The sequence below is a fragment of the Physcomitrium patens genome, chromosome 1 (genome assembly GCF_059467195.1).
Source record: "Physcomitrium patens ecotype Gransden chromosome 1, ASM5946719v1, whole genome shotgun sequence".
Lineage (NCBI taxonomy): Eukaryota > Viridiplantae > Streptophyta > Bryopsida > Funariales > Funariaceae > Physcomitrium > Physcomitrium patens.
This window is the reverse complement of record NC_143410.1, coordinates 5,249,012-5,393,190: the sequence shown is the minus strand read 5'-3', so window position 1 is coordinate 5,393,190 and position 144,179 is coordinate 5,249,012. Positions and strand designations below refer to the sequence as shown.

Genomic DNA, 144,179 nt, shown 5'->3' with positions numbered 1-144,179 from the left:
TCCTCTACTACTAGCTAACTAGAAAATATAGTCTTTATATTTTTTTCTTATTAAACTCTATCGTAGATTATATGTTTGCTATTAAAAATTTATCTTCTATTTTTTTCTAAAATTCTAATATTAATTCATTAAATTTATATTTTAAGCATAATAAGTACATTTTTTATAATAAATATCAAAGTGAGTCAATTCAATGACTCACATCATTTCAAATCCAATCAAAGAGGTAGAATGGAAGGATGCTATGTTTTGGGATGCTTATTTCAAGATGGTTAGCACTGACTAAAGATAGATGATATATAGTATCAAGATTATTTTTTTAGTGATAGCTTGTTGTATTTCAAGAAGCACATTTATGTACTTGATGATGCTCTACTCTAGACATGCATACTTCAAGAGGGACATGACATTTCAATATGTGGACATCTAATACATAAGAAGACTTTAGAACAAATCTCAAAGATATGATTTTGAATAACTTTGGATCATAATGTTTGAGCTTTTGTATGCTCTTGTAAGTCTTATCAACATAATAAAGTATGGAATGCAATATCTTCTAGGCTATTGCAATTATTTTCACTACCTACGATACATTAGAAGCAAGTGACTATAGACTTTATAATATCTTTGCTACAAATACCTCATAATCACATTGTGGTTGCTATAATTGTGGACTAATTCTCTAAGCAACTTCACTTAGTTGCGGTACAATTTGATATTAATGCCCTAATACTTACACGGATCTTCTTTGACACTATCTTTTGTCACTATGGATTATATTATGTCATCATTTCAGATGAAGATCCGCACTTTATGAAGAGTTTTTGGTAGACCTTGTTCAAGCTATTGGATACACAACTTGACATATCCATTACTTTCTATTTCTAAACGAATGGACAAATAAAGTGTGCAAATTCGACCTTGATAGATATACTATGGACATTTGTGGCAGTTCATGTCATAGATATATAGTTATTCTAATTATTATCTAGATAATATGAATAGAAAAAAGTAAGTAAAAATAGATTAATTTCATAATACCTTCTAAAAAAGCTTCCGAGAAGCTTCTTAGATGTTTTGGCTTTACATGTGTTTGTGGTTGATTGGTAGGTTAGAAACTTGATCAACAAGCTAACTATATACCATATGTGTTGGTAGCTTGCAAAAAAATCTAATTATATGGCATCTATGTAGGAAACTTGCCTTGTAAGTTAAGATACATGTCATACAAAGTTAATACGTTTTTGGAGGTCTTATAGAATGTTACCACATAGATCCTAGATAGATAGTATATATAGAGGTAATAGTGAAGCTTTCTTCACTCTTATCAATTTCTTTCTTATTTTTAGTCTAATTTTAAGAATCTCTAGTTTCAAGAGTCTTTAATTTCTTTGTCTTTTAATAATAGCTATTTTAGTTTTTTTTTTAATATATATATTTTTTTATTTCTATTTTGTCATATTTTTTTTGAAAAAGTCTCACTTATTTATTTGCTTTCATCAAGTTCTTATCCTTTACACATTAACAAGAATATATTTATAATATTAGAGCTTTGTTTTTTTTTATTTATTAATAATAAAATATTTTTTTTGATAAAACTTAAAGATATTAGAAATTAGAAATTATTCTCTTTTAAATTGATATTATCTTTAGTATTTTTATTTATTTTTAAGTCTTTTCTTCTATTTTTCTTGAGTGATATTAAACATCTTCTCTTCTTTAAGTCTTATCATAGCAGAGCTTCTTGAAATAAAGAATGCAATGATACAAATGTAAGAATAATTGAAAGAATTAATGCTTGCAATGCATCAATTCAATTTGTCGTTATATAAAACAAAAAAAATGGTAGGAAGCAAGGACATTGAGATGATTGGAGCTACTTCAATATGTGTACCAAATCATGTATCTTTTCCTATAGTATAACATCCTTCCAATGTTAGAGAACTAGGAGCTATATTGCTTGAGGAGTTTGATAGCATAAGATCCAAATTTTGATGATTTATCAATCAAGTACAACTTGTAATTGAACTTCAACCTCAAAGCTATTCAACTCTAGGATTGTAAATTAGATTCATTGATATACTTTTTTCAAGTTCAGTATTATTATAATTTTCATCTTTTTTTAAATGACAAGTTCGAATATTTGATAATGTGAAGATTTTTTTGGAAATTTTTTTATTTATATATAGAAAATATGATATAATTTATAATGTAACAAATAAAATTTATATTTTGTAATAAAGAAATTGATTAATAATATTATATGATTTATAGTTTTAATAACTTGTAATTAATATTAAGTAAGATGATACTATATTTGTTAGCTAATTTTCCTATGGATTACAATATGAGATATAAAAATTGATGCTCAACTTACTTGATCCTCAAACAAAGTCAATAAATTCAAGATGTCTCTTAGATGAAGAATTTGTTAAAAAAGAAAGTATATCTTTAATAAAGAAAATTAAACTTATTCACATGGAAGTAATAGATGATTGTCCATTGTCTTCAAGTAATGATACTTATGAAACCCTTCCTATAGAAGTAACAACTAATGGTCATAATAGCTTTATAATATTTAATATTATTAAATCACCTTTTAATCCAATTATTTTAGATTTATTAAGGATAAAAAAATATAATCCAAAAATAGATTAGATTTTTTATAGTCTTGAATTTTTTAAAAGTATAACTAAGAGTATAGTTGATCAAGTAGAAAGTCATAAGTCTAGTGCAATTAAACTTGCATTTGTAGATACAAGAACTTTCTTACATGTTGCAAAAGAAGGATTACCATGTATTATTTATATTACAAATGTTTTTAATGGTAGAAAGATTTCAAGTGGCATTCCAAGCCAATATCAAGTTTTTCAAGATATTTGAGATGAAGAATGTAAATACTCTACTAGAACATCATCTCTATGATTGCTTCATTGACCTTCAGGAAGGAGCTCAACCATTGTTTGGACCAATTTATAATTTATCATAAAATGAATTGACTAAACTCAAGGAGAATATTAAAAAAATATAGCCAAAAATTTCATTCACCATTCCAAATTTCCACTAGGGGCTCCAATTTTATTTGTAAAGAAAAAATATGGATTATTGCGGATGTGTGTCAGTTATCAAGGGCTCAACAAAATCACCATGAAGAATAGGTATCCACTACCTTTGATATTTGGACTTCTTGATCAATTAAATAAAGCTAAAAACTATACAAAAATAGATCTACAAAGAGTATACAATTTGATATGCATCAAAGAGTGAAATGAATGGAAGATTGTATTTTGAATAAGACATGGATATTGTTAATATAATATCATACCTTTTGGACTTATAAATGCATCAACAGCTTTTCAACATCTAATGAATAATATTTTTTGAGAGTTTTTAGATGACTTTGTTATCTATTATCTAGACAATATCTTAATTTATTCTAAGAATACAAAAAAATATTAATTTTATGTTTGTCATGTGATACAAAAACTAAGAGATGCAAGATTCTATACCAAGATAAGAAAATATATATTTTATACTACTCAAGTTGACTTCTTAAGACATATCATTTCAAATGATTGATTTAAGATGGATCTTAAGAAAATTCAATATATTATGGATTGAAAGATTTTTAAAATAATAAGAGATGTCTAATATTTTTTTAGAATTTTCCAACTACAACCAGATCTTTATTAAGAAATTCTTTTAAATTTTAGCTCTACTTACATGTTTGACTTGTAAAAACAAACTCCAATGGAATCAAGAAGCACAAGTAGCATTTGAAGCTTTGAAAACAACTTTTATTTCTATACCAATCTTATATTGTACCAACATTTTAAAGCCATTTTTTATAAAAATAGATGCATCACACTTTAGTTTGGATGTTGTATTATCACAAATAGAATCAAATGATAAGCTTCGTCTAATAGCTTTTTATTCAAGAAAAGTTTTAGTAGTCGAGATCAACTACAAGATTAACAAAACATAACTTCTTGTAATTGAGCATTTGTTTTAAGAATGGTGCCATTATCTAGAAGGCCCTTCTAATTCAATCATTGTTTATACTTGTTATAAGAATCTTGAATATTTTATATCAGTATGTGTTTTGAATCATTGCCAAGTACATTGTCATATTATATGAAGCCTTGCTTGAGAATACACCAAGTACCTAGCTATCGAAGGTAGAAGAAGTATTCCAACAACAAGATTTTAATTTTAATAGAATCTTAAATAACTTCAATTAAATCTAAATAATACTAAATAATCTTTAATCAAATTTAAAGAATCCTTAAAAAATTATGAAAAAAGCATGACAAAATTTTAAAGAAATTAAAAAAAAGTATTAAAATAAAATCCAAAATATATTTTAAATATTTAAGATTTATTTCAATTGAATCTTAATTTCATTCTAGTTAAAATCCTAATAGTCTTTACTTAAATTCTAAATCAAATCTTAACTAAATTTTAAATAAATCCTAAATCCTACCAATTCCTAAATCCTAAACCAAATCCTAATCAAATTAACCTAACCTTGGGGCAATTTAGAACCTCATTATATATTGATTATACTATTGATCTTACTTAAGATTTTATACACATTTCAACAACTAATTTGGAAATAAGTATACAAAATTTGAAGAAGATCGAACTTACAAAATAGAAGATCAAATCTAAATTTTGCTTAGGTGTTGGCCGGCCTCTTATTCCAATTTGAATGTTAAACTTTTAGTACCAATATTTTCTTCTTGAATTATTGAATTGCCTCTAAAAAAATAATTAAATTGTGTTAAATCAAGTGTAGTCTTCATATAAAAAAAATCCACTTCAATCCAATCAATAAATTTCTAAAGATCTTAAAAATATTTTTTGACCTTCAAATTCCAATTTCTAAGACTTCAACTTGCAAAAACCTTCACACACTTTGATCTAATTGTTTGATTGACTTCAAAATATTTATATACACTAAAAACTAGAACATTAATAAAATTTCCAAAATTTATCTATATATATATATCATAAAATTCAAGAAATCCTCAATTTTGTGAATATAATTTTATTATTAAAATCTTATCCAACCAAAAATATTAATAACTTTAAAAATCTTCTAAAAAATGAATATTGACTTGATTGACATAAAATCAATACTTAAAAATTTCTTTACAAGTTTGATCTCAAACTCCACTCTCCAATCTATCTAAAAACCCTAGATTTACCTTAGATATGTAGTTTTGTGCCTTAGGGTTTGATTTCAACCTAAGTTAACAACTAATCCTCTTTGGGTATTAATATTTAGTAATTTGAGGTAATTTTTACTTGAATCTATTAATAAATTCTTTCTCAATATATCTATATTAATTACTTATCTCATTTATTTTGATTTGAGGTATTTATGATACTACAAAGTAAATAGAAGCTCTTTTTTTAAAATTTAACATTAAGACTAAATTTTTTATTACCTTCCTATCATTTATCCTTATTTTTCTACCACATCTTCCTACTAGGATCTTCTATAACAACATCCATGTTTTTATTTTTTACCATATAATTGTATTACTACATGACAATATTAAAGCATGTCTTTATCAAGATTTGTTTTTAAGATCACTTATCGACCTAGAAAACAACAAGGTTTGTCAAACATCATTTTTAGACGTTTTTATCTTTTATCAAAAGAAAGAGACATATCTTTTGATTAGCAAAGAACAATTCTCTTGAAGTCAAAGCATTTTCATCTTTAAATAATAAAATCAACATTAACTCTTGATTCAACATGTCTCAAACAAATTCAATCAAGTATGTCCTTTGATCATGTTGTTCATGATATCAAGAATCTTTCTTCTAAATATCATGATACTTCCAAGTTCAAGTTCAAGTTCAAAAATAACCTATTTTATTTCAAAAGATGCCTATACACTCTAAAAGGAGAAGCATGTTTATATATTCTTTAAGCACGTCATGACTTTCTAGCGGCCAAAATTTTTGGATATAATAAGACTTTAGAACTTATATCTAGAGATTTTTGGTGGCCACAAATGTAGAAGGCAATGAAAGACTTTGTTGAGTCATGTGACATTTATTCAAAGTCAAAAACTCTTCATTATTGATCTTATAGACTTTTCCAACCATTACTCATTTCAAAACAACCATGGTTTTTTTTGTTTCTATGGATTTTATCATAAATCTTTTAATCTCACATTTTTATGACTCTATATTTGTGATAGTAGATTGTTTCACTTAGATGGCATATTTTGTACCAGGTACAAAAGCTATCAAAAATGAGGAAACAACCAATCTTTCTCTTAACAACTTTTATTGCTATCATTGATTACTTAAGGATATTATATCAAATAAGAGAATTCAATTTGTATCAAGATTTTGAATAATACTTTTTAAAATTCTAAAAAAAGACATAAAACTATTTGTGAATTTCTATTCTCAAACTAATTGACAAACAAAGAATATAAATCAAGTTTTGGAGGAATATTTGAAGTGGAGCATCAACTACCAACAAGATGATTGGATAATACTTTTGCCATTGGCAAAGATTACTTATAATAATATAATATATTCTTCTATATAAAAAATATCTTTCTTTATTAATAATAATTATCAACTTTGACTTGATACTTTTGACTTTTCAAAAGTTGATAATCTTTGGACAAAAGATTTGACAAATTATTTATCTAAGCTATATAAAACAATTATTTGGAAGTACCATCAATAGCAAAACAAGGACATTTAACATTAGTGGACAAAGATTAACTATAATAGGACATGGATAAGATAATTGTATTATTGATGCGTAGAGATATATAATTAGAGCCATTTTTCAGAAGTTTTTAGAAATTTTTAGAATTGAGGCTAAGTTGGTGGTCCATGTGAGGCCCACTATGGAATATCCTAAAAGAATTAAGGATGGTTACCTAGGTTGAGTCCACTTCTAGAATCTTCTAAAAAAATAATTATTTTAGTGAAGCCAACCATTAGAGATATTTTAGAAAGTTTCAAGATGTATAAAGTATAAATAGGACTAACAAAGAATTTGGGGGATTCGATCAGGTATGGCTTTGGTCACTTCCTCTTAGTAAAGTTTGATTTGCATTTTTTGTTTTTTTTGTTTTTATTTTGTTTTGTCTTTTATATTCTATTCTGTTTAATTTTGTTCAATTTTATTTTTATTTTTTTGTCTTACTTTGTGATGGAATTTATAATTTTATTATCTTTCTAATGATGTAAGAAACATATAAATTCAATTTACTATGAGTAAGTTATGAAGGTTTAAATATATCAAATAAATAACTAAAAGAATGAAATAGAAATATTTTACATCAATGATAACTTGCTTATAGATTAAGGATTTAAGCCAAGGCTCACATGTAGTATATAAAAATTGATTAAAACAGGCTACAAGGCCTTAGTCTTATCCTCCTAATTCTATTCAAGGTGCTACAATCCATATGAGACTTGTATACCTCTCTTCTTACAAGAACTAGAATAGCTCTTGGTTCTCCTAATTTTTACTTATAAAATTAATATTTTTATATTTTTGACTCCACCATGGTATTTAAAAACAAAAAAATTAGACGAAATATAGTATATAAATTTTAAATATTTCTTTGTTTTATCATAATAGCTTCCAAGATGGTAAAAAATCAATTTTATCAAAGTCTTGAAATTTTCTCTAAAAATTTCTAAAGAATTCTAAATAAATTTTAAAAGTTCCTATAATATTTTTTTAATGCTACTAACAAATCAAAGCCAAATTTTTCCATCTTGATATTTTTTTATAATAATAAAATCAATTTAAATCTATTAAAATTCCTATTTTTAATATAACTAAAACAACATGAGGTTCTTTTTCATGTTCCTTCTAATTATTTAATAATATTTATAGGTTTTTAATAATATATATATATATATATATATATATATATATATATAAGTAAAAGGCCATTTTAAATATTGGTCTTAATAATAATCTTTATTACTCAATAATAAGTAAAAATATCAAATTAATTAAGATAATTGCTTCCAAAACTTATTAAAAATACATTCTTGTAACTTTTTTTTAATGAGATTCTTATACCTTATAAGCATTGCTAAATTCTAATGAATATTTAAATCATTAAAAAGACTCTCTAATACTAATATTTTTATATTTAAATAATTAAAACCTATAATTTTAATAATTCCACCAATTAAGATTTATTAATGGAACTTATATAAAAATATCAGGATTTTTAGATTTTAAACTTATATTTACTATGTTTAAAAAAATAAGAAGATAAAAAAATAATATATAGCTTTTATAAGATGATATAATATAAGAATCAATTAAAAGTTAAATTTTTTATATTTTAAAAAATAAATTAGAAGCTTGTTTCAATTTTTAAGAATTAGATAGTTTGAGCAATAAGTAATTTATAACATGTTGTATTTTATAAAGAAATTATTTAATAAGAACGTCTTTTATTTAGCACAATAAGTAGTTTTTAAAATTATGATGCATATATAGATAAAAATTAATTTGTTTACCATAAAATTTAGATTTTATTAATTGAGATATAAGTTGTATTGTATGTTGGATTTTTAAATTCAAATCCTACCAAAAGTACATACAACTTGAGTAGAATGATTTTTTAAAATAATAATAATAATAATAATAATAATAATTAAATCAATTGAATAAATTTTTAAAAATTATAACTTAAGATACTTAATTTGAATAACTATGAGGTTGTATTTGAATAAAAAAATTATACTTAGTTGATGAATCCTCAAAACTTGGATCTTATACTATCAAACTTCTCCAAAAGAATAACCTTTGATTTTTTAGTTGTTACATTTATATGAATTATTAGAGTTAGTAAAATTGTTAAAGAAATTCTTATTATTTCTACATCTTCATGATTAATCACTCTTAATATTAGTTGGCATAATAGACAAAGGTAATGCATAGCAAATACCGAATGGTTTATATATTTTTGCATTTATAATATGGTTTTCTTTATTTATATTAATTCTACAATAATTTTTTAACGACTTGAAAGTTTTTATTTCATATATATATATATATATATATATATATATATATATATATAGTATTATTATAAAAAACATTGATTTAAAAGAAGATAATTCGTAATCTATTAATTTTATTTTTATTAATATTAAAATAAATAATAATTGACTATTTAACAATCAATATCAAAATTTAATAATATAAATTTTATTTTTTTAAAGTTTTTAAGTACATAAAATTAGAAAAAACTAAAAAGATAATACATATTTATTTCTAAAAAATAAAAATATAAAGAAAAGATATAATTATAAAATAAAAAAAAATTATAATAGCTATTGTCAAATACAAAGAAACTAAAGAGTCTTAAGGAAAGATTGGAATATAAGAAAGATCAAGATAAGTCTAAGATTGGTTTCAATTTTACTTCTATGTATATTAGCTTTGTTAAGATCCCAAGATTTATAGATAAAGTATCAAATTGTAAGTTTCTTCCAACATGGCTTTTTAGAAGTAAAAAATTAATAGAAAAAAGTTTTAATACTTTTATAGTAAGTATAAGAATCTAAAGATCTATTATATATCTAAAAGACTTCTTTGAAGTTTTTTTAAGAATATTTTATCTATCTAATATATTCTACCTATTTTGACTTTTTTGTATATATTTAGGTAATATAAAAATTTATCATATTGAATAATTTTTAATTAAAGCCCCATATTATAAAAATAATCATTTTTTAAACTAAAAATTAAAATTAAAATGATTTATATCTTTTTTGACTATAATTTTATTGTAAGAATATTTCCACATTAATTGATTAATGAATTTTTTTTGAAAATTCTTTATTTTTTAGAAGCCTTTAAGTACTCATCAAAAGATTTACTACACCTATTTAAATAGATAGCATATGACTATTATTATTTGTGTATATGTGCATGAATCTTGCTTAAGACTTGAAAAAAATATCTTCTATCTAAGTGAATTTATAAAATTGCAAGCAATATTAAAGTTTTTAAGGACATCACGAATAAAAAATTAATAAATATTTTTAAAAAAAAAAACATTTTTCAATAATGTTGCACTAATTCTTCATGGCATGAAGGCTAGTTTGATGAAAAATATTTTCATTTATAATTTTATTTAGATATTCAATTTTTTCAAATTCAATCAACTACTAAGATAAAAAATAATCTCTTTGTGTAAATCCAAAACCAAATGTTAAACATGCACAAAGTACTTTTGTAAGAAAATCATATGAGTACATGTCATGTTTTAAAGTATAGTGACCCATGTTTTATTACTCTAAATCTAAATAGCCAAGATGTATCTTTTGTAATTATACTTATATGAGTTTTTTTTATAATGGTTTTAACCATTGCCAATCTAAAATCAACAATTTTACTAATAAAATTTTTATTTAAGAAGATTTTAGTTGTCTTAGCATCCCTATGAATAATACTTTGGCCTATTCTAATGTAAAGGTAATGCAAGCCATGTGCCACATCAATATAAATCTCTAGTTGTTGCTTCTTTAATAATTTGGCATTAATATTCTATAAAATGGATCTTTAAAAGATCTATTAGCCATATAAATATAAATCAAGATTAGTTTATAATGCTCTTTGCAATATCCTATCAATAAAATAAAGTAGGTATATATATAATTTTAATTTGACATAATTTAAATTTGATATAATTTCAATTTGGAAAGCATTGACATCCTCTTTAGATATGAGATTCTTCTACTTTAATGCCACATTCAATCCATCTTTTAACTCAATATATTAGACATTTCTAAAGCTTTTTTTTTCCATCACTTATTTGTGATGCTCCATTAAAAAATTTACCTTTAAAAGTAATTATTTTTTGAAACTATGTATTAGAAAATAAATAAAAATCTTTGATTAGAATAAATATTTTGGAGGTTAAATTAATCAACTATTTGTAGATTAAAATTTTCATACCAAACATATTTTCAACAATAAATTAAATAAAGACTCTCTACATCCAAAAATTGTAAATAGAGAGTGAAATGAAATCAAAGCATATCTCTTAGCTTGACAACATTTATTAATTTACTAGTATGGAATCATGACATAAGTAGTTAATATTTCATTATTTTTAATTCAACACATATTTCATCAATCTATGGTTGTTTACTTATATATTGGCTCCAACACTTCATGATTAATTGCTTCAATGAAGAATGACAATATCTTAATAGCTTAGGACAATCATTCTTTAATATCTTTTTTATATTATTTAATTATATTATATTATAAAAAAATACCTCACAAATCAAAAGGTCTAATTTGAAGCATGGATTCAATCAATTCCAATATATTAAATAGATAACTAAGTGTCTTGTCATTAGCCATAATCATCTGCATTAAACCAAAAAAATCACCATCCATCAACTCTATTACCATTCAATACTGCCACTTACCTTTTTGCAAAACAAAACAAGGATACAATATTGAAATAGAATAGCCATCCTAAGATTGATACTCCCTTTTTAAATTTAGAGAACTTGGTGCATACAACACCTTCTTAGCAACCTCAATTTCCAACCTATATCACTTTAAACATAATAACAATGGAACCTCTTTCCAATTGCTCCATTTCTTTCAAGTTTTCCATGTTCGTGCAATATGCTCCTAATGAGCTACTCGTCAAGTTCTGCCTTTGGAAATCAAGCCTCTGAGATAAAGAAAGGAGCCAACAAATACATTTTTGTGTTCATATTTTCTCATCTTCAAAGCAATGCATTCAAATCTCTTAGCAATGATTCTCTATTGTGTGATGCCTTGTTGACAATTGCAACTTCATCTTTGAAAATACTCTCAAGAAATTTGGTTGATTTAAAGCTTCTAGAAAAGAAATGTGTTAAATTCTAGTCAAAACTTGTTAACAGAATACTCTCTGGCACATTTGTCTTCAGAAATGCAGCTTGAATCCATTCATTGTGGCAACAATTTTGGATAACTTTCACTGTTTTGTTAGCTAAAGCATGAAGCAACAACATTTCTGTTGAAATACCACACATGTTTTGATCCAAGCTTCAAGAGTATCTTAAACTCTAGTGTCTGATTGTCCATTATAACTTCTACTCTGGATGTGGATCCATACAGTGAAATCCAATCACAGTTGTAATATGTTTTGCTGATTTATGTATACAATCTGGACAGAAACCCCGATAACACAAACTTCAGATCTGGTGAACATTTGTAGCTTGCATGGCTGATTGTCTTGGCATGTGAATCATGTTTGCATAATGTTGTTGTGACCTTATTGAAAAACAAGTGCACTGATAGACAAAGTAGTATTTTTACTATTTCTGTGCACATAAATTTGGTGATTGAGATATTATGGAGTTGTTGTCACCATGCATTGGTTGTTATACCCCATACCATATTAGCCAAATTTTCTGGTTCTTTTAAACAAGTTTATTTTGGATGGAAGTTACTTAATTTTTATATATATATATATATATATATATATTTTAATTAATGAGAAAATAATATTAATATCTGAAATCTTTTGATTAACACATTTTTTTAAACTTAAACTTATACAAAAAAATATAAATATTTATATTTATATAAATTTATAGATGGAGAATATTACTATTCCCAAAGCATGGACTCGACATGGCAAGCATGTCTAGGCACACCATGCCAGCCTCCCGCACCACGAACCATCCAACTGTTTACAGCCAATTAAGCCTACGTGGAAAGTAATCTGCTGACTTGGCAATGCACGGGTCCATCCCAACGCCACGGAGCCTTCGAGAATGTACCACCACCGAACATTTCTAGAGCCTTCGACTCCATTCTGGAGAATACTTCCAGCCTCGATGGGCCTCTCCCTGCTCTTCTTCTTCGTGTATATAATCGCACTGTTTTCCTCTGCCGTGCACCCGATCGATCCAACTGCAAGCATTCCCATTCTAGTGGCGAGTCTCGTGATCAATCGCTAGTTTCGCAACTTGATAGAACTGAGGTATGTGGATATGTCCATTGATCTTGTGATTCGTGAGTCGGAGACGAGATACTTTCGAAAATTGTTGATTCGTTCTGTTGGTTGCATTTGGAGTGGCCCTCTGTAAGGTCATGTGCTTGTTCAGTTTGTGTGCTGGAGTAGAGGTTAGAGTGAATTCTTGCACCACTTTTTTCTTTTCTTTTCTTTTCTTTATCTTTGTAGTGTGATTTCGTGGCACATGTGGTCTTGAGCTCGGGGATCTTGAGATTGAATAGGATTTGTAGGATCGGTTTCTTGTTGCAGTCTTTGTTCTGTTAGTGCGGACAACTTGTGGAAGAGTTTGGTAATTAATTGTCTGTTTCATGGCGCAGAGCTGTTTAGCGAAGTTGAATTGCAGTGAAATAGAGCAAGTGATTTCGTCAGGACTGTTGCGTGGACATATTGTGTGGCTTTGGTGCTGATAAGTATGGCCGCTCGCACACTCTCTCGTGTGGTTACCAGTCCAGCTAAGTCTTTCCTTAGTACGTTCAAAGATGCTCTCATAGAGCAAGGACGTTCGCCACTGCCACGCCAAGCGCCGTATGCAGTTGTCCAGCGGATGGGCGTCTCTGGCAGTGCACAAACTACCTCGCATGGTGACTACGATTCTCAAAGTCAGTTGGAGAAACCTCAGAATGAAGGCAAGTCTCCTCAGAGGAGGAATCAAGGCGGTCTTAGAAGAGGTGTACCACGGGATTTGGCGAGTGCGTTTCTTGGTAAGTTCTTAAATGGTGTTTGTTTTTTCATATTTCGTTTCTGAATTTCCTGGTTACTAGTCATGTAATTCAGGTATCCTATTAATCAGGTGTAGAAGATCAATTAGGTTGTACATGAGCTATTGAAGCTGAAGGTGCGAATTGACTTTGTTTCTGCAGATGTTTGGGATCCTTATCCGGGCAATAGAACCTTGAAGCAGATGTTGAATACAGTAGACCGTCTTTTTGATGATCCTTTTTTCAGCGCCGCACCTTCTCGACCCACTAGCGTCGCCTTGGACTTCCGCACACCTTGGGATGTGAAGGAAGACGAGAGTGCTTTCAGACTTCGGTTCGACATGCCGGGTCTTCAGAAGGATGAGGTAAGAAATTGAATTTCCTTGCGTCCATAAGCGTGCCCTACTCTATTCATATCAGTTGTGTTCTCAAGAATTACTATAGTAGCGAATCATCTGCTGATTCTCGCGTAATCGGCTATTCATTTCTGTAGGTGAGAGTTTGTGTCGAAGATGGTGATTTAGTGATCAAGGGCGAGCACAAGGTTGAGGAAAAGAACGAATATAATTGGTCCTCTCGCAGTTTTGGTAGCTACAACACCCGTATGACGTTGCCTGAAAATATTAAGATTGACGAAGTGAAAGCGGAGCTCAAGAATGGTGTTCTACACGTCTTTGTGCCCAAATCAAAGGAAGAGCCCAAGAAAAATGTCAACATTAATATTGAGTGATTAACCAACGCATGCTGCAGCCTTGTGCCTCTTCTTGGCAAGCGTGGATGGCATTGTGAACATTTAATGCAAAATTTTGTAGCGACTGGACAGCACCACTTGAGCACGCTTAGAAGTGGACGTACACTACGTGAAGGTAGAGCTAATTGAAAGTTCTGCAAATGTATTCACAAAAAACCGAGGATGGCATCTGATGTACAGTGCAAATAAACTTTCAAGTGAAATCGAAGAAAAATTACATTTCTTAAACATGTTCCCAGGTAGTCGCGATAAAATTTTCCCCGAAACTGAAGCATTCTTCTGTGTAAAATATGTGAAATTGCAACACCGAATTTTGGATTATTGCTTCTACAGAAGAAACTGCTGTTACTCTTGCTTAAACCGTTAGCTACAGCAACAGGAGCACATCTGCCATGAGTCAAACTACAGATCTTGAAAAGCGAAAATTTTGTGAAATCCGTGAGAACAACTGGGGACACCAACATCGAAGTATCTCCAATGCGAAGGGCTGAAATGAGACAGGGTTTAGGGATTAGAGTTTGAAAACCCTAATCCCTCAACTTTGTTAACATAATTTGGTAAAGATGGTCACAAAATGGAAATCCGATTGAGCAAACACTTATTTTTACCCTCAACATTTTGGTATTCTGCCTGTGAAATGATATTTATAGAGGACTACTGTATTAGTTTTTAAACATGTTGTCTTTGAGATATCCTAAAAAAATATGTACATTTCATTAAATCTCATTGATATTTGATTATTTGATCTCTTTGCATTTTAGCACATGTTATTATTGCACTATTTGGTACTGTTATTATTAAAATTTGATGATGAATAAGACTTGGACAAGATAATGTTGTGAAAAGTTTCAGTAATATTTTAACATTTGTTATACATCTTCTTTTCTAATTTAATATGAAAATTGGAAAGTTCTAAATCAAGTTTGTCTTTAATTAACAAGATTAAAAACTAATCTAATGTCTTTAGTATAAAGACTTAGTAATATTCCTACATTTATTTTATATTGTATTTTAATTTATTAATAGTCTAAAAAGTAGTTATTGCATAAATTAGATAGAATTTTTAAAAACATTATGATATGTATTTATGTGATTTAATTTAAATCAGTTGAAACTCTCAATTTACTATTTTTTAACTTGTTAAATACAAAAAAAATCATGAAAACTCAAAACCTTTTGGAGATTGTTGAAATCATTAAATGTAGCCAGCATTCTCCATAATATTTATTATAGACTACAATAAATACTATAGCTACAATATTTAGAGTCTAGTGGAGAAGTATTGTTTATCCTCTCTCTTTTTTTCTTCTTGTATACGAGACACATCCAGATCAATAGAATTTTATGTGTGAAGCTCTCTCTCCTTAAAAACTCTCTTGTGTGTATGACTTACTACTACTCTTGTGTGTGTGTATTACTTACTATTACTCTTGTGTCTTTCTAAACATTCTTAACACCTTATCAGCACGACTCTTTTCTATACACTATCACAATTTTTTTTTTCTCTAGACTTGACTCTTCAAACTTGTTGATACTCTTGTTCAGTGTCTGCCTCATGATCTTACTGCTCTTCTTGCTGGCCCCTCACACATTAGCTGCTTGCTTAGAGCACTTGTTCTACTCTCTGCCGTGCTTACTTAGAATACTTGATTCAGCCCAGCTTCACTCAGCTTGCTCCTTGTTGCACCTCCTACCTACTGCCCAACAGCTACCGAACTGCTGCTGAACTCATCACACCGTCCATCCTACCACCGCTGCCGCTACTGCCTACCCTGTCGTTGCCTACTGCTGTCCTCCTACTACTATTTCTACTACCTTAATCCATAATCTCTCCTTAAATATATATATATATATATATATATATATATATTATTTTCCAAGTTCAAGTTCATCATTTTATTTGACTTTATATTTTAAGGTACGTTTTACTCAACTTTTCTACTTGATTTTGTATTTTCTTTACAGATTTATTTATAATGAGTGCTTCAACATCTTCAACTACTTCTACTATGGTTCCAACTATTACTACTGCATCCAAACATTTTCAAGTTCTTTTATTTCCACCATTGACTGTGGATGGAAACAATTATCTATTATTGGTAAAAATGGCAAAAGCAAATTTATTTGTAGCACAACTCTCGGATGTCATTATGTTTGAAGAATCTCCTACAATAAGTATTTCTATTCTTCCTGCTATTTGTTGGAAAGCACTTCTTCTCCTTTGTCGTCATCTTGTACCTGCATTACAATATCAATACTTAGAAATGGAAGATCTTGCAAAACTTTGGAAGAATCTTAAATCTAGGTTTGATCATCAAAAGACCATTTTCCTTCCACGTGCACATCATAATTGGACACATTTGCATGTCTTGGATTTTCCAAATTTAAATGCTTTCAATAATGAAAATGTATAGTATTGTCTCACAATTATGATTATGTGGACAAAGCATTTCTAAAGAAGAAATGATTGAGAAAACTCTCTCTACATTTCCTCTTGTATGTGCTGTGCTTGCACAAAAATATAGGAATGTAAAATTTCAGAGTCATTTTGATCTCATGTCCTATCTACTTCTTGCGGAGAAGCAAAATGAGCTACTCTTGCACAATGCGGAAGCTCGTCCTATTCAAATTATAGTTCCAAAATCCCATGCACTTAATATTTCAAAATCTAAGAAAAAATTATATAAACATGGGAAACGTGCTTATAAGTATCAGGATAGTCATAGTCATGACTATTTCTACCTATACAGAAAGAATAAACGTTCTATTATTAATTATAGTAGAAAACAAAAATCAGAGATGCATTCTTGCCATAAATGTGGAATGATTGGATATTTAGCACATGCATGCCGTACTTCAGAATATTTTATTAAAATGTTCCAAGAAAATAAGAAACTACAAGTTGAGGCTCATGAAGTTTATACCATGGATGCCTTGATGGATTCAATTGGTGTTGATGACTTAGAGGCTTATATGAATGACAAAACCTCTAATGATGAATCAAATGATACGCTCATTGATTCTACAATAACACATACTATCTTGCGAGATAAACGATTTTTTATTGAAAAATCTTCAACTTGGCAAACTAAAAATATGATGACCGTGGCTAGAACAAATGAGTTTTGTTTCCAAGAAGGCACAACGATGGTAAAATTACTTGTGGGTTTGATCATAAAATATAAAAATGCCATGTTTGCATCCTCAGCACCTCAGAGTCTGATCAGCTATCAAGATGTGCATATTAATGGTTATTACCTCTTGACCGCCATTTTAAATAGAAAAGAGGTTTTGGTTCTTGCAAAGAATCATAAAGTTGTTGAAAAAGCTTTTGCTACAGAAAATGATTTATACCGAATTGTGATTCAACCTACCATTATATTTAATTTTGCATCATCTATTACAGAGAGTCGTGTTTCTCTCTAGCATGGATGATTGGGACATCCAAGATCTACATTATTTAGAAAGATCATTCCATGTATAATTGGGCATAATTTAAAGCTTGCAGATGTAGACTCTATGGAATTATGTCATGCATGCGTGCAAGGTAAAATGATTATTCGGCCTTCAATTTGGAAACTTCTACAAGAATTACCACCAATGCTTGAAAGATTGCATGGTAATATTTGTGGTCCTATTAATCCAATATCAGGACCATTTCGTTATTTTTTAGTCCTTGTTGATGCATCAGGTAAACAATCACATATTTCATTATTATCAATTCAAAACATAGTGTTTGTCAATCTTATATCTGTGCTTATTCGTTTTCGGGTACATTTTCCTGATTATCCTATAAAAATATTGCATATGGATAATGCAAAAGAATTCACATCAAAGTCTTTTGAAGACTATTGTATTACAACAGGAATTGAGTTGATATATTATGTTCCACATGAACATGTTCAAAATGGACTTGTAGAGTCATTTATAAAGTGTATATAACTCATTACCTAGCTACTCCTCCTTCACACAAATTTACCTGCATCTATGTGGGGTCATGCAGTTTTACATGTTACAGCATTAATACACCTTTGCCCTTCTTCTCTTGAAATTATTTCACCACATGAGCTTATTTCGGGTTGTGTTCCAAATATGTATTTTTTTTATGAATATTTGGTTGCTATGCTTGGATTCCAATACGAGAACCTCAATGACGTACCATTGGAGCTCATCGACAAGAAGGCATATATGTTGGTTTTGATTCACCAAGCATTATTCATATTATTGATCCATCAACTGGCACATTATTACGTGCACGTTTGCAAAATTGTTGTTTTGAAGAAAATATATTTCCATCTCTTCAAGGATGAGTATCCAATCAAAAAAGAAATAAAATACTCATATTTGAAGCACCAGAAATGTTTACAATGAATCCCGATCTTAAGACATCTTTGGCAGAAACTGAAGATGTTAAGATTTTGCTTCTAAAATGGATTGCAGATGAAATACTTGATGGCTTCAATGATGCATCTAGAATTACAAGAATTCATATTAATGAGGCTCAGAATGCACCTGCTCAAATTGCACTGCCATTGACTACAATACCTTAAGTTATAACAACGACAATTAAAAGAACTCGTGGACTAGATAAGCAACCACATAAAAAAAAAAGCTATAAAATTTACTAATCTTGATATTATTTTTCAAGAAATTACCACTCATCCTATGGAACTACCAATTCATGATGATATATCCATGCATAATGTACTTTCAATTCCTATAAAAAACAATCTTGGAATTATAAGGAATAAGAACAACTTGAGTAAAGAATTATCTATTTTGTATTATACTATAGATGATATTTGGAACAGACCATCTATTACGGTAGATGAATCGTTTGTATATATGATTATAGAAGCCCTTTCTTGCAAGGAAGACGATCTTAAACCTCAAACCATCGAAGAGGCGATGCGTCGCTCTGATTGGTCAAAATGGAAAACTACTATTAAAAAGGAGTATACCTCTTTGCGTAAGAGGAAAGTCTTTGGTTCAATTATAGACACTTTTACATCTTGCCCTGTGGAATATATGATGGTATTAATATACAAGCAAGATGCTTAAGGTCAAATAACCCGCTATAAAGCTTATCTTGTTGCACAAGGATTTATTCATCAATTTGGCATTGATTATGAATCCATATATTCTCTAGTCATGGATTCAATTACATTTCGATATATTATTCGAATGATAGTTCATGCCACCCTTGAGATGCATGTGATGGATGTAATAATTGCATATCTATATGGTTCTTTTGATACAAATATTTATATGAAAGTTCTACTTGAGTTAGAAATAAGAACTCCAAATAGATCCGCTCCAAGACAATATCATGGCATTAAATTATGTAAGGCCTTGTATGGTTTAAAACAATCCGGATGCATGTGGTATCAACATCTTCGAGATTATTTAATTACAAATAATTTTATAAGTGATCCACTAATCCCTTGTTTGTTTATCAAACGAGATAAAACTGGTTTTGTGATCATCGCTGTATATGTTGATGATCTTAACCTAGTAGGTACTACATCTGTATGTGTTACAGCTACTAACCTACTTATACGTGAATTTGAGATGAAAATGCTAGGAAAAGTAACTTTATGCATTGGTCTTCAGATTATGCATCTAATAGATGGTAGCATTTTTCTCTACCAACTAATATATATTAGACAAATCTTGCGAAGATTTAATATGATTGATGTTTATCCATTGTCGACACCAATGGTTGGACATGGTGGTGATGGTCATGATCCACACTGTCCATGCGAGGAGGATGAAGAAATATTAGAAGATCAATATCCATACATCGCAACAGTTGGAGCCCTTTTCTATTTAGCTACATCTACAAGACCAGATATTACATTTGCAGTTAGTGTTCTTGTAAGATATAGTGCACGTCCAACACTACGACATTGGAATGACATCAAATATTTATTACGTTATTTAAAAGGTACTGAAGACTTAGAATTATACTACACATAATCCGTAGATCCAAAATTGGTTGGATATTGTGATGTAGGTTATAAATCTGATATTGCAACAACTAAATCTTAAACAAGATATATATCAAGGACATACACTAAAAAATTATAAAAGATTCTAGAAGATTCTAGAGAAGCTTTGTAGTTTATAGAAGCTACTTCAGAAGTTTTCAAGCTCGTAGAAGTTGCTTGAGAAGCTTCCTAGCTTATGGAAGTTGCTTGAAAAGCTTCTCAACTCATAGAAGCTGCTTGACAAGCTTCCTAGTTTGTGGAAGCTAATTGAAAAGCTTCCTAGTTTGTAGAAGCTATTTGAGAAGCTTCCTAGCTTGTAGTATATATAGGAGCCGAGATTGAGTGGATCCTCAATCTCGACAACACACCTCTTGGAGCTCTAACTCACCTCTCTAGTGTTGTTCTTGTACTCATCTGACTAATCAAGTTCTTGTCGATTCTTCTTGAGCTTCTTATTTAGATTTCTAGTCATTATTCTAAATTGATGACAGTTTCTCGAGACTGCACTCATCTTTCATATCAAAGCTAGTTCTTTCTTATTAGAAATTGGATTATCCCTCTGCTTGAAGGTGCTGGAATTTTAAAGGTTGCGGATTATCCTCCTCTAGTCTGATATTTTTTCTGTTATAATATTGGAGTCTTATCTTTCTTGGAGAGAGTGGATTATCCCTCTTTTTGAAGATTTTAAGGCGTTTTAGAGGTTGTCGAGGAGCCTCCTGTAAACCAATATTGTCTTCTTGTAGAGTCATTTCTTTCCTTCTCTTAGAATGGCACGAGGTCAAGATATTAGTATGACTGAAAGTTTAGAGTCCAAGTTGGACCCCATTATGAATGCTTTTGCTATGTTATCACAGAAAACTGTAGAGATTGAAGGAATCATTGCAAGACTTCATGAAGATGGAGCATCCGGGATGGCACAATCGAAGATTCACTAGCCTCAAGCTTCAACACCAAGAAAAGTAGCTTTGCCTCTAGTTCAACAAGGACCGTTGGTCTTACAACAAAAGAAGCCCCAAATTAGCCTTCTAGATAAGTTTGATAGTACGCATTCCAAATTTCAAGGTTTTGTCAATCAAATTAGATTGATAACAGCTTTACAACCTGAACGCTATCTGATAGAGGAGTCACGTGTTGGACTAGTTAGAACTTTGCTCACGAAGCAAGCTCTATCATGGTTTGCTCCTTTGTTTGACAAAGGATCGTCAATTTTGAACAACTTTGAAATTTTTTTGGAAGCGTTTGCGGAAGCATTTGGCAAACATGACAAGGCGCGATGGGCTACAACAAAGATCCAGTCGCTACGATAAGGGGCACACTCCGCGTTAGTCTACGCATCAGATTTTAGATAATTAGCGTGCGACATCAACTGGGACGAGGAAGCATTGATGAGTCAATTTTATTGGGGCTTGAGAGACAATATGAAGGATTTATTATTATCTCTTCTCGATCCTCGAATGCTCAACAAAGCCATTAGCCAAACTATAAAGTGCAATAATCGCCTATTCCAACATCACCAAGACCAACACTCAAGATAATATATGACTCATCATGCTCCAACTATATGAGTAAGTAGCCTGAATTTACATTCAGAGGTGAAAGACATGCAAATTGATGCAGTTCGTATTAAATTCCTAACTCTAGAAGAAAAAACACGAAGTATGGAAGGACTATGCTTGTATTGCGGTGAAGAAGGCCATAGAGCTGGAAACTGTCCCAAGAAGCAAAATCGACACATTGTCAGAACCAGAGGCACATTTATTCAGCAAAACAAAGATGTCCAGTCACAATAAGGACCGTGCGGTTGGACAATTCAATACCACAACAACAATCAAGTTCCTCTCTTTTCGCTCAGCCTATCCATTACTTTATCATTTCTTTATCTTTTGGCCCTCAAAAATTAAAAACCTTAGCGTTATTAGATTCAAGAGTATCTACTTACTTTTTAGACAAAGAATTTGTTGGGCGTCATGAGATTCCTCTAGTACAAAAATCTAAATCTGTTCACATACAAGTAATAGATGGACGACCTTTATTGTCTGGTAGTATCACCCATGAATCAGAACCTATAGAGGTGACGTTTAAAGACCATAGTAGTTATATTATTTTTAATATTATTAGAACCTCGTCAAATCTTGTTATTCTTGGTCTTTCTTAGTTAGAAATGCATAATCCATCCATAGATTGGAGGTTACAAAGGATGACATTTCCTATAGAATATTTCAAGAATAAGCCTGTTAGAAGATCCCGAATCAAAAAATCCTTATTTATTCGAGCAAGAGCGTTTATAACATCATCCAAAGAAGGCACACCGTTTCTTATTTATGCAATTCCAACTAGTAGAGAGAAGATTTTGACAACAAATATACCAGAGCAATATAAGGATTTTGAAGACATGTTTCAAAATAAGAATGCCGACATGCTATCGAAGCATCAACTATACGATTGTGCCATAGACTTGCAAGAAGGAGCACAACCACCTTTTGGCCCAATCTACAATTTGTCGTAGACAGAGTTAGCAGAGTTGTGGACGTACATTGACGAGAATCTAGCCAAGAACTTCATTTGTCATTTGAAGTCGCCATTGGGGCACCAATCTTATTTGTGAAGGAGAAAGATAGCTTGCTGCGGATGTGCATGGATTATCGAGGTCTTTAGAAGGTGACAAAGAAGAATTGCTATCCTTTACCCTTGATATCAAGTCTTGTAGAGCAACTTGGACGTGCAAGGATCTTTATAAAGATTGAACTAAGAATAGCTTACAATCTCGTGCGAATCAAAGAAAGAGACGAATAGAAGACAGCTTTCTATACTAGGTATGGCCATTTTGAATATAATGTCATGCCTTTCGGTCTTACCAATGCTTTGGTGGTCTTTCAACACATGATAAATGACATCTTTCGGAAGCACCTTGATGATTTTTTTGTCATCTATCTAAATGATATTTTGATATTTTCCAAGAACATAGAAGAGCATGAGAAATACATTTGTCTGGTCCTTGAAAAATTCTACAAGCGAGAACTTTACACCAAGTTGGAGAAGTACTTATTTAACCAAACTGAGATGGAATTTTTGGAATTCATTGCAACTACGGAAGGCTTGAAGATAGATCCTAAGAAAGTCGAAGGAATCATATCATGGGAAGTTCCAAAGACGATTAGAGATGTACAATGCTTTCTTGGCTTTACTCACTTCTATTGGATCTTCATCAAGAATTATTCTCAAGTTGCTGCTCCGCTTACTTGGTTGACATGTACAAACAAGCTCGAATAGAGACTTCTAGTGAAAAAAGTATTTTAAGATCTTAAGATGGCATTTACTATGGCTCCAATCTTGGTACATCTAAACTTTTGTAGAATAGATATTAATTCGTTTTTGAAAGATATTAGTAAAATATATTAATAGTCCATATAATAGGAAATTCAGGAGGATGGATGAGTGATTTAGTTCTTAAAAGTGGTTAATTACAAAATTACGATTAAAATCTGGAGAATCAGGGGAAAGTATATAGGAGTTGTAGAAGTTAATTAGGGTGCCAGACTGTGATAGTCATGAGCCGAAGGCCATCGCTGTGATTGTTGTGAGCAGGGGTAAGCTTGGTGCTACCTCTTTTTTTTTTTTTGTTATTTTCTTTGAATAAGAGGATTGAGGGTTTTTGAATATTGTGAAATAAATTATGGAATGGAAATGTGATTGGTATTATTTGAGAAGAAGAAAGATTGAATGCTGAAATCTGATTGTAGTTCAGCAAAGAGAATGAGTCTATGTTTGTGTGAAACACCGTAATGTGAATGGCAGTTTTGTGTCAAGAATTCCAGTAATTGGAATGAGAGTAATTGTGTGCTGAAAGTTGTGAGGGCGCAGTATTACAATTGGAGATTATGAGGATGAATATATTGGTGGAAATAGCAATTATTGGTATGACTGAATTGCTGTAAGGAAGAGATCGATAAGGTGAAGGGGGAGATTATAGTTTCTTTGTGTGTTTAGATATTGGAAATAGAGATGATACATTCAGGAAGTAATTGATTATGTGACCCTAATGTGAACACTTAAGCAACTAGTCATTCTCTGTGTTCGAATCTCCCTATATGGGTTTATTCCCATTAGATTAATTTAGAATAAGTAAAACGAGTAATCACAACTTTGCAAAGGCCTTTTATTTGGAGATTGATGCTTCAAATTTTGCTATGGGAGCTATACTTTTATAGATAGGCATAGACAAGAAGCTTCATCTAGTTGCGTTCTACTCTCGAAAGTTTCCTGCTGCAAAGATCAACTATGAGATCCACGATAAAGAACTTCTTGCGATAAAGGATTCTTTCCAAGAGTGGCATTACTTTCTCAAAAGAGTTGCGCATCTGGTGACTGTATATATGGATCACAAGAATTTAGAATGCTTTATGTCAGCTTGGGTTCTGAATTATTATCAAGCTCGATGGAATATGTTGATATCTAGGTTTGACTTTGTTATTACTTATCAACCTCGGAAGCAACAAGGATTATTTGATGCACTATCAAGGAGATCATATCTAGCACCAAAGGCTGGAGAAGCAGCGTTTGATCAACAGTATACAACATTGTTGAAGTCGAAATAATTCAGGCTTTGCTCTATTATAGTGCCAATTAATGCTGACTTCCTCAACCAAGTACGTACTGCGACTATTAGAGATTTTGTAGCCCTTGATATCACTCAACATGTCAATAATGACAAGTTCAAGGTGGAAGGAGATCTTTTATATTTTGAGGACCAGTTGTATATTCCAAAGAGACCAACGCAACTCCGAGTTCTCCAATCTCGATACGACTTTCCAACTGCGGGACATTTTGGATTCAATAAGACCTTAGAACTTATTTCTCAAGATTTTTGGTGGGTCCAAATGTAGAAGGATGTCAAGGATTTTGTCCTCTCTAGTGATATTTATTCAAGATTCAAGAACCCCTGGCATCGTCTTTATGATCTTCTTCAGCCATTGCCTATTCCACGTCAGCCATGGTCTTCAATTTCCATCAACTTCATTATGGACCTGCCACCATCGAATTCATTTGACAACATCTTTGTTGTGGTAGATCGACTTACAAAGATGGCACACTTTGTCCTTTGCAAGAAAACATCGTCAAGCAAAGATACAGCAAGGTTCTTCTTTGATAGTATATATATCGATATCATGGTTTACCAGATAATATCGTGTCGGATCGAGGAACCTAATTCGTATCAAAGTTTTGGAGATCTTTCTTTGAGATATTAAAGGTGGATATCAAGCTTTCTTTGGCTTTCTACCTTCAAACTAACGGCCAAACAAAATCGGTGAATCAAATTTTGGAATAGTATTTACAAAACAGCATCAACTATCAGCAAGATGATTGGATTGCATATTTATTGTTAGCCAAGTTTGCATATAACAACACCTTTCATGCATCAACTCAACAAACACTATTCTTTTCCAACTATGGGTATCATCCGAAGCTTGATTTGTTGAATCCGTCAACCAATAATAACCCAACAGTTGAAGGATTTGTGAAACAACTATTAGAGCTTCAAACTACGTTAAAGCTTCAATTGTAAATCCTCCAAGAAGCTTACAAGGCGTCCGCAAACAAATTTCAAAATCACGCACTTACTTTCAAAATTGGAGATAAAGTATGGTTGTTTTGACAAAATATCAATTTTACGTTAGTACTGACTCGCAATAAGAATGCTTCTTGGAGACCTCGAAGCTAAAAGGGGGGGAGGTGATGTCAAGGACATACACTATGAAGTTGTAGAAGATTCTAGAAGATTCTAGAAAATCTTTGTAGTTTGTAGAAGCTACTTGAGAAGTTTTTAAGCTTGTGGAAGCTGCTTGAGAAGCTTTTTAGCTTATAGTATATATAAGAGCTGAGACTGAGGGGATCCTCAATCTCGACAACATACCTCTTGGAGCTCTAGTTCACTTCTCTAGTATTGTTCTTGTACTCATCTGACTAATCTAGTTCTTGCCGATTCTTCTTGAGCTTCTTGTTTAGATTTCTAGTCAGTATTCTAAATTCGTGACAATATGTATTTTTAAAACACGGAGCTGTAATATCATGGTAATCAATGAAACAAACAATAACTGCAACTTCATTCAATCATGCAAAAATTATTGCCTTACATGAAGCATCTCGAGAATATATTTGGTTGGGATCAATTTATAAATTCATTCAAACAACCTATGGATTTTCATATGATGATTCTCCAACTATCTTATATGAAGATAATAGTGCTTGTATTGCACAGATGCAAGTTGGTTTCATTAAAGGTGACAGGACAAAGCATATTGATTCAAAGTATTTTAGTTATACCCATGACTTGATTACTGATCAAGCACTTATAATTAAGAAAAATAAATCTATAAATAACCTTATTAAACTCTTTACCAAAGTTCTTCCATTGTGCAACCATTGTTGACTCACTTATGGCATTGGTATGCAGCGACTTGCTTTTCTTGAATAAGAAAGTTAATGAGCTCTTTAAATAATTAAAAAAAAATGATGTTGTATTCTTTTTCCTTCATCTATGGTTTTGTCTTTAAATACAATAAGATTTTTTTAAATAAGGTTTTAATGAGGCAACAATTGTTGATCTTGCAAGCTCACAGAAAAGTATAGATCATAATTCTATACAAATTTTATATTATGTAAATATTATGATGAGCAAGGAGGAGTGTTGAGATCATTAAATGTAGCTGAAGTTATCATATTACGTGCTATCTTGTTTGAAAACGCACCGGGCGTCTGGCTATAGAAGATAAAATGATATTTTACAAGTATTCGAGTAGTCTAGTGGGTTTCAACCATCTAAATACAAACTATTTCGGATTTCAATATAAAAGCTTACTCTCAATACAAAGTGCTTGGAAACACTATTTTTAATAACTTCGAGATATTATAAGTACAAATTCTTCTATTATTTGTTAGTTTTATTTTATTTTATTTTATTTTATATTTATTAGTATTATTATTATTATTATTATTATATATTTGTTTTATTTTTTATCTTTTATTTTATTTTATTTATTTTTAATTTTTAATTTTTTAATTTTTAAACCTTAATCCTATACAACGAGCTTTGGCAAGGTGTAATTCTCAATCTGACCGTCCGATTGTTATAAAACTTCTATCGCTAGTGTCTTTGCAAGTCTTCTAAATGCTCAAGAAGTTTCAATCCAATCTAACTTACAAATTACAAGAAAACGTTGTAAATCCACACTGATGTTCCATGACGGCCACCTAGAAAGTTGATGACGAACCTTGACTTGCAATTTCTCCTTTTTCAACCATTAATTCTCATTCAAACCTTGCGTGTAGCTCCACCTTTAAGTCCTTGACTTACCATGTCAAAATTCACCTTATTCCAGCTGATAGATCTCCAGATATTACAGAAACCCTAAACGACCCGAATATGTTGACTTCTGATACCTCTTTATACTAATGATCAAATATCTTCTATCCATACCATTAGATTAACACAAATTTTTGCAAGCACTTGGCATACTCAACCATCTAGACATTTCTAAAATTTCAACTACAAATGTTTTTCCAATTTCACCAAACAATCAAGAGTACTTGCCTTAACTTCATTGCAAAAAAAATTCAATTTACTAATACAAACACTGACTTAAAGCAACAATTGCAAAATCCTCCCAAACCCTATGAAACTAAGTCTTATACCTTTTGAAGGAGCTTGAAGCTAGCTCTTCGACCCCAAAAATTCCGATCTCCGAATGCCCTCTTCTTTTTTCTTTCTTTTCCTTTAACTCCGTAAGGTCCCCTATTCTTCCACCCTAGACTCGGAATTGGAACAATAGACCCACACTTCCATGGAATTCTTGCCTCTAAGAGGATCTTTCTATGGAAAGGACGTTTCCCCGAAACGGTATAGAGAATGAAACAGCTTGAAATGGAACTAAAGCCTCCATAATCGGAACCTCATTGGCTTGACCAACCGAGTCAAGTCTCATACTGGGTAAGAGGCCCGTAACAAGACTTGGATTGGATGTCCCCATAATTGGGTCAAATTAGCCCTTCCCATCAAGCTCACCTGAATGTTGAATTGGTCCTTTTCCCTTTTGCCGACTCTTAGTAAGAATGGCTTGGACACATTTCACTGAATTTACTGAAGAAACTTGAAGACCTCCATTTATCTCCTCAATTTTTTCTTGGCTTTGGATCTGCTAATCCCGATTATTGAAATTGAATGGAACATTACATTATTGATATGTATGCCCCGACTGCTTGCAATTCCCACACACTGGCACGTAATTGTGACTGGCTCTGGGATTGGAACATTCACTAGCATAATGACCAATCTGTTTGCAATGGAAACAATGAAGTGGTCTTCTTGCACCCCCATCAGGCATATTGGGTGTCTCCACCTATATATACCTACTAGGCTTATTCCATGTAAGGTTAGAAAATGATCTTGGTCATCTCGTTGGTATGGAGGGTACTTGGTTCGATGACGCTAGTGGAGTACATGCTGTTGTTACGTTCAGTGGTACAACTTACAATGGGGTGACATTAACTGGCCCCTGAATATTGGCACTAGAATTGGCCATTGTTTCTAACATCTAAGATGACTAAATATTAATAAAATCTTTTTCATTTATATTTTCACCATGTAGTCGTGTTACAATACGACAACGTTCTCCATAATATTTATTGTAGACTATAGTAAATACCATAGCTACAATATTTAGAGTCTAGTGGAGAAGTACTGTTTATCTTCTCCCCTTTTCTCTTCTTGTATACGAAACACACCCAGAACAATAGAATTTTGTGTGTGAAGCTCTCTCTTTTTAGAAACTTTCTTGTGTGTATGACTTACTATTACTCTTGTGTGGGTGTATTACTTACTATTATTCTTGTGTCTTTCTTAACATTCTCAATAGAGATGAATGTTTTTGATTTTAGAGATCTATTTAGAATAAAAATCTCTCTATTTATTAAAAAAATACTTTTTCTTCAATAAAAAAATTATAATAGTAAAATTAAAATTTTAGAAACTTGCTAGACTTATATTCTAATATCTTCTTATACTAAAATTTTAAATATGTAGAAAAATTAGTAATAAAATTTTAAGGTATACTAACTATTCAATATAATTCTTACAATTGAAGAATTCTTGCAAAATTATTTTATTTCTAATGTAGTAATCTTTAAAGAACTAATTCTATTGTTATAGTTATTGTTATAACTATAATAGATTGTCATTATTAAAATATGGTAATCAAAATAAATAATATAATTACACAAAAAATGTGGTATTATTATTTTTAGAATAAAATTCTAAAATATTCTTTAGTATCATAAAATTTAAAAATGAATGATGTCTTTAATTTTAAACCATCTAATAATTCAAAACATATACATGTCATGAAATTAGTCTTCAATTAATATACATCTATCAAAGGTTGTGTTTTACTTTTACCTATCTTTTGCAAGATGCTAAGTAACTAAATTATTCTTCAATCTCTATACTACTATGAATTCTTCTATATCTTATATATGTTGTATACATTAAGGCTAATAATACCAATGGCTAATGTATTATAGAACATAAAATAGCAATTCCATATGCCATAATTTTATTCATTAAATTTCTACAAATATTTCACATTTAACCAAATACTTTTATACATAATTATTAGGAGCATTCACTTGCTCTAAAAGTAATTTTAATAAAATATACTTATAATTGTATCTGCAAACCAATATAAGTAAAAACTAAAAGCATTTTAATATCAATAAATTAAATAAAATAAAAATTTCTTCTAATTATAATTAAAAATAATTATAAATTCTAGGTGGTAGTACTTAGAGCCTCTAAATATTTGAAATATAACACATTATTATGAACATATATATATATATATATATATTTATCTAAATTAAAATAGTTAGATAGAAATAGATATTAATAAGTAGATTAGATAATATTTTGTGTAGTGGCTTCTTAAAAACTTTATAGATGTGGATTAGACTTTATATGTGTATATAGGTAATTGATATGTTGAAAACTTGGCCAACAAGTTAGCCATATGGTGCATATGAAAGAAACTTGTCTTGCAAGTTAGATGGATGTTGGAGGTTCTATAGAACTTTGCCATGTAGCTCTTAGTTAAATAGTATATATAGAAGCAAGAGTGATGCCTTCTTCACTCTTAATGCTTTTTTTGTTCTTAGTCTTGTTTCAAGAGTCTCTAAACTTCTTATCTTTGGTAATAGTCATTCTAATTTTAATACTATACTACCTTTGAGTGAATATCTCTTTTTGAGTGATACAAGAGTGTATCAGCATTTTGATTGTTTCTAATTCATGTTGACCACAATCTAAGTCTAAACTTTGACCTTCTAATATTTGTTAATTACTTTGCACATTTTAAGTGCTGATGACTTGGAGAATATACACAAGTATGTATGTATATACATGTAAATACAAAGATGACATTAGTTTTTGACATGAAAGTAAGCAAGACAGAACAGAAATCATTCCGTGGCATCATACCATTTGTTTCAAACATGCACCAGTAAATCTTTGTACCACTGAATAGAAAGCGTCAACAGCATCCCATTTTAATAATGCAAACTGAACCCAACTGGCATTGTTTTTTTTTTTTTTTTTTTTTCTAATCCCTACAATCAATGGTGATGTGTGTGTTTGTGTGTGTGAGTTTCGGTGAAGTGAGCTATGGCGTTGGGTTGGAGAAATCGGTGCAAGTAGCACTTGTGTAAGTGATTTGATAACTGGGTTCGGTGCCGAATCAAGCTCCGGTTGATGGATTCATGTTGCAGTAATGTTGTCGTAGCGTGATGCGTGGTTTTGCCCAAGATTCCATTGCTTCAGTTGCTGAGAAATCGTTACAAATTTGGGTGGAGATGGTGACGAGGTGGTGGTGACGTACAAATTCGATCGTTATTCGTACGTGATTGGGTTAATGGGGGTGTGGATCTGGATCCCTGGTATTACATTTTCCGAGTGTGAGGCTCAAATGAATGGTACAATGAGTCACATTCTTGCTGAGTGAGGTTTTTTTCGCTCGGAAGGGTTTGCGCAACAGATTCCCATTCTTGGTAGAGAGCTCCTGTGGTTGATTTTAATGTTGGTGTGGTTTCGAACGTTGTTAAGCTTTTTCTCTGATTTTTTGTGTATTGGGGTTAGAAGAAAAAAAAACGAGTGAGGGGGAGGAAGATGGCCGGTTAGAGGAACTGGGCGAGCATGTGGGTAGCAGCTCTGCTGTTAGTGGGTGGCGTTGGAAGCGCACTGGGCAACGAAGACGATTGTGCTGTTGAGCTTTATGACAAGATATTCCATCCGAGTCTGGCGCAGACGAAGACTCCATATGCACTCGTGGAGTTTTTCGCGTCTTGGTAAGCTTACTGTTCGATCTGTAGACTGGGTTTCCTGAACCCTCACACTTTATTCTAAACCACACTGTATATATGAGAGTACACCTTCCGTGACACAGTTAATGCTTGCATACGAATTCGACTCTTTAATGTGGTGTGCTTGGTGTCCCGAGGATTTGTCCACGTAGTACCAAATCAGCACTGGAAAGCTTACTCAATTTTGTGTTCTCTTGTGCATTGTTTCAAAAGTATGGGATGACTTATGTATCCCACTCAATGCCTGGCATTATCTGACGAGTTATTGTCTGTATTGGAGATCTACCGAGGGGGTTAAATTGTGTTGGTTGTCGTTACAGCCTAAAAACGTTTTGAAATCATGTCTGTGTAGGTTACCGGAGTGCCAGCAGTTCAAGATAGGCTTCCTAGCTAAAATTTCTCAAAAGCATTTGATGTCATGCTGTCACGGCTCTTCACAAGTTTTTCAGGATGTGTCAGTATATTATTGCGCAAAGTGCAACGTAATTAAAACTAGGTTTAACGAATATCAAAATTACAAGTTTCTTTGAAGAGAATGGTTTTCGCGGAACAAATGTCTATTCTCAGATTACTGGGCAAAGTGCTGTTTCTAAGCCTAATTTGTGATAGTGCAGCCACATTACGAGCGTGTGGCATGCTTGTTTAATGATCCGAATGCAATTCATGAGGGTGAAGTGTACGTCACCATGGTCAACTGCGCTCTAGAGGTGATATTTTGCCGTCTTCCATTTTTCAATATTTTCTGAAAGTCACTGTCAGGGTTAATGATGGAACAATAGGTGATGCATTTTCAGCGGATGAAGCATATATGTCAATTATGGATCACCTAGTTGTGTGTAATTAGCCTTATCCTAATAATTCCTTCAATCTTTCAAGTTAGTATGTGATCCTCCCACATCATGATTGGCATTTGTGCATGACTGATCACAAGATTTAGTCCTGTCATTGCTGTTAACATCTGTTGAATAATTGTAATTTCCTTACATCAATTGGAGCAGTCTAACAAGGGTCTCTGCGAGCGCTTTGATATTCAATCGTATCCGACATTATATTGGGGACCTCCTGGAGTCTTTGCGTCCAGCGATGGGGTTTTTAAGCAAACGTTAGGACTGGAATCTGTTGCTGGAGCGACTGTTAGCAGTGCTGAAAGTTTACTTGAATGGATAAACAAGCGCATTAAGAAGTTAGCGTCTACTTTTGTTTTGTTTTGTTTTTGTTTTTTTTTTTTCGGTCTTTCAGTTACCTCAAGGGCGTCAAACTTGTATGAACATTTGTCGATCGATTATCATTCGGATGAGTTGATACAATATGAGATGTAAGATAAATTAAGTTTGCATCTTTATCAAGCATACCTTTTGAGCATGATAAGCTTAGCCTTAAATTATAGTGTTGAAGTTGTGCTTTTAATCTGTGTTTATGTACTGCTTTCCCTATTTTCAACTACCTTTCTGTATCCATTTTAAGAAATTTCATTCCATCTTCTAATCATGTCGTCTTTTGGAAATAGAAAGTACTCACTGAATTACGTAAGGCCGGGAACCCCAAACACCGAAACTGAAACAGCAAAGCAGCAGTTCTCGGAGGAGCTTGGCGTTTGGGAGGTCCAGCCACAAAACCACCACATAGCCATGAGAATCATCAAAGTAGTTTGCTTATATTATTATGTCTAGACAGGATTGTTTAGATCTTCGGACTGTTTACCATACAGGAGATGTCATTGTCGCCGAAAGAGTCGTTAAGTTTTCACCAAGTGAACGGATAGTGTATTATCTATTTACGTTTGGATTACGATTTTGCAGTTATCGCTTATGTTCAGAACTTGATGTGAGATCGTAAATGCCATGTGTTCATGAAAAGATTTCTGGAATGCTGCATGATGTTGAAGAAGCCACGGCGTATGCTTTTTCATACATGTTGGATGAGAAGGTAAGCCACGAACTCCTCGTAGGAAGACGCTTTACGTTTTTTGTTTATTTCCATATTGTTATGTATTCAATCTTTCTGGTTGGTTTAGTAATTTGGCTCTAAGGTCTATGCTTGTTAGCTTTAGATATTCTGCTTGGCGGCTCATTTGAGTACAGCATGGATAAGATGGTCCTTGTTGACCTAAGTTCCCTTGGCACTCTTTGCATGACTCCTGCAGATGCTACGGTCATCCAGTCACTCCTCTTTTTTGGATTTTTTGCATCTCTTGGAAATGCAACATCCCTCACACAGGTGCTGTTCTTACTAATGTGTCGTCCTCTCAGAATGTGTGTGTGTGTGCCATCAGTATTCAGTATGAGTAGAAAGCGGACGTTGGAGTGTTTCAATGATCAATTTAACCACCACAATCTTGTTGGATTCGAAGTTGCTATCGTTGATTCCATTTTTGGGAATTTTAGCTACTGAAGAGGTAGGTTATCCGCTTTGAATAACTCTATTTAAGCAAGGAAACTTATGGTCGTAGGATGCAATATCAGGTGTCGGATTGGGAGTGCAAAATTGCTGCAGGACTCAACGAAATGGTGGCCTGGCAGCCAGCTTCAACCTACAAATGCGTTGAGGAAGCAACAGTTGTGCGGTCCAGGCTTACCTCGTCGCTTCTGGGTTTTTCCTTACACTTTCTTCATCCTGTTCATATTTTGACACCCAGAACCACATTGGTTGTCATTTGTGTGTTCCTCTGCCTTGATGCGTCTCATACCCTGATGTTCCGCTATCCTTAATTATCGAGATCAACTAGTCAAGAAATATGAGCATCAATTCTCATGAAATGATTTTCCAGGAAGCTTGCGATGGAAAAGGTCGCGGTTACAAGTGAACGACTTTCTACTTGAGGTTTAGTGGGTTCTCAACACCGTACTGCTAGCGTTGTTCTAATAATTACAAAACATCTACAAAAATTAGCCGAGTAGTACTACCCTTGTCTCACATGTCATGCTCTTGTAGACCTTACGGCTATATATTGTTATGGTAACAGCAGGACAGTCTAACGTAGTAAGCACGAAACAGTCCCTGGCGGTTACCTGTCATTTCAAGCACAAAGCTCATCTCAAGGCTCTTTGTTGGCTGCCCTCTCGCTTATCTAACTTTTCCCTTTGCAGCTGCGGATTGTGGCTATTGCTTCATTCATTGACAGTTCGAGTACAAGAATTTGAGGCTACCTTTGCGAAGTTAGCTATAGAAGCATTTGTTGACGACTTCTACAAATGTGATCATTGTCGTGATCATTTTCGGAATGCAACCACCAGGTGTGTTTCTAATGCTTTGTAGATTGAGTGTAGCCCGTCTTCTCTGGTCTGATTTTTTCAGAAATATCTAGAAAGGATTCATGCCAGCACAGACGAATTACGTGCCAAGATTTATTCATTGTCTGAGAAACTCAATGTCTGACGGTCTGTTTGTTCTGGAATACGGTTTACTTTCTGTGTTCATCTGAAATAGCTGATTCAAATGTCCCTATTTGGACTGCTCTTTATGACTCCAAATTCTTTCCCTTTTCCCAAACCCTTATGTCGAGGTCAAGTTATTTACCTCGTTTACATGAGGCATGTATCTTCTGCACTGGGGTTGAATTGATACCATCAATCTTTTATAATATCTTTAGTTCACGATTCACTTTATGACATGGCTGTTTTCAGAAGCCAAGCTAGTCCACGAATAAGTAAGAGGGACCTGGTCCTATGGCTGTGGAGGATCCACAATATGGTAAGCTCCTTCTCATCTTGAAAGCAATGTATTTCCCTTACTAAGATGCTCGGACTGTTTTTTCACTTGCTACAATCAATGTATTATGTTATTGGTGATTCAATCATTTTTCTTTATTTTTAGGAACGTTGCATGGACATAAATACTATCTTCGATATTGAGTTGTAAACATGGTTGGAATTTTTAACTAGGATGTCTTACCTACATTGCAGATCACTGAGGTTGTTGCATCAGAGGAACACAAAACGGAAGGAAATTCGTCGAAGTTGTGGCCAGCAGAGAATGACTGCCCCGCATGCCGCGACAAAACCAGCAGCTTGACTTTCGACTGGGACGAGGAGGCTGTGTACTATTACCTATTGGACTTTTATGGGCCTTCTCCTCAGAACCCTGGAAATGGGATGAAAGTACGCCCTAATTTAAATTCTAATTTAAATTCTTTACAATGCATATTTCTAATTGTATTATTTATTTTTTTACAAAAAAATCTTATCATTAACTTCTTCAAATGTAGCAACAATAAAACTAATATGTCTATTAAGTTTAAAGTTGTTTGAATAATAATTTGAAAGAATGTTGTATGCTATATCATAAAAATACTTTTAATCTAAAATTAATTTTTAAAATACTTCTTTAATTTTCAATTAAAAGATAGCTAGACAGGACCAATTATTTTTTCCACGAAATTTTTTGTCAATGCAAAAAATGTACTCATTATAAAATAAAATTTAATAAATAAAAGCTTCTATTTAGAATCATTATTAATGTTGGTTATAAAGTTTTGGAATATTTTTATAACATGTCAAATATTTTTGCAAAGATCTATGCATTGATTTCTATTTAATATGTTTTTTATTTTTAATTAAATCTTTATTTTGTTAATGTAGATTTGATATTAATCTAAAATATTTTAATATCAATATCTTTAATTTTTTATGCTAATTCAACATTTAAAATATGATAGTTGCATCATTGAAAAATATAAGAATTTTTTTGTTTAATAACCAACCAAAATCCACCAAATTATTGATATGTATTTTATAAATAATTCTATAAGATTGATTATAATGATTTCTTTAAAGTTATCTAAAACTTATTTTTTAATTAAATATATAATATATCATAATAATAACATTTTATATCTTTTTTAATTTTGACAAATATAAAACCTCTATAATCAAATTAAAATAATATTAGTATAACTTAAAACCACTAAAAATATTCTAATTACTATTATGTTTTATAAATTGAAATTTTGTATATTTATAATATCAAAAAAAATATAATTAATATATTAAAGACAAAGACTTTATAAAAATAAATAAAAAAATGAGACTTTTTTTAAAGAAAAATGAAAAAATAGAAATAAGTAAATATATTTATTAAAAAAGAAACTAGAATGGCTATTGCCAAAAGTCAAGAAAAACTAGAAATCCTTAAAACTAAACTAAAAGCAAAAAAAGAATTGACAAGAATGAAGAAAGCTTCATTCTTACCTCTATATACTATCTACTTAGGAGCTATATGGTGACATTCTATAGGACTTTTTATACATGTTAAATTTATAAGACACATGCCTTAACTTATGAGACAAGTTTCTTGAATGTGTACTACATAGTTAGCTTGTACCACAAGCTATGAATATTTATATATTGTATATCCTCTACTTTCAAGTGTATGTGTTAAAAAGACATTGATATTTCTATTGAATTATAATAACATTGAGGCCAATTTTATACAACTTTCAAATCAAAATTTAAAATTTTTCATATTTCATAGCAAAGTCAATTATTTGACTCAATGTTTATATATTATGTATATTGAACATCAATTTCTTTACTTTATGTTGTAAATCATAGAAAAATTAGCTAATGAATGCCGCATCATTTTACTTAATTTTAATTATAAGTTATTAAAATTTTGAAGTATATAATGTTATGGATTGATTGCCTTGTTGCAAAATATGGATCTTATTCATTGCAATACAAATTGTATTATGTTTTTCATACATGGATTGAAACTCTACCAAAAAAGCCTCCAAATTATCTAATATTAGATCATATATTTAAGAAAAGATGAAATATATCATAACACAGAATTTGAAAGTAATATTTCAATAAAATTGATTTGTGATTTTAGAATTGGATAGAATTAGAGTTGAAGTTCAATTGCAAATTATATATGATTGATAAATCTTTAAAACTTTGATTTTATGCCATTAAATTTCTCAAATAAGATAATTCTTGATTCTCTAATGCTTGAGCAATATTCCACTAAAAGAAGAAGAATATGATTTGGTGTAGATGTTGAAGTAACTCCAATCATCTCTATATCTTTACTTCTTATTAATCATACTGTTTCTTGTAGTGGTAAATTGAATTGATGCATTGTAAGTATTAATTTTTTCAACTATTCTTGCATTTGTATAGTTGCACTCTTTATTTGAATAAACTTTTTTATGATTATATAATAGAAAAAAAAAATAAAAAATAAAAAATCTAATATCTCTTAAAATAAATAGAAGAAAGAACTACAAAATTAAAGAAATTCTAAGAACAATATGAATTTTAAAGTCAATAATTTCTAACTTCTAATACACTTATGTCTTATTTTTAAAAAATAGATAATTTATTGTTAATCAAAAAAAGATAAAACTTTGATATTATAAGTATACTTTTGTCAATTTTTTGAGGACAAGAACTTGATGAAGACAAGTAAATAAATAATTTTTTTTTTTTTCAAAAAAGATGTCAAAATAGAAATAAATAAATATATTTATTAAAAAAAACTAAAATAGCTATTACTAAAAGATAAGATAAATCAAAGATCTTTGAAAATAAACTAGAAGCAAAAAAAAGAATTAACAAGAGTAAAAAAGGCTTCAGTCATACTATCATGGACACAAAATACAGACTTGAAATCTAACAAGAAGTTCAAGAAGAAGTGGCAGAACTAGATTAAACAGATGAGTACAAGAACAACACCAGAAAGGTGAGCTAGAACTCCAAGAGATGTGTTGTCGAGACTGAAGAACTCTTCAGCCTCGATTCCTATATATACTCCTACTTAGGAAGCTTCTCGAGCTACTTCTATTAACTAGGAAGCTTCTAGAAGGTTCCAGAGGCTTCCTTTCTAGAAGGTTTTAGAAACTTCTCGAGCTACTTCTATTAACTAGGAAGCTTCTAGAAAGTTCCAGGAGATTCCTTTCTAGAAGCTTCTAGAAACTTCTCTTCTAGAAGGTTCCAGAGACTTCCTTTCTAGAAGCTTCTAGAAACTTCTCTCTAAAAGGTTCCAGAGGCTTCTCTTCTAGAAGGTTCCAAAGGCTTGTTTTCTAGAAGGTTCTAGAAACTTCTCTCTAGAAAGTTCTAAGGAATATGTCCCTAACATCACCCCCTCCTTTAGCTTCGAGGTCTCTGAGAAGCAATGTTGTTGATCAGTACCAACGCAAAAAAATGAAGATCTGTCGCATAACTTCTGCTATGAACTCCAATTGTTGTTTACGAGGCAAGTGGTTCATCGACCCTTGAAGCCAACGGTAGTGGCCCACGCCTTTGACTTCTGACCAAGCATGAACTTCCGTGTCCTCATTGTGAAATTGTCCTGCAAACACGCCTTTTGGTTGACCATTGTAAGCAGGCTCGATCTCAAATACGATCACCAGTGATCGATTACTCGGTATCCTCCGTCGTCGTCGTGGTACACGTAGTTCTTCATCTCGGGGTCGCCTTCGTGAGCTACTCGGTTGCGATACTCTGACTGGCATAATATCTATCTCTTGGCTATCCATATCAAAAGACCAAACTACGATCTATCTTGGAGAAAATAACTACATCAACTATGAATTTTGCTGGTGCTCTCCCCTTTTCTTATATTGTTGGGAGAACAAGCTTCAGAAAGAAGCTATCATCGAATTGATTTAGGTTTATCGGGATGTCGTTGATGAAACTCCTGTACCTTTTGTGGCGCATTCGCAAGATTTTTAGCTGGCTCCCACGTTCACTCATTAATGTCATAGCCGCACCAATGAACAAGATATTCTAACTTTCCCCACCTTCGCTGTGAATCCAATACCTTTTCAACCTCGTATTCTTCGTGGTTCTCGATTTCAATACTAGGTGGCGGACATTGCACTCTTCCAAGAAAAGATGACTCTCGATAAGGATCCAACAGAGAAACATGAAAGACTGGATGTACCTTCATAGAAGCCGGTAACTCCAGCCGGTATGCCACTGGATTAATTTGCTTCTGGATGATAAATGGTCCCAATCTTTGATAGTCCAACTTATCACATGGTCGCTTGGTCTTGATATTTCGTTGAAGAAGCCATGCTTTGTCTCCAACTTTGAAAGTAGGTGCTGAATTCCGAAATCTATCTGCAGACGTCTTATAGGATTCTTGAGTGGATTGTAATTGAAGCTTCAACATAGTTTGAAGCTCTGATAGTTGCTTTGCAAATCCTTCAGCTGCTGGATTGTTATTTGTTGACGGACTCAATAAATCAAGCTTCGGATGATACCCATAGTTGGAAAAGAATGGTGTTTGTTGAGTCGACGTATGGAGGATGTTGTTATATGCAAACTCGGCTAGCGGTAGATATGCAGTCCAATCGTCTTGTTGATAGTTGATGCTGAATCGTAAGTACTGCTCCAAGACTTGGTTCACCCGTTCCGTTTGGCCATCAGTTTGAGGATGAAAAGCTGAAGAAAGCTTGATATCCACCTTCAATATCCCAAAGAGAGATCTCCAAAACTTTGATACGAACTGGGTACCTCGATCTGATATGATATCATCTGGTAGTCCATGATATCGATATACATTATCAAGAAAGAGTCTTGCTATGACTTCACTAGACGATGTCTTCTTACAAGGAACAAAGTGTGCCATCTTCGTAAGCCGATCTACCACAACAAAGATGCTGTCAAATGAGTTTGATGATGGCAAGTCCGTGATGAAGTCCATAGAAATTGAAGACCATGGTCGACGTGGAATTGGCAATAGCTGTAGAAGTCCATAAGGGCGATGCCGAGGATTCTTAGATCTTGAACAGATGTCACAAGAGAGGACAAAATCTTTCACATCCTTCCACATTTGGGGCCACCAAAAATCTCGGAAAATAAGCTCCAAGGTCTTGTTGAATCCAAAATGTCCCGCAGTTGGAAAATCATGGCGAGATTGAAGAACTCGGAGTCGTGCTAGTCCTTTTGGAATGTACAATCGCTCTTCAAAGTATAAAAGATCTCCCTCCACCTTGAACTTGTCGTCATTGGTACGTTGCTTGATATCAATGGCTACTGAATCTTTAATGGTCATAGCACGTACCTGGTTTAGGAAGTCAGCATCAAATGATACAATAGTAGCACAAAGTTGAAATCTCTCTGGCTTCAATAACGTTGTACATTGTTGATCAAATGCTGCTTCTCCAGTCTTTGGTGCAAGATACGATCTCCTTGATAAAGCATCGGATAGTCCTTGCTGTCTTCCAGGTCGATAAGTGATAACAAAATCGAATCTAGATAGCGACATATTCCACCGAGCTTGACGCCAATTTAAAACTCGAGTCGTCATGAAATACTCCAAATTCTTGTGATCCATATATACGGTTACTGGATGTGCAGCTCCTTCAAGAAAGTGACGCCATTCTTCGAAAGAATCCACTATAGCAAGAAGTTCCTTATCGTGGATCTCATAATTGATTTCAGCAGCAGAGAACTTCCGAGAATAGAATACAACTAGATGGAGCTTCTTATCTTCACTCATTTGTGAAAGCACAGCTCCCAAAGCAAAATCTGAAGCATCAGTTTCTAAATAGAAGGCCTTTGTAAAGTCTGAATGTACCAAAATTGGAGCTGTAGTAAATGCTGTCTTCAAATCTTGAAACGCCTTCTCCGCCAAAGGTCCCCATTCTAACTTATCCTTGCATGTTAATCGAGTGAGAGGAGCAGCAACTTGAGAATAATTCTTAATGAAGATCCGATAGAAGTTAGCAAAACCAAGAAAGCATTGTACATCTCTAACCGTCTTCGGAACCTCCCAAGACATGATTGCTTCTACTTTCTTGGGATCCATCTTCAAACCTTCTGTAGTCGCAATGAACCCCAAAAATTCCATCTCCGTCTAGTGAAATAAATACTTTTCTAATTTGGCATATAGTCCTCGCTTGCGTAGTTTCTCCAAGACCAAACGAACATGCTCCTCATGCTCTTCCTCATTTTTAGAGAATATTAGAATATCGTCCAAGTAGATGACAACAAAATCGTCGAGGTGTTCTCGAAAGATGTCATTCATCATATGTTGAAAAACCGCTGGAGCATTGGTAAGACCAAAAGGCATGATATTATATTCGAAATGACCATACCTTGTACGGAATGCTGTCTTCCACTCATCTTCTTCCTTGATTCGTAAGAGATTATAAGCTCTCCTTAGATCAATTTTTGTAAAGATCTTCGCACGTCTAAGTTGTTCTAAGAGACTAGAAATCAAAGGTAATGGGTAACGATTTTTCTTTGTTACCTTGTTGAGGCCTCGATAGTCCACACACATCCGTAATGATCCATCTTTCTTCTTCACAAATAAGATGGGTGCTCCAACTGATGATTTTGAATGACGAATGAAGTTCTTAGCTAGATTCTCGTCGATGTACTTTCGTAACTCTGCCAACTCCGTTTGCGATAGATTGTAGATTGGGCCAAAAGGTGGTTGTGCTCCTTCTTGCAAGTCTATGGCACAATCATATGGTCGCTGTTCCGGTAGTATGTCGGCGTTCTTCTTTTGAAACACGTCTTCAAAATCTTTATATTGCTCTGGTATACTTGCTGTTGAGATCTTCTCCTTGGTAATTGGAGCCGCATAAATGACAAATGGAGTACCTTCCTTAGATGATCTTATAAACGCTCTTGCTCCAATGAATAAGGATTTCTTTTTTCGAGGTTTTTTACTAGGTTTTTTCTTGGGTGGTTTTGTGGAAAAAGTCATCTTCCGCAACCTCCAATCTATCAATGGATTATGTTTTTCCAACCAAGAAAGACCAAGAATAATAGGATTTGATGGGGTTCTAATAATATTAAAAATAATATGACTACTATGGTCTTTAAACGTTACTTCTATAGGTTTTGATTCATGGGTGATGCTACCAGACAATAAAGGTCGCCCATCTATGACCTCAACATAAATCGGTTTTGATTTTTGTATTAAAGGGATCTTATGACGCTTTGCAAATTCTTCGTCTAAAAAACAAGCAGATGCTCCTGAGTCTAGTAGTGCTAAGCTTTAGAATATATTCTTCTCTTCAACTTTCAAGTTATCAAAACTTACTTTCAATATATTCCAAAGCTTATAGTCACTATTCTTTTCATCTCTATCCAACTCTCTTCTCCTCTTGAAACTTTAAAAAACTTGCTTTCAATATCTCAACCTCTCTTTCTTTCTTAAATATGCACCTATAACTTTCAAGCTCAATGGTAGGCCATTATACACTTTTTTAATCTTTTTACCAACTTTAGCTAGTTCATTAAGCAACTTGTCTTTAAATCCACAAGAATGAGTAATAAACAACCTCCAACTTGTTTTTTCATCAAGTTCTTCAATATTTATTCTATAAATTTTATCACCACAATTCTCCATAACATTTCAATCTCAAGTTGTCACAATTAATGTATTTCTACTTATAGCAAATAAATCATCCATAGCCACATCTTCAATTTATGTTCTCAAAGACTATGATGATTTTTTTTTTAATTACAAATAATATCAGCTTTTCTTGTGCTTCTTTCAAGTACTTTGTTTTTGCTTTAACTTTCAATTGTCTTAAGATCTAGCAAGCGATTTTGTAACAATCACTACCATTTTCATCACATTCAACAAAACATGAAGCATCATACATATTTCATCATCACATCATTCAATGTCATCTTTGCTATTGTGGTCTTGCTTATTTTATCCATTCCAACAAGACACAATGTCTTCACTTTGCTTCCATATAAGCTTGATATTTACAATAAGCATTGCTTTTTAATAAATACTTTTTCTTCATTTATATCAATCTATAATAAAAAATTAAAGTAAGCATCAACACAAAGAATAAAATAAATACACATATAATATATACTATATTCTAATCTAGATCTTCAAATTAGTACTCTTTTTACCACAACTAACCATTACCACATCATATAAGTTTGTATACAAATAAAAACTCTAATCAATCAAATCACTTCAATACATTCTTATCTCATTTAATAGAAATGATTTAAAAACAAGCACTTTATTGGATATTTGTTGTGATTCTATATTTTCATGACTTTTGTTCTTTGATGCATTATAATCTGATGTTTTAGCCATAAAATCTCCATTCATAATCTTTTTTTTCAACACTCTCATTCTTTCATAAATTTTGCAAACTTGGGTCAATGCAATGGATTTAAGTTCTAACTTTCTTTGATAAACTTAGTCAATTTATCACAATTTGAAGGTAATTTTGATCTTTGACTATTATTTATTTTTTTCAATACCTTATTTCTAGGACAATCATCAAATGGATATGTTTTAAAAATAATCTTACAATATATCATTCCAAATGTAAATACATTTGTATCAAAAGGCTACATTTTTATTTTTTTTTATTCTTCAATACTTCAAGAGCCATGTAAGCTGAACTATCATAAATATAATTATTTTCTATTACTTTTGGATTGCTACCAACTTCAATCTTATATTTTCTAAAATCAATCACTTTCATAACAGTCTATAACACAATCTTATTCATCACTTTCATTTCAGCAATATTCACCAAAATATTGTCAAGCTTTAAATTACGATGTGCAATGTGCATATTATATAAATAATATATTTTTCTTATAATTTGATATATGATATTGATTAAAACTATATAAGATACCTCTCTATTTTTTTTAGCATATCCCTTAGATTTGTTTGTATCAATTCTATCTCTAAATATATATGACCATTCTTCATTTTAGATGAAGAACATTGACTATTTTCACCTCTAATAGTTTTCATTGTAAAATAATAAGATATCAAGTTGGAATGGCTTAGACTTCATAGGATGCTTGCTTCTTTGATGAAAGATTTTAAATGCATACTTTTCATCTTTTTAGTTACACATAAAAGTTCAAACCACTTTAATTTATGTACTTCTTTAGAAAATCCTCTACCTATGAGTTTTATGAAATTAATACTTTCTATATTTGATAGTTTCAAATCATCTAATTTTCTACCTTTTATATAACTTAAATCTTTCAACTTTTGTAATAGATGCTTTGTTAATCCACAATTTTTAAAATTTTCTTTTTTATTTGAAAGAATCAAACTTTCATATAAATGTCTTTCATCACCTTCTACTTCATCATTAGTTGCAACATTAAAATTACTAAATACTTTGTCTTCAAATATTTTATCAAAATTCTTCAAAAGTACATTAAGTATATTAGTTTCTTCTTCATAACAACACTTTAAGCTCAAAAGTAATTCTTTGAAAGTCTTTTTATTCTTTAATAAAATCATTGTTACTTTATATCATTTTTTTTTTCACAATTCTTCACTAATAAATAAAAAAAAATTAATATAATCAATAATTACTTTAATAATTTTTCATACTTCAATCCATCATTGCTACAAGTCATCAAATAGTTATATACCTTCATGGCATGTTCAATCTTCTTGCATAAAATTTTACATTGATTTTTATTCAATATATCTTCTTTCTTCAATAAATCCTTCAATGCTACAATATAGGCTTGGCATTCTCTCCAAACATCTCCAATAATATCTTCTATCTTTGATATTGTATCAATATCTTCCAAAAAATCATTGGATTCTTTCATATTAATTAGATATCTTTCTTCTCATATATATGATATGGACATCAATTCCAAAAAATATTTCTTCATCAATTCTAAAAGATATGCAAAATATTTCTTCATCAACTCCAAAACTTATATCATATTAATTTTCTTAAAAATTTTCTAAAATTCAACCTATTGATATATATTTGTAATTATTCATTAAATCTACTTTCTTCATTATTATATTCTATATTCTTTTATCTACATTGCTACACCAAGCATATTATCTTCTATCCTATACAATACAAATATCATTCTGACAATATATCTTTAATCTTAAAAAATCTTTAATTTAATATTCAATTATTATATATATTTCAAATAAATATATAAATAAATAAAAAATCAAAATCAAAAATTAGATCATCTTATCAACTCATTATTATAAATTTAAAAATCTACTTTTTCTTTCTTTTTTTTTAACTTCAATGCTTGATTTATTTAATTCTCATAATTTACATATCATAGCTTGATTGCTAAAGGACCTTCTTTTACCTTCACTTCAATAGTTGCTCCAAATACCTCAATACTTCCATCTCCATGACCTTTAGTTTGTTGAAACCACTATTCATGTAACTTTAGTCACATAATACATTCACAAAATCATATGTATAAGAAATTTTGAATAACATAAAATCTACTACTACTATTTCTTCCTATACCTTCAAAAATTCTTGAGCCACTGCTCAATCCTTGCCTACCACTTATTCAGTCCTCTAATTTGCTCATTTCTTTTAATTTTGCACCAAAAAAAGAAAAAAATCAAAAACAAACTTTCATAGCAATGCCCTCCATTCTCTTCTCGTTTCTAGATATGCTACCTCTTTGCTTCTTCATAAAAAAATCTATTATCAAATGAGCTTGTTGACACAATAGTTGTGGATGTTTGCACCATGCTATGTCATTGATGCCATATACAAATCTTGTCTACTGCTATCATATATCATTGACATCTTTTAAGAACCTTGTCTATAGCTATCAATACAATTTCATTGCTACTTATATTGCCAAATAACAACTATTGGCAAACAAGACATAACTAATTCTACCAATATTGCATTATTTGTATGTGAAACAATGATACTATGACTCAACTAGCATTTGTTAAGTACCGTTGGATCTATCATAAGCAAAATATAATCCTTGCATATCTTGGATGTATTGATCTCATTGTTCTTATAAAACTAAGTTACCACTTATTATCATTGAAATATATCATACTACATGACAAATGGACCTTATGAACTTCTATGTAAGATGTTTGTGAGAGGTTCTTGTACACAATTGGATCCTAGTAAGTAGCATGTCAAGTTTAATCATATCCAAATTGTGTAAAAGTTTTAATAGCACATGAAAACCACAAAATTATAAAAAATACCATGTATTAATAATAAATCTAAAACTAAAAAAGATGGAATCAAACAAAACATTTATAATCTAAAATATTATTGCGTGCATCTACTATCTTACTTCTACATCTTCTTATAATATACTAGCTCTTACCTAAAATCAAGTTTAGTTTTGTTATTTGAGTTAACAATCCTGAGAAAAGAATTATAAGTTGGCTTTCAAAAAAGAAATCAAGAAAAAAAAATGAAACAAATAAACAAATAAACTAAAATTCATGATCACCTCTTATTTATGGTTCCATTGAATTATTAAAAATTCTTAATACAACCCCTTCCAAAGCTTTCATAGTAAATGTTGCAAATATGTATATAGGAGCTCAAATTATAATACATCTCTTCTAAATTCAGACCTACACTTCTAATAAAATATTAAGGTTAATAACACATTATTTCAAAAATTGTCAACTATCTGTTTGCACAAATCTCATATTCATTTTACTTATAAAATTATCTGTATAGGGATGTACATAGGGATGTACATAGTAGAATCTCATATCATCACGTATGCTCTTTTGTACCAAGCATAACATTAATCGTATGCATGCATTCACCACAGATCTTTGCTATGGCTATTCAAAAAAGAAGACATCATCCAATGTCTTTTTGATCCATTTTTCTACTAGATATTAAATTAGAAAAAGTTTTTATCTTCATTACAAATACAACACAACCTTCAAAATTCATCATCCATGTATAAATATAAACCAAATTATAAAAATCCCTATAATATATCTCATCTTTATCAAAAATAAATAAATAAATAAATCTAACCAAAATAAATAACCAAATATATAGACTTGCATGTTATAAACTGTCTAAAATCACTTTCATTTCATTGCAAGCTTTCCAAATCTTTATTTTGTCAACTTCAAGTCTAAGAGCCTTGTCAAGGTTTTAGACTTGTTCTTTAGTCTTAAACCTAAACTTAAATTATATCAAACATCCCAATCTTTCATTGCTCTTGAATACATACATGTCTTATTGTTGTTTGGTACTATCTCAGCCCCAATAATTCCATGACATAATCTAAAGTGCAATACAATTTCCAACCTAAAGCTCTTATGATTGATTGTTGATACTTTAACTCTTCTCATGCCATAAATCACCATCTTTCTCCTATCATCTCTTCTATCATATTTTCTTGTCTGCAATTTTTAACACTACTCTTTCAACTGATTGAACAAACCTTAAAAGCTCTCTTGTTTTTTTCAATTCCCTCCTTCTACTTCACAAGAGATGCCAAAATGACAACCTTAACCTTCACTTCATTCTCATCTTGTGCCTTCCACAATACTAGTTTTAATTTTTTTTTTCAAATTCAACTACAACAACAAAATCCTAACAACAAAAATCAGTACTCAATTATTTGAGATTATATTCTAAGCTATTGTTTGTCATAATAAAACCTCAAATCATGCCTTTAGGATTACAAATTTTGGCCAAAGACGTCCATTGCAACAACAATACTTAAAAGTAAATCTAAACTTTGATATTTATTTCACTTAAAAGCCACTAAAACCTCAAACCTACCTCATAAAAATCCAATGCTTGCACTTTAACTTTATACTACCACAATAATGAATGTGACACACTCAACTTGATGTGAAAAGTTAAAATCCTATACTCTTAAAATTGCTTGTGTTGCTTAACCTTATAGTGCAATCTATCTTACAACTCTCCATTCCACTTTAATAAAATCTTACAAATGCTCCCATTTTATGGTTGCAACAAGAATTCATACAATACCATCAATAGTATTAATGTCTTCAAATCAACATCTATGTGGCAATAAAATTTTAATTTTGTTCTCTTGTTTTCTTTCTAGAACCTTGGAATATGTTATACTCTCCTATCTTGATCAATCAAACCATGTCTAGCTTCCTCTTAAGCTTTTAATGCTGAGGATCCTTCAAATTTAATATATCCTCTCTTTCTTTCTTTAATTTCTTCCATTTCTTTCTTATAATCCTTGTACCAGGCATTTTCTTTGGCATGGATTTGGCTTGTTCCTTTTTTTTCTATGATAGCTCTACTTTTTTGTTTCTCTATTGTTATCTTGATACTCTCTTGTATTCACATTGTTGTTTTGGTAAGTATTCTTTATTAAGAAAATAAATAAATATATATATATATATATATATATATATATATCTTTAGGCTTTGATGAAGAATTCCACTTTTTATTTCTCTCTTGAAAATATTATATTTTTATTTAATATTATTTTCTTTAAGAATTTTCTTTTTGAAGATCTTAAAATTCTTTTTGATACAATATTATTGCTTCTAATCAAGAAAATTCAACCAATATATAAAAGATTGTAATAGCAATATAAAGACATGAGATATTAGTATAAATGGTCAATAATGTCTATATAGTGCTTTTATGTAGAAATAGGACTGATAATAGTTAACAAGGTTTTTTGCATGTGATATCTAGCATTGCACTAGGTGTTATTAATATCATTCATTTCATTATATTAGTTTCATATTTTTACAAATGATTTAAACCAATAAGTACATATAAAGACATTTTAATAACAAATGGCTATCAACACATAATTCTCTCCTATTAACATACTTAGCACAACTATGTATGCTATTTCACAATGTTTTAACTTCAAAAAGATGAAATTAAGTTTTATGGCATATTATTAGAAATAAAGATTGAAAAAAATATATTACTCTTGATATAAATTTATAATTTATCTTTTTAAAATCTATTAAAAATATTTGGATTGAAAATTTTAACAAAATATAATTTGAAATATGACTAAAGAAAATCCATTAAGTAAGCTAAATAATTATTTTATAGTTTGTAATGATAATACATAATACAATATAATAGCATCCAAACAATCTTCTATAGAGGAGATTGCTTTAAAATTTGAAATTAGTGCAATGAGTCTTAGAAAGTGGACTAGTATACAACCACTCACAAAGAAAGTTGTTATATTAAATATTATAAATCAATAACTTCAAGGCATACAATATAATCTTGACTTTATTAGCAATCTATTCTGTCTTATTTTTATTAGCCACTAGGTCTTTTATGATTCTCTAAGATAATTTGGTTGCAACATTTGAATGCTTTGATTAAATCTTATGATGTTGCATGAGTATTACAATTCCTGGCTTATTTACAACTTCCAACTGACTATTCTCTTGCTTATAAAGTCCATCAAAGATAAAATTTATTCAACAATGTAATTATTTGAAGAAAGATATTTATAATTTGCATCATCCAAGCTAGACTTTTCATGATATATAGAGAATATTAAATAAATGGAAAATTAGTAGGATCGTATAAAAAAAATTTAAGACTTTTGATATTTTGTGCTTTAATCCAAATTACTTGATGATATGAAAAATTGAAGAAAAATAAAAACCTTTGATGTTTTATAATGTGATATTAGAAATTAAGTGATACTAAAATAAATAAATAAATAAATAAATAACAAAAACATACTATACTAAGCATACATTCATAGTTTATATTTATTAGATTTAAAAAGAATATTAGAATTAAAAATTAAAATAAGATATAATTTTATAAGTTAAATGATTATCATATAATTTATAATAGTAATACATAATACAATATAACAGTAGCCAAAAAATTTGTCATGGAGGAGATTGCCTTGAAACCTAGAAGTAGTACATGGCATCTCAAGAAATGGGCCAATATGCAGCCACTCACAAAGCATGTTGACCTATCAAACATTATAAATCAGTAAAGTGTTATTGAGTGCACAAGTGAGCTAAAATAAACCTCAATTAATGAAAAGGTTATTCTAGTTTACAACACATGAATTATTATGTAATTTTTAGAAATTATAGCTATTATTCAAATCCTAATAAATTCACTCTTTACTTCTCTTAAATCACCTAAGTACTCAAACAAAATTTTTACTATTAAGTTATACTTTCAATAATAAATTATTCACAAATTCATATCTAAAGAAATTATTTTTATTTATTTATTATTTATTATTTATTTTATCTAATTAAAATTTATTTTTTGATAAAAAATCATCCAAGCATAAGTTATTATTTACAAATAACCTCTCATCTATAAATAATTTCTCACCTATACTTAAAAACTTCATTTTTAATTAAAATCTTCATCTGGTATATATCTCATCCAATTTAACCTAATTAAAACCTATCCTAAATTTATTTAGCTTTTAAATCCATCCATAGTTAGATTTATCTAATCTCTCTTATGTGAACATGCCTCTTGTAGTTGCACCCAACTTAAAATCTTCATTGCTCTTGATACCTCTTTTTTAATAATAGCCAAGTTCTACAATACAATAGCCTTATTATAGTCCTTTTGAGCCTCTGAAATTTCAAAGATCCAACTGAATTCCTTACCACTACTATATCAAGACCACCACTTTATAGCTTTAATCTTCACTTCTTGTAAAGACCTCCCAATATCACAATAATATATATACAAGGGAGCTTTTGGCCTTGCTTCTTTAGAATTAAGCCTTGTTATAGCTCCATTTAGAAATTATCAAATCTTCAACAATTAACTGTTCTACAATATCAAATTAAAGAAGATAAAACTCAACTATACAAGCAATCAAATACAACCTTTAGATCTCAATGACAAGGCCAACACCATGTCAAGAATCCTTCATACTTTGTCTAATACTAAGAATTTCTTGAATATACTATTAGCACAAGACTTGTACTAAAACTTCAATCTATTTGGAAGCAACAAAATTGAAGGCTCTTCTATGCTTCTACTAGGCTATAAGAAAAAGGCTATAAATATCATTAAATAGTAACAAGATCTTTTCATCAAATTTTAATGTCTATGGAAACAAATTGCAATTATGGATTGTCAATATTCTTCATTAATCACTAATAAAAAAATCACACTTTATCTCCAACAATTGTAAAAGCATCCTTATTACTTATAAAATATAATGCTTTACTTATGTTAATGATATTTATAATTAAAGATATTTAATTAAGACAAATAGATATTTTTAGCTAAAATAATAGTCTTTTATTTGATTTTGAGTTTTTTACTCTTACTAATGGATTACAATTCTTTTGCAATTGCAAAGAGCTACATACAAAGTCCAACCAAAACCACCAACTTATTTAACTCTCCTCAATATAATGAAAAAAAAAATAGAATATAACCTTTGAACAATCCAATATAATATTTTTGTATTGTGGTTTGGCTACTATGTAAAATAATATATATATATATATATTTAATATATAATTTATTATATAAGGTGGTAAAAACCACATTTTTAAATTTTATTTGATTATAAAAATGTGGTTAGATTACTACTTTGAAGTAGTTCATTTAAAAAAGGCTACTATTGAGATTGATTTTATTTTTATAATAGTTTTTATATATTTAGAGCCACCTTTATTAGACATTGGTGACTCTTAAAATCTTATTATATTTTTTATTTAGTATTTAAAGTACATACTATGTAAAACTTATTTGAAAATGCATTAAAAAAGAACTTTGGTATTAAAAGAGGTTGTTAAGCCATCCATATGGATGAATGGAGATGGATGATGAAAAGCTCCTTGATACATATCTTTCTAAAAAAATATCTTTAAAAACAAATATGTTATCTATTCTTATTAGGTATATAAATCATAAAAAATCAAAGAGCCATTACACTCTTATGTCATTAGAAAAGATTAGATATTTATTCAAAGATAATATAATATTAAAATTAAAATAACTATTGCCAAAGACAATAAGACTAAAGACTCTTGAAATAAGACTACTATAAGAAAGTTGTTGATTAAAAAAAAAAATGTGTTGTTCTTACCTTTGTATATACTATTTAATTAAAAGCTATGTAGTGATGTTCTATATGATCTCTATAATGTATCCAACTTGTAAGACATATGTCTAACTTGAAAAAAAAGTTTTTATATGTACACCACATGTTAAATTTGTTATCCAAGTTTTTAATCTATCAATCACCTATAGACATGTATAAATTCAAATCCACATTTATGAAGCTTCTAAATAGCTTTTTCATAAGATATTATCAAATATTTATCTTCTTTTATTTGCTTCTATTTAACTTCTATAATTTAGATAAATACTATTATTAATTGTATTTGTGACATAATCCCTCCTTTTAAAGGTGAATTTTATAAGAGATAGTAATTACATATTGACAAAGTCTAAGATACAATAAATTATATTTGTTATGTATTTTGATCTTTATTTCTTTTGGAGGTAGTTGATAGGTCTTCTTAGCCATTGATAGTATTTTATACTAAGGCAGGATGATCATTCTATTACTTGATCATTATTGAGGGTTTTATAACTTTTTTTAGATAAAATATTTAAAATACCATCATAAGTGATTCTTAATTCCAATAATATCACCAAACATTGAAAGTCTCTTTTAAGGTCTCAAACCAAATACATTGTATCTTACTATCTATTTGAAAAAGAATATTTTTGTACTTCAGGGTTTTTAACTTTATAATGCTATTTTGAAGATTGTATCAATTTCAATATCTTCTCTAGTAACTTAATAATCAATAGTTCTTGAATAGAATTTTTTGGCTATTGATTTTTTATCTCTTTAGTATTACAAATATAATAAATAATAAATAATAAATAAAATAGAAAATAGAAAATAAGTATAGAATGCAATCTACATTGAACTTGTTTTTTTTTTACCTCAAAGATTTTTTTAATTCTTCATCTTTATTTTGATGGATTTTATTAATAATAATATTCAAAAAAAAAAAAAAAAAAAAAAAAACATCAATATTTTTTTTTATATTTGCAAGATTTTAAGATGACTTCCATAAAGTTTTATTAATATCATATCTGCTCCAATATACAAGATATTTCAACCAATTTTGATACTCCCTTGAATTTAAGACATATTCTATCTCAAATTCTTAATTGTTATCCATTTTTATAAGAAAAAGTGATATTTGTCATTTTTTTAATATATCTATTATCTTATATGGCTTAAGAAGACATATATAGAATTTGTAATAAATCTTTATAGATTCAAAGAAGTATAATTCATAACCAATTGGATTGATCTATTTAAAAATAAAAATAATCTAATTATATGGTAATCCAACTTATTATAAAAGAAATTAGAGTTGATATTATAATAAAATAATTATACTTTATTAACAATGTAAAATTGAAATTGTTGCTTCTAATAGGCATTTGAATTCATCTTTTTTTATTCTTTAGATTCTTTGCTTTTGTCTTCATTATTATATGTAGCTCTAATAAATAACTTGTTAAATATTTTACCTTAAGATTATCAACTTTTGAAAAGTAAAAAAATATCAAATTATGGATAATAATCAAAATTCATATAGAAGTTTGTTGAATGAAATAAAATTTTGTATTATTATGAATATATAATATCAATGAAAAGTAATTAATTAATCATTTTTATAATAATTAATAGTATATTTTAAATATTATTTTAAAACTTAATTCACTCATTTTTTTAATTCATCAATTTAAAAATGGAAAATTAAAGAAAAATTTATGTCTACTTTTAATATCTTAAAAAGAATTTACTAAAATCTTAATACAAATTGAGTCTTTATATCTAATATAATATCTTATGACAATCTATAATAGCAATAAATATTGTCAAAGAAAAGTTTTGATATTCATCATTTGTGATAATTTATATAATTGATACTAAATATGTCATCTTGATGAAACAATCTATTATCACAAATATATAGTCATAAGAACTTGAGATTGGAAGATCAATTATAAAATTCATAAAAAAAAGACCATGGTTGTCTTGGTAAAATTAATAGTTGAAGAAGTCTATAAGGTCAATGACAAGGAATTTTTGATCTTCAATAAATATCACATGATTGTACAAAGTCTTAAACTATCTTCTATATTTGAAGCCATATGAATCTTTAGATATTAAGTCTAAAGTCTTATTGTATCCATATTATCTTACAATTGAAAGATTGTCATAAACTTAAACAGCATATAATTTTGTTTTACTTTCTTGAATATATAAGCATCTCATAAAATAAAAAATATATTTTTAAATTTAAAATTAGAAGAATCATGAAATTTAAAAATATTATTTTCGGTATTATTAATAAAAACATTTAAAGATATATTCAATTAAATTTAATTACAAAATATTAAATCAAAAAATAATTTTGATTTTATTGCTTTAAGATGAAATTACTTTAGCTTTAAAAGACTTATTTATTATTGATCAAAAAACACATTTTTTTATTTTAGTATAAGATAAGAACATTTAAAAAAGATAACTCATAATTCATATTATTTTTATAATCAATAAATAATATTAAATTTAAAACTTGATAAAGACATACTTTAATAAGTTTAGTGATAATTTAAAATATGTGATGATATAAAATATTTGAGATTTTTGTATTTTTTATAAACAATTACTAAATCAAAAATATCTAAAAAATATTGGTGCTATTTTCATAAAAAATTAATAGTTACAAGAAGTTTTTTATTATGGATCTTATAATTGATCTTTATTATTAAAAAAATTCTTAAATAAAAATTTATTGAATGAATTTTGTCATATTTTTCCTATTTATAATAATATCATACTCAATACAAAGTCTGATGCATCTATTTTCATAAAAAAAATGTTTTAAAAAAAATCAAAGCAATACAAGATTAATATGTAAATAAAAGCTATCTTTGAAGCTTCAAATTCTGCTTTAGCTTCTTTATTTTACTTAAGTTTTTTTATTTTTTACAAGCCAAAGATATAAGTAGTGTTATAACTTGAAAAAATATTAAATATAAAATTTAATAAAGAGCTAATAATAATTAGCAAATCTCAAAAAAAAACATTGTATATCGCTTATTGTTATTGAAATCTTTCAATCCATGATAGTTTGAACTTTCTTAATCCATAATAAGACCATCATTTGAAATGATAAATGCTAAGAAGTCAACTCAAGTATTGTGAAATACACACTTCTCTATCTTGGTATATAGCCTTGCATCTCTAAGTTTTTGTAATACTTGAGGCTTTAGAACATAAAGTTTATACTTTTTTATATCTTTAGAATAGATTAAAATATTTTTTATATAACAAACAATAAAATCATTTCAAAACTCTCAAAAATCATAAGTCATTAGATATTAAAAAATAATTGGTACATTTTTATTTCAAAAAGAATGATATTATATTTGAAATACATATATTCAATTCAAAATATAGCCTTTTATTCATTTTCTTCTTTAACGCATATTAGATTGTATGCTCTTTGTAGATCTATTTTTGTATAGATCTTTGTTTGATTTAATTGATCAAAAACTCTTGATATTAAAAATAGAAGATATATATTTTTAATAGTAATCTTACTAAATCTTCAATAATCCACATACATCTATAATAATTTGTCTTTATTTTTTAATACACAAGATAGAAGCTCATGTAGGAGATTTTAAATGGCATATAAAGGTTTTAGTAACGTTTTCATTAATATATTCTTTAAGCATAGCCAATTCATTTTGTGATATGTTATAGATTGGTCCAAATGGCAATTGAGTTCTTTCTTAAAGATCAATTGACTAATCATAAGGACAATGCTTTAAAAGCATATTTACATTCTTCTTTTCAAAGATATCTTGATAATCTTTATACATGCTCAAAATATTATTTGAAGTCTTTCCACTATCAAAAATAGATGTAATATATATATATATATATATATATATATATATATATATATTCATATACATATTATAAATGAATATAATTTTGGTAATTTTAAAAAATATTTTTAAATAATCTCTCTAATTTTATATTTGGCAATTTATATCCAACTCACTATTCTACTATAATGCTAGAAAGTACTAATATGTTATTAAATTTACAAGAAGATATCATTTATTTTATCTATTAATTTATTTTAGTTTAATATACTAAATAAATTAGATTAACAAGTCTTTGTGTTGCAAATACAATGTAGCATTTATAGGCTAAATTAATATATAAAAAATTATACCTCTTAAGAATCCTTTGCTTGTACTTTTAAGTTTGGATGTAAGGCTTTTATTTTGCACCTCCTTAAATTAGTTAAAACAACTTGTGATGAAAAAAGAATATTTTAAGAAGTGTATTGAAGTGCCTAAATTTTACTCTTTATGATTGGAGCTATTTGGTAAGACTCAAACACCTCAATTCTATACACATGAGTGCTTGCAAAGAGTTGCTCATATACAAAATGTAACACAAAAACACAGATATTGGTTTATATTTTAAAATTTTCAATTTAAGAAAATAATGATAATTTTTATGTAATAAAAATAATGATAATTTTTATGTAATAAAAATAATGATAATTTTTATGTAATAAAAATAATGATAATTTTTATGTAATAAAAATAATGATAATTTTTATGTAATAAAAATAATGATAATTTTTATGTAATAAAAATAATGATAATTTTTATGTAATAAAAATAATACACCACAACATATTATTTAAATATAAAACCATAACCTATAATTAATTTTAAAACTTAAAATATATGCTTGTATACTTTATTCTATAATCAATAAAAAATTTTATCTCATTCCAAATAAAATAAAGGAATTCTCTTCAAAAGGCATTTAAAAGAAAACAATTGTAACTACTTTCTCATGGACCTTTACTTTTCATAAGGTTTGAAGGAATCTTCCTATATGAATTATTAATCTATGAAGATGAGACGTGTACAAACAATTCTTTTGTGTTAATTTTGTGTAATATAGAATAGCTTGTCTTCTAATGAAATCTCAAGGTCATTTAACACGTCAATCTTTTCTCTCATGTTTTTACCTGAACAAGATTTTGAAGGAAAACTAACCATAACAATTTTCCATCAAACGCTTACTGTTCAATTCAAGCTTTTTAGGAACAACAAAATCATGTGAATTTGGCTCGTAGACATCTCCAATAGAAGATTACATGGGACCAATGTTTCCTCAAACAATCACAAGTAATATAGTACCATGTGGGAGGACCTCATAACAGTCCCAATCATAAATCAAGGATGGATTCTTGTCGTGGTTTGGAATCTGAACAAACATGGCATTAAACTGTCTACTAGATACACCAATGGAGCTCTTATTAAGCTATTTTTGAAGCCATCTCAGCCTTCTCAACCTCTTTTTCTCCTCACAAGCCCTGCCTGTTATGGAGCCATCACAGAACAGCTAGTTTCTGAAAGTTAGCAAGGCTTGATCAGTTCTTAAAAAACACAGTCCATTGTGGGGGGTCAAGATGAAAAGACTCCACCAAAACTGAGTCTTTTCAACATGGTGAGGTACTTCCAAAACCAGATGACACTGCGGGATTTTAAGCACAAGAATTACATTGCGGGGGGGGGGGGGGGGGGGGGGGGGTTGGGGGGTTGCAAATGGCTACTAGTCACTGCTGAAAAGCAGGAACATGCCAAAGGGTGGAGTGCACGTAGGGCAGGCAGCACACACTCGCACAAATTCAAGACAATAATTTTCTAGATGGAATGGTTGGTGAGATTGATGTGGAGAACTTATCGTGCTTCTCAATAGTGCAACCAGGTAAAGTGGGGCAGTCGAGTTTGCGACCATAAAGAGCCTGATGACCAGGTTGCATCTCATCACAAGCCGGTGTTTCGTCAGATTGAGGTGACGGAACCGATGATGACCACGGAGATCGACATGAGCAGCGAAAAGTTGCAGCGTGCACAACTCGTGGGGGGGATTGACGAAGACAGAGACAAAAAGGCGCTCAGCAAAAACTGTGAAGACTGAGGTAGAAGACTTGGAGAAGAGCCAAAGTTCCTCCAACTTTAGCCTAACGACAGATTGTCAGAATTGCACGTTCAGGGATGGCCGCAGTGGAAAATAAGTCCATGCGCAACATAGAGCTGGGACTCGAGAGCCAAGGGACGACACAGGGAGTCCCGATAGCGGTAAGAGTTGCGGGAGAATCTGACTGGGAAGAGCGATGGTAACCATGGCGAAAATCAGTGTGGTCAGGAGTGGGAAAGCCAGGTACAGCAAGCTAGATACCGAAGCAAACGGGTGCAAATCTTTTCGGGTTATGCACAAATGGGAGTTGCAGGCGCTGCAGCCTTGAGTGAGACAAAGAGCGGCTATCACTCCCACGGAGAAAACCCCAGATCCTGCAGCACGAGGCACCTCGGATTGATGGTGCGGATGGCAGCCTCATGCAACAGCAGCAGCAGCAAGATATGCAAGCTTCAGAAGCAGAAGCCTTCTTTGTTCCATTTCTAAGAGAAAATTACTGTTGCTCCTTCTTAATAGAAGCTTCTCAATAGAATTTATTATAAACAAAAATACGAACCCAGAAATGTATTCGTTATACTTTCTGGATGTGTCTCCCACTGTGGAATCCTTATATCTACTCTAAAAATCCTCCTTTCATGGGATCTTTATATATCGTAAAGTTTCAAGAGTTCTTTCTATTTAAATTACCAGTGTATGAAGATGAGTTAGGTACAAAATAATTCTTCAAAAAGTCATTTGTGTGACATGGAGTAGTTTCCATCTTATATATCAATCTCATGATTGTTTAACATCTCAATCTTTTTCCTCATAATTTTTTCTTCTGCAAGTTTTTGAAGAAAATCTAACCTTAACAATCCATCTTCAAGAACTGAGAACAACAAAACCAAGTGAATTTGCGTCGTACACATCTCCAGCAGAAGATTCCGTGCGTATCCTACTGTGTGTTCCTGAATGTGTCTTCTACGGTGGGATAATTGCTGACTAGAGTATGAGCACATTCTGTTTGCAAGGCTACTGTTTGGTACATGCAAAATGTGCTGACAAAACCCCATGACAAATGCGTATTGTGGGTGAACCAAATTGAGGATTCGAAAAGGATTGTGTACCACAACGGATGCCTTTTACTTGATTCCAAAAATTGGCTGCAGATTTCTTCAGTTGTTGGTCTTACCCATCTCATCAAAATCAAGCCAAACCTCACTCGTGTATTTGAGCAGTCTGAAAAGAGTAATGAGAAAACTGCATGTTGGGTTTTTGTGCTTCAGAGGGTTGGCCAGGTTCTCATTTATCTTGTGCAACAAACATGATTCTGTTGGTGCATAAAATTCAATCGACGAAGGATTTATCTATAACCTGTCGTTTGGAGGGAGAAAAATTGAGGCTGTATGACAACTGGTGATTAATATGTCCTCCTACCGGCAGATGGGATTGTAGTGATTCCACCTCCTGCATGCCATCGACACTGTAATCAGATTCTAGCTTTACGCACTTTTGATTTTAGAATTCAACTGCTTTGACATCTTTCGACTTGTCGGGGTCTAAGCCATCAATCTGCGTGTTCAAGAGAGGTAGTATAACGACATGCGAGATGGCATTGAACAACTTTGAAGAAAATTAACGGTATCTAGTACATCATATCCACGCTAGAAAATTGAAACAGTTCGGTGCACCATTGCCGACAGCATCTGGAATGTGTTTGTGTCCTATCTGTTCTCGGAAACCATTAATTTTTTCGCTTGCAGCAATACCTGTTCTGGCAAACTAACAACTATCATATCTTCAAATACATTAATGGAAGAGAGAGTGGAATAGGAGGTTAAGCATGTCGAAATTATACCTGACTACCGCTTCTGGTGCTCCTTTTACAGCCTTTATCCAACAACTTCATGTTTTTTTCACAACTTTGGACAACGTCGCCCTCCCTGTGTCTACCATGGTATTATTCATGATCAGGTCACACATCGCGTTTCTGTTGGTTTCCGTGGTATGCACAAACTTTGTCAAGCCACAGAAGGCTTGTCGTTCGACTTTGATTCATAATTTGATGAGTTACGTGGTAACATTAAAGCACATCCCACTGTGTTCCTCAGAAGCATCTTCTGAACAGCGACGTCGCTCACCGAGTGCATAGCAGAACGTGATTTTAAAGTGAGATTCAAGTGCTTATCCTCGTGGTCAATGAAGTCGTGCAGAAGCTGGCAATTCAGGAGAATAGCTCTTCAGCAACGGAGGATAGAGATGCCAGCTCTTGCGCCTGTCAATGATCAAAAGTTTAGTAAGCGATGTCTGCTGCCAATTGCTAGTTAGTCCTGGGTACCCTAAACAATTCTGCCCTCACTTCGTTTTCGACGTCGCTGCTTAGATCACGTTTCGTTTGTTTTCAATTCCCTGCACGTTCATTCAGTCATGGGTACCCTACTCTAACCTCGTTTCTTTTCCTAATAATTTAATATCTAACAGGAGCAACTTCGTGCTGCTCGGTTGTTCCAGCTGGTGCAGTTCGACTGGTGCCTCCACCATCACATCGTGAAATAACAAGGGAAAAATGAACAGAGCAATGATAAAACAAACAAGGGGAATGTTAAATAGTCACATGCTTTTACTATATAGAGCCACCTTTGATGAAGAATCATGATGAATGAGGTTGGTTTTTATTGATTGTAGATCCAATAGCAGAGAAATGAATCTAGAGATCATTTTTTTTCTTTTCATGATGGTTAGAATAAGTGGATTGATTTAGTAAATACTTAGGTCTATTTAAAATTCTTCTAAAATAATACTTGTATTACTAAATACCATTGTAAATATATAGGCTATAAATACATTAGTTGAGATTTTTAAGATTAGGATTTCAATGTGGGGATGACATGGAGATCCATTCATAAATGGATGTGAAGTAACACAAATTATATTGGTTTGATGAGTATTCCAACACCCTTCTTTGCTACAAACGTCATGTTGATGGTGAGTAGCATTGAGAGATGTGAAGTGACAAAGTTTGTTTCTTTGATATGTGTTCCAATATCCATCTTTACTACAATTGGTATTTTGATGGTAAGTAGCTTTGTGAGGTAACACAATTTGTTTTCTTTCAATGAGTGTTCTATCTCCCTTCTCCTTGAAGATATTATATTGAAAATTAAAGACAACAAATATTGTTTTAGAATCTCAATCATTACATCAAAGATTGAATTTTCTTATAGAATATTTTTGGAGAGCACAAAGTGTTGTAGATTATCTTCTTCTTGGTATAGATGGAGTTGTTGGAGTTTTGTGTTGTAGTTTGTCTTTGATGTCGAGCACCCTCTTTTTCAATACATTGAGTACTCTGGCCATGACTTCTTATATTGGATGCTTTTAATTTTATTAATGAGTGTAAACTTTGGTATTAAGAAGTGTGAAGTCTTTAATGTAGAAAATCTTATTTGTTAGGAAGGAATGCTTGAAATTTGTGAAGATGAAGTTGAGAAGTTTGATTTTTGTGAGGTTGCTTTTAAGGAGTATTTTTTTATTCCTTTTCTTTGTAGCTAAGATCAAGAAATATATTTTTTAGATATTGATAAAATTATCCTAGAGAAAATTATGTATATTTATTCTATTGATGTAAGTCTGCAACCTACATTAAAGTACAGAGAATTATTGAGCAATAGTGGTCCATATGATTCACAAAAAAAATTCAATAACAAAGTAGTCCAGCAATTTTGAAAGGAGTTATTTGTAAATTACTCAAGTACTAAAAAATAATATAAGTATGTATCCTTATTGTGCTTAAGAAATCGTACAACATGCATAAAAAAATTCATATTACAAACAAGAGAGAAAGCAAAAGCAATGAAAAGAGAAGTTGAGAAGGAGGTGAAGGTATGTGCAACAAAAGAATTATTACTTTTGAAAGCAATTGAGGAGTTGAAAGTAATAATCTAATTTTTATTTTAAGTACCAAAAGTTGCAATGATGAAGTTGGTGGTTCTTGGTTTGATAAAGAGACCTAAGTTTGGTGAAGATACCTTAAAATTGAAGCACCTATTATCAAGAATGCATAAAGATTAGAATAGGTGGCTAGCTAAGGATGGTGATAATAAGTTAGCTATAGAAATTAACAAGAATAAGTTATTGTTGTCTACTTCATCAATAAATATCAATTAGTAGAACATGTTGATTAAAGCATTTCAATTGCAAAAATAAATAGATACAAAGAAATAAGCAAAAGATGAAAATTTCTAGTTTTTCTAAGATGTTAAAGATGATAGAAGAGGCAATTTTGGTTATGAGGTTTAAATTGTAGAGCTTTAGTATAATACATGAGATTTAGAATTGCTCTATATTTTTGAAAGAATCTTTTTTTCAAAAACTTTATAAAGATATTGGAAATTTATTTTAATAATAGTACATATTTTAGAATGATTTTTTTACTTTTTATCTTCTTGCATATAAAATAATAATAGGTACTAATATGTTTTTTCAAAAGATATATGTCATGATTAATTATCATTTGGATATTGCCTTCATTGTTATAATAAATTAAGATAGGTTATACAATCTAAAGATCAAAATTTCAAATTAATCTGGTATGTCAATCTACTTCTTTTGAAACAATGGATAGTCTTATATATTTGTCTTTCAAGAAGCTCATGGCTATAGTAGCCTAATTCTTGAAAAGCCATGTGATTAGACTGGAGTTAAGAATTAAAATAAAATCTATGCCTATTATTATAGAAATTTCAAACTAAGTGTAAGTGAGATGGTTCAATTTTTCCACCATTGACATGTGGTATGTAGGATTACAAGGTTTAGCATTCATATCAATCATGAGTTTCAAATATTCCTATATTGACATTGTTGCAGAAGCACAATTTTTTATGCCTAAGAATTTCAAGACTTGGAGTGCATAGCTTTGATAAGTCATAAAAATATTATCAAGTACTTTCATGCATTGGACTTTTAAGTAGAGAGTCATGTTATCTTTATTAAGTTTTGACATTTTGAATCTTCATATGATCTATCCTTTGAACCAATTGGCCAAGTTTAAATAATAAAGAGTAGATCATTTACATATAAGATAAATAAAAGTAACTTTCTTGCATGCTTAATAATATAAATATTATAGTTGCCAGCTTCCTTTGAGGATCTAAGTTTTTTAAAGAATGAGTTAATTTTTTCATACCAAGATTTGAGCACTTATTTAAATCCATAGAGTATTTTGTAAAGTTTATAGACAAAATGTTTGTATCTAATTTCAACAAAGCCTTGTAATTGTGTCAAGTATATTTCTTCTTTAAAATCTCCACAAAGAAACATAACCTTAATATTGATATGAATAAGATGCCCTAACTTTTAACTCAACACAAGGATATTTTACTCTAAATTTAGACTCTACTTCCCAAGATAATGACATTCTAGACTTAGAAATGTCATCTTTCTTTACAAATGTGTCTACCTAACCTCTAGTTTCAAACTTTATGCCATATTATACTGAGTTTGAAGACATTGAAATGTAGGCCACTTCAGATATTAATAATGTATCTTTGATTGAATAGAATAACATTATAGAACCTTCTAACAATGAGACGTCATGCCAAAAAAGTTACAAATAAACACTTGCCAATCTATGCACCTCTTCTTCTACTACTTGTGGCACCTAATACATTGCTCAAGTTTAAGAGTGGATATAAGACTATTTTTATAATTTCTTTGTCTTTCTTGCTATTGAATCTTCATCCTATTACAAAGCAATCAAAGACAAAGGATGGAGAAATTCAATACAAAACAAGATATTTTTTATATATGAAAAAAAAAAATTCTAGACTTTCACTTCACTCCTACATAGTCTTTTGGATGTAATGTAAGTAAATGTTAGTTGCTTATAGTAATATTATTTATTCAAAGGATTGATCTTACCTTGTCTTTATAGCTTACTAATAGCATGCTAGTAGATGAGTGTATTATGATTTTAACATCATCATCCTCTTTATTGATGATTTTAGTAAGTATAATCCTTTAGAGATAAAATGATTATAGAGATTTTGCACTAAAGATTGTCATTATTGAATTTAAGTTGAAAAAGTAAGTTTTATTAAAAGAAAAAACTTATATTACTTAGATTTTATAGAAAGTTGGTAGGTATATTCTATAGGTCTTTTATTTTTTGTTAACACTTAGATAGATTCTAAAATTTAATTAAGATTTTTTTTTTTTGTTATATATTATCTTTTCTTATGAAGCAAAGGCACCCAAAAATCTTTAGTAAATTCACATATGGTTTTGTCCCATAAAATAAATAGTTAAGAAGCATATCATTATTTGCTTGGATAGGATTGCAATTGATAAGTTGAATTATTATGTATGTTGCCATATTCCAAAGGAATAAAGGTATTTTGTTTTTAATTAACATTATTGATACTTTTTTTAGAATAATTTGATTCTTTCTTTTCAATACTCATTTATGTTGTGGTGTTCAAGCAATGGCCAATTGACAAGTGATTATGTGATCTTGTAGATATTTAGTGAAATCTTGTCATATGAATTTCTTCCTTTTATTGGAGAAGAGTGACAACAACATTATGTTAGTGGATGTAATCTCTTTTGATATATCATGTTAGCAGATGATTGACAAATGTTTGAAATATATCCTTCCTTACCACAACAACAACAGATAATTGATCCTTATGTAGGTTTAAAATCATCATTAGTTTCTTCCATATATAATTGATTCCATAATTCTTCTAAAGATAGTATGATTTTTTCATTTTGAATCCATATAACTAATTTTTCAAAGTTCTTTGGGAGATGATTGAAGATTCTCTAAACTATGACTGCTAAAGATTGCATTAAATTGATAGGTTTCAAATCTCTAATAACATCATTGATGTGTTGCATAAAAAATGAAACATCTTGTTGTTCACTTATTCTCAGATGTTCCCATCTATTTAATACTACAATAGTGTCAAAAATGCTGTTAGTAAGAAACATGCTCTTGAGATGATTTCAGTGTTTGTAAAAAATGATAGAAAGAACAGTGCTTGTGATGACAAAAAATAAAATAAAATAAATAGTGTGCAATCAAACTAGGGAGAGTGCCCACTTTGATACCATGTGGAAATAACATGAGAAAAATTAATGGAGCAATGTTAAAACAATGCTTGTATTACTGAATACCGATGTGAATACACAGGGTATAAATACATTAGTTGAGATCCGTAAGGTTAGGATCTAATGAGTTCGAGATCCATCCACAGATGGATGTGAAGTGACAGAGACTACATTCGTTTGATGATTGGTCCAACACACATTTGCGTTTAGCGTGCGTGCACACTGAAAATGGCACAATTGACAATCTCCTTCGTTGCGCAAAGGTTTTGAAGCTAATTGGGGGTTATGAGTGGTCGCGTTTGGGGGGGGGGGGGGGGGGGGGGATGAAAAAAGAAAAAAAAAATCTAATTCAAGCGAGGGTTTACATATCACGGACCTGCTGACGATTTGGATCACATTCAATAGATTCCCATACCACCGGGTTTGCGCTGTGATGGCTAGTCGGTAAACATCCTCAGCAACTCCATGGTCATGTCAAATTCTCCATGCCAATGTTAGACGACGATTATGCAGCCAGTGACTCCAATTTGCACGTTTCCGATTCGCATCGGTCTCCCTAGTGCCAGTCAGAAATATCAAAATGCTCGAGTTGAAGCTCTCTATAATCTGACTTGGCCTGCCGAGACGTCACCCAAATCTGGCTCAACTCTTTTGGTTCAACAGACTCTGCAGTCTTTAGAGAATCCTGGTAAAAGGAGGTAGTTTCTTTAACGACCAATAACTGATCAGGTTGGCCTTTTTCTATTCCTGAGGAGACCTAGTGAGTCAGAATAAAATAAAAACAAACAAAATGAACAATAAGAAGAATTCGAAGAAACCGAAGAAAGAAAGCAGAAGTAACGACACGTTGCAATAATTATCGTTAGCCACTGTTTCGAAAGTTGGCAATTGACCAGTCGAAACCCTTGCAACCATCTCTAATATTTTAGGGACATGTATGCACTTCGCACCACACACTTTTCCTGAACTTGCACACAGATTGCAATGATTTATCCTGGAAATCTTCATCTTCTCATGTAATTGTTAAATCTTACAGTGCTCGAAATTGTAAATTTGGAGGTACGTTCCTAATGATGAAACTTTTCAACACACTGATAGCGCTGCCGAACCACCATGACGAATAATTCCAGCTGCAGTGGACCCCTTTTCCCAAGTTCTAAGAAGAGGAAGCTACACAGCTGCATCATCACTATTCCTGCTCGTTTTTCATCCTAGCTTAGCCTCTTTCTAATTGAATTACGAGGTAATTTTGATGCTTTGGGAATTAGTAGGGTGTTGGGCATGGAACTAAAGCGAGTATAAAAGAAGGGTGCGTGGGGGTTCGTATGGGTGGTACACGGATCACGCTTCTGTTGGGAGGTTTAGAAGGTGTGGAGCGAAACGATAGCACAATACGTGGTATCAAATTTAACTCCATGGATAAATTTGTCTGAAGCATCGCTGTCGTTCCGTCACGGACCTTCGAATTTGATTGATTTCTGCTCTTGTTTTCCTAGCCATGTTGTTTGATGAGAATGATGACGCTTGGCGACGACGGACATTTCAACGAAGTTTTTTCTCGTGATTGTAGGATAGATAGCAATTTGTTACAACTGCTTTGTTGAATTTGGCTGAAAGAGCAGTCTGCGCCTCTTCCTGGAGCATTCCTATATACTCGGTTCAGGTGAGTTGACGCCACGTTCAATTTGTAGCATGTAGGGTATGACCAAGTTCATGTTTTGCTCTCTCACCAAGAATCTTGACCTCAAACGAAAAAATTGCATGTTGTGGATGGCATGATTGAGGAGACATCACGCAGCTTGTAAGAATCGTCTAATGATGCCAATGTCTGAAGGTTTGGGGCTGATAAAGGTTCTATAAGAAGGTGATGACCATGACGAGCAATCAAGTGCGGAACAAGCAGATCAAGCTCAAGCATTATGTCTTGGGAAAATTGGAAGAATCGGACTTCCAAATCTCTTCGAACGAGATCACCCTGGAATTGAATGACAATAACGATGTTCTTGTGAAAAATCTTTACCTATCTTGCGACCCGTACATGCGACACCGGATGAGAGGGGAAACCAATTCGTATATCCCTCCTTACCAAGAAGGACAGGTCCATAATCCCATTCCCTCTGATTTGAACGTAACCGAATCATTTGTCAAGTAGGTTGTGCATCACTACAGACACTTGTCAAGTAAGCTTCTGGTGATGTCTGTTACTGTAATGAAATTCAATTGTTGGCTGCTCCATCTGTGGGTATGTCAGGTTTTGGATGGGTACGGTGTGAGCAAAGTGGTTTTATCCAACAATTCAAGCTTCAAAGTGGGGGACTGTGTTTCCTCCTGGACAAGATGGGAAGAGTATAGCGTCATTCCTAGAGGTCAGCGTCTCAAAGTCATCGATCCTGCCCTCGCCCCACTTTCTTACCACGCAGGTGCCCTTGGTAAGTTAATCGATAGCAGTCAGTGGTGGCTCACACATCTGCTTCCTCACCTCATCACAATTCTTGGAAATGAATTTGTGTAAGAAATTGTGTGTACTAATTTACAATCTATGAGGGGTATTCATGGTGAGCGTTTGCTGATGTTCCAGGGATGGCTGGCTTTACAGCTTACGTTGGGTTCTTTGAAGTGTTGAAGCCCAAAAAGGGAGAGACACTCTTCGTATCTGCAGCATCGGGAGCAGTGGGTCAACTGGTGGGACAACTCGCCAGAGACGCGGGCTTGTACGTGGTTGGCAGCGCAGGATCACAGGAAAAGGTGATGCAATCATCGAGGACAACCCTTTTGAACTGCCACTGTAGTCAGGGTTACTTTCGGGTCTGTTCTAGAATGCATATTGGTAGGCACACTTGGGCATTGAAGACCAAGACTGTCATAAGCTGAATGAGCTAACCCTTGGCAAATCCGTTTCAGATTGACTTGCTCACGAACAAGCTCGGATACAATGCCGCATTCAACTATAAAGAGGAACCGGATCTCGTTGCTGCTGTAGCAAAGTACTACCCTGACACCCTTTGCAACAGCACTATAAATAACTGCCTCCGTACAAACAGTGTCGTCTGTCTTGGAAACCCTCTCATTCCTACATACACGTTTGTTGTGCGATGATGCAGGTACTGTCCTCAAGGCGTCGACAAGTACTTCGAGAATGTGGGGGGCAAGACGTTAGATGCGGTCCTTGACAACATGAACAATTTCGGGCGGGTAGCAGTATGCGGATTGATCTCGCAGTACGATCAAGGCGGACAGGACGGCGTCTACAATCTCAAGAGGATAATCAACAAACGGGTAACGCTACAAGGGTTTCTGCAGTCGGATTACCTTCACTTAGAGCCCAAGTTCATGGACCACATGTCGAAGCTCATTAAGGCTGACAAGCTGGTGTACTTCGAAGACTTCGCCGAGGGCTTGGACAACGCTCCCAACGCATTCTGCAGGATGATGATCGGCTCGAAGATCGGGAAACAAGTCATCACTGTAGCCAAGGATTAGCGATTCCTCGCTCAATCCCCGTGCGCCTCGAGAGGAACACACACAGAGCGCAGAGAGGCTCCAGAGAGTTGAGGTCCGTGACCAGCTCCGAGCGAGTGGGCTACAGAAATGCTACTAAACAAAGCTCCGCGGCTCCGTATATAACAAAATTTTCCTACACTTATCGTGTGATTTTTGCCCCGCCTTGGGTCTGGCCCGTCTTTGTAATTCCCGTCTCCGTGCCGATTTTTGAATTTAAATATCTAAATCTGAATTTTTGAAATTCGTGTTCTTTGCTTTGAGCCCGCTGGGGCCACAAGTTAACATGGTTAGTCGTGGAGACAAAAAAAATTCTCATGGTAGAACCTCAATGTGATTTGCTTTAGGGTAATAAAAGGTTTAGGGTTTTGAAAAGTAGCACAGTATTAAAGGTGTGGTAGTAGTAATATATACATATATAGAAGGGAATGTTGAATAGACCCATATTTTTACAAAATAGACTCACTTTTGACAGAATATGGTAATCATGATGAATGTGGTTGGTTTTTATCGGTTGTATATCCAATAGCAGGGAAATGAATATAGATGTCATTATTTTTTTATATGATGGTAGGTCAATTTAGTAAAAACTTGGGTCTATTTAACATTCTCCTATATATATATATATATATATATATATTTTTTTTTTTTTTTGTTAAAACATCAAATTAAAGTTAACTAAATTGTTTATTGTTTTGAGGTTCCAAATGAAAACAATTAACTAATCTGGAATGAGTATACATGTATAGTAATTACAAGTATATACAATATTACTTTTGACAAAAAAAATTACAGCATAGGATGAGTAACTTTTGTTTCAGTATATGTATATATATAAATGATTAAAGAGGGATTAGCTAGGATATTTAGAAGTCTTGCATTGCTGGGAGATATTTGAGTTTCGTACAAAAGATCTTTTGTTCTACAATAATGTTGTCTGAGATGCCTGCTGTAAAGACCTCTTTACCCACACTGCATAATTGCCCAGTTCTACTGCAGTTTGAAGGCGGATTCTGACAAGGAAAGGGGAGATGTCCTCCCCCATTAGTGCACATGCAGAGGGTGTGACATTGCATGAGCTTGACACTCCAGTTTCTCACCTCCAATTTTGATAGTTCACCTAGATTGATAATCACAGCACTTGGATCCAGACTTTCTCTTGAATTCTCAAGATGAGATGCTACCATGAAGTCGAACAATAGCTATCTCCAGCAACCTCAGCAAAATACTTTGCAGGATCAGCATAATGTATAGAGCAACAAAGTTGTTGTAAGCCACACATATGATCTGCTTAACTGAGACGGACTCGTCTGTCCGCAGTACAGTGAAGAGTATGAGATAATGGTGGTGTATTCAGCGGCAAATGCTGAAGAGTTGAATTACCTGGGTCAGAGAAAGAGTGTTGCGATGGAGAGTAGACACTTGACTTGCAACGACGAACAAAGTGGGCACACACGTCCAGCGACAAACAATCAACCTCAAGTTTGGAAATGAGTGAATGCCATGAAGCAAGTTAGATCGACCACCAGGAGCTAAAGAAAACTGTCGAGTATTCCACCTATGCTAGAAAAGGCGGTTACACTGTTGAAAAAGTGAACCCTTCGGATGTTATATGCCACTTATGTACACTAACTTCTTATGGACGTACCATATCTACCCTGCCTGTCTGGTAACGCCCCCAGTTTGAAACCAGAACCAATTCTCATATCGACGAACCTTCAACCATGAGCAGTGCACAATTCAGATTTATTCTACACCTGCATATTTAACCGGGAATCCCTAGGATATAGAAGAGCTTTCGATGGCAAACCTCCCTGGATAACGAGTACCGTTACCTGACAACCGATTTCTATGTTAAATCCTCCTGCAAGACAAGAAGTTTGTATCTTGCGTCTTGTACTTTCATGGTTGCAGGAGCTGGGGTGACAAGATCCCTATCTTTGCACTCAAACTACAGCCCTCACAGGGAATTCAAACCAAGGCTTTACAGACGCTACAGCTTCAGACATGTACTGAAGATGCCAATCAAAAGTGTATAAGACTATGCAGTTTATATTCCGAACGTCTCTGCAATTTACGTACGGGAGCCGGCCCGTACTGGAAAACTTCTCCATCCTAGAAGCGCCAGCAGATGAATTTCCGCTGTAGCCAATTTTCTCGTAGACACTCCAGCGCAACCTGCAACTTCGCTTGTTCTGGGGACAGTAATTTGGGCTTCATCTAAACTCGAGGCTAAATGGAGGCAAGCTGCCAGGGTGATACGCATGCCTGAGTTTGAGAGGACGGTTGGAGCCATTGCGCGGGATATCTTGCGAAACATGCGCAACGCAAGAGGGACAGTTCCAGGGCTGCTTAGATGCAAATCCCAGTGCCATTTTGCCAACATTCTCATCACCCTGGATGTCGAGAAAACTGCCGACTGTTGCGTGCGGGTGAAAGATGCCCTTATCTGTGTTCTGTCCACCCGCTGTCGCTTGGCTGATGAAAGTAAGAGATTGGTGAGATCTCTGTTACTAGACTCAACTTCTTGGGATTGGGGTCTATTCCAATCCCTTGCTTCAAAACTGGGATCCTGGTTGGCATGAGAAACTCTTCGCGTACTTGAAGAAAAAGAGGCAGTGCTATCACACTCACACTGAAAAGACAACAAAAGGACTTTCAGGACATTGACCTTGCTCACACGAGAAACTTGTCGGCAAAATATTTAATTACAAAAACTGCAATAAAAGGTTTTCAACTGCTTTCACTCACGATTTGTCAAGTTTGTTACGAGTTTCAACCAAAAATCAGAGCACAGAAGCTAACACAAACATAAACATGGTTTTAGGATTTTTGGGTAGGCAGCGGATAAACTCAGTAGGGGTGAAATCGTACACTTCCATCTCTGTTATCTGGATATGGTCAAGCTATGATTAGTGGGAAAGACTTGAAGTAGAAGTTACCTGTCCATGCGCAACGCTTCTCATATCATCTTCCAGCGTACTCACCACAATCTGCTTGCTTAGTGGAACAGACACAGGCAAGAAGCAATCCAGCGACCTCTTCCTCTTAAGCGACTTTGGGATACCTAAGGATACACTCCCTTGAGCACCCCTGCTGTCTACAGTAATGCCTTCCATGTCTTCACTGCTAAGTTGAGAAATACTACTTTCGCAGGGCGAAGTCTGCACCAAATCCATTTCCACTATCACGGCACTCTCACAGCTCTCTGGTTTGCTAGATGAACACCCGCTTTCATAACCCGAGTCTGCGCAGCCTGCAATAGGATGAGCTCTAACAGTGACTCTCGAAGTGTCAATTACACCTCCATGGCTGTGAGTAGTGCATTCATCCTGCGATTCCCCCTGAGAACACTCTGCGCAAAGGCCTGTGAGTGGCGTAGGATTCCCCCCTGAGGCTTTCCATGGAGTTTGTATTCCACAAATTTCACACAGAACCAACCGAGTGTGTCTGGCCACTAAGAAGTTGGCGCTGTGAACTTTAGCATCGCAAGTCCAGCAAATGTGAGCTTCGTCAGCAGCACAATATAAATCCGCTACGCCGTCACACAACTCGCATACTCTGTTGGACTTCGCCATTTCTCAGCAGTATTTCACTCACGTGCTCGATTTGTTGCACTCTCTTCTGCCACTACAAACCGAAAGTTCGCGAAGCAAACAATCGCCGCAAATACCACGGAGGCTAAACTTGTAAAATAAAAAGTGTAATATAATATAAACAGAGGATAAAAGAACAGCCCCTTGCCGATAGTAGGAAACCACGGCCTAAGTAGAGAGTCTCCTCATCCGCCACCTTCCACCACTTTTTTCTTGTCCATTCAGAGCGTGTTCGCTACAACAAAGAAAAACCCTACCAAATAAAACGCTTCACTGCCCTATGACGGGATTACGAAATCGTCTCCACTCACACCAACTCGTTCTTGACCACAAAACGATACTTAACCTGGCGTTGGACAATCGTCAGGACATAGTATCGATCAACAACACTGTGGGAGAAAAAATAATAAAACAAAACAAACAAGAGGTATATACTACCATTTCACAATGTGACTCCTGACCACAACTCTGGTCCGGTGGAGCAATTTTCCACCACTCCAAATGCAAAAGCGCTTAATTTTCAGTCAAAACCACGAAATGATCCCAACCTCCTCAAAGTACCAAACCAACAGCTCTCAAATACCCTCCAGAAAAGAAAACCACCGCCACTCAACCGAAACTCCCACAAACTTCAACACCCACTACACCACCCACATTTCCTGCGATCTAACTCGAAAAAAAAAAAAAAAAAAAAAAAAAAAAAAAAAACTACAACGACTCTACACGCTGAATCTCTCAACCAACGCTAGCGACCGTGAGTTTTGTGTTTGTTTTTCTTTCGTTTTTTCTTTTCCAACAGCAAACCCGACTCCCTTTTATAGAGACGAAAACGACAACGCGCAAGCAGTTTCTTCACTGACGTAAACCAAAAAATAAATAAACTGCAGCCCTACAAACATGAACCGCTTGTTGGTGTGGCGACTCCGACGATCCTTGTCGTAGCAACCAAGATGTGGCCAGGATAATTGTAGCGCGCTGTCAGGAAATGTGTGAGTTCCGGAGGCGTTACGAGTGACAACGGGGGCGGGGGAGAAGGTGGGGGAAGACGAACACGACGAACACGACGAAGTTCAGGCGGAGATCGTCAATATAGGCGACGGAGGAAGGACGAGAAGGGGACGAGGTGTGGACGCGAGCGAAGAAAGGGACTGGACAGAGGCGTTTGGCGCTGAGCCACCACTCGAACGATCGGGGGGATGGATTCTGGCCACGAGTGGGTTCGGAAATATCTCTCACTCTCTGCTTCAGCCCCGCCCTTCCTCCGCCCAGGGTGGTAGTTCGGAGTTAGGCTTGGTGAGGCTCGGAGGTTCGGAGCCAATGGGGAGCTTCCAATGGATTTCAGCCATCTTTTCCTGCCCGGGTAAAGCCCTGAAGAAGGAGCTCTGCTCTGCCAGGGAAGACAGACAGAGAGAGAAATCCCCTCTTCTCTCTCTTCTCTTCCTTTCCACTTTTCTCCGTCTTCTCTGCTGCCCGCTGCCCCGTTCGTGTCTCTGGTGCACACCTGCAGTTCAAGCGGACCATGCATTCCAGCCTTTCATCCCCCATTCCCTCTTCAACTTTTTAAGTTCACGATTCTCTTGCCAATGACATTCATCCAAGCTGCATTATGTTTGTTCTGGATGAAATGTGGATGAAAACTAGAGTCTCGGGCACTAACCGTGGATAAAGTTCTTGTGTTTGTTTGATTTTAGATAGATTAGGTTATAAGGTGAATTCGGCTTATTTTTAAGCTAAATATGATCTGTTCGTAATGAAAACTGGAATTTAATCCAAAAACATACAGTCAATGTGGGTGGCATTGAGTTCTTTAGGCATACGGTGACATCCAGCAAAAAACATGAAATAATAATAATAATAATAATAATAGGCGATATCAATAAACCATATTGATTACTAAAGCATTTTTTGTAAATTTTAAATATCCTACAAGAAATTCCATTTAAGTTGAATTTAAAATAAAAATAAAAATAAAAAACTAAAAACATCAACTGGTTCATAACTGAAACTCTGTTTTTTCCAGTTTATATTCCAGATGGATCTTATTGCATACAATTTTAATGAAATATTACAACCTTGGAAGGAAAAGATATTCAAACATGAAGGGGGGAGGGGATAATGCATTAGTGATATAATATTTTAAATGATTTAAGCTAGATTTTAGAAATGAGCTTTCTGATTTTCATACGAATAGTGCTATGCACTTGTCCACAGCATAAAAAAAGCATTGTTGTCACTTACTAAAGATCATTCTTTGTTCTTTTGAGGTTGCCACTTTACACCGTTACATTTTTACAACTACATGTTTTGCTGAAATATCAAGATAAAGTCTCTTTTTCTTTTTTTCTTTTTTTTCAAAGATAAAAAAATAAATGTAGATATTCAATAGGTATAAACTTATAGAACAGATTTTGATATTTCCTTAAACACTAGTGAGTAATTCAAACTTGAGTTGGTGCTCCCAATGGAATTTTGGGTAGTGAGTTAACATGCTAGTGAGTTAACTTGATAGTGTGAAACTTGATACCTTGGGAGCGTAAAAATCTTGGTTTGGTAAGACCAAGGTTGATAAAGAATCTTACTATTTTCTTATATATATATATATATATATTTATCTGGAGAATGTCAAATAGACCCAAGTTTTCTACTAAATTTATACTAAATTTATCCACTCATCCAAACCATCATATTAAGAAAAAAGGAACATATATATATATATATATATACACTTCTAGATTCGTTTCTCTACTATTGGATCTGCAACCAATCACATTCATCATGATTACCATATTCTTCATTAAAGGTGGGTCTATTTAATATTCCCATAGATATACACATTTTCCATTTTGCGTTCAGTAATGTGACATTTGTTGAGGCATTTTTGTTCTGGATCATTATTGCTAGCAATAAAAAAAAAATCTCCATAGTTCTTGCACTGTGTTTGGATACAAAACACACTAGAATGCTTTTAATGTTGGCTCAATGTTTCTTTTTACAAAGATACATTTATTTTTCCCAGTTGTGAGCAAATGATTGCAACTGTTGAACAAAGCATGTGGGGATGTATGAAATTGGCAATACTTTACTTTGTAACAAATAGAAAAATAGAAAATGTAATAATCAGCATAAATGCACACCTAAAAAAACAAATGAAAAGACCATGTCATGCTAAATTCATTCTTGTCCATGATGCAGTGAACAATAGGAATGATTCAATCATTATGACCTTGACCAAATGCAAATGGATTGTTTCTTGCATGCACATGACTTTTGGTTTCTAAAAAACAAACAAATAAAAATTATATATAAAATGAAAGAGAGCAACATATACATCCTCCCTATGAGTAACATATACAATGGAATTAGTGCTTGGGTATATCATAAAGAACAAATGACACCATTTAATTATTCAACTCAGATTAATATATACTTCTATCCTTTTTATTTGTAAGAAAAATAATAAAGCAATAAAATACACAAAACCCCCCTTAAAATCCAAATTAATATTTAAATTAGAGATATATATATATATATATATATGCATGCATGCATGAGGTATAAAAATGACCATATCTAGAGCCATGAAGAGAGAGCGAGAGAGGGGGGGGGGAGTTGCTGGCCTATGAATGACGCCCAAGAGAATTTGTGGCTGGGGATCGAGCCATGTGAATGCTTCTGACGCGCGGCTGCGGCGTTGGACGTCCGACGCTGACGCCATCCCCGTTCCATAGTATCCTGCCATCCTCAGAGTCGCGTTCAATCCCCACTCAGCACCAGGCGGCGGGCAGGAAAGTAATTTCCTGCCCTCTGCCCGTCAATTCCCCCAGTTATTATAATATACAAATCTCTCTCTTGTCCACTTGCAGTTCTCGCTGCCCCCCGCCCGCTTTCCCCACGTGGCTGGCTCCTCTCCCACGCCTCTGCATGTTGCCCTCGCCCTGTCGCCCTGACCTTGCCTCCTCCCTTCTCCGTGTCCTCGTTGTCTCCGCATTATCACACTTGTCCGACCCTGTCGCCACATCTGCGCTGCAAAACTGTGGACGCCTTTGAATGTGTGCGCCCTGTCGGTATCTCCCCTGTTTTTGAGCTCTGTGGCGTGAGTGCCGGCCGCGGCCAATTAAGCGAGAGTGAGCGATCAATTCACACATAAGTTGCGGTCTCTCTGCGTGAGGGTGCCCACACTGTTTTGGGTTGCGGCGAATTGGATGAATATACAGCGGTGCAGTGAACCCACATGAGGGAGAGCCACCCTGTTTGGACCTCAAGTTCTCTGTTTCGCAAAGGGTGTTGGAACTCGGAGCTTTGGACTTGCTCGCGTGTCGATGCATTAGCCTCATCCGCTGGTCGCGTCAATGATGGTGAAAGTGTACACGCATAATCGTACGGTGGCGATTGTGAGAGTCGTGTTGCTGTAGGAATTCGACGAGGTATCTCGTTCTAATTCCCGGTGTGAGAAAGAAGGGTAACTTTCGGTAGATCTGTGTGTCATTCGTGGAGCCCTTCAAATGAAGAGACTCATCAATGCTGTCTTCATCTGTAGCATTCCATGAGGAAACCGTAGACGAATTGAGAATTTTCAAGCGTTGGCTGGTATGTATATATATACTCACGCTGTCTCCTTCAAACAATGTCAGGGGCGACCACTCGCAAGAGTTTTTCGCAACGAAGTCTTCGCTGTTGGTCGAAACTTCGATTTTCTCCAACAGCATTCTTATATCTTGAGGTATTTGTCGAGGTCTACTTTAGTTGTCATTTCTATTCTTTTGAAAACACGTTGATTTTGGTGTTCATGTTCAAAATTTTCTTCACAAAATAGAACAAACTAATGTGAATAGCAAGTGACAAAAGTGTTGGGAGTGGTTTCAATGCATTTTTAAGTTGCAATGTAACTTGTATATTGTTAGGGTGTGAATAATTAGGTCATCGAAATGTGATTGACTTCCGAATGAAAAAAACATTGTATGAAGTTAGTAGAGTTAAACGATTGTAGAAGAGACTAAAATAATGTTTGAGGATAAGGAAAAATTAAAAATATATTTTATGGAAATCTTATATAATAATTGTTATGTTGTACAAAATCATAATGTAAATCTATAAAGTATGACTTTTTATTAGTTTATGTTAAATCTTATGCATCTTATGATTTATGTGTGTTATTTATTATCTGATTTGTAACTAATGAGGTAATAAAATTTCAATAAATTAGTTATTGGATTTTTAATAGAAAACATTTACATGTAAAACAATTATAGTACATATGTTTGGTAACGTTACATCTTCAATATACAAGTGATGGCAACATCTAAATTTATTAGTCAAAAGATTATATCATTATTAATTTTATTTTAAATTATGAAAAAGGGTAATAAACATATTCTTATCATTTTTTACAAAAATATTTTAAAAAGTAGTATCATTTATTTCTTTTGATTATTTCAATACTAATTATGCTTCTCAAACAATATTGTTTGTATAATATTTATTTAATCAATGATATATATATATATAGGGAGTTGTCAAAGCTGCACCCCACATTACCATCTCATAATTGATTCTATCTATCCTTGCCTTTGTTTCTTGTTCTATGTCCCATGTTCTTTGTGCTTAACCCCTATGCCTTGTTCCCTATCTCATCTCTTGTTCCTTATCCTCCAAAATTAATCATCACATGGTTTGGGGTTTATATATATAATATTTAGTATTATAAAAAAATATAATACTATAATCATAGCAATATCGTACATACTTAAGCAATAACAAATATTTCTTATAATTATGTTGTTTCTTACATATTACATTTATTTATGTATAATTATAAGTAAAATAACATTTCTCTGTAAAAAAATATAAATAATTTTATTCACTCAAAATAAATATTGCTTAAGCAAAAGAATTTATAAAAAATAGAAAATAAATAATTAGATATTTTATATTAATTTACTTTGTATATACAAGTTCAAACGTAAAAATACAATTTGGATATTATTTACTATAAAAAATGACATAAAAAATTAAGGACAAATTTATTTTATTTTTTATTTGAAAAAAATTATTTTTTAATTTTACTATATATTGATAATTTTAGTAAAAAATCTATGAAATTATACTATAATTTGAAAAATTATATTGACAACATGTTTTATATGCATATATATATTATTGGCTTATATTTTATGATAGATTAATAATATGTAATAAATTGAATTAAAAAAATATTTTAAAATTTAATTTTAAAAAATAAAAATAAAAATAAAATATTCATGACAATTATTAGAAAGCCCTTGTAATTGAGGACATAGTCTTCTGATGTAGAAAATTGCTTATAAATCAACAAAAAACTTGTTTTATATTAAGAGAATGAGAAAATATCTTTTAAATTGATAGTCATAGAATGGCATTTTAAAGACAACAAAACATAGTTATTGAGCTTTAAATGCAAAACTATCCCTCTTATATACCTCTATTTACATTCAAATTTATTGTGTCTTATATGAGACTTAATATAGAACATGTAGGACAAGTTAAGTTGTGTTCTATATTACAAAATGTAGGACAAAGTTCTTAATGTCTTACAGTAGAAGGGTCTAATCTTATTAGCCTTCTATATTAACATTTTTAATAAAAAAAAAAAATTTGATAAGTTATATCCTCTTCCTTACATTTGCAATGTAAAAATACATTTTATATAGATAAAAATTGCACTTCTTTCATGCACATTCAAAACATCAAAGAACAACTCCATTATATAAAAAATATTTTGTACATCACATTATAAAATTATAAATTTTTCTTCGAAATTCCTATTTAAAAAATTAATTAAAAAAATTTACCAACCTATATTTTCAAAAAATATATTATAACTCTAAATAAAATTATAATTCTATTTTAAAATTAAAATAAATAAAGAAATCAATAAACATATTATTAAAAATAGTAATTAAAATCTCTCAGTTTTATTATAAAGTATTAATAATTTAAATTTAAAATGAGATATATTAAAAAATTATAAATCATCGTATCTTTAAGACTCAAAAGCTTTTAAATTCATTGGTTTCTTGATGGAAGTATAGTGGTCGATTTCTCAAGTTGTCAACCACGAATACACGGTAAGTGTTCCAAGCAGAAATAAAATTTTATAAAGACAAAAATAAATAAATAAATAAATAACTAGAAGAAAAAAAAGAAACACCATTGGGAGCATGAACAAACAAAAGCACAGTCAAGAGAAGTGATTCAAGTCTGCTCAGGTACATTGGAGGAATTGCTTGAACACTGACCCCCCCTGCGACGAAAAAGAGTTCATTCCAGAGACCAATTTATTTGTTTCGAGGCACTTCTAATAACTGGGTTGTGAGATCATCGAAGTGTAGTTCGCAGCGTGGTTCCCACAACTTGTGCCTGGAGTACTAACTTCATAGAATCATAGCAAGTGAATAATAGATGTGACACATTCTCTCTTTGTGGAAACCAGATTTCGGAGACGAAGAGGAACCCAGTCTTGAGGCCCCAGCTCAATCCGCTTCTGCCTTTCCTCGTGAATTCATGTCCGTGGGAGAAAACCAAAAAATAAATATAAAAATAAAAACACACACACACATCATTCAGGTCCTCTTTGTCGTTCAGACTAGAAACTGGAAGCATAGCTCGCCTTCCAGCAAAACGGGGTTGAGAATCTAGATCTGAGTGTCATGTTTCCTCAAAAGAGAACATGAAATCTTAACAAAAACAAACCTTGTGAAGAACTTGGCAGTATTATTCGATGCTATTCAATCTCTTAAACAATTGGGTCATTGCAAAATCTAATATTTGGGCATGCATGAAAGGAAGTTGCCAGTTAAATCCTTAAGCGTCTTAGAATTTAATTGGCATCTTAGCATCTTGTAGCAATATATTTGCTTTTTGAATTTGCAATTTTTTTTATTTATTATTTTTTTAAAGGTATATTTCAAACCTTTATGGTTCTATTATGTAAGATTAGGATCCTATAAATAGAATACAAACTACTATTTATAGGATCCTAATCTTACATAATAAAAACTTAGACATGAATGTCTTATAATAAATTATTATAAAAATACTTAAATAATGTAATTATATATATATATATATATATATATAATTTTAAATCCTTAGATTGAGTGAAGCTAAATTTTAGATGATATAAATAATAAAGTAGAAATTTAAAGATTTTAATATAAAATTATATTATTTTGTATATGAAATGGTGATTTTTTTATTAAATAAAATTATTTTAAAAATATGTATAATTTTGTGTTAAAATAAATATAAACAAGTTCATTTTTTTTATTAAAATTTATATTTTTATGAAAAAAAATTTTAAAAAATCATAAGATTATGTTAGAAATGTATGTTAAGGTTTTAAGATTTATTTATTTATTTTAGTTAGTTAGTTAGTTAGTTAGAGGAGTTGTATCATAGAATAACAAAATTAAAAAATATTAGCCTTACTATCTAAAAATATAATTTATTTTTATTTTTTCTAATACAATATTAGAAACAATATGACTTATTTAGACTTAATACTTATCTAAATTATATTTTATTTTAGATGCCGTATTGTTACAAACAAGAGTAAATGATAAAATTCATCTAATAGCTTTTTATTCAAGAAAATTTTTAGCAACCAATATCTATTACAAAAAACTTCTTGTAATTGTGGATTCATTTCAAGAATGGCACTTTAGTATAGAAAACACTTTTAGTCTAGTCACCTTATATATAGATCTCAAGAACCTTAAATATTTCATGTTAGCATGTGTTTTAAATCATTGCTAAGACCATTGCAACATTTCCTTGTTAAGATTTGAATTTGAGATGACTTTTTGACAAAGAAAACAACAAGCTTTGTCACATTTTTTTTTTAGATGTCTTTATCTTGTACAAAAAAAAAATAAAAAACAAAACTTTTGATTTACAACAAATGATTCTTTTGAAACTAAAAAATTTTCTTCTTTAAATTTTAAAATCATTATTCACTATTGATTCAACTTTTCTTAAGAAAGTTAAATCAAATATGTTCTTAGAGCCTCTAGTTCATGATATTAAGAATAATCCTTCTAAATTTCATGATATTTCTAAGTTTGAGTTTAAAAATATTCAACTCTATTTTGAAAGACACTTATATATTTTAGAAGGTGAAGTACGACTATGTGCTCTTCAATCTTGTCACATTTTTCCAACTGCAAGACATTTTGTATATGATAAGAACTTGGAGTTAATATCAAAAAAATTTAGTGGCCTCAAATGTAGAGGGTAATTAAAGACTTTGTATAATTATGTAATATTTGTTTAAGATTGAAAATTCCTTATTATTTACCTTATAAACTTCTTCATTCATTACCAATACTATAACAACTATGCTCTTCTATTGCTTTAGGTTTTATCATGGATCTCTTAATCTTAAGCTCATATAACTCTATATTTATAATAACAAATCATTTCACTAAAATGTCACATTTTATACCATTTATATAAACAATAATAAGTAAAGAAACAACTAACATTTTCTTCAATAACATTTATTGCTATCATGGATTATCAAGGAATATTATATCAAATAAATGAATATAATTTGTATTAAGGTTTTGGAGAATTCTTTCTAAGATGTTAAACATAGACATAAAACTATTATTGGCTTTCTATCCTCAAATTAGCAAACAAATAAAACAAGTGCATTAAGTTTTGGAACAATATTTAAAATGTACCATCAACTACCATTAAGATGATTGAAAAATTCTTTTGTTACTAACAAAATTTGCCTATAATAATGCAATACATTCTTCTACTCAATATATACATTTTTATTCTAATTATGATTATCATTCACAATTTTATATTTTTGACTTAAAAAATCAATAATTATATATCAAAAAAATTGATAATTTTTTATTTAAAGCTTCATGCAATAATAAAGTCATAATTAAGTAAAGTTCAATAACAACAAAAGATCATTTCAAATGTCTATTATAAAGAACAACCTAAATAACACATTGGCATATTTATTACATATTTGTTGCATATTTGTTGTATATTTTGAATAATTCTTTTCAAGATATTGAATATAGACAAGATTTTGTCATAATATTAAAACTTATTGCCCTTGTGACAAGTTGGATTACTATAGACTTCAACCATTTCTTATTTGTGAACAAATCAATCTAATTGCATATTAATTATACCTATTGGAGTCTATAAAGATCCATTCTATGTTCCATATTTGTTTTCATCATCCAAATAAGACAATGGATATATTAAAAAGAAGACAAATGCCTCATCTTCCTATAGAAGTAGAGAATAATCAAGAGTTTGACGTTAAAGAAGTTTTAGACTCAAGGAAATGCCAAAATAAATTGAAATATCTTGTGCATTGGCATAGATATGGTATCAGTGAATGCCCATAGAAGTTAGCCAAGAATCTTACAAATACAACATAGAATTTTGATGCTTTTCATCTACAAAATCCTTCAAAATTAATATGAAGAATTAAGAAATTCTTTATTATAAAGAAAACAAAGTTTGATAAAAATTATATCCTATCTTCTATCTTTATTTGTAATATATGTATATTTGTGGCACTAAGATGATAGAAAATCAATAATTAGTAGATTCAATTTAAAAACTATTGTTTGTTGAGTTAGCAAATGATACATTGAAATTGCTACAACCTTCAAGATGATATAACAAAATTGAAGATCCTCAAGAACGATATGTTTTTTTTTAACTAAATGGTGAGATATAATGTATTTGATATCACGACCTTAAGAAAGATTTCCAATGTTTGGTGATATCATTGGAGGTAAGAATCACATTTGATGGTATTTTCTAATTTCATTTGATAGGAGTTACAAAGGTGTCAGCAATGATGAAATAACATGGTAGACTTATTGTTTTAATATGAGATACTATCAATGGTTTTAGAAACATGTCAAACTACTTTAAAAGAAAACAAAGATCAAAGTATATAGTAAATATAGTTCGTTGCAACTTGAACTTCTTCAATATGTAATCACCACCTCTTATGGAACTTTTCTCTAAAAAAAAAAAGAATAATATCACAAATATATGTAGTTATTAAGATTAAAGAAATTACATCAAAATAAATAAAAATAAATAAATTTGATAATATCTAATAGATGAACTTCTTAGAAGCTTCATAGATGTGGATTTGACTTCATATGTGTTTGTATGTGATTGATAGATTGAAAACTTGGCCAATAATTTGACTATGTATTGCATATATTGGTGACTTGTGATATAAGTTGGCCATGTGGTGCACATGTAGGAAGCTTGTCTTATTAGACATGTGTTTTACAAGTTGGATACATATTAGAGGTCTTATAAAACTTTGATATGTAGCTCTTATATATATATATATATATATATATATATGCAAGAGTAAAGCCTTCTTCATTCTTGTTAATACCTTGTTATTTTAAATCTTGTTTCAAGATTTTTTAGTCTTCTTATCTTTGGTAATAGTCATTCTAGTTTTAATATTATACTATCTTTGAATGATTATTTATTCTTTTCAAGTGACACAAGAATGTATTGACATTTCCATTGTTTGTGATTCATGTCCTTGATACTTTATACACATATTATTCAAATGATACATTTTTTTGTTTTATTTTTATATACAAAAAAATATGCATCAAAAAGATATGTTGTTTTGGTACACATATTAATACATTCAATACAAGATATTTGTAACATTGACAACCATTTCAAAATTCAATAGTTCCAAAAATAAAAAATTTATAGTACTTATGACATGTCTATTAATTGAACAAATAAGACAATATTTAAATAACTTAGTGTTGTGAAGTACAATTTGATTTTCTCAAGAAGTATTTGAATCTAGAAGCCTACTTTGAAAAGACCATGGTTCAAAAGCATTATAGAGGTTGTCAATTTGGCATAAAGAATTGTTATTTTAAAGCTTTTAGAGGTAGTTTAAAGTAGAAAGATACCATCATATAAACCAAATTATTTTTGTATTTAATTTTAAATATGTTGATTTATGTCTTGATTGTGACAATATTAAAAAAATATTAAAAAAAAACCAAAAACTAAAACTTGATAAATATAAAAATAAATTTAGTAACTTTAGTATTTTATTTATTTTATTTTATTTATTTTTAAAACTAGCTTAAGAAGTGGATCTAACACAAATTCCAAGTTACAATAATATGAATACTATGTAGGCAAGAATTGTATCTTATGATATGTTTTTCTCCTATTTTATCTTGGGTAATATTCCTACTCATAAAATTAACTAGTAAAAAAACTCATTCTCAATTTCAACCGATTACTAATTTTGAAAGTTGCAGCTTTTAAACTTGAAGACCCTCTCTATTAAGTGCTAATCTACTAATTGTAAAAGTAACATCCAAATACTCAAACACCTTTGAAAACAAAGTCTTGTGAAGAAGAACACTTCATGTGAGAAAGCATTGCAATAGCTGCTGCATCAGTTAACAACAAACAAGCTTATGGCACTCTTAAACCCTAAACCATGACAAAAAAATCTTTCCATCTTTGTTGTTGTTGCTGTTGTTGTTGTACTCTCATCTACTCTCAGAATTTAGGTACGAGTACGATTCAGTGAGCCCAGTACTTCACATTTCAGAAGGAAGTGCATCATCCATGTCCATCAGGGTACTCTTTTTTGAGTCATCAGCTTCGGTTCCTGTGTGAAGATTATGCTGATATTTCCGTCACCGACACATGAGTTCTTATTGCTCATGGACACAAGTAGAGATTGATACGTAGAAATAAGAAGAAAAAAAAGGTTGATGACAAATGTTATTTCTTACAATAAGGGTTTAGCATTCTTCTTCACTCCAACCATGGTTTATTTTCGAACAATTGTATCACTGTTATTCTGTGACCTCAATTATTATTATTGACACCAGAACGTGGCCAGTGTCGGTGAAATAGAGCATGATCAGAGGCTGCAAGGCACGATAAAAATATGGTGCCGGGAGCTTGTTGCATGATCCCACAGCTACACTTATTCACCCATCTCAAGAACGCCGATAAAAACATCTTCATTACACCGTCTAAATTACTCATTCTTCTTATTCGAGCACATGGCTTCAGCACCTCTGTTTGTTCGCTTCGGATCGAAGCAATTAGTATCGAAATTGGGTTCTTCTGGCGTTTCGGGTCGTGAATGTTTGAGGATCGTCACGGTGGAGCGATGATATATTCTTCATTATCCGACACGCATTCAGGATTAATTTGTGGATCATGGCTGAAGGTTTTGCTATTTTTCTCTCGACATGCTTGAAGAATAATAATTGGGGGGGGGGGGGGGGAGTAGGATAATGAAACTGCTTCCGGGGGCGGGGAACTCACAGCATAGCAATGGCTAGGCGACAATTCTGCGTCGCATCTTTGACGGTCACGGGATCATAGACGCGGTGACAGGAACTGCCGCGTCCAAATTCATTCTCGCGAGATCATCCCCTCTCCCCGAAGGTAGTATTTTATTGATGTTTTCTTTACTCGCAAGCTTGCGGTGACGCCGATCGCGTCTCGTGGAGCTGGATCTGATGCTCGGAATCCCACTCTGCGCCTGATCAAAGCGCTGCACAAACTTATGAATCTTAGTTTTCACTTCTGCTCGCACTGGTCCTAGAAAAATTGCACGAATTTAGCGGCTCTGTGAGACCGGTACCCCAATTTTGCTTGTGGTTTTGGACCTCGAGAGCAGGTAACCCTAGGTCGTAAGAATTAATGGAAGTGGAGGAGTGATTTGGAGGGATCAGTGTCGCCCGTGTAGCGACTCGGACAGAGGGAAATGGGGCTTCATTGTGACTTTATTTGGGGTTTGGTGGGTTTTTTGACCATTCTGGTAGTGGGTGAATTAGGTCGCGAGGTGATCGGTGTTTCTGTGAACCCTAGTGAAAATGAGAATGGGAATGGATTGAATGGGGTCAGGATCCAGTCGAACTGCGGCTCCGCACTCGTGCTTCCCCTCGTGGAGTCTAAACGACATGGACATGTCGTGGATCGTCGTTTTGAGCGGCGAGGGAGAGGCCTCGTGGAGGATGCTAGGATGGTCCTTCATGACGATTTGCTTACAAAAGGGTGCGAGCTTTTGGACATTGTGTGATTCTTGGGCTTAGTTTGCTTTTGGAAGAGAAAAATTCAATTCTTGTCACGCTTTGCTAAATTTGGGCTGGATTCAACGGATCGCTTTTGCAGCTCGAATTCGTTGTTCTGTAATGTTTAGGAAGTGTAAAATTGAGCAGATTTAGCGCCAGCTTTGTCGTAAGTTTTTCCGTGCTTTGTCGTGTGTCATTCTAACACTGTTAGAGATAGATATTGTATTCAAAGGCCTGCATTCAAGGCCTTGACTGTGGGTTTGATTCTCCTGGAGCTGAGTAGTATTGTTGTTCAGATGCTTTTGCATAAGTCCGATGGTTCGATGGCTCATTTGGATTGGGGACTGATCACTTAGGTTGGAGATCAAGTTAATGTCGTCAGGAGTTCCAATAATGTGAGTTTTGTGTTCTTTTGGTACCTGAGGTTTGTGTGTAGATTCTTAGGGCTACACCTACTGAAAATTTGTTGAAAGCCAATAACTTTTAGCAAAATTAATGATGGTGAAATTTATAACCTTTTTTTTCTTTTTAATGATGAGCTCGGATTTTTTTTTATTATTTCTTAAAATGCTCTGTGAGTTTGTACTGAAAGCATCATTTTCTACGTGAAGAAAGTGACGAAGTAGCGAATTAATGGTTTGGATATTCTGGAATTTCTTCGATTCAAGAGGGGTGTTTTTATTTTGGAATTTAAAGCTCAGGGGTAGTTCTCAGACCTTTTGGCTGTGAAATTCTGGCTAAAGATGTTAAAAATTATGGTTTAAGTATTGTTTTCATCGATATCTTTTGTCAAGTCAGTGATTGACCACATAAACACCATATTTTAGTTTCTATTTGCCTCTGCTGTACGCGATGGCTGAGGTCTCAACGTGAGTATGGAGAGGAATATGTGTTCTTTCGGAAGTTTCTAACTATCTCGTGGGTTTTGTGTACAGATACTACACAAGCAGAGTTTTCATTGGGACACCTGCGCAGGAGTTTGCACTTATAGTAGACACAGGAAGCACTGTTACATACGTGCCCTGCTCTAGTTGCACTCATTGTGGCCATCACCAGGCATGTTTCGTCACTTCCCTATCTAATTATGCAGAAGAGGCTCTGCTTGCTTGCTGTGGAATTAACTAACTTGTGTCCCAATTGAACAGTATTTGAATTATCTAAAAGTCGTACGTACGGCGTATTAGAACGACGATGAAACTGCGTACAGTTTTGAGACCAGACAAGGGACGCAGTAGGATTTCATATTGTTACACAGCGCATGGGTGGGCTATTGAACACCATTGGTGACTTCTGTTTGTTATATGTGGCACAGGACCCCCGATTTAAGCCCGACAATTCAAGCTCGTATCAAACGGTCTCTTGTAATTCACCAGATTGTATAACGAAAATGTGCGATGCCAGGGTTCACCAATGCAAATACGAGAGGGTTTATGCTGAAATGAGCTCCAGCAAAGGAGTTCTTGGAAAGGACCTACTAGGTTTTGGCAATGGCAGTCGGCTGCAACCTCATCCTCTTTTATTTGGATGTGAAACTGCAGAGACTGGAGATCTCTATCTACAACATGCTGATGGCATCATGGGGCTGGGACGTGGTCCACTTAGTATTGTGGACCAGCTTGTAGGAACTGGAGCCATGGAGGATTCTTTTTCACTTTGTTATGGTGGCATGGACGAGGGTGGTGGTTCCATGGTGTTAGGGGCAATTCCACCTCCTCCAGCTATGGTATTTGCTAAATCAGATCCTAATCGTAGGTACGCCTATTCCCTGTACCCCTCCTCTTACCTGAGAAATCATTCTTCTTTGAGCATCAGAGTACGTAAAATATCTCTATGTCTTAAAAATTTCTCTGTTGTTGGCGTGAAAAAGACTTAATAATCGGAATTGTTTTGTACCTGGCATGCAGAAAAATGCTGACTTGTATGTTCTGGATGCAGCAATTACTACAACCTAGAGTTATCTGAGATTCAGGTGCAAGGAGTCAGCTTGAATGTGCCTAGTGAAGTTTTCAATGGAAGGCTTGGCACAGTTCTAGACAGTGGGACAACATACGCCTATCTTCCAGATAAAGCTTTTGATGCTTTCAAAGATGCTGTAAGTGGACTAATCTTTCAGATTTTTTGTTTAGACTGTTATATTACCTTACAAGGTACTATGTGACTCAACTGGTATTCCCAATTTGCTCGTCCACAACTAACATATTTACGCCTTTTTTATTATTTAAAATAGTTGTCTATTCGACTGTGACTTTAGCATTCAAATCGTCGTGTTTGGTTTTCTTAACGCTAACTGTAAATTTTAAAATGGTCATTGAGGTTGCAGATTACTCAACAACTTGGGTCATTGCAAGCTGTTCCTGGTCCTGATCCAAGTTACCCTGATGTTTGCTTCGCAGGAGCAGGAAGGTGAGTGTTGTCTCGCTTGGACACAAATAACTACTTTTCCAAGATACTTAGAATTTGCATGTTTTTTTTATGTAACACAAATTGTGAACATAATGTTTTAAAAATGTATGGTTCCTCCTTTGTACCTTCCCATGGAGCATGAATGTTGTAACATTCAACATGGATTAGTCTACCTTTAAATCTGCACGATGCTGATTCTGTGTCATGTAAAATATATTCTTCCCAATTGTAGTTAGGAATCTGCATTGATTGTATGAATGTTTATGCAATAGTGATTCAAAAGCGCTGGGCAAGCATTTTCCTCCAGTGGACTTTGTATTTTCGGGAAACCAGAAAGTATTTTTGGCTCCAGAAAACTATCTATTCAAGGTGAGTCGTTTAACTTAAAGTTTGTAAATCTCTATCTGTTTATTTTGTCCTTAAAACAAACTTTTATTTCTTTGATTTCACATTATCTTAAGGATCACATGATCACCTTCCTTTATGCAATTATATTTTCAAAGAAACAATTATTCTTTATGTGTATTGCTACAGTTATTCCATATTATCATCCATGTTGCTGCTTTCTGAAATTATTTTGTGATCACAGCATACCAAAGTGCCAGGGGCATATTGTTTGGGCTTCTTTAAGAACCAAGACGCTACAACATTGCTTGGAGGTAATTGTTTTTGGGTGTGTTGTGTATTATACTATGATTTGAAATAATAATGATCAATCTCTACAATTTTGTGGACTACAGAAATGAAGGTCCTTCATAATTTGATGACCTTCAAAACGTAAGTACAAAAGTAGTACCACCTCAGCTCTGTTCGTGACTTTGTCCACCACGTACACTGGACTGGAAGCACAGTTTGTTTTCGCTGACTTCCGAATGATAGTTATTTGTAAGAGTACTTTGTAAATGATATGCTCACTAGCAACGTCTTGGTTATAGTAGATAACTTGGAATTTTCCAGGGATTGTTGTGAGGAATACGCTGGTTACGTATGACAGGGCCAATCATCAGATTGGTTTTTTCAAGACGAATTGCACAAATTTGTGGAGCATTTTACCTGCTGAACCTCCATTGGCACCGCCACCACCTCCGGTAAATGAGAGTAGTCCTATCGAATCACCGGCATCCTTGCCAGAGGGTATGTGTCTATGATTGGATAGGCTTTCTTGTCTGAGTGACTTGATTGTATGTCATTGCTCGAGTCTGCTAAATTCGAAACGAGAATGCGAGTCGATAGTTATGAATGATTAAGAACTGGAATCACTGGGTGGAACGAGTAGTGAAACAGTGAAAAAAGCAATTTACAGTAGTTCTGGCCGGAAAAAGTAACACATTCGTCAATAAGATTTACCGTTGTAAACGTAATATTGGTACATTGACATTTTAGCTCTCTAGGAGGAATACCTGATGGTGGTGAACCTGAATTTAACTTATTATACAATTTCATGCTTGTCTGGCTGTGTCATGCACCGTTTCTCTCAATGCTTGTCATTTGTGTCAATGAGGAGCATCTTATAAAAATACTAAATCATTCGTTGATTACCACTCTGGATTCTAAGTTTCATATCTCGCCACATATTTGTTTTCTCTTCACAGATAAACAAGATTTTGGCAGCATTGAACTTCTAATTGAACTAGATGGAAATTTTACCACCATTTTGAATCAGACTCTCCTGTTTAAATCAAGCATGGCTTCTGAACTTGCGATTTCTTCGTCACAGGTTGTAATCCATTTTTTTATCTCTTTCTCTTATCCAATTTGTGGTTCTATAGCAGCTGTATGACAGATTATCTGAATTGTTCCTGAAATTGCCATAGTGGCCAGTGCTACGCTATCGTCCCCTCCAAGCGGATAATGTTAGAATCCTTTGATAGCATTGTTTTATATAGGAGATCATGTCTATTTATCATACTTATATTTTGCCTCAAGTGTTACGCAGATAAGCATAGAAGACATTAAAGAAGATGGAGAACACGTAGTTGTGCGATGTATTATATCTCCAGCATCTTCTCAGCTTTTTTCATCATCTGCTGCCAAGGTTCATTTTCTCTGTGCATATTTTCTTTCTGCATTGGTTGCTCTTGTTGCTATTGCCACAGTTATTGGTAGTATCTATATCTCAGACAAATCCTTCGACTTTGGCAGGCATTAGCAGCGCGGTTAGAAGACCATACAGTTAAGCTGCCAGAGATTTTTGGTGCGTACCGCTTGAGAAGCTGGAAAGGTCTCCCCCCCTCAAAATGGTAAGTCTGTTTACAGTTCTTTAAGGTGCACTATAGTTTGTGGACTTGCGTATTATATTGTAGCTTCCAGAATAACTCAGTTATGTTTCTAAGCTTCAGTGGGGTCAATCCAAATTTTCATCTTGTGGCATTATTATTTATCATCCCCTGCGTGGTGTTTTGACAGGGCTTGGATACATTCAGATAGGGCTAAGATGGGTGCTATGATTGCAATATTAGTGGGGGTAGTAGTATTGCTTGCAGTTATTGCAAGTTTAGTCTACTGGTATTTTTTCAAGTACAGAAACAGAGGCCAAATCAAGTACGAAAACTTGGAGGTGGCCGAAACAAATGAAGAGGAAACATGGATTGGTGACGAGCAATTGTAGCCACCTGCAACTGTACAGTGCACCTATTCTCTAGAAGGGTAGTGCCTTAATTCCCAATTTCTCAAGCTCAGGTTTCTGTTTGTATTAACGAGCGGTTATCCTGTGCTTCCCATATCAAGTGGTAGAAAGTTGGTGTTGGAATATCATTTGATACGTCTGTTTTAACTTGCATATAGTGATAGTCATAACTGAATATGGAATCAATAATCGTGATTTTAACCAAAAATTATGACTAATGTGTTGCTGTAAAAATCAAATTTGAAAGTGACTTTGCTTATAAAATAAGTGAATGATGTGGTAACCAAAGTACAGGTCCAACAATGCAAATGGGAGAGGGAAACATGGGGATCAAATCACTTATTTGTCAAACTTAGTTTTGCTCACACTTGGATTGGATTGTAGCAAATCAATGTAATTTGATCATTTACAAATGGTTATTTGTGCTTGGATGAGAGCATGGGTAAGATAATATGCTCTAGTTATATAAATTCACACACTAGTAGCACATATCATGGCTTCATAAAGATATATCTTCTGTTGAAAGACAACAAATTGAAGTTAGTGCTCTAGCAAGGGTGAGTACTAAAAAGATTGTATAATATTTGTAAATATTAAAAAGTTTTATCACCTTTGTAAATAACATTTGGGTGAATTAAATGGTATAAATTTTAGTGTTGGTGGTAGATCATGTATTTAGTGTAGCAAATCAAAAATTATGTGTGCAAGCAATCATTATTGATGGCTTTAAGACAATATATATATATATATATATATATATATGAGAGTAGGCCCACATTATTATGTTTAATTTTGTTTTGAAAAGGAAATTATATCAAGCAAAAGAAGTCAAAGTTCACACACTATCATATAAAGTGAAGATTAGAGTTTGCTAACCATCATGAACATTGGACAAATGATGATATAGCACATATGTTCTCTAATAAAATAAAAAAGAATCGATTTTGTTCTAATGGTTGTAGCTAATATTGGATTGGTAATGGAGAGTCTTTGAGTATTAGAAGAATACAAGAGATGGTGAAGTTTGGAAGTAGATGAGTAATGATGTAGAATTGTATTGTTATGGAAGGCCTTGCCATGATGTGCAAAACCAAGGAAACATTAGGTCATCATTGTTACAATGAGATTTTAGAACATGAGTTGATTCATACATTGCATGCATTCAATTAAAATTTTGAAAATGTGATTATCCGATACAATAATAATCCATTGCATATGCCCATATTTGTAACTTTGTGGTTGAATTACCAATTATTTTTTCTTCTCAAGTGGCCGGCACAATAGCTTGACTTCAAATCAATCAAATATTTGTGGATAATTCTCAAATGTTGTTTAAACCAATATTAGATCCTTCTTAAAAAAAATGATAAAATTATGGATATGTATTAGAGATTGTTGGGCTTTAATTACTCTTGATGAATGCAAGAGATTATGTGGAAATATGCATAAGTGTATTAGAGTTGTAATTGGGGCTAATGGCAAATGGACAAACTATTAGATTCATCTTATATAATGTGATCAAAATTGAGTTTTGAATCTAAATTCATATTTCTTTTTTTCTTTTTTTCTTTAATATACTAATAAATAATTCACTTCAATTCTTGTGCAAATATATTCTATTGTAAGAGCTATCTTTTCCATTTTTTGGTATCAATTTTAATATGTGCATTTTTCCAACATTGATTTTTGACCTAGATCAAATAAATTCATACTAAATTATTACTATCATTGTATTTTATTGGTGATTCTAATGAAACAAAACTAAATTCATTCCTTGCCTTTAAAGCATACTTTTTAATTGTATATTTCTTCATGTTTATGGTTTTTTCACAAAAAACATAAAACTTTGATTATAAATTCCTTTGTGAATAATAATCTAATATAGATAGAAAATCATCCTAAAGATACAACTTGTTCAAATTGTGAACATAAATGAGATAATAATATATTAGATTATTACATTTATTCTTGTACAAATACCAACAATATATAATTATAAGTTTATGGATCAGTTGCACCTACTTTATAGTTTCAATTGGTCTTATAAGTTTCAACTAATATATAAAGTTATTTTCTTTAATTTAATTATTTATAATAATTTTATAAATATATATATTCGAAATAAATTAAATATTTTTTAAAATCAAAATTCTAATAAATAAGATATGTTAAAACAATCAAGAATTGTGAATTTAAAGCATAAGAAACAAATTTCGAAGATCAAAAAATAATTTTTTTGACCATAAAAATTATAAAAATCTCCAATCTTCATATTTTTCTTTGATTTTTTTTTTAATTTTGAGTAAAAAAATATTAAAATTAAATTTAAAACAATAAAAAAATTATATTCTTTAAAGAATAAGCTCTTAGTGTTAAGATTTATTACAATTAGTGTAAAAAAGAGAAAAATAATAATACAAAAAAATACTCCAAAATTACTTAAATATTTTTTTTTTAAAATCAATGAATATTTTTTAATATTGGAGTCTAAAAACACATGTGTGTTTGTGTGTAGTGGTTTAAAAAGAAGGTTTTAAAAAGAAGGTTTTAAAAGAAGGTTCTTTCTTATGTATATATATATATGTATTCAAATATAAGAAATATTTTGTTGCAATATTTTGTATTCTTCAAAAAAATCTTCAACAATATATATATATATATATATATATACACTTTCACATAAATTATGTTCAATTTCATCTATATATATATATAAAGAAATATTAAAAATGACCCATGTATTTACTAAACTTCTCCACTCTATCATTGGAAGCATGGGAGAATGAAGGAATTAAAATAAGAATTGGGAACAGAGGGAGGGGAACAAGAGGTTGGAATGAAGAAGGCTGGGAATGGGAAGGAAGTAGGATTTGGGAGCGAGAGGGGTGGAGATGAGGGCATGATTGTAATAATGCTTCTAGAGATGATCCATTTTTCTAATGATGGTTTTAATAGGGTGGATCAATTTAGTAAATGGGTGGGTCATTTTAACATTTCTCTCTTTTTTTTTTTCTCTCTATATATATGCTAGCATTAGATGCCTTACTTTAAAAAATTTAAAATAGAAATATATATATATATATATATATATATATATATATATATATTATTCAACAACATTAAATTCCAACCATTTGTTTCTTTGTTTATTATTCAAAAATATAAATTACATGACATTTTTCTGTGTGTATATACATATATATGATGTGTTTTTTTTAAAACTAGTATATACCATAAGTATATTAGTCTTGATTCAAAATGATTTCAAATTATCAAGTGATGGCAAGGTTAGATCTAAGAACAAACCACAACTTTGAAAAGGTTGGCAGTTAGAATCTCAACTCTAAAATCCCATCCATGCTTAATAGATTCTTACTCAAGATTCACCCTTGCAATGCCATTTAATTTAATTTAATTTTTTGAAAAAAAAAAAACAAACAAAAGAAAAACAAAAAATAATCATATCAAAGAAAATAACATATTTTACATGATTTTACTTAGTGAAATTTGACTAAATCTATTATATTGTCCACATATTTGAATAAAAAATATCAAATGGATCCAAAAGAAGAAGAAAAAAAGGTGGTACAATATTTTGCCTCTCATGTTTCGATGAGTTAACTGTTTTTTTTAATAACCATTGCAGCATTGCTACACACATTACTATTTTAAAATAAATTTGCCACCATCCTTGAGTTATTTCTATAGAATCCTAAAACCGTTTTGTTTGGCCAATATTGACAAAAGACAGCGGCGCACATCAAATGCCATGTCAGAGGGCATCCTGCCACCGTGTCAGGATAGGGACGGCAGAGACGAATGGACGAACGAACGAAACTCAAGGACGACGACCAACGAACGAACGGACGAACGAAGCCAACGCGGCGGCGTACGAAACGGGCGATGGACCGCGCGGCGCGAGATCCCGCGTCCAGTCTGAGCGTCGTCGTCTTCGTCGACCGGGTCCCCCCCTTTGCTTTACGGATCCCTCCCCTCAAGGCTCTCTGTTGCAAGCCTACCACCATCGCCTTCGCCATCGCCATCACCACACGTGATTCCAACCAATAGTGTCAGAATCTCGGGAACTCGTACAGGTGCAGTAGCGTGAGACTCAGTAACAATGTCGTGGTGGAGCTGGTAGACATAACTCGTCATAGTCACTGCAGGAGCTCAGAGCGAGTGGGCCAGTAGAAGGGGAGCTCCAGTTTTCGAAGTAATCGCAATAACCCTCTGCGTAAATCTTTTGCACGTGTAAACTCCGCGTCCGGGAGTGCACTCGGTGGTTGCTTGAGAATTTTGTCGTCGGCGCAAGGAGCGCAGGAAGTTAGGCTGTCATGGTGGTGGATATTTAGGACAGGAGCGTGGTTTCATGTGGTGGACTGTTTCGTTTTTGCCCCTGTTACTGGCAGGGTGTGGGGCTATGGCATCGGCGTCGACATCGTGGTTTGGTGATGAGATTAGCCGATGGTTGGGCTATGGTGGGGCCTGTGGTAGCTTCCGTTCATGTGCTGACGTCCGGCAGGAGAATTCTACGCACGCTTAGTGGAGGTTTGAATTCTGCGGCTCTGCGGAGTCTGCTTCCTTGGATTACTGTGGATATTCTAGCCTTGCTCCTCATCCGTTTGTCCGCTTGTTCAAACTTCACGTTGTTGGACTTACTCCTCCGGTCGTCGTTTACGCGGGAACGACTCGGAGGAGTCCTGTGGAGACCAGGACTTGGGGTGGTAAATACCATAAAGGATGCCGCCGTCTTCGGGGTTTCGACTTTCTTGGGGTCGTTGAATCCCGGATGTGTTGTAGGCAAGTTAAATTGCACAATTCAAACTCGAAAGGTTTCCTTTATCCTCCCCTTTTAGCACTGGAGCTTTAGGATCTCATCCGTCTTTAATGGGAGGAAGTTGTCTTCCCGACTCAGAGGAAGACAGATACTCGTTGTCGATCTGTTGTTGTGAGGTTTCAGTTTTGTTGCGATAGAGCCTTGATTGCCTTGCAGCTCTTTTGTCTTAACACTTCATGGCCAACTAAGCTGGCAAAACACCGCGTGTGCGATCTCGAGGCATTTCTTGGCGGGTCCCTTTGGCGTAATCTAGGGCTTCATTACTATTTATCCGTGCCGTCCAGTTGCCGAAGAGACATGTTGCCGAAGGTCGTCCGCAGGTTTACAGTTGGCAGTTGGATTACGGTTGTCTCTTAGCGATCGCTTTCCTGGTTGTCCTTGCATCACGAAACCACCTCTTCCAGAATGAGCTTTGCATTGCAAGGTTCAGGCTTCAGGTGGTGCCTATTCGTTGGAAGACAGAATGTCTGCAAGCCTGTTGGGACCTCACATGTAGTTCTTGCTTGTGGCATTGTGACATCCGAACACCGCCGATTCTTATGAAACAGGGGTCTTGGTTCACCTGCATTCGGTGGATTTGTGCTATCACGAAGCTCGGCGTACTGATATAGGCTCATAGGGCTATCATCTTCTTTTAGTTTCCAGGGGTAATGTGTGCAGGAGCAATTTGGTTAAGAGTCATTCATGCCTATTCTTCGCTCAGAGACGACAAGCTTGAGCTTCGAAGAAGCAGATTGTAACACGTATTTGGAAACAATCCACGATTTGCGACTCTTCGAGGCAGATTAGATCGTAGGGCGATTCTTTCGGAGTATTATCTTTGAGGTGTTGCTGGATTAGCAGTTGTTCTATTGAAGACGTCCAAGAATTGTGAATTTGTATTTTTGACGAGATTATTGCTGTGTGGGAGGAGAGAGAAAAGCGGATTTCTGGTGGGGATTTTTAGTAGAACTATGTGCCCTGTGCGAGAAAGAAATCGAAGCTGCGAATTCTTGTGATTCAGTGAAGAGTCATCATGGGTGCTGAGAGTGCAGGAAGAGAGACAGCGCCATGGGCGGTGAAAGCGTTTTCGCCTCCATCAGATGTACTTGCAAAACTTTGGGCTGCACGAAATGAACTTTGTCAATCCTTAGAGAAGACCCGTGCATTAGGAAATCAATTAAATGAAGCCAACAAGCGGCTGCAGATGTTTCAAGATCGTCTGTCTCCTGTAAGGAGATCACTGTTGCCACTGCAGGAGAAATCCAAGATCACAGAGAGTTTGACTCAAAGAATAAATAAAACCTTAGAACCAGCGATGCAGGTTCTTAAAATGTTTGATGTGGTGAGCAAGATTAGGGTAAGATTGGTGAAGGAGCCTAGAGATGATTTCGATGGTTACTTGGCTGCATTAATACAGCTGGAAGAAGCTGTCGATTATTTGAAACACAATTCGATTGTGGCCATCAATTGGTTGCAAGAAGCTGTCGCTTACCTGAACTATACAGGCTCTACAGACACTGTGCGCTTACGGCGACTCAATGAATCACTTGCAACTTTGCAGTCTCAACAGGCGGGTAGGTATTCACAAGGCGCTGAATGTTATAGGAATATAGCAAAGGGTTCATGACTATTAACGGCGTTCTAAAACATAGTTCTCCAAAATTATGTCAACTTGTTGAAACCACAACTAAATGTGCTAAAACCTCAATTTCAAAAGTTCAATCATGGTGTTCTCAGCGTTAAATGCGTTTCGCTAGAGCGTTTATGGATTGGTTTCACATGCACTCGATTGATGAAGATAACCTTTGTGAGCTTGCTTGCTGTTCTCAGCTTGTCAATCGGTCTTGTTTATAAGATCTGTTCAAGGCAGTTGATTCTACTGCAGAAATTGATAAACTGAAGGAAGCGCGTTTTGGTTTGCAGGTGGAGCACATGAGCTCGATGGTGGATTATTAGTCACTGCACTTGGCAAGCTTGAGAAAGAATTTAAGCGCCTGATAAGTGAGCACAGTCAACCTATTGAATTACCCGAACAAATGGCACCTCGAGAATCAAACTCTCCTCCTTCCTCTGAGTTGGACTATCTGGTCAGCTACCCTCCGCAGGTCCTGCAGAAATTGCAAACTATTATAGAAAAATTAGCTGGCAACGTTCATTACCAAAGATGTGTAGATGCGTACCAAGACACTCGACTTGTACTTTGTGAAGAAAGCCTGAAAGTAAGTGCTCTTTGCAACAGTTGGTCTTAGGTACTGGATGATGTTCTTGTTGCCTAAACTATTTGCCTTTTCCAACAGCTTTGTGGTAACAATAAGACTTTTCGAATCCTACGTTTTAGTGTTCAATTGGTGAATGTCGCGAGGTATCTGTTGCAACTGGCAACCCGAATATGACTGGATGCAAGTTCTTACATTTATTTCAACTCTTCATGCTAGGCATCTTACTTGAAACTTAGGTCTGAGTCACCTCGTAGCCTTTAGAGCTGAAGCTTCTCTGTTCTATCGAGTAATTTGAAATTACCCGTCATGTATTGGTCTTTATTATTGTGTTCAAGCCTTCATTGCTGACTGCTGTGCGTTTCTTCTTTTTTGCTGCTTCAGGCTCTGGACGTGCGTTACATGAACAATGTCACCCCAAAAACAGTGAACTCAATTCCATGGGATGATTTACAAAACATGGTGGAAAAATGGGCCCAACAACTTGAGGTTATTGTGAAGATGCTGTATACCGGTGAAAGACGCCTTGCTCGTCAAGTGTTCAAAAATGTGGGGCAAGCAGTCTGGGTGGAAATCTTATATGACTTAGCTGAGCCTGAGATGGATACATTCCTGAGATTTGGAGAAAGTGTTGCAGCAAGCGAACGTTCCCCCGAGAAGCTCTGCAAGCTGCTTGAAATGTATGAAAGCATGGAGAAGTGTGAACATAGTGTTATTCAGGTATTCGATGGGCAGGCTTGTGGTGAGATCCGATCACGTTACCGAGAGCTTTTGAAACAGGTACTTAATACTCTATGACTAACTCCATACCCTATCTTAAATCATCATAGTGCTACCTAATGTAGCTCACAAATAACCGTCGCTTTATTAACTCGGAAAAAAATAGTTTTCCTGCATTATGAAGTACGCCTACGTGACGAGAATTCTAATTTTGATGATTTTGCGTTCATGTTGGGAAATAATTTGGGTTTTTTAAAAACGATTCACGAAATGTGCATGTTAATTTTGAGTTGTAATTCGTGAAGGCCTGAGATTTAACTTATTTTTTTCGTGTTCCATGATTATAGATTGTCTATGCTGCTGGAAAGACATTTTGGGACATTGATGACTGGATAAAGGAGCAAAAAGAAGGGGTCTCTCTGGACGGTAGGGTCATGCAACTTTGCAGTTGGGTGGTCAATTATCTGGGATATGTGATTGCTTTGTTTCCCATAACATTGAGCAAGGTTCTACGAATTGCGCAAAGCTGGGAGGGTGAGGGAGCTGAAGATAAGGGGCTGCCTGAGGGATTGGCTCTCATTCTGAATACTCTTGAAGGACTAGTGGAGACGCGCGCCAAGGAGTTTCACGACCCTGCCCTACGTCACATTTTTCTGATGAACAACATGTACTATATTCGCAATCGTGTGAAGAACAATGCTCTGGGGCCATTGTTAGGCGAAGACTGGATTTCTGAGGTCGGTCGCAAGGTAAGTATTGTCTCTTGAACTGGTCACTTTCAATTTATTAATGTGAATGATAGAAGTTAATATTGAAAGTTGCAACTCCTCTTAACTACAGTGGGTAACAAACCTATCGGTCTATAGCCTCAGTAGCTGAGATCCAAGATTGCATCTTCTTATAAATCTTACAAGGTATAGTTTTCAGCTTCATACTTAGCAGTGTGCTGGTGTTTAGTTTGAACGCAATATGTCGTATCATTTCAATTTTTCAATACCGTACAGGTGTCAACAAATGCATTGAAGTACCAACGAGAAGCATGGCAGCAGGTACTCCAGCATCTCAACAGTGACGGACTAAAGGGATCCTCATCAAGTAAAAGCGGCTCACGTGATCTGGTGCGGCAAAAATTGAGAGCATTTAACGCTGCATTCGACGAGACTGTTCAAATCCAGTCGAAGTGGCTCATAGCAGAAAAGGATTTGAGGGATGGTACCTTAGCAGCAGTCACACAAATGGTTGTACCTGCGTACCGAAGCTTTCTGGGACACTTCGGGTCTCTGTTGGAAGGCCGTGGCCGTGATTCAGACAAGTACATTAAGTATACTCCCGAAATTTTGGAGACAATCTTAGGAGATTTATTTGGAGGTAACAACGCCTGAGCAGACGGTGTTACTGCAATGAATTTTTGACCCATGCGCAGGGTTGTGCATTGTAAACAATTTTTTCTCAATTGACAATTTTAACATGCAATTATTTGGTCTTTCTTTAATCCTCTAGCAACCAAGATTTATCGCACACTGTTTATTATTTTAGACTATGAGATGTATGCACTTAAGTACTAACAAAGAGTCCTAGCAAATTGTTCATGAATAATTAGATTGCATGTCAATTATGCTCAACGAATCTTAAGAATGTGTTCAACACTATATACACACTAGCGACATGGTTGTGCACGACAGATCCAGAAAATAGATATCAGTTGCAAGGGAATGGCAAGTTCAATAGCCCTAGGAAGAACCAGCAACAAGGTGTGCATGAACTGATACAAAATCCAGAGAAGCCCATATTTTGAATTTAGCGGCCCTATGAGTTATTTTTGAAAAATAAAATGAAATGAACACTGGGGGATTCCTAGCAGCTAGGTATTTGAGTGTCTCACGTAGGCATCACTATAACTTACTGAAAATGGAAGTCGGACACGAATTAAGTAGTATCATCCACTTCAACCTGAGGACAGTTTGATTTTACCGGGATGGAACAAACATTATGCACGTATACCCTGCAGTAAAACAAGAAACTTTTCTTGACGCTGTACAACAACATGTACAAACACAAAAGCATTTTCCATACTGCGATTTCCGACTTCACTGGCTCCAACAACAGTATTCTACATTCATCATTCGACCTTTGATGTCTCCGATTCAGCGTCGGGTGTAGGTGTAGTTGGAACGTTCTCACTCTTGTCTGAGACAGGGATTTGCTTGACGGTACCCACTTTCTGATACTTGCTCATGAACTTGTACTCCCAATCGGTCAAAGCTTCAGCTTCATAAGGGCTCAAACCTTCAATGTCGCCAGTCAGATCCTTCTCCTCAAAAGACATTTTGGCCAGAGCCCTGCTGGCGTCTTTCCCAGCAAAGAGTGCGTATGGTCCGCCAGGTCCATAAAATGCCCTGTTACGATGTTCCAGGAGCGTTCCATAGTAAGTCTCAGAAGTTTATCCGTTACATGATAGGTCTCTCAAACGATAGACCTCGGAAGAGAGACGATTCTAGAGTCTACTCGAACAGACCCAGGCATGTAAAACCCAACAGTTTTATTGGATCCGTGCTCAAGTGGAGAGGAAAATTCCATGGCAAGCAGTTGATTGAGACTGCAAGTATCCCATTACAGATCTGCTCATGCGACAATCATCTATAAATTCAACCGAAAGTAACAATAGTATTCCAAAAGAAGGAAACACAGTGAGTGCAACCACTATAATGAGATAAACAAAAGCTCCTTTAAGGATGATGAACAATCAATACGTTAATCTTACAGAGTCCACACATGCAATTTGGGTGCAATTTTTCCTATGATGTTACAGTTCACGAAATAGATAAACAAAGAAAGAAGGTACGTCCCTTCAGAGTACCAAACACTTCCCAACTGAATGTAGCTTGTTCATGAATTGGGAATACACTCATTGTACTGTTACTAACAATGATACAAAAGCAACATCAAGTACTGTGAAAACAAAAGTAAATACCATCCTCGATAAAATCTCCTCTTGAAACTTTCCAATGCATTTACGAGGGAGGCATATTGCTTTTGCTGTTACAGCATTTGAGGTTCACAATCACTTCTCACATCCAATGAGTGCACACTAGTTGTAACCACCAGTAGCAAGCCACAATCACAACAATGAATCTTTGAAGAGAAGGATGTCCAACTAACAAAGCACAAAACAATGGATAAGAATGACAAAATAGATCCACCCCTTTCACCTCACATACCTTGACCGAGAAACATCATAAATCTGAGCTTTGATGGCCATCAACAAAGGCTTATTGGGATCAGTGCCATCGTAGGCTCGAAGTTCTTCTGCAGTAATCTCCCCGAGCTGTTGAGGAGGTGGCAGTGGCTCCATTGGAACGTGTTCAACAGGGGCTTGCGCAAAGAGAACCGATATTAGATAGTATATGCCAAACACCAGTGCAACGACTGTGAAGAAAGTGCTAGCTGACAAACCCGTATACTGTGGGATCGAGGACAACGTAGCATTCCAATAGCCGTAAACAAAATCCAGTCCTGCCATTCTTAGATCCTTTACAGGTGATAAGGCAGCTTGCAAGCTTCCAGAATTCCTGAAATGGTCAAGCACACTACATCAACACACAGACTCACGGGTGCTACTCCAATCCAGGAGTTCAAGAGAATAGGCAAAAGCAGTCCCCTCAAACATGCACGAAGCATAAAAGCGTTCAGTTCCAGAAACGAAAAACAGACAATCGGCGACAGACAATCGAAAACCAGCGTTTCAAGAGACGTCTCGATACATCTCTACGATCGGGTAATCGCAACTACCCCGACCCCAAACTACCTCCGGTTCCATACAGAAAACCTCTTTGCCACAAAAAAAGAATCCAAAATCACTACCTCCATAAACCCAAAACTAGAAATGCCAACATGCCCAAGCTTCGCCGTTCCAACTAGACCTACCCGAAAAATTCCTCGTCGAAACCACGGCGACTCCTAGACCACAGCCACTACCCTTCACCGACAACTACACCCGGACAACCAAAACCTACCTTACGTGCAACAGACGCTAACCAATACCCTTCACGCGCACATCCAGAGCAAGCAAAAAGATTTTCTACGGTGGCCGTACAGAAATGCTAACAAATGATATGCTAGGACGCAACGGGCTCGTCACAGCCACTGACCTTGCCGGGAGGATTGGTGGAGTGGAGTGGCGCAGCAGGCAGTGACCCGTCCGAGTAAGCAAGCTTGCAACATAACAACAGGACAAAGACGACCACAACTGCGTGAACACCGCAGAGGTCTTCTTTAACTACGGACCGCGAGGCGATGTCAGACGCTTGACGATGTTGTACAGCCGGGGTTGTGATTTTCTGCCAACTACGCTCTGATCCCTCCTTTTCTATCATCGGTTAGAGGCTGTCTGCATGTACCGAATTCGGCAGTTTCCACAATTTCTTTTCTCTCTCCCTCTCTCTCTTTTGATCTTTCCAATCTGTCATCTACTATCACTTTGTTCTGGAATATCCCACCTGCGCACGAAGCTGCGCTGCGGCGGACTAAAACATTTGGCACACTATTTCTCGTTTGGTTTTCTGACTTGTCGAAACAACCTTTTCACATCAGGAATCGAAAGAGCTGCTTCGGAACATGAAGTCTAGAACCCCATTTTCGAATCCGTCGTGGTGTACCACGAGGACGATTACTATTTCTCCCCTGTTTCGTGCTTTAGTGTTCCAGCGACACCGTACTTTGTCTGTTTTGGTTTTGAATGTGACGAGCTGGGTTGTTGGTGGCAAAACTCCCAAGTATTTCTGCATGATAGCCGCAATACATTTTTGAGGAATATCGTACACCCGCCTAATGCGAACCAATCGAAGAAGCAACGCGGTCACAAGATGGGTGCACATGATAGGAAAAAATTAGTATCTAATGTCCAAAGTACTGCGGTCAAATGCCCCACAAAGCCACAAAAGCATGACCCCCTACAAAAATAAAAATAAATAGAAAAAATCCACCTGCCATCGAAGGTTTCTCCGCGGTGGAGGCGACACCTCAGCCATTCTAGATACTTCTAGCCTTCGATGAATCCCCATTTTTCCAGTGGATTCGGTCATCCTTTCTCCTAGGTCGCAGGTGGAAGTGACAGCGAGCTCCGCCGCCCACAATCTTTGAAGATTGGGACTCTTACCTGTGAGTGATCTTGGTCTGGAATGGAGGTCCAGTTGGTGGGTGTCGAGCTCCGCGCGGGATCGCTATCGCTGGTCATTTTCCAGAAAATTGCTGCGGTCTAAGTTCATAAGCCCAAGGCTGCCGAAAGCGTCAAGGCGCTGAACGATTGCACACGCAGGTGCGTTCGGAGACGGTTCGGGGGTCATGGCAGATTTGGAGCTAATGGCTTGGTTTTTTGCGTTCGAATTGGACCTTATTGGCGTCTCGTAGTGGTGGTTGCGCAGCATGGGTTGCGTAAGGAGGGTTAGTGTCTGTTAATGTCTTTCGATTGTGGTTTGAATGGCGAATATCTGTGGAGGGATTCGTGTTTGGTAATTCTTTGATTTTTATCCTTTTGTATTTTTCACGTTTTTCGAGACGTTTAAGAGACCTTGAGGTGGGAGATTATATTTTGGTGGCGTGGGTTTAATTTGTGAGCTTGAACGAGGTTCGTGGGTTTGGTAATGTATTGCAGAGGAAGAGGACCCAGGTCCAGGCGTAAGAGAATGCGGCCTCTCTTCCGAATGACAGAATGCTGAAGAGTTTGGTGGTTTCATGTGGGAAATTGCTAGTACTATTGTGACATTCGGGGAAAAAATTGCGGAAAGTCACGATGCTGCGCCCAGCTTTCGAGCTCGAAGTATGGATCATGCCACTTCAACACGCAGTTCTTTTGATTGGAGTGACCATATGTATTTCAAAAAACGTTGAGTGTCGAGAGAAATATTTCGTGATTGCTCCAATCAGATTGATTAGTCATTTGTGTTAATGTCCGCTGTTCCTACCTATCACCAGGGTTTTATTACATTTTCCAAATACCTGACGTAATTCGTCTGTCTCCTTAGATAATCATTTATTTGAGGAGTAAATTGGATCAGCAGATGGAGAAAATTAGTAGGGTTCGAATCAGATGCTTATTTGTGTAGTTGGTAAGACTCTGTCACACACTCTCTCTCTCTCTCTCTCTCTCTCGTTTTTCCTTGTTTTTCCCTGTCTTACCCAAGGTTGAGACTGTATTGTGTGTCAGGAGTCAAAGAGAAATTCCCTGAAACATTTCGTACATAAAACTGCTTCTCTTGGAGTGATGATTTTCATGACTTAATCCAACATGAAGACATCTCCATACTTTCAACCGGCGCAGAGTCCGCATGGATCTACACTTACGCTAAAAAATACTTGCATATCCAGTGGCTGCTGATATCGCTAGAACGCAATCCACACCTTGAGCATCACCAGCAGTATTCAAGAGTTCTTCCCTGGCAAGTGTCGACATAGAGTACACGTGATGCAGGAATAAGTTGTGCTTGTAATTAAGTCTGGATTTTTTTTTTTTTTTTTTTTTTTTTTTTTGAAATTTCAACCTTTGTTTTACAGCTGTTCACATGATTGTGAGCCATGTGATACTATTGTTTGAATGTACGATCAAGTGTTGAGTTGAGAATCTTTGTTGATCCTGCGTTGTGATTGTACTGTGCTGTCTCCAGGGTCCTGCATCGATGTAGGTTGTGATAAATGGATCACCGACTGGTGAAGAGCACTTAAAGTTCGTTTTTTTTTTTTTTTTTTTTTTTTTTTAAGAACATATTCCCTCTCACTAATCTTAAAACGGTAAGATACGATATACTATCGATGTTTTTCATCTGAGTTTTTTGCGTCTTAGCTCTGCTTGCAGGCGCCCTGCTTTCATTGCTATTTTGTTATACTGTGTCCAATCAAGTGATGGCTGGCTTGTTACTTTTCTGAACATCAATTTTTTCTTCTGCAGGTATAACTGAACAATTGTCCGAAGGTTATTGAAGTAGGTCAATGAGAATACCAAGCGCATCCAGTGGGAGCGTCCCGGAATACAAGGAAGTTTATATAGCGTAAGAAGCTACTTGACCTTTGCAAACTGAGCGATGTTAGCGATTTTGCGAGTAAGTTAGTTGCCATACTGCTTCGTTGTCTATGTATTAATGTCTATATTTTTTTCTTTTTTTTCTTAGTGAGATTGGGATGTGTCTTTAGTTTTGACTCCGACTGTTATCAAATAGGTTTCTTCTGTCAAATCAGAGGCTCGATGTATAGTGGTATCGAATTGTGTTAAATCTTCAGAACTCGTTATGGGTCAAAGAGTGAAGCTGAAGACGAGGTAGCAAAGGTGGAGCTGGCTGATGATTTTGGGAGAGAGAATCATGCCTCAGCGTAATGCTGTGAAATTTCATGAAATCGAATCACGTATGACATTGCAGTTGGTGAAAGTTGAAGGAGGATTTATGATGGAGCTGTCATGTCTCTCGAGTATGTGATAAAGACGTCAGAGATTTTGGCTCTAGGGAGATCCAGAGAGCAACGGGAAGCACTTCGTAAATAACGGAGGGCAGAGCAGGAAGCCAATGTTAAGAGGAAGGATAAGAGCGGAACTTGAGGAATAAGAGAAAACCCTTAGAGGGAACGGACAAGGCGGAGGAAGACTATGACGCCTCAGCAGACAATGAAGCAGAAATGAGTCCTGATGGAGGTTCAATTGGGGCTCGTGGATTAAGGAATAATGACATGGAAGATGCTGATTGGTACAGGCAGAAAGTAGGGAAGGAACTTGAACGTAAGTGCAAAGATCTTTTTATGAATCTATTGACTTTGCGGCATGTTCCTTCAGTTTTTTATTTCCTTTACTTCTATGATGCTGGTATCCTGTGATTTCTGAAATGGTTTCAGGTATACTCATAGTTTCAGCAACATCCTTAAGAACTTTAGACTTCATTAGTTGCCGTTTCACGTACAAGAAAGATTGGCTGTATGCTGGTTCTCTGTCTTACAAGGGACGTACTTGGTAATTTCGGGTTCATGGAGTGTATTCGCCCCAGAATCATTCTGTGAAATGCTTTTACATCTTCTATATTTGCAGGCTACTTGGATGGTTAGATGCATAAGAAGTACAGTATTGAATTTTCCACGAGACGACAAAGTGGAAGAGATAGGGAGGAGAGAGCGCCCTGAAAGAAACCCTTGAAAGTAGCAACAAGAATAGACTTGATAGGAAACATGGCGGAAAACTTGGAAAATCTTTCAGTAGAAAATCAGCGACTTGCAAACAGATCGGGTAAAGGAGTGTGTAAGTTTATGGTCAAGTCTCCTTTGGGTAATTAAAAGGGTGAAATGCAAGATATATTTCATCCGTAGTTGAATTACAGGGCGTAGCGACGAGGACGAACGCCCCAGCAAGCACTGAAAACACTAATTAGTAAGTTACAAATTTACACTAAAATCCGGCTGCTATCCTTCGTAAAAACAATTTCTTCTATTTTAGGTGTTGAGCAATAGTAATACAAGTGGACTTCATCACATATGCTTGGATGGAAACGTACAGCTTCTTTTTACAACCGTGCAGTGCCATGGATAAGAACCTCAGTGACCTCAGTGAACTTTTCCCACGAGTGATGATTGTAGTGTTTTCTGGCTAAGCGGGTAATTCAGCATCTTTTTCCTCGATTTATTTACTGCTGCCCATTCTCCAATCCTCTGGAAATCCTTAAATTGGTAGCGAACTACCGTCAGCAAACTCAAGGCAGACCAACGAATCGATGAGAGGTAGTTTTTAAAGCTATACAGTTTGTTACTGCTTTGCATTGAAGTCCATTGGTTGATTGGTTACCCATGCTGTGGATCATCAGGTCAATGGCATTCAGATTAAAATAGCAGATCTCGGATTTCGATTACTAAACTAAGCTTCCGTTATTACAGCAAATGTAGCAATTGGCACCCACAAATGACCGAGTCCAGTCACCATGTTGGCTCTGCAGAGGATTTTAAAACCACTTAGAGTATGTTTAGAAAATGTTCGCCTTTTTGCAGTGAAACGGTGGAAGAGTTCCTTGTTTTCAGACTTATCCTCCCAGAAGAGAAAGTTTGACATTGATTGAAGAGAGACAATCTTCCACCTTCTCAAAAGCTTAACCGGAGTTTAATGACAAAGCCGATCTTACTAATACAGTCTACTTCCATGCCTAGCAATATGGGGGTTTAAAAAGTCACCTTTCGGAGCTCTAATCGCCAAACACCACCTTTCCTTCTTAATACCAAATGCTATCATCCGAACATCATGTCACACACCCACCCAGTAATTGTGAGCGTGAATTGAATTTTTTCTGTGACCAAATCATGTCTTCAACACCTTCGTTTTTCCCAAGTCTTTTCAGGAGGGATAATGTGAGCCATTACTGCTGAATAAAAAGCCTGCAGTGGAGCTTAATTCGAAGTAACCAAATGCATCATTAAGGGTCCATAAATAGTGAAGAAGCAGCATTGGCCAACTCAACGAATGGCTTTAGGTCAGTATGTAAGTTGCATGAGTTTCTATGTGCAACTAATATTGGATGAATGAACCCACAAAAATAGCATAAATTGAACCAATTATTTGAAGCTTCTATGACTGAAAATTTAAGGAGGTAATTCTCAGGAGGAAATAAAATAAAAAAGCGATTAAATTTTAGGGCTCTTTTGTGCTCTCAGTATTTTTAACTAAGAAAGCAAGCATGCAAGTAACTACATGCTCTTTTAAATTGAACTCTCAAAGTGCCATGAATGATTAAGCCACTCTTTCCATGTTATGATAAAGAAGACAAAAGTAAAGGTAAAAAAAAATAATTATAATAATTTTGATACATGAAAATCACATTTTTCGTGTTGGTCTAATAGTGGGTTGCGATAGGTGGAGGCACATTGCCCTTTGTGAAACAATCCCCGTTTTCAAGCACTAATTTTATCAACAATATAACATATGTATTTTATGATTTTTCTTTCTTTGAATTGTCTTCACTATATTTTTTAAAAGCACCATTTTTTTAAACTCCAATCCTAAGTTTGTTTTGTTTGTGAAAACATATATAAATATGTAACATTGAGGGCAAAAAAAAAAAAAAAAAAAAAAACTTTAACATAGTTTGTAGTGTGAGAAGCCTCTATTGGGCATCAACTTTTGCCTATCATAGCAAAGCGCACTTTGTGGGAACAACCCTTGATTCTACCCCCTTTATTTATAACGAAATAATCTCATATACAAAAATAATAAAAGCATATTGGAATTGCTATTTGAAATAAAAATTGCACTCAACCAACTATATACTAGAAGCTGATAAGGAAGCTAATAATGGACGCATAGCTGTGGAATATTGAATATAATATATACAGAGCCTGGGCCCCTGTTTCCGTTCAAACAAACTTGGGTCCCCTATTTCCGCTCACACCCAAAGGCCCTTCCCAATTTCTGTGTTATAATTTGGGATGAAAATAACCCAATTGTTATTATGCCAAAATGAATGAATGAATGAATAAATGTTGCCTCTATTTTTTATTCCTACCGGCAATTCTCTTATTTGTATCAATGTTCGGGGCATATCCATCGTTGATTCTTTTCACAATGCTTAAAATGTGCGTGTTGTCATTCATCCATATAATGAAATATGGATTGATTATATATAATTTTTGATGGGTGTCAAATGGGACTTCTCCGGATTGTCAGCTTAAAAATCAAAAGGTTATTTTGAAGTGGGGTTGATATTAGTGTTCCGTGTATATTCTGATAATTTCTACGACTATATATATATATATATATATGAAACAATGGAATAAAGCAGAATTTGCAATATACTCTTTTTATACATATTGATTTTTATTTCTATGATAATATCATGTGTGAAATGGGTGTTTTTTTTTGATAACTATAGCATTCATGGTTATTGTTGAGAAGGATGAAAAGTAAAAAACAATGATGGTATGTAATTTGACTTTACATTTGTACATCTAAACAAGGGTGCGAATACATGAATAATATACATATGCTCTCATCATCTCATGACATTGCATAATAAAAAATATAAATAAAAATAAAAAGTGCTTTCAATCATTGGGCAAATAATCATGCAAACTTTGCTACATAGAAACATGTTTAAGAACTCAGATTCTTTACGTTAATTTTGTTTAACATGAGGATGAATAGGTAAAAAAATTAAATCATATAACTTGACCTTGGGAACAACCATTAAAGTAAACCTTTGATAAATTATTGTGTGATTCTGAAATCAAGCACATTTTACAAAGGGAGTGATTTTGAAATAATCATAACCCATCCACAATTCAAGCAGAAGAAATACCAGTTAATTGAGTAAATAAAATACATGTTATTTAGAATACTTTAAATATCATATGATTAGGGTTGATGAAAATAAATACCGTCTTTGCAGCTATTTTAGTATTTTGGAGGTGGTACTTAAGGTATTTGATATTCTTTTTCATCAATGTAAATGATTGAAAAAAGTAGTGAATTTTGTTATTGAGAAGTTTGGTCTGGTTGGTGCTTACATGATAAGAAACGATATGTTGGAAGCTTTCTTTTTATATTTGTTAATATCAATAATGCCCAAATAATTTTGTGATGATGGGATTTAAGAATATTGAATAATGGTTTGCATATTTCCCAAATTCCAAATATTATCAATTTGACAATGTTCTTTGGAATGTTGCTAAGAAAAATGCATAATAAATATTTTGAAAAGCAATCATTTAGCTTTTTTGGGATAAAAATATCATTTGCTGAATTCTGAGATAAAGCCCTTCTGTTTTACTAACCAAAGTATTTAATAAGCTGGACTTAGTATGGAAGAATTTGAAAGTTTTGAAAATAAAGAAAAAAAATCCAATACCCAAGTATTAATAAAACCATAAAAAAAATTACAATCAAAAAATAAAATCGTATTCATTTATTAGATCTTATTTATACAATTTCTCTCTATGGAAAAAAAATAAAAAAAGAAAAAAGAAAGAGAGATAAGAAAACATAAATTGCATTACAGTTTTTTTGATTTATATTGTTTTGATGAATACATTAAACCTTTTTTCAAGAAATTGTAAGTTGGAAGCTTAAAGAAGTTATATATATATATATATATATATATACACACACACACACACACATCCATATACACACACTCATAATATAATGTTGGACAGCTTCATATGACAAAAATAGCTAAACAAATAAATAAACATATTCAAGCTAAATACCGCAGAAGAAGAACCGAATACTCAGCGGAAAGGGGCAAAACGGCGCGCCGATAACCGGGTGGCTTATGACCCAGCAAGCTCCGAGGCAACATCAACAAGTCAGGTTTATGCCCGGAACTCGAAATCCAGATATCAACCCAACAAGTGCATCAATCCACCTTGGAGGGCTGGAGGGACGGGGATGGAGAGGGACGGGTCCCCTGGTGTGAGAGCGAGAGAGTAGGGCCGAGTCCCGCCATATCATACGGAAGGCAAAAGGGGCGGGGGCGGGGTGAGAGAGAGAGGGAGAGATGGGGGCGGGGTGGGCGGGGGCGGGAGCAGAGCGGGAAGCCCGCCCAATTTGTCGCAAACTATGCAACTGCGCCTCTCTTCTCTCGTCTCGTCTTGTGGTGAGGAGGAGGAGGAAGGAGAAGCCATTCATCCCTTCTGTCTGTCTGTCTCTGCTCCATCCCACCTTCCCTTCGCTTTGCTTCGTTGTTTGTTTGTTGGTTTGTTTGCTGGATTTGCCTTTTTCTGTTGTCTATGGTGGATGCATGGTGCTGTTGTCGATATTCTCCTCCCTCTTTCCCCTTCCTTTCTCTGTTTGCGTGCGAGTGAGTGTGTGAGTGTGTGTGGGAGAGAGAGAGAGAGAGAGAGAGAGATTGAGATTGATAGTGTTTCCTCTTCGTTCTCTTCTCTCCGTCCTCTTTCCGTTGGTTGGTTTCATTCGTGTTGTTATGGGAGGCCGAATTTTATGGCGCTTTTCGCCTCAAGTGGTAGGAGCGTAGCAACGGAGTCGTCGTCAACGTCGTCAATGTGGAGGTGGAACATCCGCAACAACGTATTGTGTCGTCGTCGAGACTTCATCATGGAATAGATAGGGAGAGGGGGAGGGAGAAGGGGGACTAGTCCCTGCCTGCGATGGCAGAGTTATGATTTTGATTTTGGTTTTTATTTTTATTTTTTTATTGGCTTACCTGGAGTGTAATTGAGTTTTCATCCGATTGTTGGACGTCGTCGAAAAGAACAGAGGAGAAAGCAAGCATGGTGCTTGCGTGAAGGTGCTTTCATTGGGAGACGAGATGCGAGTCCGCTTTTGATCAATCCTCAGGTCGACTGCCTTCATTGGAGTGCCCTTGTGGTCGGATTGTTTCGGATGTGTGTTTTGTGGGTTTGAGAAAAGGAGGATTAGGAATGAGAAGTGAGTGATTGAGGAGAGGCGTTCTTGGGGCGGGTAAATGGGAGGGGAATTTCGGGGTTATGAGAGAGATTACGGTGTGTTTGGGGGATTGGTGATGTGAGTTTACCTAAGTGACACAAGACAAGACGAGATGATACGAGATGAGGCTTGTCGCGTTGATGATGACAATGATGCTGTTGGTGTGGGAGTAGGAGGCGGTGTGTTATGACCTGTGGAAGGAGATGAGAAGTTTGACTTCGCTGGGTAATGGTAGGGGGAGAGGTTCTGTCTGGGCGTCTCAGATTATCAACACTCGCAGCTCATCCGCATAGAACACGGTTTGAGTTTGAAGTTATCTCCATGCTCTCTCTGTGATGTCCACAGTCAATCGGTGGAATGGGTAGTTTTTCGAGTTCCATCTATTCGGATTGATTTAGTTCATGTTACACGCTCATATTAATCTGGGCTGAGGACTAGCGAGGACTCCCTACGTTTTTAATTTGCTGCCCTGCACCCTGCTGGCATGTGTTTATCAATCTGGTGTTCTTTGACGATTAGTATCATCCCATTTCCGCATGCTGCGCTGTAATAGGTGTCATACCTTAGGCTCCCCAAGTCAAGGCTACGACTGTTTTCACAATGCCGAATTTGATTATGGCGTTTTCCTCTCCCTTCCTACTATTGGCACTGGCGCAGTGTTGGTGAACGCAATTGAGGTTTTGGAGATCGCGTGGGTGTTGATGATCACCTCCGCATGGGATATTTTCTTGTAGTTTTGGTTCTAGGTCGACTATCCTGCATTTGATGCAACGTGTGTGAGGGAAGACGTATGGAAGATTTTAGGTCCGACACGCTGAATCTTGCGTCATATCCAGGGTTGGGGAGCAATGTAGCCATGCCCCATTCACAGGCGCCCGTATGGAAGGCCGTGCATTCAGTAAATCCCAAAGTTGAGCCCAACGAGGTCAACAGCCTCTTATATTCAAATGTAGGTGTTCGTGATGTTCTTCGCATGGTCACCAATGGTTTAGGGATATCTTGTACTGCAGTTTGATCCACTGTGAACGATAGCGATGTAAGTTCAATTCAAGTGCAGTGCACATATTGAGCCTAAGCTCTTCTTGGGCATTCTCTAGTATCTTGGTCTCATGAGAGTATCAGACCTATTTTGATCCAGGGACTTAAACCCCAGGGCAGCTTTTTGTTCCCAAATCAATTTTGCCCACGACCGTGTAGGTCGGGTGCTAGGGACTCTATGGAATCTTCAGGACTTCTTCGAGGTGTTATTATCGTTGTCTCCCGATTGTCAACCTAATATTTTATGCTCAATGTTGTCTCTGTGATAGATGAAGCGGAGGAATGAGTGTGAAGAACACCACGTCGAGATGAACGGCTGGAATGGATACACGAATTCAGATCTGAGCCCTGCTCCAACTCCCACAGGTCCCAGGGGTAGAGGCAGCCGTGCTAAGACAGTGAAGCAGACGAAGAATGGCCCGCAGACTCCAGGGCCTTCAGGCATTGGTAGGACACAACGCTGCAGAGCTGTCTTATTACCTTTGAACACTAGTAGTAGATTGAGATTGAGTACAGAGGTCTTCATGATAACCTCTGGGATTAGTTCAAAAATGATTTTTTCTTAGGTGGGGTTTTAGGGCAGACAAGGACATCCTTTCTCTGATGGTCTACACGGAGGACTTGTATGCGCGACCTTAGCTTTTATTTAGAATACCATCTGCAATTTTGAAGCCGATAAGGAAACAGTAGAAAGTTGCGCAATCCTGTAGCTTACGGCTTGTGTAGCCGTATTATGATACATCTCCACTTTTCTGAGAACCAACAACGAGTTCGGCACAGTCTAGGATAAACGTTTTAATGTATTGTAGAAAGTCTAGTAGATGATGCAAATTTCAGTTTCTCTGACCTTGTATTCAACAAAGTGGCCACCTCCTGGCCGAGCCACTTCTGACTGTAATGTGACCATTTGCAGGCTCTCCCACAAGCAGTGCACCGACTCCTACCAGCACCTGTCGCTACGACAGCTCTCTTGGTAACACCAATCTTGCCCTTTGAATCATAATAATTTTAGATGCAACTCGGTTCCCTGTGCTGTTCCCCGTCGTACATATATAGGCGAGAATAACGCATTTCAACGTGTAAGAATGTGAACTGTAGATTGCAAACCAATTCTATATCTGAACAGAGCGACATATTAACACCACGTGATTATTGCTCCTTGCTTTGCGTCGTTATCACCCAGGTCTCTTGACGAAGAAGTTCATTGACCTTATAAAGCAAGCAGATGATGGAGTATTGGATCTCAACAAGGCTGCAGATACTTTACATGTTAGTGTTTTACCTGATTCTTCCTTACTTTAGGACTGTCGTAGGGATTCCGTTCTGATGGTCATCAGACTACTGCCAATTTGTTGATCATGCATGATAGTTTATATATATATATATATATGAATGATCCGTGCCGTGTATGTTATGTAGCGCTGTTATCCTTTCATTTATTTCAAGTAAATAACTACCTCTTTTTAAGCTGTTCTCTGACATCAGACGATGTACAATCTTGGGTTTCACCAGGTACAAAAGAGGAGGATATATGATATTACCAATGTATTGGAGGGAATTGGGTTAATTGAGAAGAAGCTAAAGAATCGAATCAGATGGAAGTGAGTATATGTCTCATGGAACAACTGTACAAGCTAAACCTATTGGAGTTGCATACGAAATCAGCATCCAGGATTTAGTCGCAAATGAGTTATTAAGTTTACGCACTGCTAGTGAGAATACCGTGTGAGCAGTTTTCTTTGAATGTGGGTGCAGGGGTCTAGGAATGGTACGAAATGCCGAAGCTAAGGATGATGCAGCAGGGCTACTGGTACGTCCTGTTTGGTTCACCTATTTTTGTTGCGTCAATTCTGTTTTTCACCTTTGTACTACCTCTTCTGTTATTATCACTTTTGTAAAGTATCTCCTAATTTTACCATCACTACAAATTTAATATCATGTATTACACTAGAGCACTCTTCAGAAGTCGAGCTAGACACGGTAATCTTTTGGGTGCAGAGGCCAGGGTTATATTATTTATTCAATGGAATTTTATGAATGTCCGGTTGCCCTAGAGTGCTGAAAATCTGATGGCTGTACGGTAATTCTTATTTGAGCAAATAGTTACACCAATATCGACCTCGTTATGCTGGTTCAGGTCCAACAAGTCAAGGGTCAGTGCTGACCGATGCCTGCATGAACTATTTGAAATACTACTATGCATTGATTTTACCATCGAATCTTAATTGTCAGTGGTGGGGTCTTGATGCAGGCTGAGGTGGAGGACCTACGCATTAAAGAGAAGAAGCTCGATGAAAGCATTAGGTGAATATTGTTATTTATCAGGAAGTTTTACAAGTTCATATTTCACATATTCAACTAATATCCTTTTAATTTTGTTGTGGAACGTATTCTGACAGTTGCAATTCATATCTTGTGGTTTGCAGTGAAATGAGAGAGCGGTTGAGGAGCTTAAGCGAAGATGAACACAATAAGCAGTGAGAATTCTGCCTATGTTCTCTTGTGATGAATTCGGGGGTGGTTAAGGGTCATAGTTGCGTCTTCCTTTTCTAGTTGTGCAATTTGAGAACCTTGTCCATCAATCTAGACACGGACATATGGAGTCTGTTGAGACACGATATATGGATTTTTTTCGAGTTGGATATCTTGTGTTGAGGACTTATCTTTTCTGTGCAGATGGCTGTATGTTACTGAAGACGACATAAAAAATTTGCATTGCTTTCAGGTGAGCATAGAGTTTCTGGTTTGGTTCCATTTTCCGTTGACTGCATTGTGGCAACTTTGTGATTCTTCAAGAGCTTTTGTATTGTTGCTTCTCTCTGAAAGACTTGACATAACTTAAGACTAAGTACTTCGGTATTCTTGGTGTTTGCAGAATGAGACACTTATTGCTATCAAGGCCCCTCTTGGGACGACTTTGGAAGTTCCAGATCCAGATGAGGTATATCATCTGTGGGTTGGAATTTATGTCAATTGATGATGATGTTCTTAATACCCGCCTGAGCTTAATTGAATCGTCTGTCTATTCGGTCTCTACCACACGTGTCATCTTTCGTTTTTATATACGTCTCAGAAAACTATCTTCGCAGTCGATTATCATGAAGGTAGATTTTTCTGACTTTTTAGCATTATGCTCTGCAGGCAGTTGAGTACCCTCACAGACGCTTTCAGATTCTGCTTCGCAGCACTTTGGGACCCATTGATGTTTACCTTGTCAGGTTTGTGCGCTCCTTCGTGTACGTTAGAAAGTTGCATCTTTAAATAAAAAAATAATTAATTTTTGTCTAACGTTGCATGTGGGTGCTTGCTAACTGTTCCATAAATGCGATGGAAACATAAGGTTGAAAAACTTTTTTTGTTTGTGTTGTTGGTTCTGTTATCGAACACCTAGACATGATTTATTAGGCAGCTAATTCAACATGTTTGAATATATTTCTTCTTGCGTGAATTGTGTTGGATATCTCGGAGGTATTAAATACCTTTTTCTTAGATTGGGGGCACCGGAGATGATGATTGGTTCATGTTTCCGTTTCTTGTGCAGTCGTTTTGAAGGTCGTACAGAGGTTCCCATGGAGACTCTACCTGATTCCCAGGAGGCCGGTCCATCTTCATCTGTCGATGGCATGAGCCATCAAGAGAATATGGTTATGGTTCCTGAGGTAGGCTATGGCCTATCAGATTTGGTTCCTCCTGTTAGCCACGAGTCTGCATCTCAGGCCCCTGAGCCCACCGGTTCTCATCCTGACTTTGCGGGGGGGATCATGAGAATAGCGCCTGCAGAGGTCAATGTAAGTTTCTTATCATGTATATGGATGTTACATCTTCGACAGAGTGACACGAATTTCCTTCAACCAATATCTTCTAGAAGCTTGTTACCATCTTGATATTTGGTTGTGTTGTTGGGTGGTGTTCGGGTTGTCTTACAGACGGATACAGACTACTGGTTGCTATCGGACGCTGGTGTTGGCATCTCAGATATGTGGAGAAGTGATCGTATCCTTTTTAAGAAAAGTTTTAAAGTTTGGGCTGCTGGTCTAAATGCTCGTTGAAACTTGTCAGCTGTCTCTGTCCTAAATGTTTACCATACTCTTTCTTGTCCCTGTCTATTTTGACTAGCTGTCATGACCTTCTCCTTGTTGTGTGCTATTTAATGTCATACCTTGACCTCTTGTAACTACAGCTTCCAACGCAATGTGGGATGAAGTAGTCAGACTCAATCCAGAGTTTGGAAGCGAGAACATTGGATCACCACGACCTCATACTCCGCCATCCAACAACGCCCTGGAGGTAGACCCGGTTAGTTGAGTACGGATGCCTTTTTCATCTACTAGGCCTAGCCTGATACAATATCCAATTACAGGTCTTAAAAAAACCGCGTGGGTGGCAGTGACCTTAATTGTCGGTTTCCGTAATCCGCAAAGGTTTGACGGTTATCTTGCTTGAATATTGTGTCCTTCAACCTGTACACTAAGGGGAGGTCCCACACTCGCCGCACTTGTGTTAAAATCTTCATAGCTGGGATATGTGCCAAGTCTGGTGCTTATGCATGTTGGTGTCAGCTCTTAAAGCTGAGAAAACAGTTTTCCAACTGCTCAAGCTGCTGTGACCGTGACACCAGAGATGTTGGTTCGGGCCATCTTTCATAGAGTTCGAGTAAGTAAATGGTCCCGTTAGAATGAACAGACTAGCACGTAGCATGCATTCTCTTCGGTTTAAGCTAAAAGAGCTTATTCTGTGTAAGGTGCCTTACAAGCTGCAGGGTTCCTGCATGAGGAAATAGCCAACCGCTTCCTGATTCTTTGAGAATGTTCTTGGTGGTTTAGCACTAAGATTTATGGCAAGTGAATGTAAAGTTGTGAAATTTCTTTCTGCGAACAGATGTGGAGAGGATAGAGTGCCTTTGTGATGCGAAAAGCAAAAATATCAGCGTAAGCAGGGTGCTACTCTGTGCCTTTCCGTCCAAACCATGTCATCTTCATGTCAATGGAGAGGTTGTAATAAATGTTGATGTAAAACTTTCTTGAAAGACGTGTTCATGAAAAAATGCTCTTCTGTCAAGTTATCAATAGATGTGTGCGCCTTGACTGGAACGAGGTACTTCGAGGCAAAATCAATAGAAAGATCAGATTGAAGTGGGATTCTTTAAATGTGTTAATCACGTGGTTACCAATTCTCTCACGGTGAACACTGGTTCGGTTCTATGCGTTTCCTGCGAAATGCTGTGAATCCTCGATGTCTTCATCCTTGAAAATTTTGGTTGACCTGAAATGAAAAGGCCGAAATTTTTCTGCATCTCGCGTACAAAATTGTTCTATCGAAATTCCATCTCTTCCATGTCCAGCTTTACTTCGATCTGTTCATTTCTTAAGAGGTGAATGTACCTGTGAATTTCAGTCTCTGTAATGGACGTTGCGGGATCCTCGTAATTGGGAACAATTTGATACCGTCCCAGAATGTGAGATTTAGAGCCACCATGAGCTTGGGACTGCAGAATCACATCAGCTGGATGAGACTACTGTCTCACATCAGTATCTCTTGTTTCATCAACGTGGTGTCGTTTCATTCGAAACGTGCAATCCCATCACACCTGTCGTCTGTCGTCTATGTACCCATATCTTCTACTAGGAACGTGAAAGCCGTAAATGCTGAGGAGAATAGGTTCCTAACTTCGCAATTTGTAACTGATCATCAAACGACATTGGCCTCAACGAACGGAGACATCATTGTTTAGTTTCAAGGGAATTCAGCCTCGAGACTTAGAATTCAACGGTGAAACTGAAAAGAGTGTATGAGGCATTCCAGGAGCATAATAGCGAGAAATACGAGCAAGAGAGCCATCATCAGCAGCAAAAGCAACGCAGGGGCGCATCTTCGCTGATCCCTTTCTCTTGCAGGAGAGTCACTTGACAAAGACAGCCATTGCTTACAATGTTCTTCATCTTCCTCAACTCTTAAGGCAGTCGGTAAGAGCAGCGGGGTTCCTTGTAATCGCTTCATTAATTAAGGTCTGCATAACAGGATTGCAAAATATTAGCATTGGGGAGTCAGCAAGCATGCAAAACAAATGGCACTCTCAAGGGCTTAGAAGGTCGTGTTTCAAATTTTTGGGAGTGTAGGAGATAATATGTGGAATGGACATTTTCAGAACCTTGGGCAGGAAATAAAAGGTTTAGCACCAAAAATCTGTCAAGTAAGTTCTAAATCATCGAAGATATTATAACTCAAACAATTTAATGGACCGATTTTAATCTGAAGTTGGTGAACTCGATAGGCTTGCTTCAACTGCGGTGGCAAAAAGGAACTAAGCATTCGTTCAAGGAAAGACATAAAGACGAAGAGTCAATAATAATAGACAAGCTTTCAATTACGGTAACAAGAGAAGATGCAACAAAACAGATCAGCAGGCAAACAAACGAACTCCGCCTCAATCCCAACAAAGAAACCTGTGTTATGTGACCTTTCCAATCTTTTCGAAGATCGCTTTCTAGGACCCCACAAATTTCTGATTCGCTCACCATCAACACACGGAATCGAGAAGCACCCAGGGAAATTCAGAATTTAAGCTGTGCAACTCACAATGTGTCAATAGCACCACAGCGCCTCGGATATCAGCACCCCTACCTTCTTCCTCAACCAGATTTGCACGGCAGGGTTTGAGGCACACAAACGCCCTCGTACCACCGTAGCTAGAAGGTAACCTTATTATATACGGGTATCTGATGTATAAATACTCTGTGCTTGTGATAATAAAATAAGTTGATTCAAGTAATTTAGTATCAAAGCAATTCTCTTAATTAGGAAGTTGTAGCCAGAAGGCAAGCACTACTTCGTTACTAGTGAAAGGTAGCCACATACAAGCAAAAGATAGATAGCATGTTGTTGTATAATGTGAAATCTTACTTGAGAATACATTGGGCACCTAGCTATGGAAGGTAAATAGAAAATGCAACAATAAGATCCTACCAAGTCTAATAGAATCTTAATTAAATTCTAAGTCATCCTTAACAACTATAATCAAATTGTAATCAATCAAAAAGAAATTGAAAAGAAATTACAAAAGAAACACAAAGAAGTCATAAATTAATTTCAAAGAAAAATAATAAAGAAATCTTAAAGAAGTGTAAAAATAAAATATTTAAAGAAATAAAAATAACCTTAAATAAATACTAAAAATAAAATCACTTAAAAAACAAAATCCTAAATAATACTAAAAATAAAACTTTAAGTAAATCCTAATTAAATCTTGATGTAGCCCTAAATAAACTCTAATGAAATTTTAATAATCTTAAACAAATCTTAACAAAATCTTAAGTAAATCTTAAACAAATCTCAAATCAAACTCTAATAAAACTCTAATGAAATCCTAATCCAATTCTAAACTATATTTTAATCAAATCCTAAACTCTAAACCAAATTCTAATGAAATCTTAATAAAATCCTAGACTAAACCCTAATGAAATTCTAATGAAATCCTAAATCTTAAACCAAATTCTTAAAAATCCAAAAAAAATCCTAAATAAATCTTAATTATTTATTAAAGTTTTAAAATCTCAATAAATATTAATCAAATCATTGATCTTGATTAAAATTTTACTTATATTTCAATCTACAAGCAATTAACAAGTAAACAAAATTTGAAGAGTATCAAACCCACCAATTGAAAGAAAAGCTCCCAAAATCTCTTAGACGTTGGCTGCCTTCCTTCTCCAACTTAGATATTGATCTTCTAACAATGATTTTTCTTTACTAAACTATTAAATTGCTTCAAAAATTGGCTAGTGTGTAAATATCTAAGTCTAAATTGCTTTCACTAATTTTTGCTTCAATCGAATTGGCGGATGTTGTTAGATTGCAAAAACCCTCATTGATCCTAAATTTCAATTATTCAAGACCATAATCCACAAAAACTCTCATAACTATCAATTTAATTGTATAATTAACATCAAATTTTTCAAACATATTTAAGAAAAATATAATAATAGATGTACTAAATTTCATCTATAAATACATTACAACACTCATAAAATCTTCAAATTTGTAAACTTCTTATTTTTCAAAATCCAAATCCACTAAATACATCTCTCATTTTGAAAAGCCTTCAAAACCTCAATATATTTTCAAATCACATGAAATCAACTCTCAAAATTCCCCTCACTAGTTTTCTCTCAAATTCCACACTTTGATGAACCAAAGAACTTTAGAATCACGATAAGTACGCAATTATGTGCCTCACAATTTGATTTTGACCTTGGTTCACAACTAGTCCTCTTTGAAAATCAATTCTTCATATTTTGAGATAATTTTTTGCTAAATCCTATACTTAATTCTCTTCTAAAAATGTCTATATCAATTATTTATTTTATTTACTTTGATTTGATTCACTTATACTCCTAAAAAGAAAGTAGAAGGTTCTTTTTCAAAAAAACAACATTACCATTTATTAATTTTTACAACCTCCTTATCTATTATCTATATTTCTAAGATAATTTGTTAAATCATATTTTTGTTTAAATTCATCTATAATATAATCTTTTCTTTCTTCTTTCACCATATAGTTGCATTATCACATGACAATGTATTCTCTCTTGCAAAAGTAATACATGATGTTTGATAAAGTCTTGAATTGTGAGATGGATGAAACAAACAAATTGATAAATCAACAAAACTACAATGTTTGGAGCTTGAAGATTTTGAAGTAAAAGAATCTTTGTAAACTAGTTGAGTCAAAAAGCCTCCCAAGTCAATATTCTACAATTGTAACAAGAATGATATACACTAAGATTGAATTAAGAGAGTTAAAACAAAGGGCATAGATTAACCATATCATGTCACCAAGAAACAATCTTATTGGAATAGTATGACAACACAACAATCTTCCCAACTCATGGAATATATTATAGTTGGGGACCAACAACAAATACTACTATTAAACAAGGAAGGTGGAGACATAAATGCATACTTCATTGATGCAATGAACATGCTCAACCAACTTAGTGGAGCTATGGAATGGTGATCCAAGGGATCATACATCTCTTAGATCCAACTTTAGAGGACGTTATGGACAAGTTGCTAGCAGAATCACATTGCATGGTGATTAGTAAGCAGAAAGAGGCGCTTGAGGTTCATCTACAACGTCACTTTTCTGGGTAGAGAGGGAACTAACACTTCAGAGGAGGACATTGAAGGGGACGCAACCCTAAATGACATCCTCAACAGTACCGAGACTCGTCTACATCCACCTTCAATACACTACAACATCGTCAACCAAATCGCATCCGCCGCCCAAGAGTTTAGCAAACTCACTTCCGAGGAAACAGAGTAATCTACTGCTACAATTGGAGGACCCAGACACTTAGCTCGAGAGTGTCGACAATACCCAAGAGCTGCATACTACGTCGAAGGCGATCTTCAGTCTCACTATACCAACGCATTGACTAAAGCAAACCTGCTGGACTATCACAATCGACATCGGTACATGGATTCGGGAGCAAGCAACCACTTCACATGTGAAAGAAGAAATATACATTCGATGGATATTTCTCCTTCAAAAAAGAGTGTAACAACGGCCGATGGAAAGTCTCATCGGGTTGATGCAATAGGCTCTTCGAGTGTTTCAACTAGTTTTGGTTCAATAAACTTAAGTAACATTTTATATGTCCCGGCTTTACATCGAAACCTCATATCTGTCGACGCTCTAAACAGACACCGGACATACAAGAAATGTTTAGTATTTGATAATGGATCAAACAAAACAGTCATTGCAGTAGGAAATTGGGATTCTTCAAATAGACTTTACATATTTTGCAACAAGCAGATGGAAGCACTAATCAATACTGTAACAGTAGAAGCAAACATAAAATTGTAGCACAAACAGTACGGCCACTTGCATAATGCGGGTCTCTTTTACTTATCGTCAACAAAGCGGGTGAGCGGCTTACCTATTTTCCACAACATGCACAAGGTTTGCGAGGACTGCCTAGCCGGACGATAGCACCGAGAACGAATTCCGAAATCATACATAAACAGATCTTCCCAAGTACTTGATCTTATCCATTTCGACTTAGTTGGTCCAATTTGAACTCCTTTGTTGAGAGGATCACGATACTATATTGCGTTTACAGATGATTATTTCAGAAAAACTTGGCTGTATTTCATGAGATGCAAATCAAAAACATGCGAAAATTTCTTATGATTCAAGGCAAGGGTAGAAAACGAAACTGGAAGGAAAATACTGTGCCTACGAACGGAAAGGGGCGGAGAATACATGTCGTCAGAATTCAGTACATACCTCAATAAAAACGGAATTAGGCGGCAGCTCACCAATAGAACGGTGTGAGTGAAAGAAAAATCCGCACTATTATTGAACGTGCCAGATCCATAGCTGCCACCTGTAAGTGTCCCAAATTTCTATGGACAGAATTAGTGAACACCGCAAACATGCTCATAAACTTGAGCCCAACACGTGCCAACAACGACATGATTCTAGAAGAAAAGTTTTCAAGGACAAAACCACGTGTTGACAACCTACGGATCTTCGGCTCAGTGGCTTACCTCCACATACCGAAAAAGAACAAGACAAAGCTAGATAGCAAAGCCCTTAGATGTTTCTTTGTCGGGTATGAGGACAAAAGCCGAGGGTATCGATTGTTTGATCCCATTTGCAAAACACTGCACTTAAGCCTTGATTTCGTTTTCGATGAGACCTTGGTAGGATATCACCACCTTCATGTTGAACAACCAAAATCTGATGAAATAGTCTCATTTCCAAAAACTAGCACATTAAAATCTGATAATCAGTACGTTACCATTGTTGAAAATCAAGAAAAAACCATAGATGTCGAACTGCAACCTGAACTCGACCATCTACCTGAAAACCTACATCCTTCAAACTCGACAGAACAAACTAGTCTGATAGGAGATCTACTTTGCTCTTCATCGACAGCTCACCATGAACCTGCTGAGCAAAGAAGGTATCCGATTAGGAATTGCAAACCAAATCCACGTTACTTCATCTAGATGTTAAAACAACTTTTCTGAATGGAAATTTGATTGAAGAAGTGTACATGACAATACCACCGGGATTCAAAGAGAAAAGCAGTGAAAGGAAAGTATGTAAATTGCAAAAGGCGCTTTATGGTTTACGTCAAGCTCCAAGAGCCTAGTATGGGAGAATTGACACATACCTTACAAGCCAAGAATTCAAATGAAGCCAAGAGGATCTCAACATGTATCTTTCAATCAAGGAAGGAAAATACATCATCATTCTACTCTATGTCGATGACATAATAGTCATAGGAGATGATAAACACAATATATAGTGACTTAAAACAACGTTGATGACAGAATTCGATATGACAAATATCGAGGATGCTTGCATTTATCTTAGGGTGAAACTGCACTATGACAAACATGGAATCTATCTCCATCAACGTAGATACATTGAAAAACTATTAGACAAGTTCAACCTCATATAATGCAAGCCCTTACCTATTCCAATGAACCCTAAAAAAAAACTGCAGAAAGAGACTAACACTCCTGCTGTTGATCCCAAATCCTACCAAAGTCTCATAGGAGGGCTCCTATGTTTCACCACAATTAGATGGGATATACAATACACAATTGGCTGTCTATCAAGATATATGCAAAATTCCCAAATCGCACACATGGTTGCAGCTAAGAACGTTCTACGGTACTTGAAAAGATCGCAGGACCTCGGAATTTTCTATCTAGCAAACAACAATGAAGGATTGCTTACTTACGCGGATGCGGACTGGGCTGGTAATACGGACTCCAGCAAGTCAACATCTGGAAGTTTGTAAAAACTGGGAACTGCTCCAATCACGTGGTCTAGCAAATTACAACCCACACTAGCACTGTCATCTACCTCTTTCCAAAGTACAGAGTACAGAGTACAGAGTTCTTCCCAAAGCAGCCAAAAACATCACGTACTCCTGCCGGCTGTTGCATGAATTACAAATACAAGATACTGAATCTACACCACTTCTCTGCGATAACATCAACATCATCAAACTAGTTCGAAACCCTGTAATGCATAACCGCACAAAGCATATCAACCTCGACCATCACTTCATCCGAGAGAAACACCAAGACATCAGCATACATATAAATTATATACCAACTCAGGAGCAGCAAGCAAATATCTTTACGAAACCCTTGGGATCTAAATTTTTCATTAAAAACATGGGAGTATCGTTAAAAGCATATCATTAAGATACACACTCCATCAAAGCGTGAACAAACCCTCGAGCCACTACTCGATTCAGCTTCACAATTCGAGGCAAATCATAGAGGATTAAAAAAAAAAAAAAAAAAAAAAACTACTGCGACCCTAACTCTTCATGAAGTCCTCTGCCTCATGTCTTGTTCTGAAACATCTAAACTCACAATTTCTATATCCATTAATCTGTAGTTGACATCCCCCCCCCCCCCCCCCCCCGCCAAGATGAATACACCCTAGTTGAAACTCCTACGTACCGCATAGTACCTTCGAATCTTGTGAACCAGTTGATCATTCAAACCCTAAGGTGAGCGGCTCCAAAAACCTTCAAACCCCAGCATGTTGTTCCTCAACTGCTCCCCACTTGCCTCATGCAGAGAGTTGGGTACCTTTGCCTCAGACCCCCTAAAAATATTTATGCGACGAAGAAACTCCAATAATCACAATGACACTGCACCAATCACACAATTGTATAACTACCGAATGGCTACAACAAGCAACCACAACGCGAGAAGAACAACCTGAAACTACATACAAACAATTAAGCTTAAAAATGTCCTATTACAAATTTTTGGAAATCAAAATCAAATATAGAACTTACGTACCACAGTCAGATCGTCCATTAAAAATCATAATCTCTCAAAAACATCCGTAGTAGCAACTCTGTATCGAAGTATCGTTAAAAGAGGTTGTGTGAATTGAAAGAGGGTGTTGGTAAAGCAATCTAACACACCCTCTTGATCAATGTCACGTAAACCCTACTATATATGGGTATCAGATGTATAAATATTTTGTTCTTGTGATAATAAAATAAGTTGATCCAAGTAGCAAGGAATCCATGACACTTGAATCAAAATTAAATTCGAGACTTCACCTATACCTCGATTGAAGAGAAGCGTATTGGGACGCTCCTTGCCAGAAGACTTTTAGAGGACTGTCGCAAATCTATCCAAGAGTACTATAGTCTCTGGAATCAAATGTACTGAAATTATTTGCTGCCAATTTTCTACAAGGCTTTGAAATGTATGGTGTGAAAGGAAACCATTACAAAAATTGATCCTTGCAAGTCATTTATAAACAAGGCAAAGAATATCGCTACATGAAATGTTCATGAAAAGCAAATGAACCTGTAAAGCAAGTCATTGATCATATAACAATAATGTAAAAGCAACCAGACTTGCCACAATATTTTTTTGCCAAAGTGTAAACTTGATATAGCATGGATGAAAGCACATTTGTACATCATCTAATCATTGGAAACAAAGTTCAAACAATTGCCTCAAAATAACTGGTTCTTAAGTCAGTTCAATAAATGGAACAGGGGGAGAGCACGATGACGCTCCCGAGCACCTTGTCTTGTAGAGAAGGTAGACTTCGAGAGAAACTGCACCGCATGAATTGCTGCTCCTAAGTGAATTGTTGTTCAATCACAAGTGAAGTGAGGGAGTAAATATTATCCAATCTAATCTTTACTGTCGTAGGCGGTCACCGTGACAAAAAGAACACAGTGGTGGACTAGTACCATATATTAGGGCTTTTACTTGAATGTGATTAGGATTTTTGCTCGAGTGGGATTAAGGTTTTTACTCAAGTGTGTGTAATCTGACTCCACAATTGCCGTGCTGCAAGGACGAGCGATCAGCCCGCACAATGTCCATGTACGCGGAAGTGTTAAAGACTAAACTGACTCATTCCCTGGTTGCCCCTACCGTCTCCCAGGAGGTCCGGACAGTGGAACATGCACGGGAGGCGGACAGAGTGGAGCCGGAATTGATTGCAACTACGGCCAACATGAAAAAATTTGCAGCTATCAATTTGACTCAAGCATCACCAGATTAGGGGGGAGTTGCACTGGCTTTCTTTTAAACACTCAAGTAATAGAAGTAAGGCTGGATGAGGATAAAATTAAAAAGGAAATGGATTTCCTTCAACGATGTGTTGTGATCACGTACTTTGTAGGAGGCAGATCCACGGCCAAGATCCTACAAGCCTGGCTAGGTCACTTGAAATCTGAAGTGCACGAGGAGCTTCAATTCGGTAGTGACCTAGGTCACAGCTTCTTTGATGTAGTATGCAATGATGAGGTAGAGTCATAGAAGTTACTTATGAGAATATCACATCACTTCCAATAGGGACTTGTATTATCCAACCATAGATGGCAAGATTTAATTCAAGTTGTTTCGTTGGCATGCAAATGCTGACTTGAATAACAATGAAAGCCATTCTAGACAAATTAGTGAGCAGCACAAAAAAACTTGCATTATGCCTTGGATCAGTGATCAAGCAAGATTGAAACAATAAAATAGAGTTTGATTAAAGGTTTTATATTGCTCTTACAGATGGAAGTTTGTATCTTTTTATAATTGGAGCATTCAATTTGATAAATTTAAAGACAATGAAGGTGCAAGTGAATTATAATAAAATATCCATTTGGTGTAGATATTGCTTATCAACTTTGCATCTTATATGGGATTGTCTTTTATTACCAAAGCATGTAGAAATTGGAACATAGTAGAATAATCACAAGAGATAACAACCTTCAGTCAATCTATCCTAAAGGATGTTATTCCAATAGTAGCATAAGAATCCTATCTAGCTCCTATCAATTTGGAGAACCCCTCCTCTTCTGCTATAGAAGGGACCACTTCTTTACTTGTGCAAATTCCAACATGAGGATCTATTGTAAATTCTAGTAAGGTAGAGCATTGAGGAAGTATAAGAAAACCAAAAAAAATTCAATCTTCAATAGATGACATCAACATTAACAATTTATCATACACATATATTTACCTAGATAAGAAGTGTTAGATAGAAGATAAATGTAGGTAAATATGATATTATCTTATGGCAAAGCTTCTTAGAAGCTACATAAACACATATTTGACCTTATATATATTTGTAGTTGATTGGTAGGTTTGAAACTTAGTAAACAAAGCAAACCATGTATTGCACGTGTTGGTAGCTTATGATATAAGTTAAAAATGTGGCGTCTATATTAGAAACTTGCTTTGCAAGTTAAGACATGTGTCTTGTAAAGTCAACACATAATAGAGGTCCTGTAGAATATTGTTACATAGCTCCTAATTAGATAGTATTAATGGAGACAAAAGTGAAGCCTTCTTCAGTGTTGTCAAAGCCTTTCTAGCCTTTAGTCTTGTTTGAAGACTTTCTCATCTTCTTGTTTTAGGCAATAGTCATTCTAGTTCAATATATTACTATCTTTGAGTGATTTTACTAGTCTTTTTGAGTGACATAAGAGTATATTAAGATTTTTTTTTTTTGAAATTCATGTCCTTAATAGTTTGACAAAAGTCTTAATTTATTATTCTTATTTTATTCTAAAAATGAGTGAATTATTCTACTTTTATTGTTGTATTTTTTATGGTTATAAATTATCTATTTTTAAATAAATAATTTTATTTTATAACACTAATTTTTATTTGATATCAGAAGTTGCAGATTATTTTCTCCTAATTTAATTTTTTGAATTTGTTCGGATTGTCAATAAAAAAAGAAAAAATTATGGATGCTACTCTTGATAGAAGAAAAGATAGCTTTGCAATTATTGTAGATCTTCACAAGTATATCAACACTCTTAGGGTAAAAATTTCATGTATTTTCAATGTGAATCATAGAGCTACCATTCCTACTTCCATCAAAGAAATCAACAATGAAGTTTAAAGTTTGCACCTAGAAGTTATATAATTAAGAGAAGCAAGTAGATTAAGTTCACAACTAAATCCGGAGAGTCTTATTACTATAAGTATAAGGGAGACAAGGATAAGTATATAAGAGAAGTTTGATGGAATAAAATTAAAATTATGAGGGTTTTTATAATAAGTAAAGCTCTATTTAAGATTGTATCCTTTTCAATATCCTCATGGATTTATTTAGTCAGATTCATAAGAACACTTTTTTTTAGGAGTATTCTTTTTTAATTTATACCTTTGATGGAAAAGATTCACAATTATTCTATAATTTGAATTCATTCTTGGAAGTGTTTATTACTATATTTTAAAAAAGTGATCTAAAAAGAGGAATAGAAATCAAACTTAAATCTTTACAACAAGGATCCTGTTTAGCCACCATATATGTTGCTAAATTCTAAAATCTTACTTGCTATGTAGATTGAAATGACAAAGTCTATATCAATCAATTTTGATATAGGTTGAAAAATAATGTTGAAGATTTATTGTTGACAATATTGACAGCAAATTCATTAGAATAATTTGTTGCTTAAGCCATTGCATATAGTAATTGATTCTTTAAAAGACAAAAAGAATAAAGATTTGGTTGAAAAGGTACAACTCAAGCTATAACAATACCTTTTAAATTTTTAGAAGCTTATTTGTATAGGCCAAAGCCCATATAAATTAATACAATATATTCTAAATTTCTTTTTTAGCAAAAAAAAGACTTATTATTTTTAAAAAAGATTATACCTATATTTTGAAGAATCCAAGCACACTACTTAATATTATCCAAAAATATAACATAATTACAAAATGAGGAGCATAATTGTCAAAATAGATAATATATCTAAAAGCAAGTTTTTCCAACTATAATAGAGATCGTGCAGCTAGAATCTTATATAATATCTTGTTTCACAATAAAAGTTTTTTTAGGACCAAAAAATCACAAAGTCTTAGCCTTTTTAGATTCAGGAGATTCAATGTGTTTTTATAAACAAAGACTTTGTCAAAAAATAAAAATATCTTTAATTTAAAAAATCAAATTTATACATGTAGAAATAATAGATAGTTGTTTGTTGCCTTCCAGAGATGTTATATATGAAATTATTCTTTTAGACGTAGTAACTAGTAATCTTAATAATTTAATAATATCTAATGTCATTAATTTTTTTTAATCAAATTATTTTTGGATGATTGTGGCTAAAAAAGTATAATCTTCAAATAGATTAGATTTCTTATAATCTTGATTTTTTCAATAATTTAGTCTAAGATTTTATTAGAAAATTAAAAATTTATAAGATCAATATATTCAAACTATTATTAGTAGGTGTAATAACTTTTATGCATGTTGCAAAAAAAATTTTAACTTTTGCTATATGCGCCACATCTATTATTGATAGAGAAAAGATTTCAAGTGGCATTCCAAACTAATATTAAGATTATTAAGATGTTTTGGAAAAAAAATATAGATATTCTTTTAGAACATCATTCCTATCATTGTTTCTTTGATCTTTATGAAGTAATTCAATCACCATTTGAATCAATCTATAGTCTATCTTAAAACAAATTGGTTGCATTCTAAAAGTATATTGATGAAAATTTAGCTAAGAATTTTATATGCCATTCTAAATCTCTAATAGGAGCTCTTATCTTATTTGTGAAAAAAAAAAGACAAATCTCTGCAGATAAGTGTGGACTATTAAGGATTCAACAAGATTACCATCAAAAATAGATATCATCTATTTTTGATTTAAAGATTTTTAGATCAATTGAATCAAGCCAAGATCTATACAAAAATAGATCTATGATGAACATATAATCTGGTATGTATTAAAAAAAAAAAAAATGCATTTTGAACTAGAAATGGGCATTTGAAATATAATGTCATATCTTTTGGACTTTTAAATGTACTCGATGCATTTTAACAACTAATGAATAATGTCTTTTGTGAAATTTTTGATGATTTTATGGTTTGTTATTTAAAAGATATCTTAATCTACTCTAAGAGTATAAAAGAATATGAAGTTTATATTTATTTTATTTTACAAAAACTAAAAGATATATGATTATATGTAAAGATGAAAAAGTTTATATTTCATACTACTGAAGTTGACTTCTTAAGATACATTATTTCAAATGATGGTCTTATAATAGATCCTAAAAAGATTCAAACTATTATGGATTAAAAGATCTTAAAAATAGTTAGAGATATATAATATTTTTAATTTTTTTAAAATTATTATCAAATTTTTATTAAAAACTTTCTTCAAAATACAAATCCTTTTGCATATTTGACATGTAAAGCCAAACTTAAGAAGAACAATGAAGTTGAAGCATCTTCTAAAGCCTTAAAGATAGTATTTAATTTTACACCAATCTTGAATTGCATCGACTTTTCCAAGGCATTCTTTATAGAAATTGGATGTTTTGGATACAATAAGACTTTGGACTTAATATCAAGAGATTTTCAGTGGCCTCAAATATAAAAGGCACTTAAAAACTTTATATAATTATGTGACATTTTTTTAAGATCAAAAACTCCTTGTTATCAACCTTGTAGACTTTGTTAGCCATTATCTATTTCAAAACAACCATGGTCTTCTCTTTCTATAGATTTTATCATAAATCTTTTAATCATAGATTTATATGATAATATATTTATAATAATAGATCTTTTTACCAAGATGGCACATTTTGTACTATGTACAAAATTGATTATAAGCAAAGAAACAATTAAGCTTTTCTATGACAACATTTATCGCTATCATAGATTATTGAAGGATATTATATTAAATAGGGGGATTCAAATTATATCAAGATTTTAAAGAATTAATTTTAAGATTCTAAAGATAGCCTTAAAGCTATCTTTGGCCTTTTATTTTCAAGTTTATGGAAAAAAAAAGCACATAAATCAAATTTAGAAGCAATATTTAAGATATACAATCAAGTATTAAGAAAATAATTGAACAACACTTTTATTATTGGCAAAGTTTGCATATAATAATATGATACAATCTTCTCTACAACAAAGAGATTTTTCTGCTAATTATGCTTATCATCTATAAATAAAATCTAAATATCTACTTCGATATCAAAACCTAAACAAAAAGTAGTAATCTCTATGAAAGATGATGATTACTCCTTGTAAAACTTGTTCCTAAAAAGAGAGATAATATCATGGATATATATATATATATATATATATATATATATATATATTTATCTTAATAAGAAGTATTAATCTTAATAAGAAGTATTAGATAGAAACTAAATTTAAGTAGATTTAATATTATCTCATGGTGAAGATTTTTAGAAGCTTTATAGATACGCATTTGATCTTATATATGTTTATAGTTGATTGGCAGATTTGAAACTTAGCCAATAAGCTAACCATTTGTTGTATATGTAGATAACTTGAGATATAAGCTAACAATATAATACGCATATTGAAAACTTGCTTTACAAATTAAAACATGTATTTTGTAAAGTCAACATGTATTGGAAGTCCGATAAAACATTAGCATGTAGCTTTTACTTAGATAGTATATAGGGAGGCAAAAATAAAGCCTTTTTTACTGTTGTCAAAGCCTTTTTAGTCCTTAGCCTTGTTTTAAGACTTTCTAATTTCTTTATTTTTAATAATTGCCATTTTAGTTTAATATATTATTATCTTTGAGTAATTTTTTAGTCTTTTCAAGTAACACAAGAGTGTATTGAGATTTTTTTTTTTTGAAATTTATGTCTTTGATGCAATCCTCGACAAAAAAGCTTAAGCTAGATCACTTAACTGAGTAGGGAACAAAAAAAAGGTCATAAATCTTCTTTAAATACATGAGAGTTTTTTTTATTTAGATGAATTTATTGAAGCTCGTAATAATTGGAGTAGTAGATCTCCAAAAAAACCTTAAAATGTGAGACAATCTAAAAAGAACAAGCAAAAAGCAATAAGTAAGCAAACTTGGATTGTTTTCAAGAATCTCAAATTAATCAATTAATTTTTATGGACATCAAAGAAGTTCAAGAGAAGATTAAAAAAGATCAAAAAATTATGATAGATCTACATAAAGGTAGAATTTGGTTGTTCCCTTAACCTTGATTGAAATAGAGGGCAAACTTTATTTCATATTACACATTACTTCAATACGCATAGATGTCACGGCCATAATCATATAAGCTAATAATTACATATAGAAATAGGTAGAAGTAAGTAAAAGTAGATAAAAGTAAGTTAATTGTATAATATTTAATATAGAAGCTTCCTAGAAACTTCCTAGACGCTGCTTTGACTTCATAGGTGTCTTTAATTGACTTTTTGGATTAGAAACGTGGTCAACAAGTTGGCCATGTGCCACACATGTTGTTAGCTTGAAGATCAAGCTAACTATGTGGCCCACACGTAGGAAAACTTGCCTTGTAAGTCAAGGCATGTGTCCTACAAAGTCAACACATATTGGAGGTCCTATAGAACGTCGCCACGTAGCCCCTAGTTAGATAGTATATATAGAGACAAGAGCGAAGGCTTCTTCACTCTTGTCAACTCCTTTCTTGCTTCTAGTCTAGTTTCAAGGGTCTCTAGTTTTCTTGTATTTTGGCAATAGCCATTCCAGTTTCTTTCTTAATATACATATTTCTATTTTGTCCTATTTCTTTTTTGAGAAAAGTCTCACTTACTCTTTAGCTTTCATCGAGTTCTTGTCCTTGACAGATTGACAAGAGTACACTTACAATATCAGAGCTTTGTCTTTTCTTGATTAAGAGTGGATTACCCCTTTTTCTTGATAAGACATAAGCGCATTAGAAGTTGCGGATTACCCTCTTTTAAACTGATATTGTTCTTAGTATTTTCTTTGTTATCAATTCCTCTCTTCTATTTGTTTTGAGCGTTATTAGACATCTTCTCTTTTCTAAGAGCTTGTTGAAATGAAGAGTACAATGGCACAGATGCAAGAACAATTGAGGGAGTTAATGCTTGCGATGCATCAACTCAATTTACCACCACAAGGAGCAACAAGAATGGTAGGAAGTGAAGATATAGAGATGATTGGGGCTGCTTCAACATCTGCACCAAACCATGTCCCTTCTCCCAGAATGGAACACCCTTCGAGTGTTAGAGAACCGAGAGTTGCCTTGCCCGAGAAGTTTGATGGTACCAGATCCAAGTTTCGAGGATTCATCAATCAGGTCCAACTAGTGATTGAACTTCAACCCCAGAGCTATCCAACTCCAGGGTCACAAGTTAGATTCATTGGTACACTTCTTTCAGGTTCAGCATTGTCATGGTTTTCATCTTTTCTTGAACGACGAGATCCAATATTGGATAATCTGGAGGCTTTTTTGGCGGAGTTTCGATCCATGTTTGGAGAACATGATGCAATTCGTGTTGCAACCAACAAGATCCGTATTTTGCGACAAGGCAATCGATCAGTAACATTATATGCTTCGCAATTTCGACAACTTGCAACTGATATCAAGTGGGATGATGCCGCACTTGTGAGTCAATTTCTCTACGGATTACAATATGAGGTAAAGAAATTGATGCTTAATTTACCTGATCCTCAAACATTGAATCAAGCAATTGACTTTGCTGTGAAGTGCGACAATCGACTTTTTGAATTTCGATCCGAGAGTCGCACAAGTGGGCCTCAACGTTGCTACAATTCAATGGCAACACCGACGTCTCCTCAACACATACCTTCAGAAGTAGAGGATATGCAAATTGATGCGGTACGTTTCAAACCTCTTACTGAGCAAGAAAAGTCTCGTCGTCAACAAGAAGGATTGTGCTTATATTGTGGAGAACCTAAGCACACTGCTCAACATTGTCCAAAGAAGCGACGTAACTACAAAATGAGGAGTACGACTGTCAAAGAAGACAGTATGTCGGAAAACGAGTACGTCCAGCTACAATAGGGACCGTGCGGCTGGAATCTTGTACAACTTCTAATGAAGGTCCTATCCTCTCCTCAGAACCATCTCCTTGTTTTATAATAGATGTGCGTTTAGGACCTAATAATTACAAAGCCTCTGCCTTGATAGATTCAGGAGCCTCAGCTTGTTTTTTAGATGAAGAATTTGCTAGATGTCATAGAATATCATTAATACAAAAAACTAAACCTGTACACGTAGAAGTCATAGATGGTCGTCCGTTGTCTTCTGGAGATGTAACTCACGAAACACTTCCTGTAGATGTAGTAATAAATGGTCATAGTAGTTGCGTAATTTTTAATATAATTAGATCTCCCTCTAATCCAATAATTTTAGGCTTATCATGGTTAGAAAAGTATAATCCTCGAATAGATTGGATTTCTCGTAAACTTGATTTTCCTCGGAGCATTAGTAACAGTTCTATTAATCAAGTAAAAAACCATAAGTCTAGTATAGTAAAATCTGCACTTATAGGTGCAAAAGCATTTATACACGCAGCAAAAGAAGGATCAACTTTTGCTATTTATGCTGCACCTATTTCTGAAAGCGTAAAGACTTCAAGTGGCATTCCAAGTCAATATCAAGATTATCAAGACGTTTTTGAGAAAAAGAATGCAGATATTCTTCCTGAGCATCGCCCATACGATTGTTCAATCGATCTCAAGGAAGGAATTCAGCCACCATTTGGACCAATTTACAGTTTATCGCAAGATGAGTTGGCTGAACTCAAGACATATATTGACGAGAATTTAGCGAAGAATTTCATACGCCATTCAAAATCTCCAGCAGGAGCTCCAATTTTATTCGTAAAGAAAAAAGATGGATCTTTACGAATGTGTGTTGACTATCGAGGACTCAACAAGATCACAATCAAGAACATGTATCCATTACCTTTGATATCATGACTCCTTGACCAGTTAAATCAAGCTAAGATCTATACAAAAATAGATCTAAGAGGAGCATATAATCTAGTACGGATCAAAGAAGGAGATGAATGGAAGACTACGTTTCGAACCAGGTACGGACACTTTGAATACAATGTCATGCCTTTTGGACTCACGAATGCACCAGCTGCTTTTCAACATCTCATGAATGATGTATTTCGTGAATTCTTAGACAATTTTGTCGTCTGCTACCTAGACGATATCCTGATTTATTCTAAGAATGTTGAAGAACATGAAATACATGTTCGTCAAGTATTACAAAAACTTAGAGATGCAGGATTGTACGCCAAGATGGAAAAGTGTGTATTTCACACTACTCAAGTTGACTTTTTAGGATACATCATTTCAAATGATGGTCTCATGATGGATTATAAGAAAGTCCAAACAATCATGAATTAGAAGATTCCAAGGACAGTAAGAGATGTCCAATGTTTCTTGGGATTTGCCAATTACTATCGGATCTTCATCAAAGATTTCTCACGAGTTGCAACTCCACTTACACGCTTGACTAGTAAAGATAAATTCCAATGGAATCAAGAAGCGGAAGCAGCATTTGAAGCCTTGAAGACATCGTTTGTCTCTGCACCAGTCTTATATCGTGTTGACTTTTTCAAGGTATTTTTTATGGAAACAGACGCATCGGATTTTGCCTTGGGTGCAGTTTTATCACAAATGGGAACAGATGACAAACTTCATCCGATAGCTTTTCATTCAAGAAAATTCTCAGCAGCCGAGATCAATTATGAGATCCACGATAAAGAACTTCTTGCAATCGTGGATTCTTTTCAAGAATGGCGTCATTATCTAGAAGGTGCTTCTAGTCCAGTCACTGTGTATACAGATCACAAGAACCTCGAGTATTTCATGTCAGCACGCGTGTTGAATCGTCGTCAAGCTCGTTGGAGTATGTCTTTGTCAAGATTCGACTTCATTATCACTTATCGGCCAGGAAAACAACAAGGTTTGTCCGATGCCCTGTCTAGACGTTCTTATTTTGCACCAAAAGAAGGAGATGCAGCTTTTGAGCAACAAAGAACGGTCCTCTTGAAACCGGAGCAATTTAATCTCCAAGCAGTGAAATCTACACTGACTGTTGATTCAACTTTTCTCAAGCAAATCCAGTCCAGTATGTCCTCAGACCCTCTTGTTTATGATATCGAGAATAATTCTTCCAAGTCTCATGATTCTTCTAAGATCGAGTTCAAGAATAATCTATTATATTTTGAAGGATGCCTATATGTTCCAGAAGGAAAAGCACGTTTGCGTGTTCTTCAAGCACGTCATGACTTTCCAGCAGCAGGTCACTTTGGATATAATAAGACTTTGGAACTCATATCAAGAGATTTTTGGTGGCCACAAATGTGGAAGTCAGTCAAAGACTTTGTACAATCATGTGATATTTGTTCAAGATCAAAAATTCCTCGTCATCGATCTTATGGACTTCTTCAGCCATTACCTATACCAGAACAACCATGGTCTTCTGTTTCTATGGATTTCATCACAGATCTTCCAAACTCAAGATCTTATGATTCTATATTTGTGATAGTAGATCGTTTCACCAAGATGGCACATTTTATGCCATGTACAAAATCTATCACAGGTGAAGAAACAGCTAAGCTTTTCATTGATAATATCTATCGCTATCATGGATTACCTAAAGATATCATATCGGATAGGGGAACTCAATTTGTGTCGAGATTTTGGAGGACTCTTTTCAAGATTTTAAAAGTGGACATAAAGCTATCTTCAGCTTTCCATCCTCAAACTGATGGACAAACAGAGCGCGTAAACCAAGTTTTGGAACAGTATTTAAGGTGTACCATCAACTACCAACAAGATGATTGGACAATCCTTCTGCCATTGGCAGAGTTTGCTTATAATAATACAGTACATTCTTCCACGCAACAAACACCTTTCTTTGCCAATTATGGCTATCATCCACGACTTGATACTTTTGATTTTTCAAAAGTTGATAATCCTGCAGCAGAAGACATGGCAAATCGGTTGTCAGAGTTACATGCAATAATGAAGGCGCAGTTGAAGAAAGCTCAAGAACGACAAAAGATAAATGCAGATGTATATCGTAAAGAGCAACCACAACTCAACGTGGGTGATAAGGTATGGCTACTTCGTCGTAATATCAAGACCACTCGACCTTGTGACAAATTGGACTATCGTAGGCTTGGCCCCTTTTCTGTTTCTGAACAGATCAACCCAGTTGCATATCGGTTACATCTACCGGAGTCAATGAAGATCCATTATGTATTCCACGTGTCTCTTCTTGAACCATATAAGACAGTGGATATACAAGGAAGAAGACAAATGCCATCGCCTCCTATAGAAGTAGATAATAATGAAGAATTTGAGGTGGAAGAGATATTAGACTCAAGGCGGCGCCGAAATAAGCTGGAATATCTTGTTCATTCGCGCGGATATGATATTAGTGAGCGCACATGGGAGCCATCCAGGAATCTAGGAAATGCATCAGCTAAAGTCAAAGTTTTTCATCAATGACATCCATCAAAACCAAGATGAAAACCTCTCTTATAAAAGAGACAAGATTGAGGCAAGATAACATTCAATTTCCTATCCTTGTTTGTAACTTCTTTACATTTGTGATGCTAATTAGATGGAGAGCCAACAACCAGCGGATTCAACTCAAGAACCTTCGTTTGCTGACCTGCCGGACGAGACATTACGATTGTCACAACCTTCAAGACGACGCAATCGAGATGAAGATCTTCAAGAACGACATGTTCTTCCTCGAACAGATGGTGAGATACAATGCGTTTAGTATCACGATTTGGGAAGGGACTCCCGATGTTTGGTGATTTTGCTAGAGGTAGGAACAACTCCTGATGGTGTTCCGAATATTCTATTCGAAGGAAGTTATGAAGGCCTCAATAATGATCAAATAACTGGGTGGTCTTCCCGCCCTGGTATGGGACACTACCGATGGTTGAGAGGCCCTATCAATCATCTTCGAAGAGAACAGAGATCAGAGTATGTGGCGAATATAATTCGTCGCATCATAGATTTCCTCAACATATGATGACCGCTCCTCGTGGAACTCATCTCTAGAAGGGGGGGTAATGTCACGGCCATAATCATGTAAGCTAATAATTACATATAGAAATAGGTAGAAGTAAGTAAAAGTAGATAAAAGTAAGTTAATTGTATAATATTTAATATAGAAGCTTCCTAGAAACTTCCTAGACGCTGCTTTGACTTCATAGGTGTCTTTAATTGACTTTTTGGATTAGAAACGTGGTCAACAAGTTGGCCATGTGCCACACATGTTGTTAGCTTGAAGATCAAGCTAACTATGTGGCCCACACGTAGGAAAACTTGCCTTGTAAGTCAAGGCATGTATCCTACAAAATCAACACATATTGGAGGTCCTATAGAACGTCGCCACGTAGCCCCTAGTTAGATAGTATATATAGAGACAAGAGTGAAGGCTTCTTCACTCTTGTCAACTCCTTTCTTGCTTCTAGTCTAGTTTCAAGGGTCTCTAGTTTTCTTGTATTTTGGCAATAGCCATTCCAGTTTCTTTCTTAATATACATATTTCTATTTTGTCCTATTTCTTTTTTGAGAAAAGTCTCACTTACTCTTTAGCTTTCATCGAGTTCTTGTCCTTGACAATAGATTAGTCAAAAGAAGATACTAGCTTGGACGAATTGAGATAGAATATTATTGCCTTCAATATACCATAGAACATACTATGCAGCCCTTAAAATAAAAGAGGTGACTTCCAATTCAACCATCTAGACGTCAACGTAAATAGAGATAATCCATTCATATCAATTTAAATAGGTGAAATTTATGAAAATTTATAAAAGATAAATATTCATTTTTGTACAAGCTTATAGAGAAGAAATAAACCACAGTCTGAAGGGACATTATAATCTTAAGCGCCTCCATAAAGACAATTAAACAAACTTCCAAGAACATTTGAAAACTAACCACCTACTTAACACCTCTATTTAACGATTGGTTAAGAAGCAAAGGCTTAGAAGTTGATATGACTCACTTATCTCAAGTGTGGATGTCAAATAAATCTTTGGCTTATATGAGCTAGTAGATTACTCTTTTGAAATGATCTAAAGTCTTATTTTTTACAAAGAGAAGAGAAATCCATAGTCCAAACTCTATGGTTTAGATAGAGACTAACAAAGATCAAAACACTCCTTCAATCAATCTAAATCATGAAAATTACAAAACTAACTCATAACATGTAAAGATTAAATGATACAGATATAATAAAAATAATTCAAAATTATTTGCTGGAATTTCAAAGCAAAGTTGATATTTTTTGTATATAAGAGCATAAGTTGTAAGACAATAATATATTGGCTCTAAAAAATCAAGTATGGCTAGAAGCTAGTTTTTTGAGCTAAAAACTCACATTGTTTACAATCACATATTGAACAAAGAAGGTATTTGAAGTAGTAAGATTAGGCACTTGATCTCTCTCTAGTTGTCTCCTTTTGTATTTTCATTGAGATACTTGAGGTTTGGAAGAGCATAGTAGATCTCACTTTGAAGAGTGTCTATGGATGACTTATCAATTTTAAATATATATACCTTATACATTGCATAAGAATGATATGCATTATAGATAGAGCTTATTAAGAGACTTCTTGGTGATAATTGGTGGATTCTTACAAAGAATTGAAGTTTTATCAAAAAGAGTAGTGATAAGTCAAATATAGACTTCGTAATTCTCACGTACAATTAGCAAAGATTGTTTTATATACTCACAATTGGGCTTCAAATGGCCAATAATTTTCTTACATTATACTTGCTTAAGTTTAGTTGAGATAATAGGTGGTTGAACAATAATCATGCAATAACTTGGCTTCACTATACTTATATATTCATGGTATCAAGAAAGATCATTGTAAGATATGATTATTTGATCTTAGATAATAGTGCATACTCCAATCATTTTGCAATATAGAAACAAGTGAATTTGGAGTTGAAATTATACTAAAAATCTCTTTATATTATAAATGTGCAATTCTTTCAAACTAAAGAAGTTCAACATTATATTTAAAAGATTTGAGGTGCTTCACCATGCCTCCTCTTCTTTGAAAAAATACTCAAATACATAAAATTTTATAGGGCTTATTATGTTTCGTAACAACAAAATGTAACAAAATGTAAACTTATTATTGATTCATAAAACTATGCCATAGGTACAAAAATTAGACAAACTTATTTTTTTATAAAATTGGATTTTTCTAAAGCTTATGATATAGTTGAATGGAACTTCTTACCTAAAAAAAAAATAGATTTTTTTAGAGAATTTAATTTCATAATTATACTATTATTAGTAAATATATTAATTAAGATAAATTTTAATGGATGTTATTTGATTTTTTTATTTATCACAAGAGAGGTAAGACAAGGATGTCTATTAGATTCTTACCTCTTCTTTGTTGTTGAAGAATCTTTCAATTTCACAATTACTAAAGAAATTAAGCTAAGAGCCATTAAAAAGATTCAACTTCATATGAAGTATAGATAATAAATCATGGCACAATATGCAGATGTCACCTCTTTAACCTTATTTGGGGAAGAAGAAAATATAAGACATACTATCGACATTTTGGATACATTTTGCCTAGGTTTTGGCCTAATTATTAATTGGCTCAAATTGAATAGCTATAAGAGATATGACTATTTACCTACTTGCTTTTTGTAGATAAATGACTTGAAGATATGTTAGGCAAATAAGAGGATAGTGGACAAATTGCTAGGAACACTTTTTTTAACTTTTTGAAAGCCCAAAATTGGTTTGATTCTGAAAGAAAAGAAAAAGGTACAAGGTGTGTTGTTCATCCTTCTCTATCAACAATAGAGTGAGTTCATGATATACCTTGCAACACAACTACAAAGACAAGAATAGGCAGAGGTCTACTCCACTAAGGACTTTAACTTAACCATCGTGGTATAAGAAGTTAATATGACCAAAGAAGCCACTTTAAATTTCAAAAAAATCTAGATATTCTTTGCTATTAAAATAGATAGGATAAACAACCTAACAAAAAAATGAATCAAAATTTTTACAAAATATTGATGTAGATAAAATCAACAAGCAAAGAAAGAGGCTTAGAATACAATTTAGGTCATCAATACCATTTGAAGATCTTGAAATGTGTTTGTATGACAAGGGACAAGTAAAAGAATTGTTTTCTTATACTATGGCTAGATCGACCATCTAATATGAAATCTTGGTTGTTATCAATCACTAGGGCAAGTCTTCTTTATGCATTATACAACAAAAATGGGACAACTTTGGATTTGGAAGCGACATGTAATTGAGAATGTAGTAACTCAAAAATAGAATAGAATGCTGCCTTCAAATTTTAGGCTGAAGTAGACAAACGTATGGAACAAAAAAAAGATGTTGAAAGGGACCAAAGTCCTTTCACTTACTTGGCACTAAGTTATAGCTGTGAATGAGTAAAGAGAGAGGGTAAATGGCACCATAGATCAAATTTGTTATGTGTGTTTGACAAGCACCACAAAATTAGTCTTTCATAGATTTTGGAAATGTTGCTCCACAATATAAGTCTAGAGATGGGAAGTTCACATTCTAAATTACTTGCTTTGAATCCAAAATGAATGACTAGGCCATGAAAGAGGAGAAATGATGGCACCATATCTAAAAGCCTCTCCATGATCGCCTTATGAAGTAGTGGTATTGCAAGAATCGCAATCAACATACATGCAAGCCTCTCATAGTTCATCTTTTCATAGAAACATTGTTTATTTGCATACAAAATCTCCAAGCACTTTAAGAGAGTGAGTCAACTTTGGCTTCTGCTATAGAGAGTGGTCATTTGGTCAATTTGGATTTAGAAAAATGATGTAGTTTTTAATAGAATATACTAATTGCACTTAATGGATCATGGTAGAATGATGTGGTTTTTAATGGAATACATCAAAAGATACAACTCAAGCCCTTACAAGCCGGTAAGTGGATTTAGGAGTTCCAGCAACAATGTTGTAAAAACAGAATTTTGGCTTCTTAGCATTAAAATAAGCAGGAGTGGAATCTAGTGGATTCTAATGGTAGTTTTGTCTTTAATCATAGTAAGTTACCTAATCCTCTTGGCTAGACCTAGCTGGGTTTCTGTACACTAACCTTTGTAATAAAGAAATCTTCATTTGTGT

The 144,179-nt window shown here is 34.0% G+C and overlaps 8 protein-coding genes and 4 long non-coding RNA genes across 58 annotated transcripts; 8 read left to right on the top strand and 4 right to left on the bottom strand.

Annotated features, from left to right (window-relative positions):
* The first annotated feature begins 12,946 nt into the window (after nt 1–12,946).
* On the top strand, nt 12,947–14,729 carry LOC112279113 (small heat shock protein, chloroplastic). Its single transcript, XM_024513247.3, has 4 exons — nt 12,947–13,019; nt 13,370–13,753; nt 13,913–14,115; nt 14,244–14,729. Exons 2-4 carry the CDS (start codon nt 13,465–13,467, stop codon nt 14,478–14,480), a joined length of 729 nt encoding a protein of 242 aa, XP_024369015.1. The 5' UTR covers nt 12,947–13,019; nt 13,370–13,464; the 3' UTR covers nt 14,481–14,729.
* A 16,407-nt stretch (nt 14,730–31,136) lies between these two features.
* LOC112290353 (sulfhydryl oxidase 2) lies at nt 31,137–36,348 on the top strand. Of its 11 annotated transcripts, XM_090248284.1 has the most exons (11): nt 31,191–31,452; nt 31,671–31,879; nt 32,509–32,601; nt 33,402–33,495; nt 33,694–33,820; nt 34,038–34,111; nt 34,344–34,483; nt 34,662–34,719; nt 34,981–35,127; nt 35,518–35,584; nt 35,797–36,348. In XM_090248284.1, exons 5-11 carry the CDS (start codon nt 33,731–33,733, stop codon nt 36,139–36,141), a joined length of 921 nt encoding a protein of 306 aa, XP_090104410.1. In that variant the 5' UTR covers nt 31,191–31,452; nt 31,671–31,879; nt 32,509–32,601; nt 33,402–33,495; nt 33,694–33,730; the 3' UTR covers nt 36,142–36,348. The 11 variants fall into 11 exon arrangements, 9 of the variants coding, with proteins under 9 accessions (XP_090104416.1, XP_090104401.1, XP_090104407.1 ...); XM_090248290.1 differs by lacking the exon at nt 32,509–32,601 and having other exon boundaries at nt 31,170–31,471; nt 33,752–33,820; XM_090248275.1 differs by lacking the exon at nt 32,509–32,601 and having other exon boundaries at nt 31,170–31,471.
* Nucleotides 36,349–66,983: 30,635 nt separating this feature from the next.
* LOC112284446 (2-alkenal reductase (NADP(+)-dependent)) lies at nt 66,984–69,709 on the top strand. 5 transcript variants are annotated; one of them, XM_024524266.3, is made up of 7 exons: nt 66,984–67,132; nt 67,305–67,397; nt 67,586–67,832; nt 67,986–68,163; nt 68,313–68,479; nt 68,636–68,718; nt 68,836–69,709. In XM_024524266.3, the coding sequence occupies exons 3-7, from the start codon at nt 67,602–67,604 to the stop codon at nt 69,212–69,214; spliced, it is 1,038 nt and encodes a 345-aa protein (XP_024380034.1). In that variant the 5' UTR covers nt 66,984–67,132; nt 67,305–67,397; nt 67,586–67,601; the 3' UTR covers nt 69,215–69,709. The 5 variants fall into 5 exon arrangements, with proteins under 5 accessions (XP_024380034.1, XP_073388396.1, XP_073388393.1 ...); XM_073532295.2 differs by having other exon boundaries at nt 67,569–67,832; nt 67,986–68,100; nt 68,331–68,479; XM_073532292.2 differs by having other exon boundaries at nt 67,569–67,832; nt 67,986–68,100.
* Nucleotides 69,710–70,765: 1,056 nt separating this feature from the next.
* LOC112284439 (uncharacterized) lies at nt 70,766–73,840 on the bottom strand. Its single transcript, XM_024524229.3, has 2 exons — nt 72,175–73,840; nt 70,766–71,867 (listed from the first exon to the last, which is right to left on the bottom strand). Exons 1-2 carry the CDS (start codon nt 72,808–72,810, stop codon nt 71,307–71,309), a joined length of 1,197 nt encoding a protein of 398 aa, XP_024379997.1. The 5' UTR covers nt 72,811–73,840; the 3' UTR covers nt 70,766–71,306.
* Nucleotides 73,841–76,819: 2,979 nt separating this feature from the next.
* Nucleotides 76,820–77,944, top strand: LOC149989835 (uncharacterized). Its single transcript, XR_016501795.1, has 2 exons — nt 76,820–77,252; nt 77,460–77,944. It is a non-coding gene; the product is annotated as an uncharacterized LOC149989835 (long non-coding RNA).
* An 8,258-nt stretch (nt 77,945–86,202) lies between these two features.
* Nucleotides 86,203–92,109, top strand: LOC112290534 (protein ASPARTIC PROTEASE IN GUARD CELL 1). 6 transcript variants are annotated; one of them, XM_024536913.3, is made up of 14 exons: nt 86,203–86,328; nt 86,791–86,940; nt 87,314–87,352; nt 87,893–88,013; nt 88,270–88,709; nt 88,893–89,049; nt 89,278–89,360; nt 89,633–89,729; nt 89,950–90,019; nt 90,318–90,494; nt 90,953–91,077; nt 91,297–91,395; nt 91,503–91,600; nt 91,767–92,109. In XM_024536913.3, exons 2-14 carry the CDS (start codon nt 86,909–86,911, stop codon nt 91,966–91,968), a joined length of 1,740 nt encoding a protein of 579 aa, XP_024392681.1. In that variant the 5' UTR covers nt 86,203–86,328; nt 86,791–86,908; the 3' UTR covers nt 91,969–92,109. The 6 variants fall into 6 exon arrangements, with proteins under 6 accessions (XP_024392681.1, XP_024392672.1, XP_024392655.1 ...); XM_024536904.3 differs by having other exon boundaries at nt 86,305–86,563; XM_024536887.3 differs by lacking the exon at nt 86,203–86,328 and having other exon boundaries at nt 86,333–86,940.
* A 4,878-nt stretch (nt 92,110–96,987) lies between these two features.
* On the top strand, nt 96,988–101,233 carry LOC112283742 (exocyst complex component EXO70A1). 2 transcript variants are annotated; one of them, XM_024522834.3, is made up of 5 exons: nt 96,988–98,379; nt 98,729–99,024; nt 99,406–99,801; nt 100,089–100,490; nt 100,791–101,233. In XM_024522834.3, exons 1-5 carry the CDS (start codon nt 97,839–97,841, stop codon nt 101,121–101,123), a joined length of 1,968 nt encoding a protein of 655 aa, XP_024378602.1. In that variant the 5' UTR covers nt 96,988–97,838; the 3' UTR covers nt 101,124–101,233. The 2 variants fall into 2 exon arrangements, with proteins under 2 accessions (XP_024378602.1, XP_024378592.1); XM_024522824.3 differs by having other exon boundaries at nt 100,746–101,233.
* Nucleotides 101,234–101,528: 295 nt separating this feature from the next.
* Nucleotides 101,529–104,067, bottom strand: LOC112283751 (membrane steroid-binding protein 1). Of its 4 annotated transcripts, none has more exons than XM_024522857.3 (3): nt 103,890–104,067; nt 102,960–103,310; nt 101,529–102,137 (listed from the first exon to the last, which is right to left on the bottom strand). In XM_024522857.3, exons 2-3 carry the CDS (start codon nt 103,259–103,261, stop codon nt 101,861–101,863), a joined length of 579 nt encoding a protein of 192 aa, XP_024378625.1. In that variant the 5' UTR covers nt 103,262–103,310; nt 103,890–104,067; the 3' UTR covers nt 101,529–101,860. The 4 variants fall into 4 exon arrangements, with proteins under 4 accessions (XP_024378625.1, XP_024378641.1, XP_024378634.1 ...); XM_024522873.3 differs by having other exon boundaries at nt 103,755–103,976; XM_024522866.3 differs by lacking the exon at nt 103,890–104,067 and adding an exon at nt 103,666–103,789.
* A 771-nt stretch (nt 104,068–104,838) lies between these two features.
* Nucleotides 104,839–108,242, top strand: LOC149989834 (uncharacterized). Of its 6 annotated transcripts, XR_016501789.1 has the most exons (8): nt 104,839–105,055; nt 105,392–105,556; nt 105,762–105,845; nt 105,944–106,175; nt 106,401–106,524; nt 106,682–106,781; nt 107,148–107,500; nt 107,804–108,242. It is a non-coding gene; the product is annotated as an uncharacterized LOC149989834 (long non-coding RNA). The 6 variants fall into 6 exon arrangements; XR_016501793.1 differs by lacking the exon at nt 107,804–108,242 and having other exon boundaries at nt 106,105–106,175; nt 107,148–107,792; XR_016501790.1 differs by lacking the exon at nt 107,804–108,242 and having other exon boundaries at nt 106,401–106,459; nt 107,148–107,792.
* A 3,962-nt stretch (nt 108,243–112,204) lies between these two features.
* LOC112287992 (transcription factor E2FA) lies at nt 112,205–118,999 on the top strand. Of its 5 annotated transcripts, none has more exons than XM_024531747.3 (14): nt 112,205–112,389; nt 114,463–114,640; nt 115,107–115,166; nt 115,377–115,462; nt 115,706–115,794; nt 115,949–116,003; nt 116,445–116,497; nt 116,620–116,670; nt 116,870–116,918; nt 117,069–117,134; nt 117,335–117,411; nt 117,735–117,981; nt 118,120–118,186; nt 118,374–118,999. In XM_024531747.3, the coding sequence occupies exons 2-14, from the start codon at nt 114,463–114,465 to the stop codon at nt 118,496–118,498; spliced, it is 1,203 nt and encodes a 400-aa protein (XP_024387515.1). In that variant the 5' UTR covers nt 112,205–112,389; the 3' UTR covers nt 118,499–118,999. The 5 variants fall into 5 exon arrangements, with proteins under 5 accessions (XP_024387515.1, XP_024387489.1, XP_024387507.1 ...); XM_024531721.3 differs by having other exon boundaries at nt 112,226–112,346; XM_024531739.3 differs by having other exon boundaries at nt 112,280–113,047.
* Nucleotides 119,000–119,185: 186 nt separating this feature from the next.
* On the bottom strand, nt 119,186–120,880 carry LOC149989833 (uncharacterized). The gene is made up of 2 exons (XR_016501786.1): nt 120,651–120,880; nt 119,186–120,200 (listed from the first exon to the last, which is right to left on the bottom strand). It is a non-coding gene; the product is annotated as an uncharacterized LOC149989833 (long non-coding RNA).
* A 2,253-nt stretch (nt 120,881–123,133) lies between these two features.
* On the bottom strand, nt 123,134–127,662 carry LOC112290705 (uncharacterized). 15 transcript variants are annotated; one of them, XR_002972251.3, is made up of 7 exons: nt 127,037–127,294; nt 126,699–126,882; nt 125,061–126,040; nt 124,745–124,915; nt 124,482–124,581; nt 124,132–124,297; nt 123,134–123,887 (listed from the first exon to the last, which is right to left on the bottom strand). It is a non-coding gene; the product is annotated as an uncharacterized LOC112290705 (long non-coding RNA). The 15 variants fall into 15 exon arrangements; XR_016501706.1 differs by adding an exon at nt 127,306–127,662 and having other exon boundaries at nt 123,134–124,297; nt 124,745–126,040; nt 126,689–126,882; nt 127,037–127,094; XR_016501655.1 differs by adding an exon at nt 127,312–127,662 and having other exon boundaries at nt 123,134–124,297; nt 124,745–126,040; nt 126,689–126,882; nt 127,037–127,094.
* Between the last annotated feature and the right edge of the window lie 16,517 nt (nt 127,663–144,179).

Bases quoted from the DNA above. Each gene is read 5' to 3' on its own strand.
- LOC112284446 (XM_024524266.3), top strand. From the start codon at position 67,602: ATGACCATGACGAGCAATCAAGTGCGGAACAAGCAGATCAAGCTCAAG. The intron at 67,833-67,985 runs GTCCATAATCCC...TGGGTATGTCAG, and splicing joins CTCCTTACCAAGAAGGACAG to GTTTTGGATGGGTACGGTGT. The intron at 68,719-68,835 runs GTACTACCCTGA...GCGATGATGCAG, and splicing joins CTCGTTGCTGCTGTAGCAAA to GTACTGTCCTCAAGGCGTCG.
- LOC112287992 (XM_024531712.3), top strand. From the start codon at position 113,946: ATGGAAGATTTTAGGTCCGACACGCTGAATCTTGCGTCATATCCAGGG. The intron at 116,671-116,869 runs GTGAGAATTCTG...TTTTCTGTGCAG, and splicing joins GAAGATGAACACAATAAGCA to ATGGCTGTATGTTACTGAAG. The intron at 116,919-117,068 runs GTGAGCATAGAG...TGGTGTTTGCAG, and splicing joins AAAATTTGCATTGCTTTCAG to AATGAGACACTTATTGCTAT.
- LOC112283742 (XM_024522824.3), top strand. From the start codon at position 97,839: ATGGGTGCTGAGAGTGCAGGAAGAGAGACAGCGCCATGGGCGGTGAAA. The intron at 99,025-99,405 runs GTAAGTGCTCTT...TTGCTGCTTCAG, and splicing joins TTTGTGAAGAAAGCCTGAAA to GCTCTGGACGTGCGTTACAT. The intron at 100,491-100,745 runs GTAAGTATTGTC...AATACCGTACAG, and splicing joins TTTCTGAGGTCGGTCGCAAG to GTGTCAACAAATGCATTGAA.
- LOC112284439 (XM_024524229.3), bottom strand. From the start codon at position 72,810: ATGGCGAAGTCCAACAGAGTATGCGAGTTGTGTGACGGCGTAGCGGAT. The intron at 71,868-72,174 runs GTAACTTCTACT...TTGTCTTTTCAG, and splicing joins GAAGCGTTGCGCATGGACAG to TGTGAGTGTGATAGCACTGC.
- LOC112290353 (XM_090248275.1), top strand. From the start codon at position 33,731: ATGCCATGTGTTCATGAAAAGATTTCTGGAATGCTGCATGATGTTGAA. The intron at 33,821-34,037 runs GTAAGCCACGAA...TGACTCCTGCAG, and splicing joins CATACATGTTGGATGAGAAG to ATGCTACGGTCATCCAGTCA. The intron at 34,720-34,980 runs GTGGGTTCTCAA...TTCCCTTTGCAG, and splicing joins GACTTTCTACTTGAGGTTTA to CTGCGGATTGTGGCTATTGC.
- LOC112290534 (XM_024536887.3), top strand. From the start codon at position 86,651: ATGGGGCTTCATTGTGACTTTATTTGGGGTTTGGTGGGTTTTTTGACC. The intron at 89,361-89,632 runs GTGAGTGTTGTC...TTTATGCAATAG, and splicing joins TGCTTCGCAGGAGCAGGAAG to TGATTCAAAAGCGCTGGGCA. The intron at 89,730-89,949 runs GTGAGTCGTTTA...TTGTGATCACAG, and splicing joins CAGAAAACTATCTATTCAAG to CATACCAAAGTGCCAGGGGC.
- LOC112279113 (XM_024513247.3), top strand. From the start codon at position 13,465: ATGGCCGCTCGCACACTCTCTCGTGTGGTTACCAGTCCAGCTAAGTCT. The intron at 13,754-13,912 runs GTAAGTTCTTAA...TTGTTTCTGCAG, and splicing joins TTTGGCGAGTGCGTTTCTTG to ATGTTTGGGATCCTTATCCG. The intron at 14,116-14,243 runs GTAAGAAATTGA...TCATTTCTGTAG, and splicing joins CGGGTCTTCAGAAGGATGAG to GTGAGAGTTTGTGTCGAAGA.
- LOC112283751 (XM_024522848.3), bottom strand. From the start codon at position 103,634: ATGTTGGCATTTCTAGTTTTGGGTTTATGGAG. The intron at 103,311-103,602 runs GTAGTGATTTTG...TGACCATTTCAG, and splicing joins CTAGTTTTGGGTTTATGGAG to GAATTCTGGAAGCTTGCAAG. The intron at 102,138-102,959 runs GTATGTGAGGTG...ACATCGTAACAG, and splicing joins TATGATGTTTCTCGGTCAAG to GGCATTTTATGGACCTGGCG.